The sequence below is a fragment of the Delphinapterus leucas genome, chromosome 18 (assembly GCF_059928025.1).
Source record: "Delphinapterus leucas isolate spDelLeu-1000000601 "Yukka" chromosome 18, BTC_Dleu_Yukka2, whole genome shotgun sequence".
NCBI classification, from domain to species: Eukaryota; Metazoa; Chordata; class Mammalia; order Artiodactyla; family Monodontidae; genus Delphinapterus; species Delphinapterus leucas.
Genome location: NC_143146.1, coordinates 8,552,047 through 8,696,225, shown reverse-complemented (window position 1 = coordinate 8,696,225; position 144,179 = coordinate 8,552,047).

Genomic DNA, 144,179 nt, shown 5'->3' with positions numbered 1-144,179 from the left:
TCTGTCAAGTTTGGAACAGTAAGATCATGACATTGTAACATAGAATAATAGTCTATCTCCTTGTAAGGAAGGTATTATCACCCCCAATTTACAGATGAAGTAACTGAGGCTCAGAGGAAGTAAGCCTTCCTTATGCTCAGATCACACAAGCAGATGTGGAAGACCTGGGAGTATCAGCTTTTTTTTTTTTTTTAATCTTTATTGGAGTATAATTGCTTTACAATACTGTGTTAGTTTCTGTTGTACACCAAAGTGAATCAGCCATATGCATACACATGTCCCCATATTCCCTCCCTCTTGAGCCTCCCTCCCACCCTTCTTATCCCACCCCGCTAGGTCATCGCAAAGCACCGAGCTGATGTCCCTGTGCTATACCCTGTGCTATGCTGCTTTCCACTAGCTAACTATTTTACATTTGGTAATGTATATATGTCAACGCTACTCTCACTTCGCCCCAACTTCCCCCTCCCACCCCGTGTTCTCAAGTCCATTCTCTATGTCTACATCTTTATTCCTGCCCTGCAACTAGGTTCATCAGTACCATTTTTTGGTTTTTTTTAGATTCCACATATATGTGTTAGAATACGGTGTTTGTTTTTATGTTTCTGACTTACTTCCCTCTGTATGACAGACTCTAGGTCCATCCACCTCACTACAAATAACTCAACTTCATTTCTTTTTATGGCTGAGTAATATTCCATTGTATATATGTTTCACATCTGTCAATGGACATTTAGGTTGTTTCCATGTCCTGGCTTTTGTAATAGTGCTACAATGAACATAGTGGTACATGTCTCCTTTTGAATCATGGTTTTCTCAGGGTATATGCCCAGTAGTGGGATTGCTGGGTCATATGGTAGCTCTACTTTTAGTTTTTTAAGGAACCTCCATACTGTTTTCTATAATGCTTGTATCAATTTACATTCCCACCAAAGGTGCAGGAGGGTTCCCTTTTCACCACACCCTTTCCAGCATTTATTGTTTCCAGATTTTTTTGATAATGGCCATTCTGACTGGTGTGAGGTGATACCTCACTGTAGTTTTTTTATTTTTTTATTTTTGAGGTATGCGGGCCTCTCACTGTTGTGGCCTCTCCCGTTGCGGAGCACAGGCTCTGGACGCGCAGGTTCAGTGGCCATGGCTCATGGGCCCAGCCACTCCGCGGCATGTGGGATCCTCCCAGACTGGGGCACGAACCCGTGTCCCCTGCATCGGCAGGCGGACTCTCAACCACTGCGCCACCAGGGAAGCCCCCTCACTGTAGTTTTGATTTGCATTTCTCTAATAATTAGTGATGCTGAGCATCTTTTCGTGTGCCTCTTGGCCATCTGTATGTCTTCCTTGGTGAAATGTCTATTTAGGTCTTCTGCCCATTTTTTAATTAGATTGTTTGTTTTTTTGATATTGAGCTCCATGTGCTGTTTGTATATTTTGGAGATTAATCCTTTGTCTGTTGTTTCATTTGCAAATATTTTCTCCCATTCTGAGTGTTGTCTTTTTGTCCTATTTATGGTTTCCTTTGCTGTGCAAAAGCTTTTAAGTTTAATTAAGTCCCATTTGTTTATTTTAGTTTTTATTTGCATTACTCTAGGAGGTGGGTCAAAAAAAATCTTGCTGTAGTTTATGTCAAAGAGTGTTTTTCCTATGTTTTCCTCTGAGAGTTTTATAGTGTCTGCTCTTACATTTAGGTCTTTAAGCCATTTGGAGTTTATTTTTGTGTATGGTGTTAGGGAGTGTTCTAATTTCATTCTTTTGCATGTAGCTGTCCAGTTTTCCCGGAACCACTTATTGAAGAGGCTGTCCTTTCTTGTATGTTCTTGGCTCCCTTGTCATAAATTAGGTGACCATAGGTGCATGGGTTTACCTCTGGGCTTTCTGTCCTGTTCCATCGATCTATATTTCTGTTTTTGTGCAAGTACCATACTGTCTTGATTACTATAGCTTTGTGGTATAGTTTGAAGGCTGGGAGCCTGATTCCTCCAACTCCATTTTTCTTTCTCAAGATTGCTCTGGCCATTCGAGGTCTTTTGTGTTTCCATACGAATTGTAAAATTTTTGTTCTAATTCTGTGAAGAATGGCATTGGTAGTTTGATAGGGATTGCATTGAATCTGTAGATTGCTTTGGATAGTATAGTCATTTTTACAATATTGATTCTTCCAATCCAAGAACATGGTATATTTCTCCATCTGTTTATGTCATCTTACATTTCTTTCATCAGTGTTTTATAGTTTTCTGAGTACAAGTCTTTCGCTTCTTAGGCAGGTTTATTCCTAGGTATTTTGTTGTGATGGTAAATGGGATTGTTCCCTTAATTTCTCTTTATGGTTTTTTGTTGTTGGTGTATAGGAATGCCAGAGACTTCTGTGCATTAATTTTGTATCCTGAAACCTTACCAAATTCATTGATTAGTTCTAGTAGTTTTCTGGTGGCATCTTTAGGATTTTCTATGTATAGCAACATGTCATCTGCAAACAGTGACAGTTTTACTTCTTTTCCAATTTGTATTCCTTTTATTTCTTTTTCTTCTCTGATTACCGTGGCTAGGACTTCCAAAACTATGTTGAATAAGGGTGGCAAGAGTGGACATCCTTGTCTTGTTCTTGATCTTCGTGGAAATGCTTTCAGTTTTTCACCATTGAGTATGATGCTTGCTGTGGGTTTGTCATATATGGCCTTTATTATGTTGAGGTAGGTTCCCTCTATGCCCATTTTCTGGAGAGTTTTTATCACAACTGGGTGTTGAATTTTGTCAAAAGCTTTTTCTGCATCTATTGAGATGATCTTATGTTTTTTATTCCTTAATTTGTTAATGTGGTGTATCACATTGATTGATTTGCATATACTGAAGAATCCTTGCATCCCTGGGATAAATACCACTTGATCATGGTGCATGATGCTTTTAATGTGTTGCTGGATTCTGTTTGCTAGTATTTTTTTCAGGAGTTTTGCATCTATGTTCATCAGAGATATTGGTCTCTAATTTTCTTTTTTTGGGATATCTTTTTCTGGTTTTGGTATCAGGGTGATGGTGGCTTCGTAGGATGAATTTGAGAGTGTTTCTCCCTCTGCAGTTTTTTGGAAGAATTTGAGAAGGATCAGTGTTAGCTCTTCTCTAAATTTTTGATAGAATTCACCTGTGAAGTCATCTGGTCCTGGACTTTGGTTTGTGGGAAGATTTGTAATTATGGTTCAATTTCATTACTTGTGATAGGTCTGTTTATATTTTCTAATTATTCCTGGTTCAGTCTTTGAAAATTGTACCTTTCCAGGAATTTGTCCATTTCTTCATGGTTGTCCAATTTATTGGCATATAGTTATTTGTAGTAGTCTCTTATAATCCTCTGTATTTCTGTGGTGTCAGTTGTGATTTCTCCTTTTTCATTTCTAATTTTATTGATTTGCATCCTCTTCCTTTTTTTCTTGATGAGTCTGGCTAAGGGTTTATCAATTTAGTTTATCTTCTCAAAGAAGCAGCTTTTAGTTTTATTGATCTTTGCTATTGTTTTCTTTGTTTCTGTTTCATTCATTTCTGCTCTGATTTTTATGATTTCTTTCCTTCTACTGACTTTGGGTTTTCTTTGTTCTTCTTTCTCTAGTTATTTTAAGTGTAGGGTTAGATTGTTTATTTGAGATTTTTCTTGTTTCTTGAGGTGAGATTGAATTGCTATAAACTTTCCTCTTAGAACTTAGAACTGCTTTTGCTGTGTTCCATAGGTTTTGAGTGGTCATGTTTTCATTTTCATCTGTTTCTATGTATTTTTTATAATTTCTTCTTTGATTTCTTTAATCTCTTGGTTATTTACTAGCGCACTGTTTAGCTTCCATGTATTTGTGTTTTTTGCATTTTTTTTTCCTGTAATTGATTTCCAATCTCAGAGTGTTGTGGTTAGAAAAGATGTTTGATATGATTTCAATTTTCTTAAATTTTCCAAGGCTTGATTTGTGACCCGGGATGTGATCTATCCTGGAGAATGTTCTGTGTGCACTTGAGAAGAAAGTGTATTCTGCCACTTTTGGATGGAATGTTCTATAAATATCAACTAAACCTATCTGGTCTATTGTATCATTTAAAGCATGTGTTTCCTTATTTATTTTGTTTGGATGATCTGTCCATTGGTGTAAGTGGCGTGTTAAAGTCCCCTACTATCATTGTGATACTGTTGATTTCTCCTTTCATGGTTGTTAACATTTGCCTTATGTATTGAGGTGCTCTTATGTTGGGTGCAAAAACATACATAATTGTTATATCTTCTTCTTGGGTTGATCCCTTGATTATCATGTAGTGTCCTTCCTTATCTCTTGTAACAGTCTTTATTTTAAAGTCTATTTTATTGGATACGAGTATTGCTACTCCAGCTTCCTTGTGATTTCCGTTTGCATGGAATATCTTTTTCCATCCCTTCATCTTCAATCTGTACGTTTCTCTAGGTCTGAAGTGGGTCTCTTGTAGACAGCATATATATGGGTCTTGTTTTTGTATCCATTCAGCCAGTCAGTGTCTTTTGGTTGGGGCATGTAATATATTTATTTATTTTTATCTTTTTGTTTGTTTGTTTTTAACATCTTTATTGGAGTATAATTGCTTTATAATGGTGTGTTAGTTTCTGCTTTATAACAAAGTGAATCAGTTATACATATACATATGTCCCCATATCTCTTCCCTCTTACTTCTCCCTCCCTCCCACTCTCCCTATCCCACCCCTCTAGGTGGTCACAAAGCACCAAGCTGATCTCCCCGTGCTATGTGGCTGCTTCCCACTAGCTATCTATTTCACGTTTGGTAGTGTATATATGTCCATGTCACTCTCTCACTTTGTCCCAGCTTACCCTCCCCCCTCCCCATATCCTCAAGTCCATTCTCTAGTAGGTCTGCATCTTTATTGCCATCTTGCCCCTAGGTTCTTCATGACCATTTTTTTGTTTGTTTGTTTTTTAGATTTCCATATATATGTGTTAGCATACAGTATTTGTTTTTCTCTTTCTGACTTACTTCCCTCTGTATGACAGTCTCTAGGTCCATCCACCTCACTACAAATAACTCAATTTCGTTTCTTTTTATGGCTGAGTAATATTCCATTGTATATATGTGCCACATCTTCTTTATGCATTCTTCTGTTGATGGACGCTTAGGTTGCTTCCATGTCCTGGCTATTGTAAGTAGAGCTGCAATGAACATTTTGGTACATGACTCTTTTTGAATTATGGTTTTCTCAGGGTATATGCCCAGTAGTGGGAATGCTCGGTCGCATGGTAGTTCTATTTTTAGTTTTTAAAGGGGCCTCCATACTGTTCTCCATAGTGGCTGTATCAATTTACATTCCTACCAACAGTGCAAGAGGGTTCCCTTTTCTCCACACCCTCTCCAGCATTTATTGTTTGTAGATTTTTTGGTGATGGCCATTCTAACGGGTGTGAGATGATATCTCATTGTAGTTTTTTTTTTTTTTTTTGCAGTACGTGGGCCTCTCCCGTTGTGGAGCACAGGCTCCGGACGTGCAGGCTCAGTGGCCATGGCTTATGGGCCCAGCCGCTCCGCGACACGTGGGATCTTCCCGGACCGGGGCACAAACCCGTGTCCCCTGCATCAGCAGGTGGACTGTCAACCACTGCGCCACCAGGGAAGCCCCAAATAGATAACTAATAAGAACCTCAATACTCTATAATGGCCTATATGGGAGTAGGATCTAAAAAAGAGTGGATATATGTATATGTATAACTGATTCACTTTGCTGTATACCTGAAACTAACACAACATTGTAAATCAACTCTACTGCAATAAAGCATAATTAAAAAGTAAAAAAATAAAACTTGAAATGAGACCTAAAAATAAATTGTATTAGACTAGGCTCCACCCTAATGACCTCATCTTAAGTTGATCATCTGTAGAGACTGTATGTCCAAATAAGGCCACATTCTGAGGTACTGGGGGTTAGAACTTCAACACACAAATTTTGGGGGGGATGCAATTTAATCCATAGCACCAACCCTATGAGTTCCTTCTGGAGAATGGCTCTTGCTTACTCATTACTGTATATTTGGCACCAGAATGGTGTCAGGAAAGATGTCCTTGCTAACTAAATGCATGAGAATATTCTCTTCCTGCACTCATTCAGTTGGACCTTTGCTTAGTGCTTTGTATCAGGCTGTGATAACCCCTGTCATGGGGGTTTCCATGGTCGATGCCCATATGCAGCTTCCTGTGTCCTGATTGTATCAGTCATCTCCACCTTTCCTCCCTGCCTCGCCTATCAGTTTGCTACGTGACTGGGACCTACTGTCCTTGCCCAGCAACTCTCCTCCACCCCTCTTTGACCTCAGCTTTATTGCCAGCCCCAACCTCACAAGTCCTTGAACATGGTTTCACTTTGACTTCCGATGCTTCTCTACAAGTGCCTGGATTTCCGTTGTCTCTCCTGGTCCTCAAAGAACTGGTCATGTCCACCACAGCTTGACCTCTGACCCATGAGAGATGATGCCCTAGGAGGTGGCTTCACCGCTGCCTGGACCTCAGAGAGGACCCAGGGCCTGGCCATTGCATGCCAATTATATGTCAATCATGTCAGGACGCCATGTTCAATTGTACTTTGAAAAACAAAGTTCAGGGTACCAAGCTTTCTAATAAAACACACACCCACCAAACCTGGAGCAGTGGTATCCGGGCAATAGACCTCTCCAAGTGGCAGGGGCAGCTAATTAAGCAGATGACGTTAACACTGGAATATGCCCTTTGATGTGTCTTCTTTCTCAGATTTTCTCCCTTTGGTTCACCACCTCTTCACCATCTTCATGTACTCTAGCTCCTGTCAAACTTCTAGGTTGGGGGGAAACCAAGACAACAAAACAGACAGACAATCTTTGCTTGTTTTCCTTTGCACTTTGAAACACTCGACTTTCCGAAGGATACTTGAGTAAATACAAAGAGAGGAGAAAACAAAACTAATAAAATACAGGAAAGCCTACATATAGGCAAATTGTCCAGGCTTTTAAGAATTCAGGAGGGGTGCTTAGGCTGGGGAGAGACAATGACAGAGAGGAAAAGCTATTAAGGACAAATGATCAGATATTTCAGTGATGTATGAAGGAATTTGGACTGCTTCCTGCACAGGGGTTTTGATCACAGCAATGGAATTGAGGAGCAGACATGGATCTGAGACACTAATTAAAATTATAAACAAAGAACGCTTGGTAACTAGGTGCCTTGTTAAGACAGAGTCAAAGAGAGATTTAAATTTCAAGTTGCAATTTGATAAGCAGGCCTCATCCTCAATGAAGCACAAGAAAACAAGCTTGGGGTAAATAGGATGAGGATAGTCAGTTTTTTTGGTACATGTTGAATATGAGCTACCTTGGGGACATTTGGGTACAGATACCTCATTAAGCAGTAAGTAATTTATCTTTTAAATTTAACTTTATAATTTTTACAACTGATAAATATTTATTATAAAGAATTCGATTAATGCAAACAGGTTCAAAGAAGGAAGTAAGAAAAATGTCCAAATACCAGCCTCCAGAAATAACCTTTGTTAATATTAAATGAGCATCAGGTCAAATGTGTCCCCATGCAGATAAGCTGAGGGAAGGGTAAGGTCTTTCTGTTGGCACAGAAAGAGATAAGCTTATAAAAATGAGATCATGTATGCACACTCTTGTAAAAATTAGATGCATTAAAGTGATTTCATATGAGTTTATCAGAAAAATGTAAAATAAAGGATTTCAAGTAAATATTGAGAGGGTATTATGGAAAGCATAAGACATTGAATGCATTTAAAAACTCATAATGAATTTTATGCAATTTTGACTCCCTAGCATAAAAGATAGGAAAAATCAGCATTCTCACATTTCTTCTCAATCTGCCAGCTTCCGACTGTATAACTTAATATATATTTGATCACCTACTATCAGCCAGGAACTGTTCTAGGTGTTTGGGATATGTCCATGAATAGAATGAATAGATTTTTGTCCTTGTGGAGCTTGTAGTATGGTCAGAGGGAGAGAGAAGATAAATAATGAAATTAAACATGATGATAATTTAGTAAATAAAAACAGAAAAACAAAGGGTAAGAAGGAGTTGGAGTGCCAGGTATGGGTGTTGAGAGAAGGTTATTCTCTTGAATAATTCGTTTTGAAGGCAAGATTGCAGAAAAGATGTGAGTGGAGTCAGATAGCTGGTGTACCCATTCTAGCCATAGGAAACCTAGATTAAATCCCTCAGCCATGCCTGGCAGTTCTAGGACCAGTGAGGAGGCCAGCAGGGCTGGACAGGAGTGAGTGAATAAGAGAGGAACAGAAGAGGGCAGAAGTTTACAGATTGGAAGGGCTGACCAAGCAGAGCCCTGTAAGCCATTGTAAGGATGTTGGCTTATAGTCGAAATGAAGTATGAGCCATGATGAGTCATAATATTCTTTTACTCATTGCAGTCATTATAATATTTACATCCTGCTTTATAATTATGTTTCATGGATGTTTAGATTTTTAAAAAATGGATTTAGTGCTTACTATCAATTCTTCTATATTAGTGTTTTAGTTTTTTTTAAAATGCTGTGTAACAAAATATCCCACAGCTTAGTGATTTCAAACAATAACCATAACATTAATTCCCATGCTTCTGTGGTTGACTACAGCATCTAGGATGGATCATTCACATGCTGGCTGTTGGCTGGAAGCTCAGCTGGAGCTGTTGCCTGTAACAGTTACACACTGCCGCTCCATGTGGCTAGAACTTTCTCGCATCGTGACGCTTGGGTTCTGAGAGAAAGCATCCCAGTCCCCTTGAAATCTGTCTGGAACTGGCACAGCGCCGTTTCTGATGCAGATTCCAGGTAGGGAAGAAAAACCTTCATCATTTTTTTTGCGGTACGGAGGCCTCTCACTGCTGTGGCCTCTCGCGTTGCGGAGCACAGGCTCCGGACGCACAGGCCCGGTGGCCATGGCTCACGGGCCCAGCCGCTCCGCGGCATGCGGGATCCTCCCGGACCAGGGCACGAACCCGTGTCCCCTGCGTCGGCAGGCGGACTCTCAACCACTGCGCCACCAGGGAAGCCCAAACCTTCATCTTTCGTTGGGGGAAATGACAAAAGAAATTGTGGCCAATTTTAATTCATCACAGATTATTTGAGTTCTCCTTTTATGATTTTTGGATTTTGATTTATCTTTTTAATTGTGTGTATTCAATTGATTAGTTTTATCCAGAAAGGCTCATCCCCTGTTCTTTCCTGTTTGAGAATGAATACCTTTTTGCCTGCCTATTGGAAGAGCAACTTGACTAGGTAAAATATTCTTGTTTTAAAAAAATTATTGAGGTAACATTGTTTTATAACATTGTATAAGTTTCATTTGTACATGATATTTCTACTTCTGCATATCCTACAGTGCACTCACCCTAAAAATTTATTTTCATACAGTTGATGCCCTTTACCCACTTCATCCTCTCCCCTGCCCACTCTCCTCTGGTAACCACTACCCTGTTCTCTATATCTGCTTGTTTGTTTTGCTTTATTCATTTATTTTGTTATTCTGTTTGTTTATGAGTTTTTTATATTCCACATATGAGTGAAATCATACATTATTTGTCTTTCTCCATCTGGCCTATTTCACTTAGCATAATGCTGTCAAGGTCCATCCATGTTGCTGCAAATGACAAGATTTCTTTTTTTTTATGGCTGAGTACTATTCCTAGTCCATTATATATATATATATATATATATATATATATATATATGAATACATAACTTCTTCATCTATTCACCCATTGATGGGATACTACATGTTGAAATTCTTACCTTTGGGTTATGTATCCAACCTGTTTGTTTCTAGACTTTTTTTTATTTGAGGAAGGGTGCTGGACTTTACTAGTTTTTGAGACTAAATGTCACATTTTGAGGTCTTTTCTAGGCATCATTACATTTTTGCTTGAGTATGGGTTACATTTTCCTGTTTCTTCACATGTCTAGGTTTTATTTTCTCAAGTGTGTACTGGATATTGTACATTACATGTTGCAGAGACCTTAATTATAGGATCTTCTTCTGAAGAGTGTTTCTTATTGACCCAGTAGACAGTTAAATTACTGGCTTATTACATTGAACTTGTATCGGCTTTTCATTTTGTAAGAGTGAGGCTCTTCGTTTCATACTTAGTCTAATCTTAACGGCTAGACTCTTAGTCTTGAGACATAGATTTTATTTTTGAGGCATGGCTCTTCTTTGATTTTGATGGGAAGTCTGAAGTGTTTACAAAACCCTTCTAATTTGTAGGAACTCAAATCGAAAGTTGTTTCTTCTGTGGTGGGCAGAAGCTGAAAACTATGCCCACCTCTTTCAGACTCCCAGCTCTGTCTTTCGGCCTCGCTCCTCGGTGGCTCCCCTGCACATAAGCTGTTGAGGAGTTAGCCAAGGATTTCGGGAAGATTATTTGGAGAACTGGGGAAATCTCCCTATGTCTTCCTTCTTCCTAGGATTTTCCCTTAACTTTTAGATTCTCTGGCAATCCCAATTTCTTTTTCTCTGACATCTCAAGCCTGTGTGGCTTTCTGCTTTAATTCTACACCACACTGCATGGACAGATGGCTGCCTTCAGAAAGAAGCTTTGTCATCATAGATCTCACCCAGGTGGTTCCTTTCTTTTTTTTTTTTTTAATCAAAAATCAAATATCTTTTGGTTTCTTCCTGCCTTTGGTGGCTATTCATTACCTTCAAATAGTTCTTTTTAATATTTTTGCCAAAATTTATAATTGATATCTGTAGGAGGATGAGCTCACCATGAGCCACTCTGCCATTACCAGAACCCATAGTCTGTGATTTTATTTATTTAAAATGCAAAAAAGAAGCAAAACCATACTATGGTCTTTAGGGAGGCATGTTTAGGTGGCAAATGTTTTCTAATTTTTTAAAAATTTCTTCTTTGATACAAGGTTTATTTAGAGGTATATATTAATATTTACCAAATATATAGAGTTTCCTAATTATCTTTTTAAGAAATTTATAGCTTGCATTGTGGTTAAGGGACATGTTTTGCTTTAATCGTTTGAAATTTGTTGAGATTTGTTTAATGAATGAGCCTATGTTCCATTTTGGTAAATGTTCTGTGTGCACTGGATAAGAATTTGTACCCTGCAATTTTGACTATAGTGTTATTTAGGTCACATTTGTTAATCATATTTTTAAAATATTCTGTATTTCCACCATATTTTTTGTCTGCTTGTTCTATTAGTTATATAGAGAGGTACGTTAAAATATCCTATGATAATTGTGCATATACTTACACCTTCTTAAAGTTCTATCAGCTTTGTTTTAATGTATTGTGAGCTATTTTATTAAATTATAGAAATCTCAAATTATGTCTTCTGGGCTTCCCTGGTGGCGCAGTGGTTGAGAGTCTGCCTGCCGATGCAGGGGACACAGGTTCGTGCCCTGGTCTGGGAAGGTCCCACATGCCGCGGAGCAGCTGGGCCCGTGAGCCATGGCCGCTGAGCCAACGGGAGAGGCCACAACAGTGAAAGGCTCGCATACCACACACACACAAAAAAATTATGTCTTCTTAATGATATAAACATTTCTTTATTACAGCTGTTTCTATCTCTGGTAATACGTTTTGTCAAAAAATAAATTTTCTCAATTTTTAATATGACTATGATAAATTTCTTCTTGTTACTGCTTGCATAGTACATCTTTTTGTATTCTTTTATTTGTAATCTTTCTATTTACTTTTTTTTTTTACATTTCTGAGCTTCCATCTGGGATGATTTTCTTTCTGCCTGCAAACAGCACTCAACATTTTCTTTAAGGAGGAGCTTCTAACAAAATTCTTCTAGTTTTGATTTTCATCTTCATTCTTGCAGGATATTTAAACTAGATGTGAAATTCTATTTCAGCAGTTACCTGCTTTCAGAGCTTTGAAATTATTCCATTTTCTTCTGAATTTCATTGCATTTGTTGAGAATTAACTGTAAATCTTATTGTTGTACTTTTGAAAGTATTTGCCTTTTTCCCTCCCCCATCTCCCTGATTTTAATATTTTCTCTTTGTCTTTGGTTGTCAGCATTTTATATGTTGTATTTACATATATTTTTTATTTATCTTGCCTGGACTTTATAGTATTCTTAAATATGTTGTTTGACATCTTTCCTCAATTTTGGCAAGCTGTCAGCCATTGTCTTTTGCAAATATTACTTCTGTCCTATTTTTTCTCAGACACAAATTACATATATTTTAGGTCTCGTTATTGTGCCTTCTGAATTGCTTATTCTCTCATATATTTTCTATAATGTTTTCTCTAACCTTTATTTTGAATCTTCTCTTCTGGTCTATCTACCAGTTCACCAATTCTCTTTTCATTTAGCTGTGTTTGTTCTGTTGCTAAACTGATTCATATCTACCTAATTTCATATCTACCTAATTGTGCCTTTTATTTTTAGAATTTTCATTATCTTGAAATTGGCCAGTTCTCAGATCATAACTATCAATTGTTTGCAATCTTGTTGAAAACAGTAGTCATACTTCTTTTAAAATACAGACTCTCCAATATTTGGAACCACCATGCATCTGATTCTGGTGCCTTTTTTTTCTCCCACTGGGCTTTAGTTTGTCCTGTATTCTTAAGTTCTTGGTTATTTTTTATGCGCTAGACTCTGAGCACAGTGTTCCATCCCTAAAAAGTGTCAACCGTGCAGCCAATCCTTTCTATGTTCTCTTTTAGAATTCCAGCCTTGGGGGAATGTGATCACCAGTACTTGTTTAACCTCCTTGCAGCTCTACATTCCTTGTCTTATCAGCTCTCTTATCCTCAAGCAGATTTTAAAAAGGTGTTGACACTTATTTTAATCTCATTGGAATGTTGTTCAAAATTGCTTACTTTGTGGTAACATTGGTACATTTATGTTGACAAATTATTAAATATTTATTTACTTCTCCCTTCTTTTTGTTCTCTTTTATTGATTAATATTTGTATGTGAATTTATTTCTGTCAATGAATTAGTCTATTTGGAGTTAGTAATTCATGTGTAAACTTTATTCTGAAAATAATGTGGCAGAGTGTGTTGTACTAACCTGAAACCTCACACTATAGTTTATTGCTGTTTGCTTTCTGTCTTGCACTCTTAACATGGTATTTTCCTCATGCTTATGAATCCCCTAAATATTATAGGCATGATTGTACTTAGATTTTATTTTATTTTATACTTCTTATTTGACAGATCTGGAGGTTGCTATTACATAGCTTGAGGAATATTATATTTCATCTTTTCAGACTACTCTTCTGTCATCCTCAAAGGTGATCTCTTCCAGGAAGCTTAATTCCAACCAGGCAATTGACAAGAAAGAGGGGTTGGATATGGAAACTTCTCACTTCTATTATGAGTTGGTTTTTCTGTCTTCATACTATGTAATCTACTAGTGAACTTGTCTTTAAAATATGTCACAATGTATGACCCACTACAAGAAACCATAATTCTCAAGGTTCCTAGGAAGAAAAATTAGAGAAGTAAAGAGGCATATGATATGTAATTCAATGTTATGGAGAGCAAACATTTTAATTTTTACGCATTAACTGTACTAAATGTTGTTACTATTGCCAACCCCTCTGACATTTGGGACACGTTAATTGAATCTAATTATAGAGTGGCTGAAGCTGATGATACTGCGTGAGAAAGCCTTGTTTAAAACATTCCTGAGTTCCGGTTAAATGTATACTTTCAAAAAATCAATGGATGTCAATTCCCATAAAGAAATGTGAGACACCATAGTTTACTCACATAGGAGTTTGATTTTCCTGTGGCATATCTTGTTTCCACAAACAGAAAAATCTCATTGATTTGGAAGTCACCCATCAGAATGCCCTTTCCTGTTCCTGAGGACCTAATAGAAATAGCAGAGCTTCTCAGATGTGGTAAGAACTCCAAAAAATCCCCTACATCTTGAGGAATATTACTCTGGGATTTTGGACTGTCTGGAAAGTTGCTGCAGCCCCAATAAATGTTTAAATATTTAACTATAATTTATTCCATCTGTTTCACTGAGAATTATCTTAACATTTGATAATTATTGAGGAGAGCATTTTGAATTTTTGTTGCCTGTGTGGCAAAATAATTTTTGAGGTTTTTTTGTTTGTTTGTTTTTACTATAAGAGTTCCATCTTTATTCCAAGCTGTTGGCCACTTTTTGGGTTTCTATATAACTCAGGATGTTGCAGAGGGATTGCACTACTGAGTAGGAACCAGGGTGATGGCCACAGAATGAGGAAGGTAGAATAGATGGCCTGGGCCAACTTTTGTTTATGGCTCTTGCCTTTTACATTGTTTTTTCAAAGCTGGTCTTAGGACTACATTCTTTCCTTCTTTTGGCATGCTTGGGTTCGTCTTTCTGTGGATTTTTAAAGTAACAGAGAACAACCATTAAAATAGGTGCAGATAGCAACAGGGCAGAGGTGGCATACTGAGTTATTTTAGATTATGAGTTGTGGAACAAAGTATTAAAGTCATTCAATGTAATTTTGTGAGTCCTTGTTTTTTTTTGTTTTTTTTTTTGCAGTACACGGGCCTCTCACTGTTGTGGCCTCTCCCGTTGTGGAGCACAGGCTCCGGACCCACAGGCTCAGTGGCCATGGCTCACAGGCCCAGCCGCTCTTCGGCATGTGGGATCTTCCCAGACCGGGGCATGAACTCGTGTCCCCTGCATCAGCAGGCGGACTCTCAACCACTACACCACGAGGGAAGCCCCGTCCTTGTGTTTTGTGTGTATGACTACCCCAGGTCTTTTTGGAGGTGGCTATAGATGCTATAATAACTGGTTAAAACTAGGCTTCAGAACCCTTGTCATCCCTGTCTTTTTCTCTTAGAGAAGGAATAATACACTCCGCTCCTCACCCCAACCTCACCAGCGACCCTCAAGATGTCAGACAGACCAAAACCACAAACAGACAAAACCTCAGAAAACAAAATAAAAGCTGCAGTCAATGACTGATGTCTGTTACAAAATCCAGCCAGAGAGGTCAGAACCAGGCTCTAAACTGAGCTTCTGGCTTGCCTGGGTTTCTGATTCTGAACCTACTTAGCCTACCTGGGCCTAGCACACCTATTGATTACCTCATTTGGTTCCCCTGCCATCTGACCGCTTAAATACCTCTATGGTTATTTCCAGGGACTCAATTCATTATGGTGCCTAATCATAGAAGGTAGGGCTTAACATATGAGTAATCCTCAGAGCCTACTGAGTAGAATAAAATTCACGTTAAGGTGTAAGTGATTGATTTTATATGTATTTTTTCTGAGAGTTGCACCTAAAAGGGGATGGAAGAAAGGTTCAACATCAAGGGACAATGGGGTGAAAATGGTGGACAGGATTCTTTTGCTGACTGGGGAGGGATGAAGGGTGTCAAAGGCACATCTGTCCTAATTCATGCTGTTGCTTCTTTCCAGCCCTGCCTGTCATGGCTTGGGACTGTCTAAATTATTTCTTCATTTGTATTGGGTGTCCTGGTTTTAATGACTGTGACCATTTCCCAACTTAAGCTTTTATCCTGTACTGTCCCAGTTTCTATCCTTTATTTCAGGTTGAAATAAATTTGACTTTCATAGCTTGTGGTGGATCTTCCCACTGAGATTCATTCTTTATTATTGCTGGATAGATAGATAGATGATAGATAGATAGATGATAGATAGATAGATAGATAGATAGATAGATAGATAAATAGATAGATATCCTTTGACCCTACGTGGAAGTTAGATACCAAAGATAAGCCTGTGACAGAGCTCAGCTGCACATGGAATATGCCGTTAGTGGCAGAATTTTGGGGAGATGCCCCTGTGAGAGTCTTATCTTCTGGTTTGCTGGTGCAGGGTGGTTGGAGTTCATCAACTTTTCAAAGACTGACACCTTAAAACAACTCACAAGAGAATGACGTATGAACCACGATGATGGACTATTATTAAATGACAACGGTTTAAGATGGTAAATTTTATGTTATGCGTGTTTTACCACAATTAAAGAAAAGTCTCTGATCACACTGCTTTTCCCCAGCTTCAGACTAAGGTGAAGACACTTGCTGTCCTCCTTCAGGACTGTGCACTGTTCCCACTGACCCTCACGCCTGTTTTTACCCTCACTCTCCTTTCTTACCAGTTTTCCCATCCATGCTTCCCAGTACTTCTCCAAGGGCCCATGTTCTCTTTCTAAAGGTTGGAAGACAAAGTGGGTGGTAGTTGAAAGAGAGACAAAAAGGATTATTTGTTGTGGAATTGGTGGATAACAGGTGCTTTCAAAGTCCCTTCCCCATCTTGGTCCCATTTTCTTGCTTTTTCTCAATAAGTCAGTCTCAGTGATGATTTTGAGTGGAAACAGGCTACAAACTCCTGGGTGACACTGTACAGTCACTCATACTTAAGCCAGATTCGGGAGAAGATACTGGAGAGTATATTAAAACTCAGGGTGAGTGAACTAGATAACCTTTAAAATTCTTTCAACCTCTGAGATTCTATTATTCCCCCAAATCTATTTATCTTTTATTGTGATAAACACAGGCTTTTGTGATGTGTTCGCTCTAGATGTCTCTGTTGACATTTTATCTTTTTCTAAATGTCATACTATTTATTATCAATTATATATGAAGTTCATCCTAATTTATATGTTGGAAAATTTACCCAAAGTAAGACGATTTTGTGTATTTTTGAGATTTCAAAATGTGATTTATATGAGTATTAAACAAAATTTGCTATGATTCCTTCCCATTTCTGACTCTGAAATGAAAGCAGCCATAGACTATATTTCACAGTTAATGAAGTCTTAGCTTTGGTATCCGTATGCCATGTGGGGACAAACAGCTCTTCCCAACAATTTTGCTTAACACCTTAACTTATTAGCAAAGATTATACTTCCCCTGATTTACTGCATTAAACTAAGTGGGACATAAACACTGAGACCATACCACCACCACCTCTGTTATTCATAGACCAAGATGATTTCCTGAAGATGAAAACCTCTTCATGAGTACTGTCAGTTCCTCATCTCTTTCCATGGTAAAAATGTTTTATCTCTGGTTCCCACTGGTATCCCAGGTAGCTGAAATTTGAATCATGACATATTTGCTACAAACCCTGGCCATCAAAAAGTGGGAACATGCAGAGCCTACTTTAGAGAATGAAGGTTTGGAGTGCTTCCAAATTAATCTTTTATGTTTTAAGTATCCTCATTCTATGCAAATGGAAAAATGGATTTTTTTTTTTTTTTGCGGTACACGGGCCTCTCACTGCTGTGGCCTCCCCCGTTGTGGAGCACAGGCTCCGGACACGCAGGCTCAGCGGCCATGGCTGACGGGCCCAGCCGCTCCGCGACATGTGGGATCCTCCCGGACCGGGGCACGAAGCCGTGTCCCCTGCATCGGCAGGCGGACTCTCAACCACTGCGCCACCAGGGAAGCCCGAAAAATGGATATTTTTAATATTCATCAAGTCACTAAAACTTTAGAGCATTCAGCATACTTAGGTTTGTAATAACGTTGCAATACCCCATCCTAAGTATATCTCTGTGCACCATGTTTGGTTTTCTCTAAATTTTTTTACCAAATGTGTAAGGATATTTTTACTTATTTTAATTACATGATAATTAACCTTAAGTTAAACAGTTACTTAAAAAGCTTTTCATGACTCTCTTTTCTCAGATCAAGCAGATGTGCTGTTGTCTGGTAGTAACCAGGGATGTGAACAGTGTTTGGCTTTGGACAAGATACAGTTAGAAAGGAGATAAAAGAGATGTCCTTCTAGGAGGCTCATTTGGGGGTTTCCCTTGGTACCCTTTGCATCTCTTTCTATGGCACCTGTTCCCTTGTGTCATTGTTGCTGCCTTCCAGGCCACCCTCTGCCTTTTAGCTATAGACCTTAACACAGTTCTTGGAGGAAAACAGGTGTTCAGTATATATTTGTTGATTGGGGGGGTGATGGATAAATGCACAAATCCCTTCAAAATAAGATAGGTATGGAAACATTCACTGAAGAAATAGGATTTGATCTGGGCTTGAATAATGGAAGATTTTACATAAGAGCCAAGTTGCCAGATAAAATTCAGGAAGTCCAGTTCAATTTGAGCTCCAAATAAACAACAAATAATTTTTCAGTATAATTATGTCCTGTTTAATATTTGGGACATACTTATACTAAAAAATGATTCATTGTTTAAATTTGAATTTCAGATAAACAATGAGGTTTTTATTTTAGTGTAAGATTTCCCAATCTTTCATGGAATGTACTTGTCCTAAAAAATTATGTTATTTACCTGAAATTCAAACTTAACTGGACATCCTGTATATTTGTTTGCAAAATCCAGCAACCCAAATAAGAGGTATAGAGAATAGATGGAATCTTAAGGAAATGGCAAGAGAAAAATAGGGAGAAATTTTGCTTTTAAGAGAATTTGAGTCTTTGAATAGGAATATCTGAATGGAGAATTGTGATGGAGGAAAATGTCTCCAATGTACCTCTTCTTCCTCACTGATTTACTTTTAAAAAATATATATTCTAGTTTCTGAACACCCTTCACCCACCTCATTCTCTTCCCTTCAGCACAAGTGCTGTAGAAGGTAGAAGACAAAAGGTTTCCAAGACACTTAGCCTTTTGGTCATTGCACCTGGAAAGATACCTTATATGTTGCTGACTATACAACAGTTAGGTACATGACGGGGTGTTCAGGAAAAACGTGAGTCACAATGAACAAACATTTAGACATTTCAGATGGCTTTATTAGAGCTCTTTAATGTAGAAACTGACCATATTGTTTTCTTTAGATAGACTCAACCCTGGACTTTGACAGGTACTGTGGAAGTTAGTTGAAAGTCTTTGCTCTTTCAATTTACTTACTATAAAAGACAGCTTGTGTTAATTCTCCCATATCAGCATTTTTTCTCTTCTTTCCTTTTCTTTTCTTTCCCTTTCTTTCCTTTTCCTCCCTCTTCTTTCTTTCTTTCTTTCTCTTTCTTTCTTTCTTTTCTTTCTTTCTTTTCTTTCTTTCTTTCTTTCTTTCTTTCTTTCTTTCTTTCTTTCTTTCTTTCTTTCTTTCTTTTCCTTTACTGGTTCTGTGATTCAATGTTTTTTAAATAATCTGGAAAACAAAATATTGACAATTTTTATCTTTACCATACTGTCTTTATTCAAAACCTTTTGTTCATCATAATATGCTGGGCTATGTTGGGCCTTATAAAAATCTATTTGAACAAAAACAGTACATTCTTCCAGGTGTTCCTGTTGAACAACAAGATGAAACATTTAAGCTAGCTGTGAAATTAGCATTCTTTTGCTTTGTATTGAGAACATTGACTACAAAGTCACAGTACCCAATTGTTCTCATTAACAAAAATTCTTCTCATCTTTGCCACTTTTCAACTTTTAGACCTTAAGGCATTGAAGAGGCACAGATCCAGAAAGAAGAAGCCACAGAGACCAGGAAGCAAAGCACAGGGAGGATAAAGAGAGATGATTTATTTTCTACCAGCATTCATAACCTTCTATGATTAAACCTAACTTCATTCTGCATTTGTGAAGCAAATTGTTTACAATGGAAAAAGGGAGAGAACACTAAACTTCATGGGGATGGAAGACGATCTAGAGACAAACCAAAGGATAATTGAGAAGTATGGTCTCAAAGAATAATATAACCTTGCTTTTTAAACATTGTTTTTTTTTTTTTAGTGGAGCCATAGCCTAGTGTATTACACAGGTTATCAGAGAACATGGAGGTGCTGTTGGACTTTTATCTGGAAATATAAAACATGGAGAGTAAACATAAGGGTTGGTTCACCATTTTCTTTCTTTCTCTATTTTTTTCTCTCTCTCGCTTTCGTTTTTCTTTGTGGGTTTCATATATACACACTCTGTAGAGAATATTGTTCATTGCCAGTAAGAGGAACAAAAGGGAAAGATAAATATTAAGTTGATAGAGTCAGTAATATTTGCAAAATGAAACAAAATAACTTTAAATAAATATAAAGTAAATCAAAGGATATCTATCCATAATACAATCTTCAATTCAACTTCAAAAATATTTACTCAGGGCTTTCAGCATGCCCAGCTCTGTTTTAGGCAGGGCAGGGGATACAATGATACCGTCTTTACCTTGAAGCTGAATATGGTTTAATGGTGGCAAGACAAAAAATTCAATATGTGAATGATTATAGCATAGAGCAGAATGGAATAGGGCCCAAGGAGAGGTATACCCACAGTTTTAAGAGAGGTTTGATAGAGAGAGATTATATCTTGTGGTGAGAGTGGGAGGACACGGTGATTGTGGTCAGGGGGGAAAGTAAAATTTGATGTGGAAAATGAGTAAGATGGGGGTAAATAACTTTCTGGTGGAAACAATATTACACATCACTGAGAAAGATCACAGGGGAACATCAAATATTCCAACCTTGCTGGAGCGTATTATGTATGGAGGTAATCAAAGGAGACAGGGCTGGACAGGCAGGTGGGGACGAACTTGAGAAGAGCTTTGAAGAAGCCCCAAAGGAGGTTGGTGGCACTAGGGGTGGAGATCTGAGAGCCTAAGCTGTGGAGCCTGATGCTGGCATTCACGGGGGACTGGCTGGTCTGAACCAGTCAGCTCATTGCTGCTTCTGGTTTAGGTGTGTCTCGCTTCTCTTTGAAACACTTGCTCCCTTCTAGGCTTTCTGGGAAGCAAGAAAGCGGAACAGGATTAGAGCACGTGCCAAGATTGCATCTAGTTGATGGCTAATTTTCTCTCTACTTCTATGTAATGTTGCTTTCATTATAAAATGTTTTTGATCACTCTTTCAACCACAAAGTGCTGGAAGAAAGACTGAGTTCAAACAAGCTCCAAAGGTGCATTTCTGTGATTCACCTGGTCCCACTCAGGAGGCCCTCCCAGGATGCACTTGAGCCAGTGCCTCCATTGCCAGGTACTTATTTCTCATTGGCTAGTTACCTTTGGCAAGGCAAGGGTGTCATGAGGGAGGCACTGGAGGACAGGCATCGCACAACTCAAGACAGTTAAAAGAGAAGGAAGCCAGAGGACAAAACCTTCCCTACAGGGAATTTGAAAAGTGAAACCGCAGGAGCCGAATTGTCATCAGGACCAGGTACCAGAAAAGAGGGAAAGTCTAGAAAGTCAGGAGTCAGCTAATGATGGGAATATCATGGATGGGAAATTATTTACTGAGATAAAAATGTCTAGGATTTGGATGCCTTGAACATGCTACTATCGGGTGCTGGGCCCTTGGGTGACAATAACAAAAGTTAATACTTCTTTAATGTTCACTTTGTAATATTGAAATTTCAGATATTGTCACCTGAGGCTTTGATCTCTCCCTGAATGGATATTCAAACTGAAAATGTCCCAGGTCTCTGTGCTTCTCAATGTATCACCACGTTCCATCCTTTCACCAACCCTAGGGGTTTGGGGCTATTATATTCTAACTTCATAGGTAAAGACGTTGAGGCAGAAGGAGGGGAAGTGACTTGATCAAGGCCACACAGGCTGGGAGTGGTGAAGTTAGAATTTAGCTTACAAAGGAAAATAGAAAAAAAAAGGCAATTATGAAGGTAAATAGTCTAGGAACATTAAAAAATAATAAAGGCATTGTTTCAGTATTCAAGTCATAGAAATGCAGGTACAAATCACACATGGATATTATCAAGGATTTATTAAATTAACATAAATAAGTGGTTACTTAGATTGGGTACTTGCAAGATGAAGATTCGGTCTTCGAAACAGATTTTTTCTTTTTACAAGCTGTATGCACACACATGTTAAAATTGGTGAAGGAGGTCTTTGGTGTAAATTTGTTTGGACTTGTTACTTGGTTGGTCTTGTTACTTTGACTGAAACCGTACACAGGACATAGTTTTTCCTTTACTTGTTTCCAAACTGCTGGGCTTCGCCTGTAGCTCTACAGTAGGAACAAATGCATTTGTCTCTACAATAAATGGGCTTTCGGGTACTGGGCATTTGTTTGGAAGGACATTCAAGATCTAAGGCACATCGGTGAGAGGCCCTTACACATCTGTCTGCATCAGCCCTGTAAGGGCAAAGCACTTGTTAAAGAAATGGATGCTCAGGAGAGCCTAGTGAGTAAACACACTTTGGGAGCTATGTGCTGAGCCACAAGAGGGAAACTACTCCTCTGGAATATGAAGTGATCCTTGTTGCTGTGAGAGAAGTAATTGTGCAAGTTCTCCTTCTTCTTTGAGAGAAGTGTTGGGTTCCCGCTCTGATAAGCCAGATTGATAGTCTGAGCAAATCTCCAGAGGGCCAGGAGTAGTGTCAAGGCAGAGGTCTGTGTCAGAGTGCAGTCTGGTATAGATGATCATCATCATCATAATAATAATACATATATTCTTTCATTACCTAGGCACTGGGTAAACATGTTTGTTGAATGCATATTTGTCTAGCATTGACCTTTCATAGAACAGCTACTGCTTTGTACAAATAATTGTCTTCCAGAAGCTGTCAGGTAGAGTCTCACTTTATACTGTCTATAGAAGCCCATGTTATCCTCTTCCCTGGCCCATAAGTAGATCCGTAGGCAAGCTGGGTCAATCCTTATGAAGGTGAGTCACCAGGCAAAGATTTCAGGGACATCCAACTTGCATTATTCGTTTTCCCCCTAAGAATGATAAGCTCCCTTCAAAGCTGTGACCATCTCTGACTGTTCCCATGGAGCTTTGCTGTCTTGTCTTCTCTGCTTCCTTTTCTGGATTGAACTTCCCATGTAGCTTCTCTCATGGCTGCTGTCCTCCTTTGGGAGTGAGTGCCATTTTCTGGGAATCTGCAGGGGCAGTTGCATTAGTGGAGGTGGGGAGCAGGACGTGGATGGTCAATGGTAATCTACATCCCAGAAACAGAAGGTATGCTTGGCTCAAAGGTAAAGTTTACATGAATTAAGTGAGCATGATGGACATGAAATGGTTCAAGCAATTTATTATGAATGAGGCTATTCTCAAAACTCTAGACAGAGGAAGATACGCTACCACTCTCCCTCCATCCATGTCCTTGGTTCTGCAATCCTTTGCAGTACAATGCTTAGCATCATATAACTTAGATTGAGGTTGATAAATAAGAGGAAAACTATTTATTGGCCTCGTGAAAAATAATAGCTTTTGATCTGATGGCATATCACTTATAATTACCACAATGTAAAGTTTTTTTCCCCCACTCTGTTCTTATAATAGGAAGTGCAGTTGATTCTTATTTATTTGGGGAATGAATATTCTTTTCTGAGTATGCTCATCTCTTTTCTTATATTCTTCTAGTTGACCTATATGACTCTTGTCTGCTTATTAGCATTTCATCTATAAACACAGGTAGTAGAAATAGAGACGAAACTTAAGTTATTATTTTTTTTGTTTTTACACTGAAGTTTTTTTTTTTAACATCTTTATTGGAGTATAATTGCTTTACAATGGTGTGTTAGTTTCTGCTTTACCAAAAAATGCATCAGTTATATATATAGATATGTTCCCATATCTCTTCCCTCTTGTGTCTCCCTCCCTCCCACCCTCTCTATCCCACCCCTCCAGGAGATCACAAAGCACCGAGCTGATCTCCCTGTGCTATGCGGCTGCTTCCCACTAGCTATCTACCTTAAGTTTGGTAGTGTATATATGTCTATGCCTCTCTCTCGCTTTGTCACAGCTTACCCTTCCCCCCTCCCCATATCCTCAAGTCCATTCTCTAGTAGGTCTGTGTCTTTATTCCTGTCTTACCCCTAGGTTCTTCATGACATTTTTTCCCCTTAAATTCCATATATATGTGTTAGCATACGGTATTTGTCTTTCTCTTTCTGACTTACTTCACTCTGTATGACAGACTCTAGGTCTATCCATCTCATTACAAAAAGCTCGATTTCATTTCTTTTTATGGCTGAGTAATATTCCATTGTATATATGTGCCACATCTTCTTTATCCATTCATCCGATGATGGACACTTAGGTTGTTTCCATCTCCGGGCTATTGTAAATAGAGCTGCAGTGAACATTTTGGTACATGACTCTTTTTGAATTATGGTTTTCTCAGGGTATATGCCCAGTAGTGGGATTGCTGGGTCATATGGTAGTTCTATTTGTAGTTTTTTAAGGAACCTCCATACTGTTCTCCATAGTGGCTATACCAATTCACATTCCCACCAGCAGTGCAAGAGGGTTCCCTTTTCTCCACACCCTCTCCAGCATTTATTGTTTCTAGATTGTTTGATGATGGCCATTCTGACTGGTGTGAGATGATATCTCATTGTAGTTTTGATTTGCATTTCTCTAATGATTAATGATGTTGAGCATTCTTTCATGTGTTTGTTGGCAGTCTGTATATCTTCTTTGGAGAAATGTCTATTTAGATCTGCCCATTTTTGGATTGGGTTTTTTGTTTTTTTGTTATTGAGCTGCATGAGCTGCTTATAAATTTTGGAGATTAATCCTTTGTCAGTTGCTTCATTTGCAAATATTTTCTCCCATTCTGAGGGTTGTCTTTTCGTCTTGTTTATGGTTTCCTTTGCGGTGCAAAAGCTTTGAAGTTTCATTAGGTTACATTAATTTATTTTTGTTTTTATTTCCATTTCTCTAGGAGGTGGGTCAAGAAGGATCTTGCTGTGATTTATGTCATAGAGTGTCCTGCCTATGATTTCCTCTAAGAGTTTGATAGTTTCTGGCCTTACATTTAGGTCTTTAATCCATTTTGAGCTTATTTTTGTGTATGGTGTTAGGGAGTGATCTAATCTCATACTTTTACATGTACCTGTCCAGTTTTCCCATCACCACTTATTGAAGAGGCTGTCCTTTCTCCACTGTACATTCCTGCCTCCTTTATCAAAGATAAGGTGACCATATGTGCATGGGTTTATCTCTGGGCTTTCTATACTGTTCCATTGATCTATCTTTCTGTTTTTGTGCCAGTACCATACTGTCTTGATTACTGTAGCTTTGTAGTATAGTGTGAAGTCAGGGAGCCTGATTCCTCCAGCTCCGTTTTTCGTTCTCAAGATTGCTTTGGCTATTCGGGGTCTTTTGTGTTTCCATACAAATTGTGAAAGTTTTTGTTCTAGTTCTGTGAAAAATGCGACTGGTAGTTTGATAGGGATTGCATTGAATCTGTAGATTGCTTTGGGTAGTAGAGTCATTTTCACAATGTTGATTCTTCCAATCCAAGAACATGGTATATCTCTCCATATATTTGTATCATCTTTCATTTCTTTCATCAGTGTCTTATAATTTTCTGCATACAGGTCTTTTGTCTCCTTAGGTAGGTTTATTCCTAGATATTTTATTCTTTTTGTTGCAGTGGTAAATGGGAGTGTTTTCTTGATTTCACTTTCAGATTTTTCATCATTAGTGTATAGGAATGACAGAGATATCTGTGCATTAATTTTGTATCCTGCTACTTTACCAAATTCATTGATTACCTCTGGTAGTTTTCTGGCAGCATCTTTAGGATTCTCTATGTATAGTATCATGTCATCTGCAAACAGTGACAGCTTTACTTCTTCTTTTCTGATTTGGATTCCTTTTATTTCCTTTTCTTCTCTGATTGCTGTGGCTAAAACTTCCAAAACTAAGCTGAATAAGAGTGTTGAGAGTGGGCAACCTTGTCTTGTTCCTGATCTTAGTGGAAATGCTTTCAGTTTTTCACCATTGAGGACGATGTTGGCTGTGGGTTTGTCATATATGGCCTTTATTATGTTGAGGAAAGTTCCCTCTGTGCCTACTTTCTGCAGGGTTTTTATCATAAATGGGTGTTGAATTTTGTCAAAAGCTTTCTCTGCATCTATTGAGATGATCATATGTTTTTTCTCCTTCAATATGTTAATATGGTGTATCACGTTGATTGATTTGCGTATATTGAAAAACTCTTGCATTCCTGGAATAAACCCCACTTGATCATGGTGTATGATCCGTTTAATGTGCTGTTGGATTCTGTTTGCTAGTATTTTGTTGAGGATTTTTGCATCTATGTTCATCAGTGATATTGGCCTGTAGTTTTCTTTCTTTGTGACATCCTTGTCTGGTTTTGGTATCAGGTTGATGGTGGCCTCGTAGAATGAGTTTGTGAGTGTTCCTCCCTCTGCTATATTTTGGAAGAGTTTGAGAAGGATAGGTGTTAGCTCTTCTCTAAATGTTTGATAGAATTCGCCTGTGAAGCCATCTGGTCCTGGGCTTTTGTTTGTTGGAAGATTTTTAATCACAGTTTCAATTTCAGTGCTTGTGATTGGTGTGTTCATATTTTCTATTTCTTCCTGATTCATTCTTGGCAGGTTGTGCATTTCTAAGAATTTGTCCATTTCTTCCATGTTGTCCATTTTATTGGCATAGAGTTGCTTGTAGTAATCTCTCATGATCTTTTGTATTTCTGCAGTGTCAGTTGTTACTTCTCCTTTTTCATTTCTAATTCTATGGATTTGAAGTCTTCTCCCTTTTTTTCTTGATGAGTCTGGCTAATGGTTTATGAATTTTGTTTATCTTCTCAAAGAACCAGCTTTTAGTTTTATTGATCTTTGCTATCGTTTCATTCATTTCTTTCTGATCTGATATTTATGATTTCTTTCCTTCTGCTGACTTTGGGGTTTTTTTGTTCTTCTTTCTCTAATTGCTTGAGGTGCAAGGTTAGGTTGTTTATTCGAGATGTTTCCTGTTTCTTAAGGTAGGATTGTATTGCTATAAACTTCCCTCTTAGAACTGCTTTTGCTGCATCCCATAGATTTTGGGTCGTCATGTCTCCATTGTCATTTGTTTCTAGGTATTTTTTTTATTTCCTCTTTGATTTCTTCAGTGATCGCTTCGTTATTAAGTAGTGTATTGTTTAGCCTCCATGTGTTTGTATTTTTTACAAATCTTTTCCTGCAATTGATATCTAGTCTCATAGCGTTGTGGTCGGAAAAGATACTTGATACAATTTCCATTTTCTTAAATTTACCAAGGCTTGATTTGTGACCCAAGATATGATCTATCCTGGGGAATGTTCCATGAGCACTTGAGAAAAATGTGTATTCTGTTGTTTTTGGATGGAATGTCCTATAAATATCAATTAAGTCCATTTTGATTAATGTATCATTTAAAGCTTGTGTCTCCTTATTTATTTTCCTTTTGGATGATCTGTCCATTGGTGAAAGTGGGGTGTTAAAGTCCCCTACTATGAATGTGTTACTGTTCATTTCCCCTTTTATGGCTGTTAGTATTTGCTTTATGTATTGAGGTGCTCCTGTGTTTGGTGCATAAATATTTACAATTGTTAAGTCTTCTTGTTGGATTGATCCCTTGATCATTATGTAGTGTCCTTCTTTGTCTCTTCTAATAGACTTTATTTTAAAGTCTATTTTGTCTGATATGAGAATTGCTACTCCAGGTTTCTTTTGGTTTCCGTTTGCATGAAATATCTTTTTCCATCCCCTTACTTTCCGTCTGTATGTGTCTCTAGGTCTGAAGTGGATCTCTTGTAGACAGCAAATATATGGGTCTTGTTTTTGTATCCATTCAGCCAATCTGTGTCTTTTGGTGGGAGCATTTAGTCCATTTACATTTAAGGTAATTATCGATATGTATGTTCCTATTCCCATTTTATTAATTGTTTTGGGTTCGTTATTGTAGGTCTTTTCCTTCTCTTGTGTTTCTTGCCTAGAGAAGTTCCTTTAGCAGTTGTTGTAGAGCTGGTTTGGTGGTGCTGAACTCTCTCAGCTTTTGCTTGTCTGTAAAGCTTTTAATTTCTCCAACAAATCTGAATGAGATCGTTGCTGGGTAGAGTAATCTTGGTTGCAAGTTCTTCTCCTTCATCACTTTAAATATGTCCTGCCAGTCCCTTCTGGCTTGCAGAATTTCTGCTGAAAGATAAGCTGTTAACCTTATGGGGATTCCCTTGTGTGTTATTTGTTGTTTTTCCCTTGCTGCTTTTAATATGTTTTCTTTGTATTTAATTTTTGATTGTTTGATTAATATGTGTCTTGGCATATTTCTCCTTGGAATTATCCTTTATGGGACTCTCTGTGCCTCCTGGACTTGATTAACTATTTCCTTTCCCATATTAGGGAAGTTTTCAACTATAATCTCTTCAAATACTTTCTCAGTCCCTTTCTTTTTCTCTTCTTCTTCTGGAACCCCTATGATTCGAATGTTGGTGCATTTAATGTCCCAGAGGTCTCTGAGACTGTCCTAAGTTCTTTTCATTTTTCTTCCTTTATTCTGCTCTGCAGTAGTTATTTCCACTATTTTATCTTCCAGGTCACTTATCCATTCTTCTGCCTCAGTTATTCTGCTATTGATCCCATCTAGAGTATTTTTAATTTCATTTATTGTGTTTTTCATCATTGTTTGTGTCATCTTTAGTTCTTCTAGGTCCTTGTTAAATGTTTCTTGCATTTTGTCTATTCTATTTCCAAGATTTTGGATCATCTTTACTATCATTATTCTGAAGTCTTTTTCAGGTAGACTGCCTATTTCCTCTTCATTTGTTAGGTCTGGTGGGTTTTTATCTTGCTCCTTCATCTGCTGTGTGTTTTTCTGTCTTCTCATTTTGCTTATCTTACTGTGTTTGGGGTCTCCTTTTTGCAGGCTGCGGGTTCATAGTTCCCGTTGTTTTTGGTGTCTGTCCCCAGTGGCTAAGGTTGGTTCAGTGTGTTGTGTAGGCTTCCTGGTGGAGGGGACTAGTGCCTGTGTTCTGGTGGATGAGGCTGGATCTTGTCTTTCTGGTGGGCAGGTCCACGTCTGGTGGTGTGTTTTGGGGTGTCTCTGTACTTTTTATGATTTTAGGCAGCCTCTCTGCTAATGGGTGGGGTTGTGTTCCTGTCTTCCTAGTTGTTTGGCATAGGATGTCCAGCAGTGTAGCTTGCTGGTCGTTGAGTGAAGCTGGATGCTGGTGTTGAGATGGAGATCTCTGGGAGATTTTTGCCGTTTGATATTATGTGGAGCTGGGAGGTCTCTTGTGGCCCAGTGTCCTGAAGTTGGCTCTCCCACCTCAGAGGCACAGCACTGACTCCTGGCTGCTGCACCAAGAGCCTTTCATCCACACGGCTCAGAATAAAAGGGAGTAAAAGTAGAAAGAAAGAATTAGTAGAAGTAGAAAGAGAGAAAGAAAGAAGGAAAGAAAGGAGGGAGGGAGGGAGGAAGGAAGCAAGGAGGGAAGGAAGGAATGAAAGAAAGAAGAAAAAGTAAAATAAAATAAGATAAAATATAATAAAGTTATTAAAATAAAAAAATAATTATTAAGAGAAAAAAACACAAAAACAAAAACGGACGGATAGAGCCCTAGGGCAAATGGTGGAAGCAAAGCTATACAGACAAAATCTCACACAGAAGCATACACATACACACTCACAAAAAGAGCAAAAGGGGAAAAAATCATAAATCTTGCTCTCAAAGTCCATCTCCTTAATTTGGGATGATTCGTTGTCTATCCAGGTATTCCACAGATGCAGGTACATCAAGTTGATTGTGGAGCTTTAATCCGCTGCTTCTGAGGCTGCTGGGGAGATTTCCTTTTCTCTTCTTTGTTCTCACAGCTCCCAGGGGCTCAGCCTTGGATTTGGCCCTGCCTCTGCGTGTAGGTCGCTGGAGGGCGTCTGGTTTGTTGGTCAGACAGGATGGGGTTAAAGGAGCCGCTGATTCGGGGAGGGAGGGGCACGGAGTGCGGGGCGGGCCTGCGTCGGCAGAGGCCGGCGTGACGTTGCACCAGCCTGAGGCGCGCCGTGCGTTCTCCCGGGGGAGTTTTTCCTGGATCAGGGGACCCTGGCAGTGGCGGGCTGCACAGGCTCTCCGGAAGGGGGGTGTGGATAGTGACCTGTGCTCGCACACAGGCTTCTTGGTGGCGGCAGCCTTAGCGTCTCATGCCCGTCTCTGGGGTCCGCGCTTTTAGCCGCGGCTCGTGCTCGTCTCTGGAGCTCCTTTAAGCAGCGCTCTCAATCCCCTCTCCTCGCGCACAAGGAAACAAAGAGGTAAGAAAAAGTCTCTTGCCTCTTCGGTAGGTCCAGACTTTTCCCCGGATTCCCGGTTTAGCCGTGGTGCACTAACCCCCTGCAGGCTGTGTTCGCGCCGCCAACCCCAGTCCTCTCCCTGCGCTCCGAACGAAGCCCGAGCCTCAGCTCCCAGCCCCGCCCGCTCAGGCGGGTGAGCAGACAAGCCTCTCGGTCTGGTGAGTGCCGGTCGGCACCGATCCTTTGTGCGGGAATCTCTCCGCTTTGCCCTCCGCACCCCTGTGGCTGTGCTCTCCTCCGCGGCTCCGAAGCTTCCCCCCTCCGACACCCGCAGTCTCCGCCCTTGAAGGGGTTCCTAGTGTGTGAAACCTTTCATCCTTCACGGCTCCCTCCCGCTGGTGCAGGTACCGTCCCTATCCTTTTGTCTCTGTTTATTCTTTTTTTTTTTTTTTTTTGCCCTACCCAGGTACGTGGAGGCTTTCTTGCCTTTTGGGAGCTCTGAGGTCTTCTGCCAGTGTTCAGTAGGTGTTCTGTAGGAGTTGTTCCACGTGTAGATGTATTTCTGGTGTATCTGTGGGCAGGAAGGTGATCTCCACGTCTTACTCTTCCGCCATCTTCCTGGAAGCTCGAAACTTAAGTTATTTAAGTGTGGTACATTTTGTGGCAAATACAAAACAAAGGTTTTTGAAAAATAGGTTGGCGTTATTTGATCATTAATTTCAATTATGTTGTTATGTATTAGCACAAATAATTAAGAGTTGGCTGACACAGGAACTTAACAAGAGGCATAAATATCTTTAGTGAGTGGCTACACACAAGGCTTACCTTGCTCATATACAGAATATTCATTTTAAGTCACAATAGATCGAAAGGTCTAGTTGTGATCAGCAATTAAAGTTTATTATCAGTTAAAAGGTTAATTCTTTCAACAGCTAAAGGAATATATCTTGAAGTTAGAAATTTATGACATAAGCCACTGTCTCATTGGATATGCAGGGTAATCACCTCGTTAAACCTGTAGTGTGGAAGAGATTCACTTCATGTTTCCTCAAGGTCAAAGGGATAGACAAAGTTTAAGAAGAAGGCAGTTAAGCAGAATGCTCAGCTTGACATGTTATTATTTTTGTATGTTTTGTACCAATAATATATCAGGCAAAAGAGACAAGTTCCTTTTCACCATTTAGGACCAGAGGGAAAAAATCAGGTTATATGATCTGGAGCCTACAGGATTATAGCTGCAGTGACTTAAGCAAGTCTTAATGACTTAATAGTCAAGAGATACTGATTTATTAGTGGTTAGTTTACATTCTTTTTTCATTTTGACTTAGAGAGGAACATTTATTGAACTATTTATCTACTGTGCCAGGCACTGTGCTATGATGATTTTTCACCTGCTAAGTTATTTGATTCTTCTGATAACCTTGTTATCACTGACAAGCGAGAACATTGTTTAAAACATTCATTAGTAAATGCAGTCAATATTGATAGTAGATGTAGTCAGTATTGATCAAATATTGGGTTATTGATTATAATATGCAGATACAGATCTAAGGAAACTAAGAGCAAAGAAAGAATGGACTAAGATGACGTCAGGGTGCTTTCCTTGACGTCAGATTTAAATCTAAAAATGTGTAAATTTTTTTGATAGTGCAATGCAGCAAAGCAGCTATTTGCTGGTAGTCATTAGTTTGATTCTCTTGTAGGATTATTAGCAGTGCTCTGTTTCATGTATAGACTCTCTCCCTAGTGATCTGTCTTGCAAATATGTATTTTCAGCAACTAAGGAAACCAGGCCTGGTGATTTTAATACCTGCCTACAAATTCTCTGACTCTTCCCTTCAAAAATTAGAGCATCAACATCACTAATTATTAGAGAAATGCAAATCAAAACTACAGTGAGGTATCACTGCACACTGATCAGAATGGCCATCATCAAAAAGCCTACAAATAACAAATGCTGGAGAGGGTGTGGAGAAAAGGGAGCCCTCCTGCACTGTTGCTGGGAATGTAAACTGGTGCAGCCACTATGGAAAACAGTAGGGAGGTTCCTTATAAAACTGAAGATGGAGTTGCCATATGATCGAGCAGTCCCACTCCTGGGTGTATATCTGGAAAAAACCCATAATTTGAAAAGATACATGCACCCCAATGTTCATAGCAGCACTATTTACAATAGCCAAGACATGGAAGAAACCTAAGTGTCCATTGACAGATGAATGGATAAAGAAGATGTGGTGTATATACACAATGGAATATTACTCAGCCATAAAAAAGAATGAAATAATGCCATTTGCAGCAATGTGGATGGACATAGAGATGGTCATATGAAGTGAAATAAGATGGGGAAAGATAAATACCATAGGATATCACTTATGTGTGGAATCTAAAAAAGTCATACAGATGAACTTACTTACAAAACAGAAACAGACTCACATAGCTAGAAAACAAATTTAAGGTTACCGAAGGGGAAAGGGGGTGTGGGAGGCATAAATTAGGAGTTTGGGTTTAGAAGATACAAACTATTATATATAAAATAAAGAACAAGGTCCTACTGCTGTATAGCACAGGGAACTCTGTTCAATGTCTTGTAATAAACCATAATGGAAAAGAAAAAAAAATACAAAAGGTAGAGCATAATTCTGCTCCCACTGAGTGTGGGCCAGACTTAGTGAGTGAGGTGAAAATGATGGTGTGTGACTTCAGAGATTAGGTTGTAGGAGGCTTTGCATTTTCCTCATTGCTCTCTCGTGGATTACTCCCCCTAGAGGAAGCCAATGGCTATGTTGTGAAAATACTTAAGCAGCCATATGGAGAGATTCACATCATGAAGAACTAAGACCTTCTTCCAAGAGTCAATGAGAAACCGAGGCTTCCTGCCAACAGGCATGTGAGGGCACCATCCTGTAAGCTGATCCTCCAGCCCAGTAGAGCCTTCAGATGAATGCAACCCTGGCTCCTCTCCTGACTGCAACCTTGTCAGAGACCTTGAACCAGACCACTCAGCTAAGCCACATCTGAATTCCCTCCCCACAGAAATGGCGAGATTAAAAAAAAAGTTTATTGTTTTAAGCCACTAAGTGTTGAATAATTTGTTACACAAACAACAATAACTACTTAATATGCCAAGAGAGACGATATACATGTCAGCACAAATTAACTGTGCTATCGGAAGGAAACAAATTGTTTTTGCTCAAGAAGACAGAGCCGAATGTCAAGATTGCATGCTTTTGTTTTATTGGAGAATGCAATCTGAGGGAAGCAAGGGTGTGGGGGAAAGGGAAGTGAGGCAAGGAAGGTAGGAAACATTTCAAAGTGGGGCCTGACAAAGCTGGCTGTAGTTTCTCAGGATGATGCCGTTCGTTGCTCAGTTGCAGGGGATGTCTTTAGAGAGGTGGTATGGAACCATTCTGTCTTGGGTGGGTCAAGTGGGGAGGAAGGGAGAGGAATTTATCTGCTGGCTTCCTCCTGTCTGTCTTAGGTCAAAGTACTTCCCATGGGGCATGAACTCTCCACACTCCTTGGTAGTAGTATTTTGTCACTCTGGACAACAACTCAAAAGCCCTTCCATGGGTCTCATCATGTTGGATCTGGGTACTGGGACTGTTGTAGTTCTTGCAGTGATGAATGGGATATAGCCATCATGAAGCCTGACTCTTACCCTCTAGAGAGGCTAAGAAAATTGATAGTGTCAGGAGATGAGAGGAAATGACCACAGAAAGGTGTGTATTTAGTGGAGCCATTCCTGCCAGGAGAAGAAGCAAGTGGCTGAGACCCAGGGGGGTGTTTGGGCTGGGTGTACGTGGCATGATGCATAAAACTGGCCTGGTATCCAATTCAAAGCACATTATATTTGTGAGGGAACATAAGCTCATCCTTGCAAAAATAGCATCTTGTAGTGAGTAGAAGTTCAGGCTCCAGAATTTGTATCCCAGCTCCTACACTGAATAGTTATGTGACCTTGGGCATGTGGTGTAACCTTTATGGTCCTTGGTTTTCTCATCTTTACAATAGAGATAATAGCAGTACCTACCACCTAGGGAAGTGTAAATGAGTTAATAGAGATACAATACATGCCACAGTGTCTGACACGGAGTAAGTGCTAGATGAACATTAGCTATGAGCCACTAATACTGCCTACTAGGGGCTTAGGCGTATGAAGAACAGACAGACAAAGAGCAACAGCATAAAACATGAAACTAAAAAGTGAGTGGACGAAAACACTTATAGTGAGTGTAGGTCAAAGCCAGATGAAGAATTTTGCATATAAAAGGCAAATTAACCACTGGGTGTTCCTGTTAAAGTGTAGTTGGGAACGCAAACGTGGTAGATTCTTGTGATTGTTTCTGACTCCATGATGGCTGATTAGTTGAGAATATAGAAACAGTAACCCATTTATTAGCTACCATCCATGTGCCAGGGATTGTTTCAGTTCTTTTACATGTTACCTGATTTGTACACACCAGCCAAGGGGAGACTTCACATCTTTCCTGCTCTCTAACTAAACTGGTTGGACTTGGGATAAAGTCTAGTTCAAAATCCCAAAATTAAAAATCAAGTAAAGAAATAAATAGGAATCTGGGTAAATTTACCAGATTGGCTTTAAACTACACAGTTCTCAGTCTGAAGCAAGCAGAGACAATAACATTTCCTTGAGGAAACAAGGTTGATAAAAAAGAAAATTAAGTTGGCCTGCCAGTCACATCTAAAAAACTGGAGGCTAGAGTCAGGAATGAAGAAGAAATCACATGTATCAGTTCAACAAATATTTCATGCCAATGCTCATTGCATACCAGGCATTTTGCTAGATTCAGGGTCCTCAAATATGAAAGCCAAAAGTTCTCGACCTCAATATGGTCCAGCGGGGTGCTGAAGATTAATTTAAAAAATGACTATAATTACGAGTTGAATAATAAAATATATGTGTAGAAGTTTGTAGGGACTTCCAGCCATGAGAGGATAACTGATATGGGTCTCATCTCCCTCTGCAATCAACTAAAATGCTGGTCAATATGTAGGAAATTTGGTTTTCAGATATTTGACAGTAGGCAGTGCAGTCCTCTGAGGTCTGAACAAGGGAAACTGACAGTGTGAGTCCTATAGTTGTCCCAGACTCCTGCCTGAAAACACTTTCTGGACCTTGGTGCAGGGAGAGGAAACACAGCAGAACATACAGGTTGCACTTAGCTGAGAAGACAGAGAAGGAAGGAGCTGGAGTTTTCAGGGCAGAGGCTGGAGGGAAGGGAGTTGCTCAGAGAAAGAGCTGCAGGAATCTGCATGGGATGCCCTTGATATTTGGCCGACCATCAAACTTCATGTGCATAGGATGAAACTCTATGAGGCTGGGCAAAGGATAACTACCACGGGGCTGTAACAGAGTAAGTCCCAGAGCTGACACCAGGAGACACCTAATTTCTGACAAGGCAGATGGAGAGACCTTGTGGAATACTTGAGGCATTCAGTTGAGAGCCCAGAGGCCATGCCTTAGAAGAGACTCCAAAAGTTCATGCCTCAGAAGTAAAACAGCAGAAATGAAGGCTACTGTAGACATGCTGTTATAACCCTTAAAAACAAGCACCCAAAGGGTCAAGTTGATATCTAACTTAAATACCTGCCCAAACAAACTCAACACTCCTTAAGGAAGATAACAAAATACAATAACATAGTAGTCACAAAATCCACCATCCAATGAAAAAGTATTTGACGTGAAGTGGAAAAAATGTGGCCCATTGTTAGGGCAGAAATAAGTCAATTAGAAATAGCCCCCCAAATAACAAAAGATAGAATTAACAGACAAGGAATTTAAAACTGCTGATGTAAATATGCTCAAAGATTTAAAAGAAAACATAAATACAATGAAAATGAAAGATATAAGAAGAACCAAGTGTAATTATAAAGCTGAAAAATACAATATCTGAAATAAAAAAATTAAGTAGACCAGTTTACCAGATGATTAGATACTGCAGAAGTCAAGGTCAAAGAGTTTGAAGACAGCAATGCAAGCTATTCATACTCAAGCACAGAAGACAATGATTTCTGTAAAGATCACAAATCTATGAGATACATTTCAATGTTGTACTCATTTTGTAGGTGAGGAGGCTGACGCATGGAGAGATGAAGAACTTGTGAAAAGGCCACATAATAGAAAGTGTGTTTGTGTGCGGGGGTAGTGTGTTGGGACATAGGGTGATAGAGAGAGAACGCAGAAGGGACTTAGGAGAAATTAGAGAGGAGGTAAGTGTTAAGTGCCCTCGGTCTTGAGGGACCTCTTTGCCCACCAGGAAAGGGAGGAATACCATTCAGGCTGTAGGAATAAGCACAGATGGAGGGGCCTGGAAATGCAGAGGACTTTTTTTCCTCATATTTTAGTTTTCCCAGATAGTTATTTAGAAAACGATGAAGATTTAGTAGAGAGCTTGGCAGGTTTTTCTCAATTCAGTACGTGTCTCTTGCCTCTTTCTGCTCTCTCTGTGTGATGTGAACCTTAAAATATTCTCTTGGCCTCCTATACCCCTCCATTGAAAATGCTCAGTGCAAAGGGGGCAGGAAGGGTAGGTCAGCCTTCCTTCTTCTGCTTCTCTCGCTGCTGTAGTTGCTGGAGGGTTTGTCATGTTGTACTTTTGTCCTCATTACCCAAACCTCAACTTGTACGAACATTCTCACATGGTGGGTCAACAATTGAAGAATTTCCATGCTTAACGTGGGAGAAATAGATTTTATATGTTTTTTTTTTTCTCAACTCATGTTTTATTTTTCTCATTTGAATGTTTATAAAATTTGTAAATCAGGGATAATATCATAGTTTTGATCTCACTGTTCCAAATTGCTCAGAATACATAAAATCTATTACCACTTGCTGTGGACTGAATTGTGTCCCCTTCCAAAGACATATGTTGGAACCCCTAACCCCCAACATGACTATATGTAGAGATGGGGCCTTTAGGGGGTAATTAAGGTTAAATGAGGTCATAATGAAACTTAGCAGGACCCTATGGTCCTTGCTCCCCATGTTCTCTGCTTGCCTTTTGTCTGTGGAAAAACTTTAGCCAAAGAATAAGTTTAATCAGAGAAGTGAGAAAATGCAAAAGAAAAGAAAAGCAGTCAAACAGGACAAAATAGTAATAGTCTAGTCAGTCAGCAAAGTCAAGGACCTTTAGTTCCTCCTCAAGGGCTATAGATATTATTCTGAGCCATGTCCTGTGAGCTGTTTGTAGATACTGAAACCCTCACCAGGTGGAAGAGGTTAACTGCATGATGACCAGGCTGTAGCCATGACACCAGCTGCTAGAATTCTGAGAATTGACCTCAAAAAAATGGGAACAAACCGACCCTGGAACTGAAGACTAACCGTACCTAAAATAATCAAGATGACGCTGGTTAGACCACTGATGACCAATTTCAAGATGACGGTTGGAGCTGACTGTGCTGCTTCTGCATGTAGCCTCCTCCCTCCGTCTATAAAAGCTCTTGCCCACTGGTTGCATGGGGGGAGTCGGCCTTTGGACAGGCGTCCACCCTGCCCCCCAACCCAGTTGCCAGCATCCAAAATAAAGCAAACTTTTCTTTCCACCAGCCTTGCCTCCCTATTGGCTTTTGAGTGGGGAGCAGCTGGACCTCACTTTTGGTTACAATAAGGGTGGGGTCCTGACCTGATAGGATTAGTGTCCTTATAAGAAGAGATACCAGAGAGCTCTCCCTTTCTCTTTTTCTCTCTCCTCTCTCTTAACCCTGGAAAATGGAGATCCCCCACACCCCCATTCGCATTTTCTATAAGGGGAAACAAGGATCAGGGTAGTTCAGTAACTAGCGGACAAATTAGTGGCAGAGGGAGGTCTGTTGGAGTCCAAGACCTGTGCTTTGAGCCGTCATGCTACACTGAGTCATAACCATGAAACCCAATTTTGGAAGTAACTTTTCATTGTCTGCTGTTTATTTGCAGCTGCCACCCCAGGATATCCATCGTATCATGCTTTGTGTTTGTAGGTTTCGTGTAGCACTTGGAAGCCTGCAGAGACTGATGCTGTTGATATATGTCATCTCCTCAGAGTGCCAGTTGGCCAAGTTTCCTCGGATGCAAACGATGAACAGGCAGCCTCTGACAATCCCATGACAGAGTGGTGAGTAGCATGAGACAGCCATTTGTTTTGAAACGGATCTCAGTGCTACAAATGCTTTGTCATCTGTCTAAAACCACTGCTGCTTTGGTAATCAGACTGTCATTTCTTTTTAAGGGCAGCTGGTGACACACACCTACCACTGCAATTACCTGTTAATTTCAGTGGTGACATACGTAACAAGTGTTCTTTGGTCAGCACCACACATGGTAGAGACCCAAATGAAACAAAGAGCTGCCAACCTGCAGATAAAAGGGAAAGATGTGGGGACATGAGACAAGGTGCTTGTAAAGCTGTTTTGAAGAGCAGAGCCTTTTCTGTCAGCTAGGCTCTAACTAGCTAACCAAAAACCTTCCAAAAATCGCATGCAAACTCTTGTGCATATGGACCGATGTACCTTTCTTTCTTTGGTTCTTAAAGCCGTCTGTAACTCATGAAAGGTAAAGAACTCCTGCTTTAGCAAGGAGAGCCGTGGATTCTTTGCTTGTCACATCTGAATGCAAATTTTACTTGCCAAACTAGAGAGGGCCGGCCGCAGTTACTAGTTCCAATGACAGACATTTAGAGAGAGGCAGGCTCCATTTCTCCTGGAACCAGAAAAGGCTAACATTTTAAGACTAGGTGCAGTGACAAACACGAGCCCAGCATGGTTCCCACCCTCAGATGGGTTACATCCTGTGATGTCATAGCCCTTATGGAGCAAATTTGAGACTTATTTCAAGACTGTACTTTTAGTATCTTTATAAGCTATAAATCTATGCAATATATACATAAAAATACCATGTATATACTTAAAGACTTCACACACACACACACACACAGAAATATATACTTAGGAAATTGCAATTTTGTGGAGTCTTTTTTTTAACCTCTTCTATTGGTTTCAAAACTGTGCAAAATGCTCTGGAAATTCTACATTCCACCTTAGGAAACCGATGGCTTGGGACTTGGCTATAGAGTGTCAGGCAAGGGACAAAAATGTGAAGTAACCAGTTCAAAGTCATCTCTTAGGTCTGGGATAGAGCCTCAGCTGCCTCTATCACTGACATTGTTCATTTACAAGACAAGGTCGGCCCCCTTGGAGCTGAACATTTCACGGGACAAATGTAAAATGACACCCGAAACGATGGCCCTTCAGCTCTGCCCATGCGTGAGCATGTGTTGTGCATAGTATGAGAAGTTATTTCTCCTAAGGACCATCTTTAACTTAAGCAATATGTCCTGAAGATGTCTTACAAGGGCAATCAAGATTTAGCCACAGGGCTAAGTAGGAGGAAGTTATAATGTACAAGGTGAGTCTTTGGAGACTCTGAAAAACCCATTAACGGAGAAATTATTAACGTCTCTTTTTAATGCAGCTATAGTGCAGAGGCAGACCCCACAGAAACCAATCCACATTATGAAACATTTCACAGAAATCCATTTTTAAAAATAGGAGAATGCTATAAATGAAGTCTTCAGGTGGGAACTGAGTACGAGCCTGGCCTCCTGGGCCGGCTGTGGATTTTCTGAAGAATAAAGGGAAATTCTCCTTTAGCCTTTACTTTGAGAGAAAGAAATTCAACGAAATCTCCTACTGTAAAATTTGATTATCTTTTTTATCTTCCTTGTTCTCATGTTTAATTTTCTTCCTTTCTCTCTTGTACTTCCCCTACCCAACCCTAATACCTTCAGGCCTCTGTTAACTTGAATTTGACTTTAAAAATATCAAATTAGTAAACTTTCATTAGGCATGGATGTGACGTACAGTTGAGTGAGTTCCTCTAAGAATGGTAGGATATGACAGAATATAATGGTGGAATATTCATCCATGAATACAGTGTCTCAGAACGATTATCAGAGGGAATAAACTTAGATGTTTTTTTCTCCCATGTTGGTGCCAGATTTGCATTCATTTTCATTAGACTAAGAGCTCTTTGTCAACAGAAACAGTGACTTATTCAGCGTTTTTTTTTTTTTAATTTTATTGGAGTATAGTTGATTTATAATGTGTTAGTTTCAGGTGTACAACGAAGTGATTCAGTTATACATATACATATATTCATTCTTTTTCAGATTCTTTACCCATATCGGTTATTACAGAATATTGAGTAGAGTTCCCTCTGGTATACAGTAGGTCCTTGTTGGTGATCTATCTTATATATAGTAGTGTGTGTATGTTAATCCCAAGCTCCTAATTTATCCCTCCCCCCAGTATTTCCCCTTTGGTAACCATAGTTTGTTTTTGAAATCTGTGAGTATGTTTCTTTTTTGTAAATAAGTTCATTTGTCTAATTTTTTAAAATTGGATTCCACATGAGTGATATCATGTGATATTTGTCTTTCTCTTTCTGACTTACTTCACTTAGTATGATAACCTCTAGGTCCATCCATGTTGCTACAAATGGCTTTATTTTGTTCTTTTTGAACAAAAAGAACAAAATATTTTGTTCTTTATTACTCAGCCAATATTACTTGGCCAAGTAATATTCCATTGTATATACGTACCACGTCTTCTTTATCCATTTGTCTGTCAATGGACATTTAGGTTGCTTCCATGTCTTGGTTATTGTAAATAGTGCTGCAATGAACATTGGGGTGCATGTATCTTTTTTTATTCAGCTTTATATCTCTTCCTCAGGGCACAGACATGGTACATAGTACATGCTCAATAAGTACTGGTCAGGTGAATAAATTCTAGGTCCATTAAAACTTTAGTTCAAACAATTACACAGTCAGAGACTTTCTTCTATAGGCCAGACCCTCTGCCAACTGCTGGGTCTTCCAAGATGATTAAGATACTGTTCTTACCTTCAACAACCTTAGGGTCTGGTGGTGTCATGGGGAAGAGGGCGCCAGTCTACCAGTGGTGGGTTCAGGGGGAAAGAGAGAATACAAGCAGGTATACTCACCAGATGGACAAAGGACGAAGGGCATTCTGGAGAGAGGGAGCAACAGGACCAAAGGCAGGAAGGACAAGGGTGCAGCACAGGGTGGTTAGTCACTTGATTGGCCAACATTCCTGGTGACCACGGCAAAGACTAACGTGGAGATGGTGAGTGTGTGGGGTGAAGGACTTGAGGATCCTTGAACCATGGCCCTGACACCCCTCATGTTCTGCTCAGGTAATGGAATGCTCTTGAATAACATCTTTTTAAGCAATAGTATGCACACAAACACCACAGAAGTGCATGAAACAATGGAATCAACTTTAAGCAAATGCTAACATGTTTCTTGAGTCCAATTCTCTCAATTCCCTGGGCACAGTGATAGGTAGAAAAAAAAGTGAAAAACCAAGTAAATATCACCAAATAAAATTTTAAAAATCTTCACTTGAATTTGTTCAATGTCAGTCCAGCTGCCACGACACAACTTTGTGCACCCATAACATCTTTAAAGGCAAACCTGGAAGGGAGTATCTTCTGGAAGGAGCCTGTTAGAGACCCAGCAGGTGATGCCTTGGTGTAATGATTCATCATGACCCACTCACTCTGGTCAGTTATCTTGCTGCTGGTTTTAAGATGCATGACAGTGTGATCAGGCCAGAGTTTAGCTGTTTGGTCTTTGATAAATTACTGATTATTTTCACTTGTTAAAAGGGAGCATTGGAATAAGTGATCCTTCTAGCTCCCAAATTCCTGGACAGCAGCAATTTATTTCATCCTCATTTTTTAAAATCCTTTACTTCTCATCTTTATATAGCTGGACAATTTGTCTTATACTCCAATTTTTGTTTTCTCTCTCACTTTAATTTTCTTTCTTGGACACAGGAAAAAAAATAAAAAAACAGAAACTTCCCTTTGGTTATAACTGAAGTTAAAACACAGATATGAGAGAGATTATTTTTAATACTTTAAGCTGTGATGGAGAGTTTAAAAAGGATATTTCTGACTCAATTGAATTTTAAATCCTACTAAGATGGGGTTTGTACCTTTTATTGAGAATCTGATAAAAGCTCTTTCCACCTCTGCTCGCCCCCCACAATTTTGCCTCTAATAACAGGAAACCATATCTCTCCCCAGACCCACTCAAGAACCTCAGGTTAGGAATGCTTTGTGTATCCAGGAATCAAAGGTGGGCCAGGGGTGGAGTTTGTCGACGCACACGTTGAGTTCACTTTAGCCTCAACCTGCTTTCTTTTTTCTCTTTTGCTTTTTCTAACTCTCCTCCACAATCTCCAACCCTCACATGGGAGCAATTCACAGTTTTGTCAGCTGGCCGGTTGGAAACAGCACGTGTGCCGTCCTGTGTGCTCCTTGGAGAAGGGCCATCGCCTCTGCCGCGGGCCACTCAGCTGGGAAAGGCCTCCTGCATATCTCGAGCTGCAGGGGAAATGCAAACCCTGTTGCTGAGCGCCAAGAGAGGGACGGAATGATAATAAAACTTGGCCGGGAGTGCAGCTGTGGGTAGAGCTCCCCATTTCACCCCTTTTTATCTTATGAGATATCTTAAATTGCTGGCTCCGCATTTTATAGGATGATAAGCCAGAAGTCTCAGATTCTACCTACTGTGTGGAAAAGATGGGGACGGCTAAGGTGGATGTGTGGTGGTTGTCTGGCACAACAGTGATTCCTCAGATGGTCTTGAGTGTTCTGGCCTGATGAAGTTTGCAACCTGTGGTTTTAGATACGGAAGGTTGACCAGCAGGCTGTGTTGAAGCTATCGGGCATGATGGATGCGTGCATGTGTGTGTGGAAGTGTACGTGTGTGTGACTCGTTCATGAGCTAGGCCCTGCCTGCTGCTGAGGAAACTGGGTGAGCCCTCTGCATCTTCATTTTTAAATTTTCAAGTAAAAAAAAAAAAAAAAGAAATTAAGATATTAAAGTAGCATCCAACATCACTCAAACATCTGGTTCATCAGGATGATTTTACAAGATAAAGATTTCTTTCTTATGAACTAAAGGGTTTCATTTTGCAAGTCCCAAATATCAGCTATTAGCATTGCTTGCATCACACCTCCTAATGCTCAAAATATTGCAAACAGGAGAACAAAGTCACTTTCTGTTAGAACAACATCCTTGCAAATACTACATGTCATAAGGCCTGGGGCAGGGGTACTCCTCAAGGGTTTCAAATATTATGACTGAGGGAAGATTCTTTTTCGATTTTTCACCCCGGGGAATGGTGTGACTCGTATTCATTCTGCAAGTTTTACTTTTTGATTTTCAAATGAAGTAAGAGTTCCCACTTGCAGTCTTGTATTAGAAGAATGGATTCTAAGAGGTCAAGTGCACTCCTGTTTGGGCTCTCAAGGGGTCCCCCGTAGTGACCGTATGGATTCTGGGCCTCTGAGCATTTTTAGATGTTTCTTTCAGACTTCCTGCTGTGCCACCTACAAGTTTGAATGGAGGAATCATTGATTTGAGTCATCAGAGATCCTTATCTTGGTAACCTCCTTCAGTCTCAAATGGTCACCACTTTCACTCTGAGCACCACCATACTGGCAATGTGATAGGAATTATAGATGAGGGGGAAGAAATGTTATCTCCTGCTGTTGCTTTGTCCATCCTCCCAAGATGATTTTGGGTAGTAACCTGCTGTTAGCTGGGCTAGGCAGATTTGTTCATGTTGTTTAAAAGCACTTACCTAGAACAGGAACAGTAAGGGGCTTAAGCTTCATCACCTTCCAGTGAACCCACCATATTACCTTCCTATTGCTGCTGGAATAAATGACCACAGACTTAGTGGGGTCAAATAAAAAACAGATCTCCACTTTGATAAGGAAATACTTTATTTGAAAAGGTTATTGCAAAGCGGGTGAAGGGACTATGGCAATAGGGAAAAGTCTCTGGTTGTGAAGGGGCAAGCGTCTCCAACATCAGAAAAAAGCCGTCTCTTATTATAAATAAGGAGGAGTGAGCAGGGCTAGAAAGAACTGGATGTGGGAAGTGGTATGAGCAAGGAGGGCGACATGATAGGACAGTGGACCAAAGGACGGTTCTCCTTGAGGTCACCCTGTTTTTAGGTGGAAACATTGAGGAGAAGCTGTATGCTGGCTCTGGCAGAGGGTGGGTCACAGTTCAGGGCTCTGGAGGAGGGAGAGAAACTTAAGTGATGTTTGGGTAATAAGAATTTTGTTCCACTTGGCAATGTGGACAAAACAGCTCAGCTAATCATTTATGAGGCAAAGGACGGGGATTTTGAGGGTCAGCATCTGGCCTTGTATTAGGTAAACAAGGGGGGCATCCATTGAGTCGTATCTAAGCCACGGGGAAAGTGGGGTTCTTTGCAGTGAGTCATTTCTCCAAGCTCAAAATGGCAGAGGGATTGCTTAATGTTGGCTGTTTTCCAGGATTACAGGACTCAGGTAAAATTTGACATTGGAAGTGACTTGAAACAACACACATTAATTACCTGACATTTCTGGACGTCAGAAGTTTGACGTGGGTACCACTGGGTTAAAATCAAGGTGTTGGCAGGGCAGTGTTCCTTTCTGGGGGCTAGAGGGAAGGATCTGTGTTCTCTGGTTTTTAAGCTTCTAGAGGCTGCTGCATTCCTTGGTTTGTGGCCCCTTCCAATCTTCAAAAGCAGCATTGGTTGGTGGAGTTTTCCTCACATCGCATCACCCTGACACTGAACTTCCACCTCTCTCTTTCACCTGGATAATCTCCCTGTGTTAAAGTCAGCCGATTTGCGTCTTGATTCACTTTGCCACATAAGGTAACATATTCCCATGTTCCAGGAAGTAAGACTTGAATATCTTTGGGGGCCATTATTTCGCCTAGCACTGTGCATATCTTGACTAATTCTAGAAGGAACAATAAGTTCATCTTTCAAAATCCTACTCTTTTAAGTACTTGTAATTTTTTTGGCTTAAGTCAGTAGCTCTCCAATGTTTTCATCTTGGGTCCTTTCTCCACTCTTAAAATTTCTTGAGGATCCCAAAGGCCTTTTGTTTGTGGGTTATATCTGTTGATATTGACTGCATTAGGAATTAAAACTGACAAAATTTAAACATATTTGTTTATTAATTCATTAAAACTGTCCATCATAAACTCATCAATATGATTAATATTTTAATTAAAAATAATCGTATTTCCTAAAACAAAATTTTAGTGAGAAAAATGGCATTACTTCACAGTTTTGCAAATCTCTTTAATGTCTGGTTTGATAGAAGACAGCTGAGTCTCATGCTTGAGTCTGCATTCAATCTGCTGCAACACGCAGATTTGTTGAAGTGTATAAAGAACATCCAGCCTTACACAGATATGTAGTTGAAAAACAAAGGAGCATATTAATAGCCTTTACAGGTAATTGTGGATGTGCGTCTTCGATAGTATGCTAAAATTTGACAATTAAAAAAGTGGTATTTTTTTACAGGTTAATTGCAATGTGGAATATAAAAGCACAACAAGGTTTTTGTGGTCTATTATCATAAAATCCAGTGGTCTTGCACTTTGAATAGATCTTTTAACCGTGAGTGACTTTCTAATACCATTCATTGGTCATTAGGAAAAATTGATTCGCAGAGTTATGAAGATCTTCCAATTGTCAAATTTTTAGTACAACATCAAGAAATCATATTTGTTAATATCACGACTAAGTTCATCAGAAAATTCTTTGTGTTGGCAAGCTCCCACTGACAATAGAAGTTTTCTAGATTTCTGTTTTTCTCTTGAAAGGTCAAATTTTACCACCGGCAACAAACCCGCCTTTTTCCTTGTCTTGACATTTGCACTCATGGTACAAAAGCAACGGTGAGTGAAACTGCTGGTGTCTGAGCAGAATCACGGCCGGGACAGCCACCTGGACGGGCAGTCATGACATTCTCCACCCCACAGTCACAGTGAAAACAAAGGGAAAAATCCAATTTCACTTAAATAGGCTCATGATAAAGCAATAAAAATGATTAATTGTATTAAACATCAACATTTTAGTACATGTTTTAAAAAAACATTCCTTGTAATGAAATGGCACGTCTGTACATTGTACTGCTGGTCTGTCTTGAGCCAGAAATGGTGAGGCAGTAGTCAGCTCTGAGGTCCAACTCGGTGATGCCCTTGACTGGGATTCATGACACCAGGCGTCTATGAGGGGCCAAAGAGCAATCTCCCTGGAAGGAATGAAGGACTGTGTAGACAGGCTCCTTGGTGGAGGTGTGTTTGAAAGCGTTGCTGGCAGCATTTCTTCAGGGAAGCTCCTCTGAAAGTTTAGGTTTTCCTAATAAAAAATAACTCTCGGGCTAAGGGGTCTTTTCTGTTTTGCGCTTTCACCGATGTCCACTTAGTAGCCTGAGAAAGCTGCAGGGCTGGACGTCACCAGGCTAGCATCTGCTCTCACCAGCCCATGCAGAAGGCAAATGCTACTCGCTCCGAGCAATACATACAATGCAGCCCCGAGGGAGTTTATTTCTTCAGCAGCCAGGTGTTTGGGCCTCAATACCTCTTCACAAACCGGAAAAATAACATTTTCCTATTTGTCTCTCTTCAACTAATCTGAAATTCTTCAGGCATTATCTGTAACCGCTGAGTGTTAATGCTGCCTTTCAAACTAATCAGCTACGCGGGGCAGATGTGCTTGTCTCCTGTGAATCTCTCGTCATTTATAAGTGCCAGTTGGTAGTTTTTGTATCATCTCAAATGTCAGGGCTCTGGCATGAATCTAATTTTAGTGCCTTTCTATCTTTCCTCCATTGTTTAGAGAAATGGCAGAAACACCCCCCTCTTCAGTAAGGATGTGCTGAGAATTCCTTCACATGTGTCTTAAAGCTCTGAGTTCATCTGGCTCCTTGGATGGCTTTAATTTTTTTTTTTTAAATCTCAAGGGAGATTATCAACAAGAGGCATTTGGTTGGTTCCTACGAGCAGATGCTGGAATAGCAGGGTATGCTCTATTGTACAGTTTTCTCATGCTTTCCAATTCTTCACTTTTATGAAGTCATGAAGTATTATTAAACTGTAATTAATGAGCTGTTTGGCTTATTGAATGTTATGGTCTGCCTGTAATTCGGCTTAATCAAATAGCGCTTTATTTCCTCTTATAGCTTGAAGTCTAGGATGGTCTGGTGGTTCTGTGATGTCCCATGTCCCACCCTTACCTTCCAGCTTTTGTCTTCTTTTTGCCTCATGGTTGCAAAATGGAGGCTTCAGCTCCAGCCTCATAGTCACGCTCCAGGCTGAGGGAAGAGGAGGAGTCAGCAGCCTGCCTCCTTCAGAGGCTTTTGTCTGTTCTGATTTGGGAGAGGATGGCAACTCCAGGGGCTACTGCCTACATCACCTGGGCCAGAATTATTTCATGACTCTGTTCCCCACTTACGCACCCCCTGCTCACACAAGGGAGGCTGTGAGACTGAGAATTTCTAGCACGATGCATCACTGCCCTAAATGAACCTGGGATTCTGCAGTAAGCAATTGGAAGAATATTTGGTGTACTATCCACCAAAGATATCTATCTTAATTCTCTTCTGAGTCTCATGATCTCTTCTTTTATTTGGCCCTGCCTTTGAGTAGTCTGATGTCCTAGTTTCTGATACATGCAGCCCTAGACTCTCCGTGTTTTTCCCATTAACCTTATGCCATTTCTCACTCAGAGTTCCTAACAGGTGGCATGTAACTCTGCACGAAAACCTCAAGTATCTTGACTCCACCATCAAGGTTGTGTGTTGCAGTGCCCAAACTAAATCCATGGCTCTTCATTCTGGAAACTGAGACACGTTCCAGGTTTGTCTCATATCAGTGAGGCTCCAGTTTTCTAGTCTTGGTTTCCATATTCATCCTCAGCATCTAGATTTTTATGAGATTTATCCCCTTAGACCCTCAGTGCTTCTACCGCCCATTCTGAAGTCAGTTTTGTTGTATGGACCATTGGAAAGTTAGGCATCCCATGACTGATAGAAAGTCTCAAAGCTTTAAACAGTGGTCGTCCCTAGAGATCCCAAAGAGAAGAAGTCCTGCCAGGTGTTTTCTGTATTATGTGCATAACCCCTGAGTGAACTCCAACCACATTCCCTGAACTTAATGTACTTACATCGTCAGGGGAACCTGGGAGAGGCTCAAATTGGGGATTTTCCCTCTAGTCATTGCGTCTATTCTAATATGACCTGCGGTCAGGGGGAGGACGGATGGAATGATTTGGACAGGAAATCTGAATTAGTACTTTTCTTTCCAAGTAGGATGACTGCTGGGGAGAAACTTAGGGTTCTGGAGCCGGAAGGGGATCTGGACACCGCTAGGCAAATGCCTGTGTGTTTACAGATGAGGACGCCTTGCCTCGGGGAGAGTGGGTTATTAGAAGTTAAAGTCATGTTGGTAATCAGGGCAGATCTGGGCTTAGAATCCAAGTTTTTTCATGTTGGTCATAGGGCTTGGCCCTTATGTTAATTTTTAGGGGAGAAGTTTTATCTTTCTGCATCTGTCTCGTTTATTTAGGAAGGCTGGAACTACCAAAAGCCTCCTGGCTAAAAGAGCAGTGGGTTACCTCTGAGACGCCCAGGCCCTGGCACCAACAGGTAGAATTGAAAATTTTTGTGACAACGTTAAAGGATCTCAATTAAATCTTATATTTTATATCACGATGAGCACCTAAGTCTCCCCTCTTTCTGCACGTAAAAAATATTTTGTTACTACAGATTATATCATTGCGATTGCTTTATATAATTAACCTGGAAGAAAAAGAAGTGCTGGGTTTCAAAGGAAAGTCGTTGGAAACATGTTTAGTTGACCTTAGTGACTTACTTTATTTAGTGCAAAATAAAGTCCAGTATACAGAGAGATCAATCACATCACAGATTTTCTTAATTGCACTTTACTCTTGAGTGCAATTAAAAGCATCAATGCTGGACTTCCCTGGTGGCACAGTGGTTAAGAATCCACCTGCCAAGGCAGGGGACACGGGTTCAAGCCCTGGTCCGGGAAGGTCCCACATGCCGCGGAGCAACTAAGCCCTCGCACCACAACTACTGAGCCTGTGCTCTAGAGCCTGCGAGCCACAACTACTGAGCCCATGTGCCACAACTACTGAAGCCCGCATGCCTAGAGCCCATGCTCCATAACAAAGAGAAGCCACCTCAAGAGAAGCCCGGGCACCACAATGAAGAGTAGCCCCTGCTCGCCACAACTAGAGAAAACCCGCACACAGCAACGAAGACCCAACGCAGCAAAAGAAATAAAATTTATTAATTAAAAAGAAAATAAAGCATTGATAATAAAAATTGAGCTTTTTTTTTTTTAAAAAAAGCATCAGTGCTGTTTAAAAAAGCACTGTTTAATGCTTACATTCTAAGGCTTCATTAGCAGTTCATATGGATGGAGTTCTATGTTTGAGAAGGTGCTTTTAAAACATCCAGAGACCTAGTCCCACTGCCTTTTTCTATACCCGCCAGATTCTGGATTAATTGGTCTCAGGTGTGTGCTGGGCCTTGTCATTATCAGATGATCAGGGAGCAAATAACAGCAACAGCAACAAGACAGACTCCCCAGGTGATGCTAAAGTGCAGTTAGGGAAGAGAGGAACATTTTTATGTGTTTATCAAGACATGGCTTAAATTGAAGTAATCAGTTTTCATGAACTTTAATATACATTTACTTTTCTATGTGAAATGTTATGCATGGGTCATTTTGTCTGATTTATCTGAAGATATACTTACGATATCTATGGTAAATTTAGATATTGTGCTCAATGGTATCTCATCTATAATCATGGTTTTGTTATAACCATGCTTTAGGGCAAAATCATCCATCACACCCTATTGAGGGAAAGCTGGTCTGAGTAGAAGAAGAGGTGGTCAGATTTCATGTGTCATCAAATTATTCCAATCATTATTTAACAAAAATAATTAGTTCTCTGGCAGGTAATGATAGTTGCTCCTCAATATCCATTCTCTCTTCTTCTTTAATCATGGAACTTTCAATGCTAGCTGGGCACATAATTTCCCAGGACAAAAACGAAATTCCCCAATCTCTTTCACAGCTGATATGGCCATATAATGAAATTCTAGCCAAAGTGATGGGAGCAGAACAGGAGCAGAAATGGTGTGGGCCCTTTGCAGGAAGCATCCTTAAAGGGAGGGAGCATGTACTCATGCCCTTTCCACTTCCCTTCTGGCTCCTTCCCTCTGGACATGCTGGAGCTGAGGCTGCCATCTTGATGAACAAGGTCACTGCCATGTGGTAAGAACGGCCGAGGTCCTAGTCTTAGTGGACCCATCACACTTTGTCTACAGGAGAGATAAGTGGGTTATTTTTTGCTTCAGCCACTGTTATTCTGTGTTTTCTGTTTCATTATACTCAAACCGAATTTATCATCCATTCTGAATCATAGTTGGATGTGCCAGCACTGATGAGGGGAGGACCGCATTGAGGAGAACATCTAAGTTCACAAATGTATTCTGAAAATATCAGGGCCCTAAGAAAGCCCATTTAATGCCACTGATACTTTTCCAGAGTCCCTACCCTTCATTCATTCTCCAGTCTGTTTTAATTCTCTTTTGGCTTCTCTAGTTGTTTTAATTTTCCTCTTTCCATCTTGATGAATTATAATCAAAGTTGGCAAAACCGAGAGGCAGAAGAGGTGATGAAACCTGCTGCCTCAAGTATATGAAATTGCTTCTTGAAGGGCCTTAGATACCACTTCCTCAAGGCCAACACCTGTCATGTGGGTTCTGAGCACAGTGTGTCTCAAGAGTAAGATTATTAACTGAAGGACTAGGATTGAAGATGAACAGAAATTCTTTCTCAAACTAGGTTCAGCATGTGAGTCTCTAAATGGAAGTAAACCAGTGAGATTTTAGTACATGACATTAGTGATTGCACAGTGGCTTTGATAAATCAGAAAAATTGTGTATTGAAAGCAAAAATATTGACATAGGGACCAATATTTAACTCTATTAGAGGATATTGACATTATATATAATTGTGGCAGGAAAATAGTCAGATCCCAGTTCATCATCAAATCATTCACTCACTCGTTGCGCAGAAATCAAATGTTTGTGATGTTGGGATGGATAGACTAACAGCAGAAAGAGGACCAAGAAGTGGTCTTCGGTACCATTCAGGTAGTTATTCAAGCTTTTCACCTGCTAATCTCTTACTGGCTCCCATGGAACTTGGTACATGTGATATGCTCAATTTGTATAGACATACTAGCTGAATTGATGAATTCCAGAAAATGTCTAAGAATTTATAAAAATATTGAAATCAACAGAGTGGTCAAGATGAGCAAAAAATGTGTCATGGGGCAAGAAGAGTGGGTTATATAAGAAATCATAAAGATTTCACACTCAGTTTGGAGAAAGAAAGTTTAAGGCATGATAATGATTTCAAAGCATCTGTCTATATGAAGCCTGAACAAATTAGTATGAATTAAGATGCATCACAGATTTCTTCATTTACACCAGATAAGGTAAATTGGAAGACAGCACATGGTGGAAGAAAAAAATAAGAAAAGGATTTTACTTTGAATTGAATTTTAAAATTCAAAGCGATTAATCAAATTATTTTGACAGTGAATGATTCACAGTTGACTCAAACCTGTGGCTGAGGTAAACAGTCTGTTACAGAGAATAGAAGACAGTGGAAACTATTTCATTGAAACACCTGGATATGTGCTCAAGTTCTACAAATACATGAGAACCTGCAAAATTCTTCTAATTTTTAGGAAAGTCAGAGTAATGACTAATTAGATCGGGAATTTGTCTCTGTAGTAAAAGATGATCTTGACAATAGATGGAAATAATGGAGTTTCTATTCTAAGAAACATTTTCCCCAAAGCAATCTTGCCTTTACTGGGACTAGGTTAGCAAATTTTGAAGGTATTCCCTTTAGATTCTCAAAGAATAGTGAACTCGTGAATATGAAGAAACCACAGTTTTAAACTCTCAGATAAGGAAGTGATAAGGGTAATGGGCTTGATGAAATGCAAACCCAGCAATTGCACCTTTGAGTTTATTTTACTGAAGTGAGCAGAAAGATTTTCTTGCCTAACCAGGCACAGAGAATTTAAAAAATTGAGTCACTTATTTAAGTCGTATATATTGGAAAGCCTGTTTCAGGGCCACAGTTTAGCTTGACTGACATTAGACAGAGATTTAACAGCATACTTTCCCTTTTTAAATTTTGTTCTGCTGTATAATTGAAGACTATATATAATGACAACAAGTTGATTTGTTTCCGAAAGAGACAAAAGCAATGATCATGTTCTGCAATTAGAGATGTGAATTGATGAATAACTATCTGGTTAATCTCCTCCATGTGAGCAGTTGAATGGACAACATTTTAGGCCTCTCTCCTTTTTAAACCCAAATGATAGGAGTCTTTCTCAAATCTAAGCAAAATCATAGCCACTACTTTCCCCTACTTTTTTAAAAAAAATACTCAAATGATATGGTTCTTTCTTCACTCATCATTATACTCCGCTCATATAGTCGGGCTCCATACGAAAGCTTTCTTTCACAGATATTTCAAACTTGTTTGTTAAAGATGACCTGTAAGTCTTGCTTACCTAATCGAAGAGTCTTAATAATTTGTAGAATTTTCAGACATGTTCTAGGCAATCAATTATTTCTATTCTTTACATATTAATGTAATTTTAGAATAAGCAGGGGAAGTTTATTCCTAGTCTACTTTACCGAAACAAGAAAAGTAAACTATACCATTAAGCTTGACTAAGGATACAGAGATTTAAAATTCATGGTAGGTCATCAATAGTCTTAAAAATGGTTTAGATGTATATGGTTCCCTTGTACATCAAACATAATTGCGGAAAAGTGAATGTCGACATTATTACAGCCATAGAATTATTCATAACTGGAAGTCACTTAGAGATTGCCTATTTCAACTCCACATTCTAATTTTAGATTAATTAAAAGTAATATTTATCTTATTACAGCTTAATTTAAATTAGTAAATACTCATTATAGAAAATTTGAGAAGCACAGAAAACTGTAAAGGGGAAACATCATAGAATCTCACTACACTGAGATGCTGCAAATATTTTTTGTATGTTTCTTTCCTCTTTCTCTCCCTTCCTTCCCCCCCATTTGCAGCCACATTTCCAAATCACAATCCAGAAAGTTATCACACCTCCACTGGTAATAACTGTGAGGTGTTGTACCACATCTCTCCTGACAGTATTGGTATTATATTTGCAAATTTAATAGGTCTGAGGAGTATTTCACAGTTGGACAAATTCTTTAACTACTGGTCATGACGCATTTTTTTTTTCAAGTATTTAGCCATCGGAATCACCTCTTTCATGACTTTCTGTTTATGCTTGTTCTCCAGTCGCCTATTGGAACCTTAGTACTTTTGTAATTAAATTTGTAACTTGTTGTATGCATTGCATGCATTTTGCTAAAACTGCAAACATCTCAGCTGAGAGTGTATTTTATTGTCTAAGCAATCATGTCCTCTTTCACTGTTCTTTATAAAATACTTGTTAGCAACCATCACTTTGTAGTCTTTCAAAATTTTGTATTCTTAAAAATAATTTTACATTCCAAACTTGAGATTTTAGTATGTTTAAGCTATACATTGAGTTGTGAGGAAACAGTGTCTTCTCTCTACATACGCAGGAACATGGGTACTTCTGATGATTTATTCAGATTTTCTTTTACAATGTTTAGACATACGGTAGAAAAAAAAAAAAGACATTTTCTCAATAAAGTACCTAGAAAAAAGGTCAATAGTTTTCAAGCTTTTGTAAAAACTACAAATTTTATTGAAAAATTATTATTGGTATATTGAAAGAACTATTGATTTTTGTGTGTCTGGTGTATATCCACTTTCATATGAATTAGAAGAGGTTTTTCAGCTTATTTATGGAGATTCTCTAGATATACGGCCACATCAGTCATTAATAATGATACTATTGTCTCTTCCTAATTATTGTCATCTGTTTTGAGTTTCATTGTAGCATCCAGAACAATGCTAAGACAGAATGATGATTATAACCTTGCTTTAACGAAGGTGCGTCTCATTGACTTAATATCGGCAATGACTTTTGGTGTGAGATTGTTACTCTGTCTCATGTTTTTACTCTTAGCTTTTTTAAAGCTTATAAAATCAAGAATAATGATTGAACTTTATTAAATATCTTTTTCAACCAAAAATTGAGGGGACTACAAGGTTTTTCTTGTTTGAGTTAATAATATATTTCAACGCTAAAATTCTTAATATTAAAACATCCAAGCATTTGTTCTTGACTTTAGTGGACTACAAATTTGTTAGTATTTCAGTTAGGATTTTTTTTATATACATATGGAAATAGATGAGACTTATCTCTAATTTCTGTTTTGTTCATTATCAAACTTTGGTTATGAGGATTATGGTGGATTCATAAAATAAATTGCTCAACTTTTTTCCCTATGTGTTAAAAAGCATATAAATGTCTAGAATCATCTAGCGTGTTAAAGGTTGAACTAATTCACTCATGTGCTCAGAGACACTAGAAATGGTCTTTCCACATGCATTCTTTGTTTATAGATATATTCACTTTTTCTACTTCCTTTTAATTGAGTTTGGCTATTTTATATTGCTCCAGGGTAACCTCCATTTCTTTGAAATAAATCAAATTATTAACATGAAGTTATACAAAGTATTCTATATTTGTTTTTTCAACTTTTCCTTTACTGTTTTTGATTTTTTTTCTTAACGTCGTATTTCTATTATTTAACTATTCCCTAAGAAGCAAACTTGGTACTAATATATACTAATTGTAACTTTTTCCTGCACTCATTTATTAATTCTTTCTTTTCTATTCACAAATTTATTATATTCTGGTTAACCTATCTTTAATATTTTAAATATCTGCTTCTTGAATAAATTATAGTAGTATTTTTCTATTTAAAAAAAATCATAGCATTCTAAAGTTTTAAATATGCCTTTGGTGGCCTCTTCATAGTTCTATTTTGTAATATTTTTCTTTTTCTTTTTTATCTGTTTGAATAATTTTTTAATATACAAGAATATTTTTTGTATTACATGAACAAATTAATTTATAATATTAGTTTTATAATTAGATAGTCTGGCCTCTATAATTATAGAATTGAGATTTATTTTGGCCAAGTTTAAGGTCAATTTGCCAAATTTCTATTGACAGTTTTTGGTAGAATACAAAGATTGATTTAGCTTGATTAAAATTAAGGTATATGAATACTGTCTCTTGTAATCTATGTGATCTATCATATATTGACGTTGGTGTATTGATATATATTATTTGTAGTAAACTACAGAATGTTTTAAACATTTTGCCCATTTTCAAAAGATAATTTAAATTTTTTGTATTAATTTAACTCATTTACAAAAAGATACTTAGATGTATAACTACTTTAATACTATTCAGTGTTTAGTCTCAGCTTTTTCTTTATGCTGTTCTGCATATTTTTGGCCCTTTAATTTTGATTAACTTCTTGGTCATATGAAATACATTCTGCAGTATATTTTTCAAGCAATCTATGTGAAAACTATTTTTTCAGTTTCATAGAATGTCTGAAAAATATCTTTCCTTCCTATTTGTGAATAAATACATAGTTTGGTGTAAGAAACTCTCTGGTTTCTTATCCAACTCTATAGACCTAGCTCCGTTTTCTTCTGGAATCTAGTCTCATGGAGGAGAAATAAGAGGCGAATATAATGTCTCTTCTATTGTTGAAAACCAGGATTTTTTCCCTAGGTCTTTGAAATTTAACATTTTTGTCAAGTTTTATATTCTCTTCCTGGGATGAGGGGGAACTCTTTTGATCTACAGATGCAGTTATTTTTTTTAGCTCAGGGAATTTCTTTTTCATCTCTAAATATATATATACACACACAAACACACACATACATATATATGTATATATATACTTAGTTTATTTGCTACTTTTCCCTCCATTTTATCATCTACTCCGAATCTTTTTGTCTTTTTCTTTGCATTCTGAGGTAACTTCTTCAGTTTTTCCTTGAGTAGGAGCTACATATATGTAAAGTCTTCTCTTTAAGGATGCCCACCCAGAAGTGGAGTAGCTGGATTATATGGTAGTTCTATTCTCAATTTTTTGAGGACTCTCCATACTGTTTGCACCAATAATGGCTGCACCAATTTACATTCCCACAAACGGTGAGGGTTTCCTTGAGGGCGTTATGCTAAGCGTAGTAAGTCAGATGGAGAAAGACAGATACCTATGATCTCACTCATATGTGGAATATAAAAAACAAACAAATAAAAACAAAATACATGAACAAACCAAACCAAACAAAAACAAACACATAGATACAGAGAACTGAGTAGTGGTTTACCAGAGGGAAAGGGGCAAGGAGGTTGAAATAGGTTAAAGGGTGATAAATGGAAACTAAACGTTTGGTGGTGAGCATACTGTAGTGTATGCAGAAGTAGAAATATAATGAAATACACATGAAACTTATCTAATGTTATAAATAAATGTTACGTCAATAAATGTAAAGAAAAAGATGCCTACATTTGGGTTTTAATCCTACCCTTGCAGTTTTAGAGAGGGTCTTCAACTTTGGTGATCTCAGATTAGATCTCAGCCTTGTGTCTTTCTGTGTTATCTTGATCTCTATTTTTTCAACAGTCTGTGATTTCTGGTATATATTTGAGAAAAATGAAAATATTTTTCTAAAAATTATTTTTACTGGTAGCAAATAATAGTTTTCAGAAATATGATTTCTGAACACTTTAAAACAGTTAATATTCCCTTTTTATGCCATAGAAAAATTATTCATGAGGACAGTGAAGATTTATTGTTTCTTCATCTTCGACTGAGGAGGCATTAGTCTAGTTTTAGTGTTTTCCTAACAGATAGAAAACTTGCTCTTAGTGTCCACTTGTTGAAAACCTATCTATCTCAGACTGAAGTCAGGGTCGTGTATCTTGAAAGCAGAATTATTCAGTAATGTCCTCCTGGACTTAGATGAGGTCCTCTTCTCCCCTGCAGGGGCTTTGCCTGCAGGACCAAGGAACTCTTCCTCAGGTCGCCTTGACATTCTCTGGTTCTTTTCTAATCAGAAGCAGTTATGTGAAAAATTAGAATTTCTGGCATATTCTGACATTGTAGTTTCCCACCCCTGCCTTTCCATGCACATCCCAAGTGTAACACATTTGAGAGACAATATATAAACAGACAACAGCCAGACCACACAGAAAAGAGTTTTGCATCAACCAGCCTGGGGAAACCACCCTATGATCCACAGTCACTAGCCCAGGGAGGCAGCCTGCTATCTATGAGTCAGAGCTCACACAAGTCCCACCACAGTCTCCAGCAACCAGTGTAGGAAGCCAGGCAATAGGCCCTGCAACAATCGGCCCCAAATGGCCAGGACTTAATATCTGACAGCTTCCCTAATATTCACCCCTGCTTCCACCTTCCCACCAATCAGAGAAAGCCAAATAGACACCCTAACCAATCACATAGGAGCCCTGCTCTTAGTTGGCCCACCTCCAGCTTCCAGGCCAACAACCTCTAATCAGCGCGCACATGGAGGCTTCCCTTTCTCCTCGCTCTTCCTCCTCTGCCTGCCCTTGAGTTTCTGCCAAACACAAGTGATGGTGGCTGACTCTCTTGTTGTAACAAGCTGTGAATAAACAGCCTTTGTTCTCATTTGGGTGGTCTTCTTGCAGTTCCAAAAATGATACTGCCCACTTGCCATTAAGTTGTTTGAAGTTCTAGTTCTTTTAGAAAGCCTGTTAAGGGACCACGTTAATTTGTGTAGGGGGGATATAGCGGTGTAGTGGTGGCCACATCAGGGATGTAACTTTTACGACCTATGAAATAGTACCTGCATGGTAGGGTGAGGCAAGGTGGATGGGGATGGATACAATTTTTTATTATTTATTCTTTTTTAGGAAGGAATGTTTTGTTCTTTATTTATTTTTTATTTTTGGCCTTGCTGCATGTGGCATATGGGATCTTAATTCCCAGACCAGGGATCGAACCCACACCCACTGCATTGCAAGTGCAGAGTCTGAACCACCAGACCTCCAGGGAAGTCCTATTTATTAATTTTTTTATTTTGAAGATCCTCTAACTCCAAGCTGGTAACAGGCAGCGGAACAGTGGGTATAGGATTTGGCTTCTTCCTACTATCATCTCAGCATGACATACCGTTCTATTTTAGAGAACAACACATATCTATACCAGCAGTTTTATTGATTAGTCTATCTCCATCCTGTTACCCCTAATTTCCTAGAGAATGGCATATTAAAAAATTTTGCATATTTTTATAACTTTCAATAGCAGAAATTTAGAGATTACCAGGAATTACAAACAAATGCCATCTTTCTTTTTTTACATCTTTATTGGAGTATATTTGCTTCACAATGGTGTGTTAGTTTCTGCTTTATAACAAAGTGAATCAGTTATACATATGTTCCCATATCTCTGCCCTCTTGCGTCTCCCTCCCTCCCACCCTCCCTATCCCACCACTCCAGGCGGTCACAAAGCACCGAGCTGATCTCCCTGTGCTATGTGGCTGCTTCCCACTAGCTATCTACCTTATGTTTGGTAGTGTATATATGTCCATGCCCCTCTCCCGCTTTGTCACAGCTTACTCTTCCCCCTCCCCATATCCTCAAGTCCATTCTCTAGTAGGTCTGTGTCTTTATTCCTGTCTTATCCCTAGGTTCTTCATGACATTTTTTTTTCTTAAATTCCATATATATGTGTTAGCATACGGTATTTGTCTTTCTCTTTCTGACTTACTTCACTCTGTATGACAGACTCTAGGTCTATCCACCTCATTACAAATAGCTCGATTTCATTTCTTTTTATGGCTGAGTAATATTCGATTGTATATATGTGCCACATCTTCTTTATCCATTCATCCGATGACGGACACTTAGGTTGTTTCCATCTCCGGGCTATTGTAAATAAAGCTGCAATGAACATTTTGGTACATGACTCTTTTTGAATTATGGTTTTCTCAGGGTATATGCCCAGTAGTGGGATTGCTGGGTCATGTGGTAATTCTATTTGTAGTATTTTAAGGAACCTCCATACTGTTCTCCACAGTGGCTGTATCAATTTACATTCCCACCAGCAGTGCAAGAGGGTTCCCTTTTCTCCACACCCTCTCCAGTATTTATTGTTTCTAGATTTTTTGATGATGGCCATTCTGACTGGTGTGAGATATCTCGTAGTTTTGATTTGCATTTCTCTAATGATTAATGATGTTGAGCATTCTTTCATGTGTTTGTTGGCAGTCTGTATATCTTCTTTGGAGAAATGTCTGTTTAGGTCTTCTGCCCATTTTTGGATTGGGTTGTTTGATTTTTTGCTATCGAGCTGCATGAGCTGCTTATAAATTTTGGAGATTAATCCTTTGTCAGTTGCTTCATTTGCAAATATTTTCTCCCATTCTGAGGGTTGTCTTTTGGTCTTGTTTATGGTTTCCTTTGCTGTGTAAAAGCTTTTAAGTTTCATTAGGTCCTATTAGTTTATTTTTGTTTTTATTTCCATTTCTCTAGGAGGTGGGTCAAAAAGGATCTTGCTGTGATTTATGTCATAGAGTGTTCTGCCTATGTTTTCCACTACGAGTTTGATAGTTTCTGGCCTTAGGTCTTTAATGCATTTTGAGCTTATTTTTGTGTATGGTGTTAGGGAGTGATCTAATCTCATACTTCTACATGTACCTGTCCAGTTTTCCCAGCACCACTTATTGAAGAGGCTGTCCTTTCTCCACTGTACATTCCTGCCTCCTTTATCAAAGATAAGGTGACCATATGTGCGTGGGTTTATCTCTGGGCTTTCTATCCTGTTCCATTGATCTATCTTTCTGTTTTTGTGACAGTACCATACTGTCTTGATTACTGTAGCTTTGTAGTATAGTGTGAAGTCAGGGAGCCTGATTCCTCCAGCTCCATTTTTCATTCTCAAGATTGCTTTGGCTATTCGGGGTCTTTTGTGTTTCCATACAAATTGTGAAAGTTTTTGTTCTAGTTCTGTGAAAATGCGAGTGGTAGTTTGATAGGGATTGCATTGAATCTGTAGATTGCTTTGGGTAGTAGAGTCATTTCCACAATGTTGATTCTTCCAATCCAAGAACATGGTATATCTCTCCATCTATTTGTATCATCTTTAATTTCTTTCATCAGTGTCCTATAACTTTCTGCATACAAGTCTTTTGTCTCCTTAGGTAAGTTTATTCCTAGATATTTTATTCTTTTTGTTGCAGTGGTAAATGGGAGTGTCTTCTTGATTTCACTTTCAGATTTTTCATCATTAGTGTATAGGAATGACAGAGATTTCTGTGCATTAATTTTGTATCCTGCTACTTTACCAAATTCATTGATTAGCTCTAGTAGTTTTCTGGTAGCATCTTTAGGATTCTCTATGCATAGTATCATGTCATCTGCAAACAGTGACAGCTTTGCTTCTTTTCCGATTTGGATTCCTTTTATTTCCTTTTCTTCTCTGATTGCTGTGGCTAAAACTTCCAAAACTATGTTGAATAAGAGTGTTGAGAGTGGGCAACCTTGTCTTGTTCCTGATCTTAGTGGAAATGCTTTCAGTTTTTCACCATTGAGGACGATGTTGGCTGTGGGTTTGTCATATATGGCCTCTATTATGTTGAGGAAAGTTCCCTCTATGCCTACTTTCTGCAGGGGTTTTAATCATAAATGGGTGTTGAATTTTGTTGAAAGCTTTCTCTGCATCTATTGAGATGATCATATGGTTTTTCTCCTTCAATTTGTTAATATGGTGTATCACGTTGATTGATTTGCGTATATTGAAGAATCCTTGCATTCCTGGAATAAACCCCACTTGATCATGGTGTATGATCTGTTTAATGTGCTGTTGGATTCTGTTTGCTAGTATTTTGTTGAGGATTTTTGCATCTATGTTCATCAGTGATATTGGCCTGTAGTATTCTTTCTTTGTGACATCCTTGTCTGGTTTTGGTATCAGGGTGATGGTGGCCTCGTAGAGTGAGTTTGTGAGTGTTCCTCCCTCTGCTATATTTTGGAAGAGTTTGAGAAGGACAGGTGGTAGCTCTTCTCTAAACGTGTGATAGAATTCGCTTATGAAGCCATCTGGTCCTGGGCTTTTGTTTGTTGGAAGATTTTTAATCACAGTTTCAATTTTAGTGCTTGTGATTGGTCTGTTCATATTTTGTATTTCTTCCTGATTCAGTCTTGGCAGGTTGTGCATTTCTAAGAATTTGTCCATTTCTTTCATGTTGTCCATTTTATTGGCATAGAGTTGCTTGTAGTAATCTCTCATGATCTTTTGTATTTCTGCAGTGTCAGTTGTTACTTCTCCTTTTTCATTTCTAATTCTATTGATTGGAGTCTTCTCCCTTTTTTTCTTGATGAGTCTGGCTAATGGTTTATCAATTTTGTTTATCTTCTCAAAGAACCAGCTTTTAGTTTTATTGACCTTTGCTGTCGTTTCCTTCATTTCTTTTTCATTTGTTTCTGATCTGATTTTTATGATTTCTTTCCTTCTGCTAACCTTGGGGTTTTTTTGTTCTTCTTTCTCTAATTGCTTGAGGTGCAAGGTTAGGTTGTTTATTCGAGATGTTTCCTGTTTCTTAAGGTAGGATTGTATTGCTATAAACTTCCCTCTTAGAACTGCTTTTGCTGCATCCCATAGATTTTGGGTCGTCGTGTCTCCATTGTCATTTGTTTCTAGGTATTTTTTGATTTCCTCTTTGATTTCTTCAGTGATCACTTCGTTATTAAGTAGTGTATTGTTTAGCCTGCATGTGTTTGTATTTTTTACAGATCTTTTCCTGTAATTGATATCTAGTCTCATAGCGTTGTGGTTGGAAAAGATACTTGATATAATTTCAATTTTCTTAAATTTATCAAGGCTTGATTTGTGACCCAAGATATGATCTATCCTGGAGAATGTTCCATGAGCAGTTGAGAAAAATATGTATTCTGTTGTTTTTGGATGGATGTCCTATAAATATCAATTAAGTCCATTTTGTTTAATGTATCATTTAAAGCTTGTGTCTCCTTATTTATTTTCCTTTTGGATGATCTGTCCATTGGTGAAAGTAGGGTGTTAAAGTCCAGTACTATGAATGTGTTACTGTTCATTTCCCCTTTTATGGCTGTTAGTATTTGCCTTATTTATTGAGGTGCTGCTATGTTGGGTGCATAAATATTTACAATTGTTATATCTTCTTTTTGGATTGATCCCTTGATCGTTATGTAGTGTCCTTCTTTGTCTCTTCTTTATTTTAAAGTCTATTTTGTCTGATATGAGAATTGCTACTCCAGCTTTCTTTTGGTTTCCAGTTGCATGAAATATCTTTTTCCAACCCCTCACTTTCAGTCTGTATGTGTCTCTAGGTCTGAAGTGGGTCTCTTGTAGACAGCAAATATATGGGTCTTGTTTTTGTATCCATTCAGCCAATCTGTGTCTTTTGGTGGGAGCATTTAATCCATTTACATTTAAGGTAATTATCGATATGTTTGTTCCTATTCCCATTTTCTTAATTGTTTTGGGTTTGTTATTGTAGGTCTTTTCCTTCTCTTGTGTTTCTTGCCTAGAGAAGTTCCTTTAGCAGTTGTTGTAAAGCTGGTTTGGTGGTGCTGAACTCTCTCAGCTTTTGTTTGTCTGTAAAGGTTTTAATTTCTCCAACAAATCTGAATGACATCCTTGCTCGGTAGAGTAATCTTGGTTGCGGGTTTTTCTCCTTCATCACTTTAAATATGTCCTGCCAGTCCCTTCTGGCTTGCAGAGTTTCTGCTGAAAGGTAAGCTCTTAACCTTATGGGGATTCCCTTGTGTGTTATTTGTTTTTCCCTTGCTGCTTTTAATATGTTTTCTTTGTATTTAATTTTTGACTGTTTGATTAATATGTGTCTTGGCGTATTTCTCCTTGGATTTATCCTGTATGGGACTCTCTGTGCCTCCTGGACTTGATTAACTATTTCCTTTCCCATATTAGGGAAGTTTTCAACTATAATCTCTTCAAATATTTTCTCAGTCCCTTTCTTTTTCTCTTCTTCTTCTGGAACCCCTATGATTCGAATGTTGGTGCGTTTGATGTTGTCCCAGAGGTCTGTGAGACTGTCCTCAGTTCTTTTCATTGTTTTTTGTTTATTCTGCTTTGCAGTAGTTATTTCCACTATTTTATCTTCCAGGTCACTTATCCGTTCTTCTGCCTCAGTTATTCTGCTATTGATCCCATCTAGAGTATTTTTAATTTCATTTATTGTGTTGTTCATCATTGTTTGTTTCATCTGTAGTTCTTCTAGGTCCTTGTTAAATGTTTCTTGAATTTTGTCTATTCTATTTCCAAGATTTTGGATCATCTTTACTATCATTATTCTGAAGTCTTTTTCAGGTAGACTGCCTATTTCCTCTTCATTTGTTAGGTCTGGTGGGTTTTTATCTTGCTCCTTCATCTGCTGTGTGTTTTTCTGTCTTCTCATTTTGCTTATCTTACTGTGTTTGGGGTCTCCTTTTTGCAGGCTGCGGGTTCATAGTTCCCGTTGTTTTTGGTGTCTGTCCCCAGTGGCTAAGGTTGGTTCAGTGGGTTGTGTAGACTTCCTGGTGGAGGGGACTAGTGCCTATGTTCTGGTGGATGAGGCTGGATCTTGTCTTTCTGGTGGGCAGGTCCACGTCTGGTGGTGTGTTTTGGGGTGTCTCTGTACGTTTTATGATTTTAGGCAGCCTCTCTGCTAATGGGTGGGGTTGTGTTCCTGTCTTGCTAGTTGTTTGGCATAGGATGTCCAGCACTGTAGCTTGATGGTCGTTGAGTGAAGCTGGGTGCTGGTGTTGAGATGGAGATCTCTGGGAGATTTTTGCCATTTGATATTATGTGGAGCTGGGAGGTCTCTTGTGGACCGTGTCCTGAAGTTGGCTCTCCCTCCTCAGAGGCACAGCACTGACTCCTGGCTGCTGCACCAAGAGCCTTTCATCCACACGGCTCAGAATAAAAGGGAGAAAAAGTAGAAAGAAAGAATTAGTAGAAGTAGAAAGAGAGAAAGAAAGAAGGAAAGAAAGGAGGGAGGGAGGGAGGAAGGAAGCAAGGAGGGAAGGAAGGAGAAAAAGAAAGGAGATAAAGTAAAATATAATAAAGTAAGATAAAATATAATAAAGTTGTTAAAATAAAAAAATAATTATTAAGAGAAAAAAAGAAAAAAATTAAAAAAACAACCAAAAAAAAAAAACGGACAGATAGAACCCTAGGACAAATGGTGGAAGCAAAGCTATACAGACAAAATCTCACACGGAAGCATACACATACAGACTCACAAAAAGAGGAAAAGGGGAAAAAATCATAAATCTTCCTCTCAAAGGCCACCTCCTCAATTTGGGATGATTTGTTGTCTATTCATGTATTTCACAGATGCAGGTACATCAAGTTGATTGTGGAGCTTTAATCCGCTGCTTCTGAGGCTGCTGGGCGAGATTTCCCTTTCTCTTCTTTGTTCGCACCTCCCAGGGCTCAGCTTTGGATTTGGCCCCGCCTCTGCGTGTAGGCCGCCTGAGGGCGTCTGTTTTTTGCTTTGACAGGACGGGGTTAAAGGAGCCGCTGATTCGGGGAGGGAGGGGCACGGAGTGCGGGGCGGGCCTGCGTCGGCAGAGGCCGGCATGACGTTGCGCCGGCGTGACGTTGCACGAGGCTGAGGCGCGCCGTGCGTTCTCTCGGGGGAGTTGTCCCTGGATCCCGTGACCCTTCCAGTGGCTGGCTGCACAGGCTCCCCGAAAAGGGGGTGTGGAGAGTGACCTGTGCTCACACACAGGCTTCTTGGTGGCGGCAGCAGAAGCCTTAGCGTCTCATACCCGTCTCTGGGGTCTGCGCTGTTAGCCGCGGCTCGCGCCCGTCTCTGGAGCTCCTTTAGCAGCGCTCTCAATCCCCTCTCCTCGCGCACAAGGAAACAAAGAGGTAAGAAAAAGTCTCTTGCCTCTTCGGCAGGTCCAGACTTTTCCCCGGACTCCCTCCCGGCTAGCCGTGGTGCACTAACCCCCTGCAGGCTGTGTTCACGCCGCCAACCCCAGTCCTCTCCCTGCGCTCCGACCGAAGCCTGAGCCTCAGCTCCCAGCCCCGCCCGCCCAGGCGGGTGAGCAGACAAGCCTCTCGTGCTGGTGAGTGCTGGTCGGCACCGATCTTCTGTGCGGGAATCTCTCTGCTTTGCCCTCCGCACCCCTGTTGCTGTGCTCTCCTCTGCGGCTCCGAAGCTTCCCCACCTCCGCCACCCGCAGTCTCCACCCGCGAAGGGGTTCCTAGTGTGTGGAAATCTTTCCTCCTTTACGGCTCCCTCCCGCTGGTGCAGGTCCCGTCCCTATTGTTTTGTCTCTGTTTATTCTTTTTTCTTTTGCCGTACCCAGGTACGTGGGGGGTTTCTTGCCTTTTGGGAGGTCTGAGGTCTTCCACCAGCGTTCAGTAGATGTTCCGTAGGAGTTGTTCCACGTGTAGATGTATTTCTGGTGTATTTGTGGGGAGGAATTTGCTCTCCGCATCTTACTGTTACGCCATCTTCCCGCAACAAATGCCATCTTAACCAGGAAATCAAGCCCAATCCACCCATTGTAGAGATGTAGAAACTGGGGCTTACCTCTCTGGATTCCTTATGTATTATATCCTCTGCTCTTTGTTTTCATTTATTTTTCCATAGCCCATCAGAGCCCTTAGCCAACCCTTTGGAATAAATTTAGAAAAATCACGTCTACACATAATATAGCTGTATCATCTTGGGCAAGTTACTTAATCTTCTTAGGCCTCAATTTTGTAGTAAAAAAAAGTTGATAATAGGATTGTCAGGGCATTGAATATGTCAGAAACCGTTTTAGGTATTTTTATATGCATAATTATATATCTTCTCAAAAACCTTATGAGGTAGAGACTATTGGCATCCCCTGATTTACAGATCAGAAAACTAAGGTTTAGAGAAGTTTGTCGAAGCTCATAAAATCTAGTGAGCGGTAGAGCTAGGATTTGAAACCTGGTAGATGCAGTCTTAAATCTGGACTCACTTTTTAAACCACAACCCAGGTTTTTAATCCACAGATTCTTCTGGTGCTAAATTTAGCTGCACCTAAATTTTAAAGATGCTGTGGAATGAGGCCAGGTAGGTGCAAGTGACATAGGACCCTGGGGTCCCCAGGATTGAGAGTGACTAAGATTTCAGTAGTCCTGTAGGGCAAAGTGTCCACGATGGGTGACATGGATCAGCAACGCGGCCCAATGGGATAGTACAGGGGCGCAGATTTAAATGGTGGCATGACCTTGGGATATATTTAGTTCTGTAATTTCCTTGGGAATGTTTCATTCCAAAACAACTCTATGGCCTAAGACATTTCCAGTCACTTTCGGGAGGAATCTGGTAGGTCAGAGAATTTGAGATTTCATCAGATCCAACACAGACAATCTTAGGGCACGATAGGCTTATGAAGCAATTTATGCTTTCCACGGAAAGCCCGGGAATCCTACAACTTTCTGGAGTTTGATGATGTAGTGAGGTCAGCTTTATGGAGCTCTCTGTGTAGTATTTTGAGGCCATAGTAAGTGACATAAATTGAAACAAGTCAGCAATGGACATTTACTATTCCTTCATCGGTCCAGTATTTGATTTCCCTGCCTGTGTTCAGGAATCCCCCATCTTACGGCCATTTGTAGAAGAGTCAGCCTCCCACTGCAGCAGGAAAAATGTCAAACACACACTTCGCCGACCTCTTTTGCTGTTAGGAGCATTGAACCAAGACTTCATTGTACATAGTCAGGACCATGGAGGGTCCTTTTTGGTGTGTGGCGTTTCGAACAAGATCAGGTCTCCTGGGCAGAAGTGGCAGCAGGGTGCACAGTTGTCTCCACCGACAGCATCCACTTCTAGCTATGGAGTTACGTGCTCTGTGGGAAGCAGAGGATGCAAGTGATCATTCAGTTCAACCACCCAGCATCTCATGCTGTGCTTCAGACAGAGCCTGCACTGCAGACCTGGTCGATCAGAATCACAGAAAGGTGGTTGTCTTCTGCCTTTCTCTCCTAATACCTGGTTCAGTCTTTTGAGGAGTCTTCTTTTAGTTCATGACTGTAATCCTTTGTCTGAAACTTTTTATTGTCCCGTATTTTACAGCTGCCCCTCAAATTTCTTTTCAGCTGTGTATTCAGGCAACTAGGTGTATAGAAATTATTTGGCCCATAACGTTCCTTAGAATTCTTTCAGGTACTTATCATTTCAGAACTTTTACCCACCACTTATTTTCCAAGCCCAAATCTTCCAAGCATGGGTCTTCTGTGGGAACAGGGGAGACCCAACCTTTGTCCATCCTGCAGGATACAGTTTGAGGTGCAGGGAGTTTACGTAAAATTAAGAGTGTAGATTTTAGAACTAGAAAAGACTTGGTGTCCAGGCTCACAGTATTAGTGACAGTGTGGACCAATGACATCTGAGTTTTGGTTTCCTGATCTTAGCAAGACATCAGAGTGCTGCTGGAAAGACTGAACATGGTCTACATGGGAGACACTCAGCCCAGTGTTGAGCACACAGGCCCTCCTCTGACCCTTGTGCTCAGAACTCAGAGTTGGTGAAGGCGAGACACTGCTCTGGATATGGGAGAGTCCTAGGTTATACTGCTTTCTATGGTTACCAAGCAGAGATCAGCTTCTACAAGGGTGTGTATTTAATTCACTTCACTTACTTTTCTGAACGTGGAAACACAGATTTTTGAACCTGTTCCCTTCCTCCATCACCATTTCCCCCACCTCTTCATTTTTAAAGCAGATGCTCTCTAGCTGGGTATTTTAGTCCTTTCTCATTATCAGACTATACATTATCAAACTGTAAATAGCAATTCTAATGTGCACTCAAGCCAATACACTCAAGAAATAATGGACATATGTAATGTTAAAAAAATATAAATACCCAAGTGAAAATGGCAACACCTGTGTAAGCCAACCCTCACAGCAAGAGGTACCAGGGATTCAGATGCTGGTAATGTCCCTTCTCTAATAACCTTCCTAGCTGTCCAGTTAAGAGATGGATTATCACCATGTCAAGGTAAAATCCCTACCCTGATAGGGTCGTCTTGCACTGATGCTTCCCCCTTTTCTTTCTCATCTTATTTGATGTATTAAATATTTCTCTAAGCTTCCCTAAAACGGGTTGAAGAGGGCATTTTGGGGGATGGAGCCTCCGAGAATCACATTAAGCAATATGTATCTGCGCCACATTGGAAAGATGTCCATTCCTTTCTCTTTGTCTCTACCCTCCCTCTCCCCTGCCCCCACCCACCCTGTAAAACTCACAAAGTGAGAGACCAGGGGAGTTGGGGAGTGCCGGGAGGGGAAGGACAAACATTTATTGAGGTTCTGTGGGCCGAGCACTGTACTAGTTAATGTACTTATAGTATCTGAGTTAAAGTTCACTGTAATCCAATGAGGAAAGGATTATATCATTGGATGAGGAAACTGAAGGTCAGAAAGGTTATGTAATTTGCTTCCTGTCAAATAGCTAATAGACGAAATACCGCGATGATTGACACTCAAATTGGCCTGACACCAAGAGGGATCGTGTCATTATACCATCCTGTGTCTTGCAGTTATTTTCTATTCAAGAGTCACTATTGAGTCTCTAAGTCTCTGCTTGTTCCCAGTTCAAAAGTAAGACAAATGGGAAGGGATAGTATATGGGGCTAGGAAGGTCTAGAATACAAATTACTCTCCATCACTTTCTGTCAGGGGTGGAATTCAAGACTACCTGGGGTAGTTGTGTTTGCTACATAAACCTGGAAGGTCTTTCCTACCTTGTCTGAGGTGGTAGAGCACGGTTTTCCACTGAAGGGTTGAAATGATGAGGTTAAGCTATTATCAGGTGAAACCACCTGCAGTCCTGATTTCAAAATATTTCTGCTTTCAAATGACTTCTCTGGAGGCAGAGGGGCTCTAAATCCCCTAAATAAATAATAATAAATGTTCTGGCCTGTGTATGTATCGCAGGAGGATTACTTTGGCACGCTGGCACTTAGCAAATGAGAAATGGCAAAACAAACTGCTTAATCCATATTGGATCATGACAAACTGATTTGGAAATCCCGCTCTCCCCTTTCAGGTGCTGCTTCTGAGACGGATTGTCTCACATTTTTTATACCGGCTTTAAGGCCTTTGACTTGTGTTATTGAGAATAGAAAGGCAATTTAGCAGTTCTGGGAGGTATATGACAAAATGTTTTCAAAAAAGTTTTTATCATCCTTTTCCTGAGTTGATATTTTACATCACCCCTGTACAGAGTCATGGCTACGTCCACTTTTTGTTCAGGGGAAAATACTCTCAAGTATCTCTAACCATTTCCATCATCTTCCATTTACTATTATTTCATTTAAGATTATGCGGAATCCTAGTGACTTTGCTGGTTATCATCATTCAATTACTGGTGAAGAGATTCCTAACAAATTATTGTATTGGAAACAAACTTGTGAGAAACTATTTCCAGCTCTGTCAAATTAAGACTTTTAAGTTAATATTTATGGCCATACTTTTAGTTGTTTTCTTATATTATTCTTAATCAGTCACTGTCTCATAAAGTTAATATATAAAACATATAAACATATAAAACATACTCCTTTTGTGTCATCAGATCCCCACCAGAAACTCACAACAACACACTAAGGTAGATGCTACTATTATCTGCATATTAGAAATGAGGAAAAATACACAGCTCCAATAACTTGCCCCAGAGTCATAGGTGATGCGTGATACACCTAGATTTGAACCTAGGCCATCTGATCAAGGACGTCGTGTCGTATTTCCTTAATACATGAAGGAAGGAAGCTCTAAATTCTGTTTTCCGAGTGAAGATTTTAGACAACTGTATTTCTTTTTCCTTTTCTTTTTAGGGGGGTCAATTTAATATAAACTCAGAGCATTATAAATACTTGGCATGTATTGCTATTTCTTGGTGATGTTGTCACTTCAAGGGTGCACAAGGGGAGTTACTAAATCAAAGCCCCATGACCAGTGGCAGGCAGTGTCAATCAGTGGGCCTGGATGCTACTGACTAAGGTGTCTGGAATCTCCTCCAGTCCTTCTGATGCCCAGATAATTGGTTATGAAGCACCAACCAGCATGTCAGCTACTATACTTTCACTCCGACTTCAGCAAAGGCTCAGCTCTCTCTGCTGTGTCCCTAACTGTGGGAGGATTCCCAGGATGCGTACACCCGGTGAAGCCCTCACACCAGCATCCCCTGGGAAGCCAGGGCCACCACTGACCACATGAGGAATCGTAAGAATGATGCTGTCTGCCGGAGGTTGTAAACTGCTGACCACAGGCCAGATAGGGCACATAAATGGAGCAGATCCACCCCTGGAGTTTCCAGGTTTTTGAGAAAAGAAATCCTGTATTTTCTCATGCTAATTTGATTTGAGTCGCTAGACATTGTAATCCCCAGCGTCCTGACTACTCCTGGGTGAGAGGTTAATGACAAGGTTTATAGAGGTTTTGCTCTGTTCCTATAGTGTCACCTTACCTTGCTTGGTATCCTCAAGACAACTTCAGTAAAAATCTACGTTACTGTCCAAGGCTTGGAGCTAGATTTGCATCTCTTCTGAACGATCTATAAGGATGAAGCAAAAAGCATATTCAGGCTGCAGAGGTTAAGGAGTGTTTTCTGTATTAGTGGTCTCTGGGCCCTAGTTCAGCCAGCTGGAAATACCTAACAAATTATTAACCCTGGCAGCAAATATCTCTTCCGAGACTATTTGCCAGTTTTCTTCCTAAGGGATTTGAGGGGCTTATAAGATTGAACATCATGGAAAGAAGGACAGTTGGGTTGAAAAGTAAGATCAGAGGGAGTAGATGTTTCCAGATGGTAGAAATGTGTTCTTATTTATAACTAATTGTTGAATTTAGCTTTATGTTTCCTGGCAGCTATAGACAAAAAGGACAGATTTGGGGTTTTAAAGTTATTTTTTCCTGACAAAATAAGTCCTAGAAGTTCATTTCAAAGACAAAATGTAATCTGGAACTAGAGCCGATAGGAATATAATCCAGAGCTCCCTCTACCAAGCTCACTGGGTTGTGCTGTGTACAGGTGTCGTGTGCTGTGTTCATCAAGAATTTAAAGCTGTGCTCACACACCAATGACACACTGATGTACACAGCAGCTTTATTCATAGTTGCCAAAACCTGGAAGCAATCAAGACGACCTCCAGTAGGTGAATGGATAAATAACCTGGAAAAGAAGAGATTAAATGGAAGACTCCGACAGGGTCTTTCAATTCAAAGGGTGTGGGAAACGTTTCTTACCTGTCTTGAGGTAAAAACAAAAAGATGTATACTTGCTTTGCTACTGGGAGATTTGGGTCACTCATAGGAAGAGCTTAGATGCAAGGAAGAGGCAGCTCTATGGGGAGCTCTGAGGCTGAGATGACCCTTCAGAGCTGTCCTGAGATGGAAGAAGGGGCCTGGGTTCCTTCTTCAATCAAAGCAATTCCCAGAGAGGGCTGACACCTGAGGTTCTGTCGGCCTGCAACACCCCAGCACCTGTAGGCAAAGTCCTACATTCCTGAAGGGAGTGCTGGGCTTCCTATCTTAGCCTCTATGACAAAAAGGATAATCTCCTCAATTACAGTTTTGCAAAACAAAACAAATCTAAAAATTTCTTTACTTTTTTTAAACTTTATATTTTATATTAGAGTATAGCCAACAACTTCTCTAAATGAGCCACTGTTATATCTAACATGTTATAAATGCTGGTGTCACCGAGTCCAAGCTTGTACTGCTTGCTGCACGACAGGACAATGAATTGAGAGACCAGTTGTTGGGGCAAGGAATACTGACTTTATTTGGAAATCCAGCAGACAGAGAAGATGGTGGACTAGTGTCCCAAAGAACTGTCTTCCCTGAGTTAGAATTCAGATTTCTTTTATACTAAAAGGGGTTGGGATGTGGTTCGTTGTTGCAGAGTTCTTGGTGTCAGAATCCTTTGTTCTTGCATCTGCCCATGTAGGTCAGGTCAAGATGTTCCTGCAAACCCCCAACAAGACAAATGTTATTCTCTGTTCTGCAACTTTTTATCTCTATATAAATGGAAAAGCATAATACCATTAAAGGTCAGAGCCTTGAGAATAGGCTATCCTGTATACTTCAGGCTAGAGGCAATATTCTTAACTTATAGCAAAAGCAATAGGATGCAAAGGTTAAAGTAAGAGAAACAGATCCAATATGGAGTCAGATTTGTTCTTCCCTCTTACACTGGGGGTTGTGTCATAGGCACATAGACTGGGAGGCAGTTCTTTTCAGGAGTCTCCTATAGCTGTTGGGCAAGTCTCACACCTTTAAAAGCAGGAACGCTTTGTCACACTGATCTTTTATTTTTATAGGACAATAATCACTCCTCCCCACCCCAAGTAGTATAATTCTTTAAATAGCTGTCATTCTTACCTCACAACTAGATTGTAAATTCCACAGTCTAGAATCTTTGCTTTAAATATTTCATTGCTTAAAAAATTTAATCCAGGGCTGAACACAAAGTAGATGCTCAATAAGGTAAGGTGAGTAAATGCATGGTTAGAGTATTGAGGATGATGTAAAAATAGTAACATAAATTAACATCAAGAAATAATTTGGTCCCTACCCTCAAAATATTTCTAAGAACTAAACAACTCTCAGTAGCTTTCCTGCTACAGCTCTGATCTAAGCCACTGTTACCAATCCTGGGAGGCTTCCCAAGTGATTTCCTGCTTTGTTTAACATCCTTGGTCCCCTTCAGTGTTCTCAACAGAGCATTGGGTACCATCCTGTTGAAATGTAAGTCAGATAATATCACTCCTCTACTGAACACCTCCAGTGGCTCCTGATTTATTTCAGAGCAAAAGATAATGTCCTCACAATGGCCTACAAAGCCCTACACAATCAGTACCTCTCCCGCTCTGACCTTGACTCCACCACTCTCCCCACCCTCATTCTTCATGGCCACAGTGGCCTCCTTGCTGTTTCTACCCCAGGGCCTTTGCACTGGCTGCTTCATCTGCCTGGAATGCTTTCCCCCTACATATCCACATGGCTCCTTCCTCACTTTCTTAAAATACTTTCTCACTTGAGCAAATGACCTTTGAAACATAAAATTTCAACATTTAAGATCTCAATACTGCTTCCAACACTTACGATTCTTGTCCTATAATAGTTTTTCCCTCTCAACTATAACTGGTTATATCATTTACTTTCAACATCATCTTCTTTATTCTTAGTTCTCACCAGTATGTAGTTCTACAAAAGCTGCGTTGTTGTTGCTGTTGTTCAGTTTTTGACTAGTGCCTGGAACAGTGCTGGTTCAACAAATATTCTTGTAGGGATAGGTGGAGGACAGTGCTTTCTGCTTCATGTTTAATGGTGGGGAAGATTTTTACTTGGTTGTGAAATAGGAGATTTCAGTAATTTGGGAGCGTGGGAGAATTCTCTGGCAAGCTTGCCCATGAAGACAATTGGTCTGGGACCCAAGACACTTCTAAGGTGTCTGCACGTGGCTCTCTCTGCTTCCATGGTTGGTGGGTGGAAGATGCTCCCTCATCCTGACCCAACAAGTCCTGTCCTTAAAGTCCTGAGAACAGTGACCATTAGCTATTATTATACCCACATGCCATAGATCCTGGCCTCCAAAAAGAATGTGAATGTGTCACTTTTGTTTCCAAATTCCAAACCTCTGGGAGAAACTCTGGTGGCGCCATCTTGGATCATCTTGGATCCCCTAACTGAAAGGGGAAATGAGGTCGCCAGGCTGCCTGAGACCCCCTCTAGGGTCCTGCACAGAGGCCAGCAGCACTGAATATGGAAGGAGAACTACCATCTCCCTAGGAGCCACTTTCTTCAAGACCTGGGCATGCTTTCCTTCTGTTGCCTTTGTCATCCAGGTCATTTCCTCCTGATTTATCCCTCCATCTCCTTTCCTTCTTTTTATGACTCCTCCTACACTGCTGTGTGTTCTTGGTAAAGATAGCCGAGGAGCCAGGCCGTGCTGGTCCATTGAGTCTGGGACACAGGAAACACATTGGAAGAGGGCTGAGCCGGCACTGCCTTTCAGTGTGTCTGATGTGATGTGGGTCTCCTCGTATTGTGAGGCTGATTGAGGCCATAGAAACTTCCTTGGTTGTCACTGAACAATTTTCCGTGTGTCTCTTATGCAACGTGTTCACCGCATGGGAACATTGCTCTCTGCATAAGACAGGCTAAGGAGCCTGGTGGGAATGAGACTGGAGGCCAGCTCCTTAGCTTTCCTGATCAAAGCAGACGGGGGATCCGTAAGCTGCAATTGAGTTCCTTTAAGACCTGCCTTGCTGAGAGAAGGGTTGGTTTGTTCTGGTCTGTACTCAGCTGGTATAAAAGGAATTGCAGGGACTAAAGTAATGATATCCTATTGTGCTTTGTCCAAATCAACTGCAGGGAATAATTTACGACCACTTGTTACTCCTTTTTTCCCCTTAAAATTAAACTTGTGGATGGTCAGCATTGGTAGGATTTACCTAAACTTGGCTTCCTGCCACTTTCTTTTCTCAGACTTGGAAACTCAAAAGATGATATAAATTTGTTGGTTGTCGGTCTTGGATGCCTCCTCACGGGGACTGAGCAGGCTTGGATGAAAGACATCAACCAAGTTCCTGGCTATATTTTGAGCTCCTGTTCAGGTTGGGCGTTCTGTCCTCATAAGAGACAATTTTAGCTGAAGATTTTGCTGCATTCCTAGGAACTGTTCGCAAATGTTGGGCTGCCAGTGGGCTAGAGGGGTAATTCTGTATGGCGGTGCTGGGGGCACTCTTGGTGAGCCGAGAGGGAAAAGAAATAAGGCGTCCTGACACTCTTGTCAGGCTGTACAGGGCGCCTGCCATGCTGACTCCATGGGCTGACGTTTTGTATAAAAAATACATAAAGCAATGCCCTCTGGCAGAGTAAGAAGCACCATTAAGTGCCAACCAAAGACCATCAGCTAAATTGAAAGACAAAGAAATGCAAAGGTTAATCTATGGGGCCCTGGGTGCATGTGGAACCAGGCTGTTTTATTTGTAGGCCACGGAAGTCAGTGGATGGGGCAGCTCAAGGAGGGGAGATGCCAAGGAGCTGGGTGAGATTCCCGGGCTGAGATGGCAGCAGGAACTGGTGAGCTTACGCCAGACCCACGAGCCTCTGGCAGAGCTCAGGGATCTGTGTCTGAGGAGGTGAGAAGGAAAAGATGCCGGTCATGGGACCGGGTTCAGCTGCCGGATAAAGCCATGAACCAGCTCCCTCTCTCCTACAATGGCGGAGAAATTAACAACAACAACAAAACATTGACTATCACCGGTGTGTTTTATAGTCAGCTTGTAGCTGTGAAAATGTTTTTTGCTGGTTGCTTTGACCGGAAATGGCCCTGCACCAATCACACGCTTGTGATGTTATCAAATAATGCTTCTTGCTTTATCCCTGGGCGGAGCTCAGTTTAATCCACATAACTTTAGTTAAGATGACGTGAAACAGTACTGAGCAAGTGTTCTTTCTTTCATGGCTGCAGTTAGGGTTTAAGGATTTGAATCTCTGTTTTAATGCAATATTAAGAATTTAAAACTTAGGGAGTTGCCAGCGCAGATGCTAATTTATTTTCTGTAACTCTAAGATGAGAACTTAAATTGCATACTGGAGGAAAGTCATGTATCCCTCCCCTCCCCTGCCCTGTGATCTATAACTTAATTTATCAAGCAACCTCAGCTAAGCAGAATGAAGAGAAGCAAGAAAAGAGAGAATGAATGTCCACTGCTTGCCAGTTAGACTCTGTATCAGTCTATGTGTCAGTGGCTTTGACTGTGGGCCACTGAGCTCTGGTCTCTGATGAGGTTTCCTGGGGACATGCCAAGTGCCACTCCTCCCCGATGAAGTTCCACTTGTTCTGTTGTATCTTGGGATTTCCTATCATATTTGTTTTAAACATGATTCCTCTCACTTAAAAATAACACTGAAAATTGTTTCTCTATCACACTTAGTCTTGACAGCATTCCTGTGGGTTTGCTCTCATTATTTCCATTTTATAGAGGAAGGAGTTAAAGCCCAGCATGGTCGGCTGACACAAGGTCACAGAGGCTGGGAAGTGGCCTCTCCCCAGTCAGTGTTCCTCGAAGCTCTTTCTACTGAATCACTCAGAAGTAGGACGAGAAGCTTCTGAGAGAGGTTATTTAAAAGTTCACATACTAAAGCTTCTGCACGGTCCTCATAAAGGAGCCCCTGACTTTCACTCACATCTTCACTTATCACTAGGATGATGGGTCTGATGACCAGATTTCTAGCCATTCGCTCAACAACCTGCAACAAATATTCATTGAGTCAGGAGGCAAATGAAGCCAAAGCGAGCCTGTGAGGGTGTGGGGTGAACAGGACAGACTTCATCTGCTTTCCCGGAGCTTACAGCATAACGGAGAAGACAGAGAGTAAATGAAAAACCATACGTTTATTTTCAATTTTAAGACGTACCAGGCCCTATATAGATAAGAACTGTTGAGTCTGATGGAAGAAAAGGGCTTCCCAAAGCAGATCTGCTGAGAGGTGATGCTCCAACAGCAAAAATGGAAGCAGAAGAGCTGTAGAAATCAGGCACGAAAGCTCCTTTGTGTAACAATAATAACAGCCGTCATCTACTAAATCCTTACTTACTAGTAGTATTTAATGCTTCCAGCACCCTCCTGAGAAAATAGTGACCTGGAATGCCTGTTTACAGATGAGAAAGCTGAGTTCCGAAAGATCACGTTAACTCTGAGGTTCAAGGCCAAGGAGTGGGCAGCCTCATCCTGAGATGCTCTGACCCCGCATAACCGTTAGCACTGAGGGGGCAGCGTGGAGGAATCATGGTCCTGTGACTGCAAATCTAGTTTTTACTGCTTGTTAGGTCCCAATTGGATCCCCACGCTTCCTTTCTTTTCTTGCTGGAGGACTGAGTGGTTCCCACCTGTTCCTTTCCTCTGTACAGCTCCCAGCATCTACAAAAGCCTGGTCAACACGCCTCCTGGCTCTCTGCAACTCACTCCCCTAAGACAAGCGTAGGCCCCTGTGTTGTTGCTTTTTAATTTAATTTAAAAAGCAGGTTCTCAGTAGTTATCCATTTTATACGTATTAGTGTATATATGTCAATCCCAATCTCCCAATTCATCCCACCACCACTCCGCCCCGCCGCTTTCTCCCCTTGGTGTCCATACGTTTGTTCTCTATATCTGTGTCTCTATTTCTGCCCTGCAAACCGGTTCATCTGTACCATTTTTCTAGATTCCACATATTTGCGTTAACATAGGATATTTGTTTTCCTCTGACTTACTTTACTCTGTACGACAGTCTCTAGATCCCCTGTGTTCTAATCTAAGAGCTCTAGTCACTGTGGGAATACAGGCAGAGAGGGACTCAAAACGAGCCATTCAGCTCCCGAGCTTAGAGAACTTGAGTGGTCAGGATACTGGACTAATGATCGTGGCCACTCCATTAAAACTTCCGCTGGAGTCAGCATCTCGCTGCCTTTTATGCCTCCGTTTGTGGGCCTGGAGATGCTAATTATAAAACAATAGTCAGCAGTGCTTAAAACTCTAAAAACTATTTAATGTCATTGGGACAGGTCGTGTGTTAAGGTGTTTACACCGTCCTGGGCGGACTCTGTGTCAAAATACATTCCTTCAGGTTCCGTGTCCATCTTTACACTTCTAAATCAGAGGTGTTCCAGCACCTCGACCAGGTCATGAGTTTGTCAACATTTAAGGGACAACTATTATCACCACAAATGTTATTCTGATTTAGCAGGAATTGCAGAATCAAAGCCAGGCAGCACTGATCTCTGATTAACCATTGATTTATTATTTGTGGAGCCCTTCATATATGCCAGGCACTGGAGAGACTCAGAATTGACTCAAACAGACAGGTACCTGGCTTCTTTGAATTTATATTCTAGTGGAGAGAGACAGATGACAGCATAGAAAAGAAGATTAATTTCAGATAGCAAAAAGTGAGATGAAGGAAACAGGATAGTGGGATGGAGACCCAGCTTACAGCTGGGGCAGATGGAGACCCAGCTTACAGCTGGGGCAGAGGAGTCTAGATTAGGGAAGACTGTTAATAGTGGCGACCTTTCAGCAGAGACCTGAATGCGTAGAAGCAGCAGCCATGTTAAGCCTGTAGGGGGCGGTGCTCCAGGCAGAGACTATACATGCAAAGGCCCTGAGGTCAGCACGGGCTTTGTAATTTCAAGGAACCGAAGGGCTCCTGTGGCTAAAGTGAAGCATGGTGAGTAGAGAGAATTCTAGACTGAAGTAGGGGAGGAGGCTGGGACCGTATATAAGACCCTGACATGGAGTTTGGATTTTATTCTTTGTGAAGTGGGAAGACATTGGAGAGTTTTATTCAGGAGACCGACTTAGTTTGAAAAAGGTTAAAAAAGGTTACTCTGGATTGCAGGGAAGTAAAAGCACAAGAAGAGAGCTTACCAGGTAGTTAGGAAAGGCCAGGCAGGATAGGTTGGTGGCTGGCCCAGGGGGAGGGAGTGGGGGTGGGGAGAAGTGGTGAAGTTCAAGTATTTTGCAGAAGTAGAGCTGGAGGGATTTGCTGGCAGATTCCACGTGTGGGGTGAAGGGAAGAGAGAGAGGCATTAAGGAAGATTCGCGGGCACTTGAGCAACTGTGCAGATGGCTGGCGGTGCTGTTTACTGAAATGGGGAATATCGAGAGAATTTGGGGTGTAAAGGACAAACTATTTTGCGATGTTGAGTGTAGGATTCGTAACACACATCAAAGTGGAGATCGTGCAAGGACGAGGAGAAATGAACAATGGGACGGCAAGAAGGGGCAGTCAGTAAGGTAAGTCAGAAACTTCAGAGGGTTGTGGAAACCAACAGGAGAAAGTGTGCCTTAATCAGATGTTTGTGGAAGGTCGAATATCATGACGGTTGAAGAGGGACCACTGGATCTTCCAACATGGGGCTCACTGGTGATTGTGATTTGATCAGTTTATGGAAAGAATAAAAATCCACTTGGAATTCTATTGAAAAATTGGACAGCAGGTTGCACCATCAGTGGTAGAGGAAATGGGAGGTGAGAGTAGAGGCAGCAGGAATAGTCACACTCATTTGAGGTTACACCATAAAGGCAAGTGTAGACCTTGGCTTGTTAAGGTATTTATTTGTATGTTAAGTGTCAGGTGGGAGTTGTATAGTATATTTGTATTTTAAGGGGAAAGTTCTAGTGGTGAAGGAGAATGTAAGAATGTAGAAGAGAGGGGAGAGATGGGATAATTTCTGAGAATAGCTGGGCACAGTCTTCGTGAAGGTGAGTGAGTGAGGATGGGGTCCAGAGCACAAAGGATGGGTAGTTTTTGATGCCATCTGAGGCACTTGCCCAGGGTATGAAGAAGGATGGCAGGGAACAGATACGGAGAAGGCTGGTGACTTTGCTGGTGGTAAGATAAGGGGATGCCCCTCAGGGCTTCTGTTTTTTTCACTATAACATGCTAAGACACAGAAATAAAGATAGAAATATTCGTAGACAGGTTTTAGGGAAGAATCTACACAAAAAGTCATGGGGTGTGGGGAGCAGGTTGGTAAACCATCCAGCTATCCAGAACGAGCCGCGTCCCTGGGTTCTGCATAACCGAGGTCTTATGCAAGGTGTCTTGTTGGACACCAGTACCTTCTGGTAAAGGCTGGATGCTGCAGTCCAGAGCAGCTGAATATTACTGGTTAGAGCTTCCTACCTGACAGAGAGTCAAACCCCAACTCCATCTCAAGGCCCATGTTTGGACCCTGCCTCTTTTCCATCCTTAGCTTCTCCGGAAGGTTCAGGAGAGGAATTTTAGCATCAGAAAGTGGCTGAGTGGAGACCCTGAATGTGAGAAAGACACTAAAGGAAACATAATTAATAATTCAGAAAACAACCTGTTAGCTGATTTCTTAGAAAAACGCATTCTTTGGGAATAAAGTTCTCATTTTATAATTAAAGTCTGAAAGATAGGAGAACTTTTCAGAGCTATAGATAAATGCTAGAAGCTTTGATCCATTAATTATTCTGTCCTCCCTGTTTTCAACTTCTGCTCAGCTGGGCTTTGTTACTCAACATACACATATATTTAGTCCCTCCATCTTAGGGAGGAAACCTTTCTCACTACTTTCTGAAGTCTGGTTTGCAGACGTTGGCATTCTTCTGTCTGCACTGTGCACTTTTCCTGGACAGTCTCACCCACACCAAGGACTTCAGCTCTGACTCTGATGACGCAGATATCTGTGTTTAGACCTCTCTCCCCAACTGGAGACTGGGTGTGGATGGTCAGTTCCTCAGGAACATCTTTTGTGAATACTCCATCTTTAATTTGTTTCATTTTATTTATTTCTAGTGAAGTATAGTTGATTTATAATGTTGTGTTAGTTTCAGGTGTACAGCACAGTGACTCAGTTATACACACACACACACACACACACAGTATATGTGTGTGTGTATTCTTTTTCAGATTCTTTTCCTTATAGGTTATTACAAAATATTGAGTATATTTTCCTTGCTATACAGTAGGTCCTTGTTAGTTACGTATTTTATATCTAGTAGTGTGTATATGCTAATCCCAGTCTCTTAATTGATCGCCCCCTTTCCCCTTTGATAACCATAAGTTTGTTTTCTATGTCTGTGAGTCTATTTCTATTTTGTCAATAAGTTCTTCTGTAGCCTTTTTTATAGATTCCATGTATAAGCGATATCATACGATATTTGTCTTTGTCTGTCTGATTTCACTTAGAATGAGAATGTCTAGGTCCATCCATGTTGCTGCAAATGGCATTATTTCATTCTTTCATTTAATCCAAATCAAACTGGATTTGTCATCCTCCCTACTTACAAACTCTGCTCTACCTGTGGTTGATAATTGCAATCTTCTTCTTTACAGTGGTCCAAGCAAGAAATGAAGGAATTATGATGTCTCTCCTTTACTTCTGACATCTGTTGGGTCCTCAGCATCGCTCAAACCTGTCCCCACCTCTCTTCCCTTCTCTCTTTCCTGCTTGGACTTTTGCAAGAATGATGCTAGCTGGTTCTTCCAAGTCTAGTCACTCCCCTCACTTTTCTCTCTCCACTGCCCACTTCTCTAGTCCCATTTCTTGTTCTACCTGCACAAACACCAGCCGTAACTTAACCAAACTACTTACCTCTCAATGACTAGTTTACACTCTCATCTTCCTGACAGGCACGTAGTGCCTGAAATACTCTTTATTTCTAATTAATTAATCAATCCATCCATCAGTTAATTAACTCATCCACCGCTTAAATTTGTGTTGTTTTACATTTTCATTCCTATTTTTGCTGCACCACGTGTCTTGTGGGGTCTTCATTCCCCAACCAGGGATCGAGCCCGTGCCCTCGGCAATGAAAGCGCAGTGTTAACCACTGGACCGCTGGAGAATTCCCTTCATTCCTTTATTTTTCAGTGCCCAGGCACTGTTCTAAGGCACTAATGAGTGGGACCCATGAAAACCTTCACTTTTCCTTTAAAATTGAAGTCAGAATAGGATTCTCCGTGACACCTCCCTGCCCTTCATCTGACGTAGGCTGAGTTGGGTGTTCCTGGTCTGTGCTCTCGCATCACTGCTACGAATTGTCATCACAGTACTCTGTGCAGTTCGTTATTGGTGATTTGCTTATATTATTGGAGAAACCTGGGACTTGAGATTCCACTGTCTGTCCCAGCCAGACACAAGGCTATGGCTCAATATTAAACTCTGAATTTGTGAGGACAGGAATGAATGAAGAGGTGTTTGGACAATCTTTTTGCACCCTTTCTTAGTGGCTCAAAAACTACAATGTTTTTAACGACCCATTTATATAGGTTTCCAGATAGCCAGGTATAAAAGCACTGCTCTTTGACCAAGGGATCAGGTGGGCAGATTAGATGCTCTGTTAAAAGTTCCTCTCAATTCCCTCTGGTTATTACCACGGACGTGGAGGGTGACCCAAGGTGATGAGGCTGGCGAAAGATCTAATGTAATCTTAGGCTGCATTAATAGAAGAATGGTATCCTTTTCATAGAAGATAATAAGCTCCCTGCACTCAGCACAACTAAACCCACACCAGGAAAACTGATTAATTCTAGGTGCCTTACTGAAGCAGGAGAGCATCTCTCTAACATCTCTGCCAGAGGTCAGTGGGTAATGAACCCGATCTTACATAAGCAATGGTCCAGGGTGCTGTGGATGTTCAGTGGGAAAAAGGAGACATCAGCACAGAAACAAGCCTTATTGTGTTTGAGGTCTGTTATATAGAGGAGGAATTAACACTTATTCCCCTGGGCTTTCAGACCTAGGTTTTGGGAGCAGAAGTTACCCACAGAGTAGATTTCAGATAATTCAAAGAAAGAATATTTTAACAATCGGAGCGAGCTCCCTTCTGTAGTACTAAGTTTCTCAGTGCTAGCGATGTGCAAGAATGACTACTATATGGCAGCTAACTGATCTTTTCAACAGCTTTCAGATCTAAGATTCTACTCTTCCAAGATGGTGACCTTATTTTCCTCATCTCTAAAGAGGATTCAAGAAGAAATGGAATTTAAGTACATTAGAGCAATTTAGGTACCAAGGAAAAAGGAATTCCTGAAAGACAATGCTATTTCATGAGTAGGGCCATCAGAAGTTTTAGGAAATCTCAGTTGCAGATTAACTTGAAAAATAGTTTGCATAGTAATTTATGAAAATGATTTAGCTACTTGTGTTCAAAATCAAAAGGAAGTAAATAGACAGGTTCTTATTACCTCCGACTCACGGTTTAATTTGACCTATAGAATGTCTTTCCCGACAGCAAGGCATTTCTGAGCATGGGCATATTTTCAATAAGAAAAACTATAACAACAATAAACAAAAATCAGAAAGGGCAGTGGTAAGATTAGTGGTTTATCCATTCATCAGGGTATTGCTAATTAAGTTGAGAAACTTGACTAACATCTCACAGAATCCAAAGCTACTCCTTTGTTTTTGAAAAATTATTCTTGTTCTGAAAAATCCAGGCAGTTTTTCGTTTTTTATCTCCAAACATTTAAGTATTTTTAAATGTCTGGAGGTTTTTTCTTTTAACTAATTTTTATCCCATATTTATGCAGAGAGTTTTATTTTAACAAATCAACAAATATATATTTTATTTTAGTCTTGAGGTATGAAGTTTTAACTGCTATTATTTTTATAGTTTATCTATACTGTCTTTGCTTACTGCAGGCATGTAAATTCCATTATCATTAATAAGGACTATACAATGAAAGCATATACTCATTAGTGTCTAATGTACTTCTCAAGGTTATTCTAAGGTGCAGGAGTTTAATGAGTACCTAATGAGAATTCTAGTATCACTGATTAAGAATATCTATCATATTTGGGATATGGATCTCACAGTCTAACACTGGAAAGCTAGTAAAAAAAAAATTAAGTCCCAAATAGCTTCTTTTATTAGTCACATATGTGAAAGGCACTTTGTGTTGACAAAGTTATAACTTTAATTTAGTCCATTAATACTTGAAATCTGCTAATCTCATAAGTAATTCATCACAGTTTAAATTTTCATGCAGTTTATGACACCTTTTTTGATAAATATCATACAACACTGGAAAAAGCTAGGGTCATGTTTTAAAATAGAACTTTCACATCTTAAAGAACTGCCCCCTTAGAATTGAGTTGAATTTTTTATTATTGCTTTGAATAATAATCTAAAATGGAGGAATCAATAATCTGTGAATATGGTGTGAGTGAGGTTAATCTAGATAGTTCAGACCAACCTTATCATCTCTCTGTTAACATAGGTTCTTAAGGAAGAAAAAAACATTTCTAATTGTGGAAGATGTTCTGAAAATCCCAGTGGTTGGTTTGATTTGAACCTTTTGGTCTACAGTTGACCCTTGAACAATGCGGGGGATTCAACTCTGTGAGCAGTTGAAAATCTGAGTATAACTTAGTGTTAATCCATTGTATAGGTGGCCGCTCCATATCCATGGTACCACATCCGTGGATTCAACCAACCATGGATTGTGTAGCGCTGCAGTATTTACTATTGAAAAAAAATCCACATGTCAGTGGACCTACGCAATTCAAACCTGTGTTGTTCAAGGATCAACAGTATTCTATTTGCTAGGTTTAAAAAAGTTTAAAAAATATAAGGAGGAATTATTTAAACAGGATTCTCAGCAACTTTATACATTTTCAGTTAAAGTTTTTGACATTTCCATTGGTTTTGTACTACAAGCAATGCTTCCCATGGTAACTGCTTTTTTTTTTTTAAAGCACTTACTGAAAAGTTTCTTTCCCGTGGCATTGATAGGTTAATGAGAGTCTGCCTACATTTATGAAAGGGTGGTTGTAATGATCTCATGAGGTAATATACATCAGTGTGCTTTATAGCCATAGAAGGCTTAATAAGTTTGTAATTTGTTTTTGTTGGATATCAGTGAGAATGGTCTGTAAAGTCAATAGCTTCTGAATGGGAATTTAGTAGGTGTAATAGACATGTGAAATGATGAGCCTCCAAGAAACGGGGTTCCAGTGCTTGCTCTGTCTGTCTCCCTCTGTCCCTGCGTCTCTCCTTAACTCCCTCCCTCCTTTCCCCTCTCTCTCTCTCTCTCTCTCTCTCTTTCTCTCTCTCTCTCTCTCACACACACACACACACACACACACACACACACACACACACACACACACACACACAGGCACACACTTCAACTGATGGCATTTTATGCATACTTCCTGTAAGTAGACCTAAATCCCACATAGATTGAATTCCTTGGTTAGAAATATATATATACTGTCACTCAGATTGACCCCTGGTAGATTTCTTAACCCATGAAGATAAAAAGAAGCACGTGGGACCATATGACATGTGCCCTAGGAGGTGGAATCTGGAAAATCAAAGTAAAAATGAGTGAAGATCATGGTAAGAACTGATTAGCTCTGACATATCCTTTCTCGAGCCAGAAAAGAAGAACAAATCGAGGAGGGGAGAGGTTTTTGGTACAGCATTCGAAGTAGGAAAAGGGAAACCCAGAGTAACTGATGGGACATCTGAATATGAAACAAATTATTAAAAGATCTTGTACAGGTGTCATAATTTTATTTCTGAATACCTCTTGAGTATCATACAAATGAGTGAGTGTTAGAATGAATCATGGAATCCCACTGATAATCACCCAATTTCTCTTTGGCAAGTATATTTTATTATTTATTTATTCATTTTTGGTCACGCTGCGAGGTTTGCAGGATCTTAGTTCTCCAACCAGGGATTGAACCTGCACCCTCGGCAGTGAAAGCTCAGAGTCCTAATCACTGGACTGCCAGGGAATTCCCTGGCAAATATATTTTACCTCCTTTACAAAAATGAGAGACTTTTGGTACACCCAGTATGGTAGTAAAGCCTTAGGTTACTTTGATCTTATTTTTCCTTCTCTTGTCCATCTGGAAGAGGATACACTAAGTAACAAGTAGTTTAAAGAAAAGAGAGGAAGGGAAACAAGATGCCTAAGTGAATCATACACTAGATCATTACTGCCTGTAATAAATTTGATATGAATTTCAAAACATGCAGGATTCAGTACATCTCTCAGGTTGGTGTGTACCTAAAATATGTCTATCAAGATCACTTATTTAAAAATATTTAATAATTTTGGGGGGTTATAATTTACTTATCAAAAGCATTCAAAGCATAAACGTATGGCTCAATAAATGTCCACAAAGCTTACCCATCACCTAAATAAGGAAATAGAGACCCTGATGAGAACATACAGGTCGTGATGCCTTACATAAAGTCACAGGACCTCCTTCACCACGACAAGTGAAATATCAATCTTCTCTCCATTCAAATAACACTGTGATTCCTTTTAAGATCAAAGAATAATCAGATCTATTGAAGAAGCTGATCCAGATAAGCCCATAGCTGAAGAAATGCAAGAGTTAACTGTGAAACTCTCCCAGTCGGTGACTTTTATAGCTGATAATATTTTTTGTCCGTCTGCTTGCTCTATATCTTTAATAGTTCTGAGCGTTTGGCATTTTGCCCTCAAAATGTTATGGAAATCATATCCAGATTTTTTGAAAGCAAATCTGTTAGGATCAGCATTTTTCTGAGAAAGTTTCGAAGAAATGACTCAGTCACAATTTAAAAAGTTAATGCATTTGCTGGTGGGTGAGGACTTTAAAGACATTAATTTGTACACCAGGTGCAGTGGGATCTCTTCTGTGAAATAAGAGGCATGGGTCAAAATCTCAACCTCTGTGACTTGGGGGGTATTCCCACGTGAACAAAACTGTACTGTCCAAGCTGTTAAGAGAATCGTAAAGTGAAAGGGGTAAGAGGAAGAACTCAGCTTTTTCAGGAATTTTGGTTTCCTGTTAAACTCAGTGAAATGAGAAAATCATGACATTCATGGTGGATGAGTGGCACAGAGAGGGCTAAAGAAAATCATTAATTATAGCCTTTTCTTAATTCTTTGCAGTTATATGCCCCTGTTCTACAGCAATGCCTTTGTGATATCCTGTTTACTTTAATGCAGGAAAATATTTTATTTCATAAGATACTGCCAGAATTACACATTTTCTATTTAACGACACAACAATCAAAAGTGAACAACATAAGAATATATTTATATATATACACCTAAAACTAAAACAACATCGTAAATTAACTATACTTCAATTAAAAATATAAAGTGAAAAACATGATCAGTTGACTTTTTGCATTTAACTTCTTTTCTTCTCTTGCTTATTGATGAAAAAAAAAAAAAACCCCAATCATTGAACTGGGTAATCCTTAAGGAAATTTGTAAATGCCCAACATTATCTAATGTACCTTGTTCATGTATTTAGATAACTTCTAAAGTTTTGTACCTGCATAAACACATACAATGTAATAAAACAGAACATAAATAGAAACATACTAAGAGTAGAACAGAAGTAGACGAATAAAGGTGGTTCCCAGAAATGCATGCAGTGGAGTTTGTTTAATAAACTAATAAGGTTGGGCTAAATGCTCTGAGTTTCCTTTAAAAAAATTAAACAAGAAAATCCTCTTAGTTACTTTTGTCTTATATTTTCTTTTAATAGTTTTATAGCTTTAGGTCTTATATTTAACTATTAGATCCATTCTGAGTTAATGTTTTTATGTGGTGTTAAATAAGGGTCCAGCTTCATTCTTTTGCATGTTGATATCCAGGTTTCTCAGCACCGTTTATTGAAAATACTGTCCTTTCCCCATTGAATGATCTTGGCACCCTTGTCAAAAATCACTTGACCAGATATGTGAGGGTTTATTCCTGGGCTCTCTATTCTATTCCACTTTTTTATACGTCTGTCTTTATGCCAGTAATGCACTGCTTTGATGACTGTAGCTTTATAGTAACTTTTGAAATCAAGAAGTATGAGCCCTCCAGCTTTGTTCTTTTTCAAGATTGTTTTGGCTATTCAGGGTCCCTTGAAATTCCATATGAATTTTAAGATAGATGTGTCTATTTCTGCAAAAAAAAAGTCACTGAAATTTTGAGAGGGTTTATATTGAATCTGTAGATTGCTTAGTGTAGTACTGACATCTTAATATTGAATCTTCCAGTACATGAACATGGGATGTGCTTCTATTTATGTCTTCATTGATTTTTTAAAACACTGTTTTGTAGTATTCATTGCACATGTCTTTCACTTCCTTGGTTAAGTTCACTCCTATTTTATTATTTTTAATGCTCTAGTAAACTGAATTGTTTTTACGATTTCCTTTTCATATTTTTCATCGTTAGCGTTCAGACATGCAAGTGATTTTTGCGTGTTAACTTTGCATGCTGCTACTTTGCTGAACTAGTTCTAACAGGTTTTTTTGTGGAATCTTTAGGGTTTTCCCCGTATAAAATCCCATCATCTGCATATGGAGATAATTTTATTTTTTCCTTTCCAATTTGGATGCCTTTAATTGCTTCCCCCGGAAGTTTCAAGCCTTCAGAGTTCTAAAATAGTTAGAGTAGACAGATTCTGCTGGTGCAGTTGTTGTCTAGGTGGGGAGACAGATTCCAGGTGGTTCCTACTCTGCTATTTTCCAGAATCATCCTCAATGTACAGCTTTTATGTCTTCAATTGTGTAAAAATTGTTATTATCCTTATTAGGTTGACTTATTCAGGCTCTTGTGAATATTTTTGGAAGATGTAGTTGCTTTAGTATCAGCAGCTGTATCAGCTGTGGACTTTTTTCCAACAATGTATCTGAAATCAAAAATCTAATCAACGTATTGTTGGAAGGCATAGCTGCAGTATGCCAGATATTTCCTATCTGGAAATGCCTAGGTGGGCAAGGGATTGCATAGATGTTACAGTTTTAGTCTTTAATCTTGTAAAGGTTAAAAATCTGGTTAAATAAGTTCTAAGTATTGAGAAATGTAACAATAAAATATTAAAAATAATACTTAAATGCAAAGACTAGAAGAACTATCAAGGAGCAGTATAAAATAAGTTGACAAATGACTAATACAGGCCATAACTGCTAGAAGATTTCAAAGAAGGGAGACATCACTTTTATGTAGCTGATTGAGAAAGGCTTTATGAAGGTTGCAGAATTTTTAAACTCCCATTCCCAAATGACTGCTTAGATTTTTTTTTTTTCATTTGTATAAATTCAACAGAAAAATCCATGAGGAATCCCAGACCTCACAAAATGATATTCAGGATACTAGGCTATGTACTCCAATGACCTTTTAGGAGATTTCTAATAAATGAAACTAGGATGCATTGATTTTGTGTGTGTGTGTGTGTGTGCCTTGGAATTTGCAAATAACTGTTTTGAGGTTATAGACACAGCAGAGAAAACCATAATATTTAGCAGTCGCAGACATGAACAACTCCAAAACATACCCCTTGGGAAGTAGTGAAATGGAATTTTCCTCAATGAATAGCTGAGAAAGTTGAAGAATAGAAAGAGAAATCAATTTTCCATATATGCTTATGAAGGCTCAAGAAATCAATTTGAAATTTAGTTCTTTTTTTTCTTTTTTTTTTAAATTTATTTTATTTTTTTATTTTTGTCTGTGTTGGGTCTTCGTTTCTGTGCGAGGGCTTTCTCTAGTTGCGGCAAGCGGGGGCCACTCTTCATCGCGGTGCGCGGGCCTCTCACTATTGCAGCCTTTCCTGTTGCGGAGCACAGGCTCCAGACACGCAGGGTCAGTAGTTGTGGCTCACGGGCCTAGTTGCTCCGCGGCATGTGGGATCCTCCCAGACCAGGGCTCGAACCCGTGTCCCCTGCATTGGCAGGCAGACTCTCAACCACTGCGCCACCAGATAAGCCCCCTGGCAGGAGTTCTTTAGACCCAACCAAGTTGTCAGTTACTTGCCGTGCAGTCTTAATTTGGATGTTTGGTGGTCGTCTGGGTGGATCTTTTCAAGTCCAAAGAGATAGAGCAATAGGAGAATGAGAAAGACGGAGGGGGAAAAGCCTTGGCCTCAGTGCGCTTCTTCACGGCCAGAGAGCTGGTCTCTGCCAGACCCTGCAGGCGACGTCAGCTGCCACTTAACGGGCTACTCGAATCTCCATGGCTCAGGATAAGTCCCAGCCACCCTTCAGAGGGGAGCCATAGCCCAGTAGGCGGATCGAGATTATGGCCTTGGAGGCCCCGCACTGGGTGCCAGGAAAGATGCTGCAGGAAAGAGAGTGGGGTGCGAGAGGATGGTCACATCCCAAGTCATGTCTGAGTCCCTGGGATGGCCACCAAGTGTGGGTTCTTGGCTTTGTGCAGGCAAGAATTCAAGAGCAAGACATAGTAAAGTGAAAGAAGGTTTATTCAGGGAGATACACACTCCATAGACAGTGTGGGCCATCTTGGAAGGCAAGAGGCCTGAAATTTAGTTCTTGATTTAGCCTCTTGAACTTGAAATGGGCTGGGCCATTCAGTAGGCGTGTTGTCCTTATAAAACCCATTTCAGTCATTGCCTAGTTGCCTTGCAGTATGATGTATTTCATTTTTTTGTTATAATGAGAGTAGCACATTTCGGTCCTCTTTGCTTAATAAAGTGAGCAGCTATTTCATAGGTTAATTCCCATGCTGTTAGCATCTCATAAATTAATGTATATTTAGGGTGAGATCACCTCGCTTGATTAGGTCTCACCTTTTTTCCAAACCATCCTTTAATGCCTTTATCAGACAGGTGTATGAAAATTCAGCTTCTTACATTCTTAAAGTTTCTGCTACTATAAGCTGGTAGCCGACTGAAGCCACCATGGATTTAAAAAAAATTTAATCAGATGTTTAAATACTTTTTGAGAAGTTTTCGTTTCATGTGGAGCCATACGTGACTCGTTTGACTATACATTCTCATTTTTTGAGAGATTTCCAGAATAAAGTGAAGAAAGTTAGAAAGCCAGTGAACTGGCCCTATGAATTCAGTGGGCTCCAAGATGTTCTGGTGGGAAAAAAAATGGCCAGGAATGGATGATTCATTTTGAATAAAAGTCTGAGCACAAGCATTGGTCTTTCTTTTAATGTTCTCAGAAGTACCAGAAAGATCTAAAAATAGAGAGTGAACAGATATAAGCATGAATCTCAAATTTCCTTTCCTTCAAGTTAGATAAATCTCATTTATCCTTCAGTATCTGTACAAAGGTATCCCATGTCATGACACTTTCAAGTAAGACTCCAGCCTGTGTTTGATTGAGGCCCAGCACAGCGGGCTCTTGCTGCCCTTTCCCCATGTACTTGTCTCTTTCTAACCTCATTTCCCACCTCTGCCCTTTGCACTTCACTCCTGCCACACCACGCTCCTTGCTGTTCCTCAAATTTGCTAACACCACTGTCACCTCAGGGCCTTTGCATGTGCTTTCCTCTTTTCTTGGCCAGGTCTTCCCTTTGACATCCTTAGTTCTCTACTCAAATATCAAAGTCACAAAGAGGTATTTCCTGACCATTCTATATAAAGAGCAACCAATCCCCATTTCCAGCAGTACCTCTGCCCCCGGCACTCACAGCATAACCTGACAAATTCAGTATTTATTGATTTACTCTCTGTCTTCTCCCACTAGAATGTCAGCTTTGTGAGAGAATAGCCTTTGTATCCTGTATTCACTGCTGTGTCTCCAATGCTAAGAACGGTTGCCAGATACATAGTAAGTGTGCAGTAATATTTGTTGCGAATACATGATTGTACATATCCATACTTTCTGAATTATATTAGCATTACTGCCAGCATCACACAATTTTACAAGCGATTTGAAGTAGACTTGGGCATTCATGAAGGTACCGTTCATCATTTCTCCTCTTCTGTTTCACTTCTCAAAGTCACTTAGCTGGTGTGTTACTCCATCTCTGTAACACAGGAGGGCTTTAGGGAGAGCCTGATGTTTTAGGCTCCATGAGGCTCTCCAGATGAATGCCTTTGTCATGAACATCAAAGATCTACGCTGTAGTGACGTGTTCAACCATTACTATTCTTGTTATTTTAATTCATAATTGAATTGTAAGTTCTGTGAGGGCAGGGACCATGGTATATACACTTTGTGTGTGTGTGTTCTCCTACAGTGTCTTTAGCAGAGGTTGGGCCCATAATAGAAGTATTAGAGTAACTGAATTATTATAGAAAAACAGCATGTTTTTAATTTGGCAAAGTAAGTAAATATTTGGAGAGTTGTGAATGCCTGCAGTTTCTGCAAACTTCGACTTGAATTTTTCAAAGTCACACTTTAACACAGTATTTCACACAGAATAGTGCAGGGGATAGCACCCGACTAATACAGGGCTTTGTGATAAAGTGAGTTGAAATTCTGTTAACATATTCTTGTTTATTCTGCTGACCTTTTTGTGACAGTGCAATAACAGGAAAAGGGAGATTATCTCCATTTAAATTGCCTCTGGCTTCCTAATATTCACTTCGACAAACCAAAATCATACATTTATTTCATGTTTAAATGTGGAAATTACGGTAACCATGTCATACTTTAGCGAACTCATAGTCAAAGACATTTTTAGTTTCTTCCTGATTTAATAAAAAAAGTCATTTTCATAGAATGTGTTTTGGATTTACTGAGTTGCACATTTCACTGTTGATGCTCTTTTCTTTTTAAATGGAAACGTATACTTTAACCGAAATCAGTGACTTTACCAGATAGGAGTACCTTACATTTTTAGACCTTTTCTTCTACATCTTTGTACGTGCAGCTCAAATTGTGTTAAAAACTGTTCACTCAATTGTTAGGCATTTCTATACATCTGTGGAAAGTGGCATCTTGTTATTCACATTTTCTAAAGAGGGAATGAAGATGTAATTGGGGATATATGTATATGTATAGCTGATTCACTTTGTTACAAAGCAGAAGCTAACACACCATTGTAAAGCAATTATACTCCAATAAAGATGTTAAAAAAAAGATGAAAATAAAAATTAAAAAAAAAAAAGATGCAGTTGGGTCATGTGGGTGCCCAAGACCCAAGATACGCTGATCAGATAATCTTGGGGATGCTGGGTTTTGAGGTGCACCTGAAAAGCTTAGCCACTCCAATGGAGCCCTGTAACTCCTCCAGCAGATCTTACCTTTGCGTTAAAGGAGGGAATTCTCAGTATTCCCCTCCTTAATTTGAAAACATTTCTAGAGAGGGTAGCCAATTAAGCCATAACAGGTTATCGGGAATTGTTTGAAACAAGTTGAGAGTCTGAGAACATTAAGAAGCCAAGAGGTGAAATGCAGCATTATAGTAGATCAAGGTCCCTTCCTAGGGGCTTGTTTTGAGTGTCCTTGACAAGTTGTATGGTTTGTATTTTCCAGTAATATGTTCAATTTACCCACACCAGAAAGACTGGTAGAGTTCATTGTTCCTTTAACATCTAATTGTAGGAAAATGAAAGGGTTCTGTGGTCAAATGAACTTGAAAATGATGGAGTAAATAAAACTAAGTAAGTTTGTTTCCTATAGGTCTTTGGAAAATTATGAGATTACCAAAAAGGCATGACACTGGGGAAAACCAAACTGTATTTACTACAAGTTAAAGTGATACGTATGCCTAGATTATTCTCATGTGTAAGAGTCTATCCCATGCAATTAATCTTGCAATGAAATAACTTGATATAAAGGACAAAGTATAGGACCATCCATAAAGGACTAGAACATGGTGGGTGCTTCTGGAATTTTGGGTTTCTCCCTCCTTTACTTTTTCTCCTTCTGCTTTTTGGAAAATCAAGAACTCCAGACCAGTACTAAATAGAAATTAGTATTTTGTAATTTTGATTTTTTACCCATTGGCCTGCAGACATTTTTACCCATTGGCCTGCAGACCTAAGGTGTTTTTATATGAACTTATTTGTGTGAAAATTAATATTTAAATGATATAGTAATAGTTCTATATTAAAGTATATGGTGGATTTGAAGTGTTTTTAGACCAACTGTTGTTGGTCTTTTGTTAATTACTTGGATCATATGCAAATTTGAAATAGAATATTAAATACATGATATTCAAATTTATTGAATGTATGTGATAGGGTAGATATAATTTTCCTGTTTAAAATCAGACTTTTTTTAGGTTGCACAAGCATTAAGTTTTTCATAGGTTTTGTCTGGTCAGCTGAAATGAAAACTGGATTCCCAAGGCATACTTATGTGCATTTCTTAGAACTCATTTTTAAAAGAAAATTGAGGTCAATGATTATAAGAAGTGACATTCATGCACATTTGATGAAAACTAAGAAATTCTCCAAATTAAGTAACAATTTTACAGTTATTGAAAAGATTATATGACAAAAATAAAAATTATATATATAAACATTTCTGAAGTAGCCATTTTTATTTCAGTGTAATTTTTTAGGGTATCTCTGGGTCAATATGGCATTTTCTGGTGCTTTGATCCAAATGAACATCCAGGTAAATAAATTTGGAAAAATGATGACAACCCAGAGGTGCTCTGGCCTTCTTAGGTGCCACTCTCCTTCATTTTTAATTCACTTACTGAAGTGTAATTTCCAACTTTATTTTAAAATTGTTCCAGCCATTGTAATGGAACAAAAAGCCCTTTACGCGCTCTTAAGAACAGCATTGCAAGAAGATTGGCACAGATTCCGAGTAACTAGATGTGTATGCTCCTTTGATAAAGAGAGCAGTCTTCAGAAACAGTTCTCAGTTCATTGTGCAAAATTGTTGACATTTTGCCGTTGTAATCCTTTCAGTGTTGTAGCCCTTTGAATTTTGTGTAAAGGCTTTGCTTCACATCAAAGTAGGTGAGAATACTGGGAGCGACCAAAAATAAAATCTCTGAAAGCACTCCTGGTATTGGAAGGATTTGTGATGGTATCACAACATCTGTGGATCAGTGAACATGAATTTGTTAAAAAGAAAAAGAGTAAAAAAGCATAGTTACTCAGAGGGTTCCAGACAGACTGCTTAAAGCATGATAAAACAAAATCCACCAGTGGGACACACTAGATTTCGACTACACACTACAATGTGTGGGATTTGTTAAATTTGCTGGTGGGTTTGGCTCTTTAAGGGCATGTCAGCATGAGGCAGATGAAGCCCAGGCCCTAAGGATTCTGATACCATCAGTCGTCCTGCACATAATTGTTAGAGCTTAAGCCTGCAGGGTCTCAGAGAGCTATGAGGAAGGTCCAAAAGGACCATATTTAAATCAAGAATCTAGGAAGAAGCTTTTCATATGATACTCATAGGATCGTGATGCTGTAATTTCTAGTTCTCTATATAGATGAATCAATAGATTCAGGTTAATTCTACCTTTTCAGAAACTTCCCCCTTTCAGCCTTCTTCTCGGAAGAAACTGCTCCTCCAACCATGCAAAGAGCTTTATTTTGAGAACCTATAAACCAGCAACCTAAGGATCCCAACCTTGTCCTCGATTGACAGAGGGACTGCGAACCTTCCATGTGGCAGCTGGGCAGCCACTGAGGTGTTTTCCTTTCTTTCTTTTTATCTTCCAATATTTCCTGTCATTCTCTTTTATTTTTACCGATTTTAAAAATTGAAGTATAGTTAATTTACAATGTTGTGTTAGTTTCAGGTGTACAGCAAAGTGCTTCAGTTATATACACATACACACGTATATTCATTTTCAGATTCTTTTCCTTTATAGGTTATTACAAGATATTGAATATAGTTCCCTGTGCTCTACAGTAGGTCCTTGTTGGTCATCTATTTTATATATAGTAGTGTGTATATGTTCATCCCAAACTCCTAGTTTATCACCCACCCCTTCCCCTTGGTAACCATAAGTGTATTTTCTATGTCTGTGAATCTATTTCTGTTTTGTAAATAAGTTCACTTGTATCATATTTTTAGATTCCACATGTAAGTGATATCATATGATATTTGTCTTTGTCTGGCTTACTTCGCTTAGTATGATAACCTCTAGGTCCATCCCTGTCGCTGTAAATGACATGATTTCATTATTATTTTCATGGCTGAGTAGCATTCCATTGTATATATGTACCACATCTTTATCCATTCATCTGTTGATGGACACTTAGGTTGCTCCCATGTCTTGGCTATTGTAAATAGTGCTGCAGTGAACATTGAGGTGCATGTATTATAGTTTTCTCCAGATATATGCCCAGGAGTGGGATTGCTAGTGGTAACTATGTTTTTGGGTTTTTTAGAAACCTCCATACTGTTTTCCATAGTGGCTGCACCAATTTACATTCCCACCAACAGTGCAAGAGGGTTCCCTTTTCTCCACACCCTCTCCAGCATTTATTGTTTGTAGACTTTTTAATGATGGCCATTCTGACTGGTGTGAGGTGATACCTCACTGAAGTGTTTTTAATTCAACTAGCCTCTGTCTTCTGCATGGCAGCCTGTCTTACGTGACTGACACAGGGGTTCAGGCCAACCCCCTCACTCTACACTGTTTGCATATCTTACTTCATAAAGTCTCAAACGCCCAGTGCAACCCTGTCCAACTTATAAGTATGGCGTAGAGGACATCGTATGACTTCTTATGTCTCCTGTTCCCAGGCCTCTGTCTTCTTTTCCTCCCAGAGCATACCTGCCCGTACTAACGTTCGCATACTGTGCTAACGATCCGGCTTGCTGTTTCTCCAGCATCCTCCGATACTTAATATGAATACTTCTGCCACAAGCTGAGTCCTTTTCATTCTTCAGCAGCATTTTTCTTTCTTGGTCTACACCATGGGTTCTCCATCTCAGCCTTAGGGACATTTGGGGATGAATGGATCTGCTGTGGAGGCCTGTCTCATGCATTGTTGGATGCCTAGTCACTCAGTGTCTTTGTCGCCCTCCCCCGGTGTGACAAAAGTGTCTCCACACATTGCCAGCTGTCCCCTCAGGAGCAGAGCACCGCTGCTGAGAACCCCCAGTCGTCTCGGTGTACTGCTTTGCCGAGCTGTTCCTTTGATCAGCATCCGTATCTCTCCTACTGGTCATGCCAGCTCCCTGGGAACTATTTTCCTTCCCTGAGTCAGAAAGACGTTCAAGGTACCAGCTGTGAGGTCATCTTTTGCCCCTAGTAACTGCAGAATCTGGGGGAAGTTTTCCCTGGGGCTCACTGGCTTTCACTTGCAGCAGCCTTGAGCCTCGTAGGTGGCGGTATCTTGAGCAATTGTCAGATTTCATGTCCTTACACGTATGGGTTTCTCTGAGCTCACGGGGTGATTAAATCTAACTTGGACGGAACATGAGAGGAAAAAAGACTAAAGAGAATCTTGATTCAATTTAATTTCTTGTGTAAGAAATGATTTTTATACATCTATTCATGTTATATCTTTTTAAGCCTGCTGTTCTTCTACATGTGTAACTTTGATTCCGACTGAAATTTAATAGGAACAAGAGGGTGAGGGTCAGAATCTGCGAAATATTTTCTTCCTCTCCTTGCGTTTAATTCATTACACACCCGGGGCTCCTTTTCACTCTGTACCTTCTGCGTCCGTGGGCTTTTTTTCTTCTTGCCCTTCTAATTAATACTCTGAAGTCTCTTACAGTCCCTTATTTGTCTTGTTTTCCTAGCTTGGTTACAGCCGAGAATCTATTTTCCACCTGAATTTTACTGCGTTTGCTTTTGCCACTTAATATTTGTTGGGCGTCGATTGTTTTTCAAGATCTCCCCCCCAGGAGACAGGCTTCCTACCGTCTGCTGTGTTTAGATGGCCGTGCCTTTAACTCTTCTGCCATTTCTTTGGTCTCTGACAAATTTAGAGCAGCAGTTTGGAATATTGAGTGCTGTGTTTCTCTCACTGAAGTTAAAAAGGAAATGCCTCTGTGAACCTTCCTTCTAAGGTTCATGATGTAGCTGCATTTTCTAAACAAGTTCTCTCCTGGGTAGAGGCAGCCGTGGGTGGTGCCCCACTTTCTCTGAGATAAAAATGTCTTTGAGAGGCTTCTTAATTTTTCTCTGTTTATTTTCCCCTGATACCATTTCTCAGGGGAGTTTGAGAAATTTTAGCAGTGTTCTCTCTCTCTCTCTCTCTCTCTCTTTCTCTCTCACACACACACACACACACGCACACACACACTGACATAGGCCTGCTATGTCCCCAAATGCACAGATAGGTGACCTCATTTGAGCACCTGAAGGCAGGGTCCCTGTGTCCCGGCCTCTGTGGGAGGGTAGGGGCCTAACCCAGGTGGTTCTCACATGGGCGAAGCCCTCTTGCCTGCCCTGTCATTGTTCACTTCCCTCACTCTTCTCAAACCCCTACAGTTCCCTCTCCCTAATTTCCTTCTCTCTTTAAAACGCCCCATCTCCTCTGTACAAATTGAATTTGAGTTGTGCTCACACTGGACTCTCTTCCCTAGTGCAACACTATAATACTGATTAAAATCCATCCTTACCACTTGAGCTAGCATCTGGCACTGTTTATCATTGACAATGGCTATGTAGACCCCTTATCCTTATGTCCCTCTCAAGCCTCCATATTTGGTGACATGTGGGCAATGAAAACAAAGTTAACCGAGCTTCTGAAAACAGCATATCCAAACACCACGATCAGATAGGCCCAACCTAGAGTGGCGGGTGGGTTATCCTTCAGTTTACTAGCTCCTTGCTGGCCGAACTCTCTGAAGCTTTATATGTGACATCATGGCCCAATTCCCATTCCACCTGCCACCCCAAACCCTCTCACAGGAGTTTTAATTTTCCAACAAGCAGAGAGACAGCTCTGTCTTCCATTCTCCAATTAAGTTCTATGCTGGTGACCTAGAAATGCTGGAAATGTTCTTGTGATATGTTTTATGTAATCTAGTTTAAGAGAATATTCTAAGTCTGGAGATATAATCCCCAAGAGCTGCAGTTTTTAGCTGAAAGAGCTCCATTATTTTTTTCTCCCAGCTCTGTTGAGGTATGATTGACAAATAAAAATTGTATGTATTTAAGGTGTACAGCCTGGTGTTTTGATATATGTATATATTGTGAAAAGATTACCACAATCAAGCTAATTAACATACCCATCACTTCACATAGTTACCATTGTGTTTGTGTGTGTGTGTGTGTGGTGACAATACTTGAGATCTGTTCTCTTAGCGAATTTCAAGTACACTGTACAGTAAACTATAATCACCGTGCTGTTCATTATGTCTCCAGAACTTATTTATCTTATAATTGAATGTTTGTGCCCTTTGACCATCAGCCCATTTTCCCCACCTCTCAGCCCCTGGTAACAACCATTCTATTCTCTGTTGCTATGAATTTGACCTTTTTAGATTCGCCCTACAAGTGAGATCACACAGTGAGTGTCATTCTGTGTCTGGCTTATTTCACTCAGCATAACGTTCTCCAGGTTCATCCATGGTGTTGTAAGTGGCAGGATTCAAGTCTGAAAGAGTTCTACCATCTTTCAAGTTAGAGTCTGAGTGTCCTGAGGGATCAAAGGCTGAAATTCTGAAACAATTATCCCCCCAAACTTTAGTCCACCGCTTAGTTTTTTCCAACAACTGCTAATTGACTTAGTGACATCTTCAGATTCACTGTACTCTTCACCGCCCTGTGCCGTTGGTTCTCCAAACTCAAATGTGCTTCAGACTCACCTGGAGGGATTGTTAAAAACTCTAATTCAAAAAGATCCATGCACCTCAGTGTTCATAGCAGCACTCTTCACAACAGCCAGGACATGGAAGCAACCCAAGTGTCCATCAACAGAGGAATGGATAAAGAAGATGTGGCACATACATACAATGGAATATTACTCAGCCATAAAAATAATGAAATTCTGCCATTTGCAGCAGCATGGATGGACCTAGAGATTCTCATACTAAGTGAAGTAAGTCAGAAAGAGAAAGACAAATACCATACGATATCACTTATATGTGGAATCTAAAATATGATACAAATGAACTTATTTACAGAACAGAAATAGACTCACAGACATAGAAAACAAACTTATGGTCACCAAAGGGGATAGCAGGGGTGGGGTGGAGACATAAATTAGGAGTTTGGGATTAACATATACACTCTACTACGTATAAAATGGGTAAACAACAAGGACCTACTATACAGCACAGGGACCTCTACTCAATATTCTATAATAACCTATAATGGAAAAGAATCTGAAAAAGAATATAGATATATATGTATAACTGAATCACTTTGATGTACACCTGAAACTAACTAATTTAACTATACTTCAAAACAAAACCAAACAAACAAAAAAACCAGGTTGCTGGGACCCACTCTCAGAGTTTCTGGTTCGTAGGTCTGGGATGGGGATAAGAATGTGCATTTCTGATCAGGTTCCAGGTGATCCTGACACTGCCAGTTCAGGAGCCATCCTTTGAGAACCACTGCTCTGCACAGATCTTAATAGTAAGAAGGCTATGTTTTCAAGGCTACATTTTGGGGAGAAAAGAGAAGCTGAGCTGTGACCTTGTGGAGTAAGGGAAGTAACTGAGAAAACTGGATCTCAAGGTGAAAAGGTCAGGGACTTGAACCTGGGTATAGAGGGTCTGAGGATCTGAGGGACTGGCCGAGGCTAGAACACTCTGGCCCCATTCACATGAAGTCACCAGCAGGCTGGGGGTGTGGGCAGGGTTTGGGGGCTCCTCTGCAAGCTGCTTTCAGGTGTTGGTGTGACTCATGGGCCCCATGAGTCTCCTGCATCAAACCTGCTTCCTTAGAAGCTCTAGGCTGGTGTTCACAATCCTGCCTGCACTTTACCATCACCCGGAGAGCTTTAAAAACTACCTGTGCCCAGGCCCACCCCAAAGCAATTAACTCCACTCCCGAGGCTGCCGTGTGGGCAGTGGAAGGTTTCAAAAGCCAATCGATTTGGCAGCGAAGGGTGGCTGTGCCCCACCTCAGAGATGCTGGTTTAATTGATCTGGGGGCATTCTGAGAAATATCCACTGTCTGTAATTTTGAGAGCCTCTTAGGTGAATCTAACGCTCACTTAGGTTAAAGGACGACAGTGTGGGGTGGACTTCATGAGGCCAAGGGTTTGGGTCTCTGCTGTAAGTAGTCTTAGTGTCTCCTGCATGCCTGGCCCAGAGCAGGCCTTCAATAAGCATGTGGTGAGCATGTTAATTAATGATTGCTTCTGTGTAGTATTAGGCACTTATAAGGCTGGGACACCGATAAAGCGACTTAGGGTCTGCCTCTCTTTCTCTTTTTGTCAGCGTGGGTGCTGGGACATTGCCCCTATGACTGGCTCATGTTTGGATGAAAAGCAAGAAAATGAGATACGCTGGGCATATGTGGGGTTTGCAGTTCTTTTTTCATTTTGCCAGGGGTCTAAATCTCCAGCCTGTAGACCACATCTGGCGCATTGCCTGTTTTTGTTCAGCTTGCAAGCTCAGAACAGATTTTACATTTTTACATGATTGGAAAACAAATCAAAACAAAGATAATATTGCATATGAAAGTCAAGATTCCGTGTCATTGAGTAAGTCTGATTGGAACAGAGTCATGTCCATTCATTGTCACAGTGTCTACGGCTACTTTTGCGTTACAACCACAGAGCTGAGTAGTGGCCACAGAGGCCATGGGGCCGGCAAGGCCAAAATTGTTTATGCTATGGCCCTTCCCTGTAAAAGTTTGCTAACCCTTCACTGAAAGCCTTAGCCCTCCCTAGAAATACACTGGTTACAATTGAACATTGCCCAGCTCGGTACCTGTAGACTTTCCATGCTGCTTACCTCAAGCAGGAAAGGACAAGAGAGTTGTTTTATTCATTCAGGTCCCGGTGGATCTCTTTGTAAGGCTTACTGCATCACCTTTTTTTTTAAGTTGAGGAAGATTAAAATCTATGGACCAAAGACAACATGTGGTCACGAATGCATGGTCCCTGGGGCATCCTGAGTTTATCTCAAGCTGCTGAAGACGTCTTTGAGTGTGTGCTGCTCTTTAATTTGGAAAGACAGCCACTCAGATTGTCATTTAGGGACAGACGACAATCTTTCCTTTCCTTTTCCCAGCCCCTCTTCCTCCGTCTCTTGCTCTGCATGAGGACAGTGAAAGGGAAAGATGATTGTGTTTTACAAGCTATGGATGGACACTTCCCAAGGCATCTTTCCAAACACCTCAAAGAACTGGAAAGTGACAGGCCTTTTGTCCCCAGAATATTTCGAGACCACAAGACACTGCATCAAATCAACCTCAATTTCTGAGACTATTCTAGACACATTAAAAATGCTTCTCACCTCTTCTCTCGTCTCCTCTAATGCTGCTGTTGGATATTCCAGTGCCTCGTGATGAGCTGTTTTGCTTTCATTCCTGTCTCCTTACGAACTATCCTTCACCCGGTCTTTAGAATTTCTTTCAGATTTCTTGCAGATTCCAGCAGCTACATAAAGACCTTCATGTCAGAGCGTGCTGACATGCATGGAAAGGGTTCCTCAAAGTCTGAGGCTGCTGGGCAGAGGGGCTCCATACCCAACCACACCTGTAACCATTGCACATCATTGAAGCTCTGACCTCTGGGACTAACCAGTGACCAAGATTGCCTTAATGTTCTCCTTAGCTTGTTTCTTCCTGACTACAGGCCCTGACCCCCCTTTTCTTAGAGCATTTCCTTTAGACATTTGCAGTTGTTGATTCTTTCTCTGCCTCTTTGGGATGTAAATCTTCTACCACCCAGCAATGTCTTTCTCAAGGACCTGGGAGCCGTCCCTTTGAAAAACAACTATCAAGAAAGCCAGTGCCCCATCTGCCAGTCTCTGTGAGAGGGTAGGAGCCTAAATTCCATCAGCAGCAGTTAGCCAACACAGATGCCTCATCACATTGACCAAACTCCCCAATAATGTTCTCCAGTACTTTTCCACCAGCTCACTCCTGTGCTTAAAAACGCATCCTTTGGGGCTTCCCTGATGGCACAGTGGTTGCGAGTCCGCCTGCCGATGCAGGGGACATGGGTTCGTGCCCCGGTCTGGGAAGATCCCACATGCCGCGGAGCGGCTGGGCCCGGGAGCCATGGCTGCTGAGCCTGCGCGTCCGGAGCCTGTGCTCCGCAACGGGAGAGGCCACAACAGTGAGAGGCCCACGTACCGCAAAAAAAAAAACAAACAAACAAAAAAAAACCCCAACGCATCCTTTGTGTTTCCGTGGAGCTGAGTTTGATCTCTCTCACCTATTTCAATGGTCTTGATCTCCTCTGCATTGCAAAATCTTGAATAAGGTCTTCCTTACCTGTCTAACTTGTCCATGCAATTTTTCTTTGACACCAGTTACCTTGGTGTTGTGAGTTGAATTGTCCACATAAAAAGTATGGCACCTATGAATGTGACCTTATTTGGAACTAAGTCTGTGCAGATGTCATGAAGATGTAAGTTAAGATAAAGTCATACTGGAGTCGAGTGAGCCCTAATCCAATGGGGCTGGTGTCCTTATGAGGAGAGAAGAGACGCAGAGATAAACACAGAGGAGAGAAGCCTACCTGAAAATAGAGGTAGAGATTGGAGGGATGCAGCTACAAGCCAAGGAAAATCCAGGATGCCTGGCAAACACTGGAAGACAGGAGAGAAGCCTGGAATAGTTTCTCTCTCAGAGCCTGTAGTAGGAACCAGTCCAGACAACACCTTGATTTCAGATTTCTAACCTCCAGGATCATGGGAGAATAAATTTCTGTTGCTTTAAGCCACTTAGTTTGTGGTGCTTTGTCATGGCCATCCATCCTGGGAGACTAATGCGCTTGGGATACAGAGATTTTCACCAGCCAGCACAGGCTCCCAATACTTTCTATCAGCACTTAGCACTCATATCTTAACTTCCACCCTGTGGTCTCTCCTGTCTCCATGCTCTTTCCCATATAGATCTGTCTGCCTGGAGGACCTCAATCCCCCTCCATCCCTGCCACCCTCCCCTTGGCTGCTTGGCAAAGTCCTATTTGTCCTTGAAGACACACAGCATAAATAGAGTCCCCATCGATCTACAGGGCAGAGTTTGCTGCCCTGTCCTCTGGGCTTCTGTGTCATATGGTCGCCCCTGTACACACTTCCCCTTGTATCAGAATTTACTGATGGTTGTGACTCTATTTCCCCAGATTTTGGAAGGCATTTGTTTTTAGGAAAAAAAATTTAAAAATACTTTTAGGGGAAAACTCCTGCCCTCTCAGAAAACTTTTGGTGGGTGAATGCAGCTGGAGTGGGAGAGGGTTACAGAGAGGTGTCTAATTTTCTCCCCTGCATAGGATGGAGAAGCCACGGTGCCTCTTACATCAGCTCTGAAGGGGAGACTCATCAGATATTACTTCTTAAATACACAGTCAGCATGTCAACACGAAAAAAGGTTAATCATCTAAGAAAAGCCCCACAAATCAGTGTGGAGCGCCGTCTATTCCAATGAAAACATCCTCTGCTCTTGTACCTTATTTGCTAAAGGACTGCATAGAGGCTCCCAGTAGATTTTGAATTTTTATTAAAAGGCTATAGGAACTAAAAGAAAATGAGGTTTGTTTGTTCTGGTGGCTCTTTGTTTAATTTGTTTTTAGTGAGCAGAAGAAATGACCCTTGAAAGGAGTCGGTCCTCTTCCCCAGGTTTCCAGCCTCAGGGATGTTCCATCGGCCTCCACTGTTTCCAGGCCTCAGATCTTTGTTTTCTCTTCTGGGATTGAAGAGGAAGGAACAACATAACAAGTGACTTTTTTTTTTTAATTAATTTTTATTGGGGTAGAGTTGATTTACAATGCTGTGTTAGTTTCTGCTGTGCAGCAAAGTGAATCAGTTATACATATATCCACTCTTTTTTAGATTCTTTTCCCATATAGGTCATTACAGAGTATTGAGTAGATTTCCCTGTGTTACACAACAGGTTCTTATTTGTTATCTATTTTATATATAGTAGTGCATATATTTCAATCCCAATCTCCCAAGTTATCCCTCCCCACCCCTTCCCCCTTGGTAACCATAAGTTTCTTTTCTACATCTGTGACTCTATTTATGTTTTGTAAATAAGTTCATTTGTACCATTTTTCTAGATTCCACATATAAATGTAACTTCTTTTGTTGAAGACACAAAGCCTCACAACTCGCAGTGCATCCGATCAGGACCCCCTCTCCGCCTCCCTGGGCCCCCAAAGAAATCCCATGCCTCTGTCCGGAGAGGAGGCTTACGGCCTCTGGGGTTAGAATCCCTCGGGACATTTCCTGATCTTGTCCCCCAGGGTTCCTTCCTGCTCTTCTCCTGGAGACAACACCACCTTCCCTGGGGGACCTGGCCTATGGGCTCATCCTCTGTCCCCACCCCAGGCCCTGAACCCAGACGACCACACCCGAGGTCACCCAGGCCTCTCTTCCTCACCCCTCAAGGAAAGACAGAAAGGCAACAAGTGAGGACAAGACCAATACACGGGGAACAAGTCACCTTGAAGGTGGGGAGGGCAACGGATGCCATCATTCATGTGAGTTTCTGCCGTTCCTGAAGCCCGAACGTCTCAGTTACGACATCCAATCACTTCCGTTTTTGCTCTGTCCAGAACCACTTGGGTTGCATTCACTTGCATCCGAAGGGTCCAGACTTTGACGAGGTCACAGGGACAGCTGTCCTGTGCTTGGGTCTCTCGTGTTCCACCAGAACTTACATTTGAGACCTCATGAGACGAGATAGAACAGAAATCCCCTCAAATATTTTTCATTGGAGTTGCTACTTATATCATCCTGGGGTTTCATTTCGCATTTTCTTCCTATGGGGTGACACGTACCCAATAAATCATGTCGCTGTTTCCTTTTATTTATATCTTAATATACCATCAGTAGTGTGATGAGATAATTTGAAATTTAATGGAACTTTTGTGAGTGAATCAGCTAAGATAGATCATGGTGAAATCTCAGAGCCTGGAGAAGGAAAAGGGAGGGTAGCAGAGGGCTCACACACACTTATGAGTCAGCACATAAGAGCAATTTTCTGTGTCCTCCGAATAGATACCCCAGAATAATTACTGACAGCCTGTGGAGGATTCATTAACCTCAGGTACCCAATAATAAGTTATACTATCACGGTACCTGTGAATTAAAGTTAGAAATTCAAAGAATACTGATGACGTCTTGTTACTTCCCCCCCACCACGCCAGAAAAGCCAACCTGCATAATTGATGCCATAAGTAGAAAAACGTTTTTTAATTATTACATTGTAATTCAAATAGTCTTTAATAAATGAGAGGTGCGGGATCATAGGAAACTTTAAGTGGTGACCACGTGGGACAGCAATTATGGCATCCGTAATTCTTGGGCATGTTAAAAAAAAATGCTGGTGCTTATTTTCTAAACCTCGGCATGCCGTGTTCCAAGGAGATCTCTCAGTTGACTAGAAGAGATGGACTGGGCCAGTTCAATGTTTAGAGAGAGGGGCTATTAGTGAGTTAGTGCAGCGAACATAGACCGGCTGCCCAGAGAGTGGTTGATCCTGCAGCTGGGAGGTCTGACAGCCAAGAGCCTGACTTTTCAGTTTGGCTGAGTGAGGTCTCTGTAACTTGTGGTGGCGAAAACACGTTAGGGCTTTTTTTTGTGACTACCAATTAAGGAGTTGAATTTTTGCTGGGTGATATTTTTGCTGTTTTCCTTATCAGATTCATTAAAGTCTATTCTGGGTGTTAATATTCTTTATATCCGACACTAAAAGTAAATGATATGTATTTGTTTTGAGGAGTACATGATTGCTAAGTGAAATCGGTTTGGGGTTCTTTCACACAGAGCTTTGAAATGTAGTTAGTCCTTCCATGTTCTCCTTGGCACTCAGATGTCATAGCTGGAGACTGGTTCTCTGTACCAAGATTAGACTCTGGATCAGAGGCATTGATTCTTGTCCTGTTGGCTTCTAAGCTGGGCATCTTCCATTTGTACCTTTCCCCCTTTCTCTCTGCTCTGTGGTTGACTTGCGTGAATTACACCAATGGCACCCTCACTGTCTTGTTCTGGTTGGATTTGTCCAATGGGGAGCCCCAGGAAGAGATCAGGGAGGGGAGGAATAGGGGGTGTGGTTGGGGTCTTGAGTCCCCAGAAATCTCCCTGCAGGGTAACCTCAAGTTGGTGTGCCCCTTAATCAAATTCAGAGCCCCACCAAGTTGGTTCTCCCTCTGGAAGTCTCACCTTCTAGGATCTGGTCATTATTCTCTGCTCACATCCCTTCAGACCTTGGGGTGGGGACAACTCCCCAGCTCATACTCGTCTTGGGATTCTGCAGTTTCTCGTGTGGTTTCCCAATGCCCTGCCCCCCTGTTTGTAAAAGCTGTTTTAATAAACCCTCCCTGAAGGGTTTAATAAACCCTTCTCCCAGTGTGAGCGTACCATTCATTTCCTGCTGTGATCCTGACTGATTTAGGTTTTATTTATTTTTATTTTATTATTTTTTTTGCGGTACGCGGGCCTCTCACTGTTGTGGCCTCTCCCGTCGTGGAGCACAGGCTCCGGACGCGCAGGCTCAGCGGCCATGGCTCCCGGGCCCAGCCGCTCCACGGCATGTGGGATCTTCCCGGACCGGGGCATGAACCCGTGTCCTCTGCATCAGCAGGCGCACTCTCAACCACTGCGCCACCAGGGAAGCCCTGATTTAGGTTTTAAAATAAAGGTTCTTGGTTTGGATTTGTTTCTTCATTTCTCTAGTTGTTTTATCCTGTTACCCTTCATTGTTTTTTCTTCTTTGCCCACAGATCATTCACGTTTTCTCTCTGAGTCTAAACTTGACCCTTTCTTACTTTTTCTGACTTCACCTTTACTCTCTTTGTCATGTCTGTTACCACTGACATGGCAAGACTCTCACAATTACGTGTTTCCAGAAAACTCTGGTCATCTCCACTTGAGCTATACATTGACTCCAGTGCTCGCATATATCGCCATCCACAACCCTGTTCTCCTGGTTATGAGGGTCGGGTCCTGGCTGATGTGGGTGTCCACATCTACAGGATTTTTTCTTCACTGTCAACCTATCTCTATCTTCAAATTCTGCCTTTTTTTGTTTTTTAAGAGTTCAGTGTCTTAGATCTGACATTTCTTCTCCATTTCCTCTAATGCAAAACAACAACAGCAACAGAACTCAGGACACAGGGCATTTTCTAAGCTCACAAATTATATTACCTTTGATGTTGGTATTTATTGATTTTCACCCTCATAAGCATCCATTATCATTGATCAAGTCCCTCCATATCAGCAATACTCAGAGTAGAGGAAGGAGCCTCAGAGTCAGACACAAAGTTGGTGGTGGTTCAATAGGAGGAGTGGGCAACCCCACCTGGTTGCATATTTAAAAACCTTGCTTTGCCCAGAAATATTGCTTAATAGCATCTGCTGTCCATTCTGAACTTTTCTCTGTAAGAATCACTAATTGGTTCAAACTACAAAGGGTGGGATTCTGCCTTCTGCCAGGTCACAGTATTTCCATACTTCATCTGTTTCTTCTCATCTCACAAGTTTAGCCTCAAAGATGAGTTATAGAAATGGAATGCATCACTAGGCCACTTAAGGTCCAGCGTGGGCACAAATCAGGGAAGAGGAGGGCAGGGAGATCGACCGGCAACCCCAGTACAGGACGGTGTTTTGAGGTGAGCTGTCTAGGCTTTAGTTCTGGTGGTTGTTTCATAATTCTGCAAACTTGGGCAAGCCACATAAACTCCCCAAGGCTTTGTTTCATTATCTGAAAAATGAAGCTAATGCCTGTTTCAGAGATGTTGCTGGAAGGCTTAAGCGAGACGTAGCCTATCAGCTCCCGGGAAAGTTCAACGCAGGACACATGCACGGCATAGTGCGATTTCTGCATAATTGTTCGTCTTCCCCTCGGCGCCGCTGCATTATAGGTGAGCCTGATAAAGGTAGCCGTGGAGAGCTTGGCGTGCTGCCTCTTGGCCTTTTGATTTGTAATAATAAACCCTCATTAAATTTTTGTATAAACTTGTTCTGCTTGAATACTTTATCGGGGCCTTGGTTTCTGCTTAATTGTTTTATTTTTCATGACACTTCGGCTTGATTCAGAGAGGGAGGCATTGTATTGTTTATCTGATTCTTTAATTAAGTTGCCCTACAGTATGGTAAGAGCCAGTCCCTCGGGTGCTGAACAAGAGAAGCTAATCACCAGTGCAAAGCCCAAGGCAGAAGCTGCTTTGGGTCTGAAACTGCTTTTATTGCCGATGGGGATGCTTTCTGTCCAGATCAGCCGGCACTTGAAGCCTACACCGCGGACAGGCCAAACATGGTGGTGGGAAAAAAGCTTTCGATTTCATTCCTCTTGTAACCAGTGTCCTGCTTCCGACTCTTGCGCTTTCTACCTGAAGACCATACTTTCCATTAAAATGGGTACTTTATATACTATTTAGGACTTTCATCTTTTCAAAGGGCTTTTACATCCATCTCCTTTTACCTCCTTAAAATCTGGGGGAGGTAGCTGTCAACATCAGTGTGTCTGGATGAAGAAATGGAACGGGCAGCTAGCTTGTCTGAGGCCAGTGGGCTGGAAATCAGTGGAGGCAGGTGAGAACGCCGCTGTCCCAGAAACCAGGGTGAAGGCCCTTCCTGCTGCATGGGGAATGGAAATACCAAAAATGGAAGGACAGCCTTTCTGTTTCTTCATTTCTTGGGCCTTGGCCTATGGATTGTACTCTCTTCTTGCTGAACAAGTGATGTGTTGTCTCAGCTCTAAAATGGCGCACACTATCCATCATTTGCTACTTGTTCCTCTCCTTAAATTTTGTACGTGGACCCCCTACGTGTGGGGCAGTTATCAGCGTCCTTGTGGTGTTTGCTCTTGTCAGAAGGGTTCTATTCATACATTTATTTGGGCAGCTGTTCTGTCAGTCAGCACTGACCAAGTGAGCCCTCTATGCCCTGGGTAGGCAGGGAAGTAAATTAAAAACAAAATTAAAAAGAAAAGGAGTTGACGAAGACACAGTACTTGCTTTCAAGGGGCATGGAATCAAGGAGCGGCCTGGGAACGTCCTCAGTTTAGAACCTCAGTACCCCTTGACTGCATTCTCGAAACAAACTTCTGCTCCTTCTACCTGCTGTACACAGGGATCATTTCAAACTCTTAAGCCGTGACATTCAAACCCCTGCTCCTTCCCTTTTCAAGCTTATCATGTGTCTCATGAGTTACACGCCAGCCACGCTGGGCCCCCCGTTGTCGCTCAAACATTTCCTCTTCTCAAACTCTTTCTCCACCTGGATCTCTTTCCCTCATATTTCCTTGTAAAAGCTCATCCCTTTCTTCACTGCATTTTTTCCCCCTGCATATGCTTCAGGAGCTCAGTATTTCCAGAGCTCAGACCCTCTGTAATATCATATGTCCAATCTATCTCTGATCAGTTATTTGTGTATATATTTGTCATCATTCACTAGATTGTAAGCTCCTGGAAGGGCCTTGGGGGAGGGAATGCATCTGTTTCTCTTACTTCCCAGGACAGCAGTTTGCAAACAGTAGATATGCCAGAGGTCATTTTATATATTCAGTGAATCCCACTGTAAATTTTTCTTCTTGGGCATGTAGGAAAACTACATCCTCAGCGCTGCTTGCCATGAAGTTGGAGCCCCGTGATTGGGTTCGGCTAGTGGGACGTGGGTAAAGTGTTGTAATCCACTTCCAGGCTGGGCTGTCGATCACCTACTCGCTTCTCTCTCACTTTCTCTTTTTTTTATATACATTGAAATATAGTAGTTGATTTACAATGGTGTGTTAATTTCTGCTGTACAGTAAAGCGATTCAGCTATACATATATACATTCTTTCCTATATTCTTATCCAGTATGGTTTATCACAGGGTACTGAATATAGTTCCCTGTGCTATACAGTAGGACCTTGTTGTTTATTCATTCTACATATACTAGTCTGCATCTCCTAACCCCAGACTCCCACTCCACCTCCCCCATTCCCCGTCCTTCTTGGCAACCACAGTCTATTCTCTATGTCTGTGAGTCTGTTTCCATTTTGTAGATAGGTTCAGTTGTGTTGTATTTTAGATTCCACATATAAGTGATATCATATAGTACTTTTCCTTCTTTTTCTGACTTAATTCACTTAGTATGATAATCTCTGGGTCCTTCCATGTTGCTGCAAGTGGCACTGTTTCATTCTTTTTTGTGGCTGAGTAGTATTCCATTGTATATATATACCACATGTTTTTTATCCATTCATCTGTCGATGGACATTTAGGTTGTTTCCATGTCTTGGCTATTTTAAATAGTGCTGCTATGAACATAAGGGTGCATGTATCGTTTTTAATTTAGAGTTTTGTCTGGATATATGCCCATGAGTGGGATTGCTGGATCATATGGTAATTCTATTTTTAGTTCTTTGAGGAACCTCCATACTGTTTTCCATAGTGGCTGCACCAACTTACATTCCCACCAACAGTGTATGAGAGTTTCCTTTTCTCCATACCCTCTTCAGCATTTATTATTTGTAGACTTCTTAATGATGGTCATTCTGACCAGTATGAGGTGGTACCTCACTGTAGTTTTGATTTGCATTTCTCTAATAATTAGCAATGTTGAGTATCTTTTCATGTACCTATTGGCCATCTCTATGTCTTCTTTGGAGAAGTGTCTATTTAGGTCTTCTGCCCATTTTTCAATTGGGTTGTTTTTTTGTTGTTGAGTTGTATAAGCTATTTGTATACTTTGGAAATTATCGTTTCTCTTTCTTTAAAGACCCTGGAGGCCATGTGTTTAAGATGATGGCACAAAAAGATGGAAGGAACTTGGATACCCGTTTTAACCACTGGAAGGAGGGCTGCCAAGCACAGAGAACTGCTAGCTACTAACTGACTGAGAAATACATCTTGGTCTTGTGAAATTACTGAAACTTTAAGTTCATTTATTATGCAGGCTATGATAAATAGCCTATAAGCTTTTTGAGGGCAGCACAAAGTCTGTCTTTTCCAATGTTGTGTCCTGATCTTTTAACTGAACGTCCAGTATACAATATGAGCTCAATAAATATGTGCTGAATAAATTAATAAATTAACATGTATTCATCAACTTATGATTTTTTTGTATTTCACCTGTAAAGGCCAATCTTAAGATTTCACATTCTGAAAAAAAAATATTTTTTAATGTTAGTTCATAGGGAACCTTCTATTTTATGGCATAGGTATCGAGGCCTATTTAGTCAGTGTGAGGCAGGTTGTTTGCTTTTATTGAAGAGTCTACTGCCGAGGATTCTAGTCAATGTTTTTCCAGCATCCTACTGCTGCCCTCTTATGAATGGAATCAGAGGTTCTGGGTGGTGTGGTTTATGTTAGAATCAGGTATTGAAGTAAGGCTAAAAGAAAATTAAAGTCTAATTTTTTTTTCAATAAGAACTTACTGACTAAAAATTTTTATAAGGATAATAAATTGCTAATAAAAATGTAGCCAAGGGACTTCCCTGGTGGCGCAGTGGTTGAGAGTCCACCTGCCGATGCAGGGGACACGGGTTTGTGCCCAGGTCCGGGAAGATCCCACATGGCCGCGGAGCGGCTAGGCCCATGAGCCACAACTGCTGAGCCTGTGCGTCCGGAGCCTGTGCTCCGCAACGGGAGAGGCCACAACAGTGAGAGGCCCGTGTACTACAAAAAAAAAAAAAAAAAAATGTAGCCAAGAGAGAAGTCAAGAAATTACAGCAGGAAGAGGAAGTTAACTTTCATGACTGCTGATTTTATTTAACCTCCACAAAAGCACTGTGAGGAGGGTATTATTATCCTAATTTTATGGGGAGATGGGAAATTGATATTCTCAAGCGTTAGGTGCCCTGCATGAAGTCATAAGGCTAGTAAACTGCAGAATGGGATTTGAACTTGGTTCTGTGTGGCTGAAAACCCACCCAAGTTCTTTCAAATACACTATGTTCACTCCTTCAAATAATGGTAAGTGAAAATTAGCCAGCCATCTGCCCTGATCCTGGGACTTTAACTCAGGTTGAATCACACAAGGCTTGGGGTGTTGTACCTCCTGGGATGAGGGTCCCCTGGGCATAGTCTGTGACATCTCTGGTCCTGTTTCCTTATTCTTCCCTCCTCTACATGCCTGTGCTGTTCACTCCTAGTGTTTGGACATGGCCTTGAGTTTCGGGTCTTGCCCTGTCCTCTGGGGCCAGATGAAAGATTTAGTACCTGCTGTTGGACCTTCTCCTCTCACCCTCTGACATGGGTTTGTACTAACTGGTGGCTCCATTTTGGATAACTGCCATTCTTGGTTTGGCTTTGAACCCTGGGGCTTGGGTCTACTTGGTTTACAATCTTCTGGGGCCAATTCTAATGCCCATGACAGGATCAGACAACACCTAATTAATTAATCTACTAATTAAATAAGTTATGTGTTATTATGTGCATTGGAAAGGATGAAAAGACACAATTCCTAATGTTAGGACACTTAGAGTACAGCGACATGCATGAAAACTCATTACACTTAAAGAATTTTCATGGATTTTAACTGATATCCAAACTTCTGAAGGATCTTTGTAATATGGGAAAGTTGAAACCCAGTTTGATTTTACTGACTTGTTCCCCTAACACAGTAGTTAAATGGGAGGACAGATATTTGAACCCAGGCCCTCTTGTTGCAAACATCCTGCTTTCTCCAAAATATCACATTGTCTTCGTGAGAAAGCAGTTTCTTGCAATACCTGAAAGGTTCATCTGTTTGTTGTTGCTGCTTGCAGGGTTGGAGAGTAGACACATTCATTTATAATGATAAGGCTAAAAAAAATTAATTTGGCAAAATCCAAATGTTACCTTGATAAAGGCTCTGTGATGTATGAAGAAGCTGGGAAAACCGGCTATGTCCAACCATTGCACTGTGCAGGTTTTTAATTATGTAATATTTTGTTTCTGTGGATTTTTATTTTCAGAGACGTCAGAGGAAAAGGGTGGGATTTTGAGGCTGCTGCCATGATTATAATCCTTGTTATAGGAATGTTATTGTGCTTGTAGATATTTTTATTTTCACTCAACAAGATAAAGGGGGAGGTAATTGACTTTTATTAAGGCCAATCTGGAGCCTGGCTTTCTGTCTTTTAATCTATTGCTTTTCCATCTTTCACTATCCTTTTCCTCCCTTCCCCATCTCAACATCCGCTGCCCCATCTCCTACATGAAATTATTTGTTAGTACTGGCAAGTGTTTTTTTAACTAATTCTGGCTGTGTTTTGTTGGAGAGGGAGACTCTTTAATGATGTTACTGATGGACAGTGTGGCTGCTTGATGAGAGGCATGGGAATGTCCATGCTGTCACCAGCGATATTTCTGGACTCCAAAAAAAAAACCTGTTTCACAAAAAAATGCCGAGTCCTTGGGCTGTTTGCAGCCTCATGTTAATTACAGAATGATCTGGGGACACTGAGATATTAGTTCTATTTCAGTTTTATTCTTTCCAATTAGAAAATAATCACTCTTCGCGATGAGTAAAGGCCTTAGGTACCATGAGGGTGCAGACTTCAGCTCTCATACTAACCAGTACGGAAGATCTCTCTACTTGTCCCCAAGTTGTTTCTTTTTTTAAAAAAAATGTAATTGAAGTATAGTTAATTTACAATGTTGTTAGTTTCAAAGTGATTCAGTTATATATATATATATATTCTTTTTCAGATTCTTTTCTATTATAGTTTATTACAAAGTATTGAGTAGAGTTCCCTGTGCTATACTGTAGGTCCTTGTTGTTATCTATTTTGTACATAGTAGTGTGTATCTGTAAATCCCAAACTCTTAATTTATTTCCCCCTGCCCGCTTCCTCCTTTGGTAACCATAAGTTTGTTTTCTATGGCTGTGAGTCTATTTCTGTTTTGTGAACAAGTTCATTTGTATCATTTCTTTAGACTCCACATATAAGTGATGTCTTTGATATTTGTCTCTCTGTCTGACTTACTTCACAATCCCCAAGTTTGAAGGAGAGACCTAGGCTGATGTCTTCAAATATGACACATTTTCGGCAAATCCAGTAGTTGGGTTCATATCCCCGTTTGCATTTCAGTGGAAGAATCTTCTATTCATTTATGTCTAACTGGGTGTTTCTCAAACTATAGGGTGCATACAGAGGCCTGGGGAGCTTACGGAAAATGTAGATTTCTAGGTATTGTAATTCAGCAAGTCAGGGCAGGCTCCAGGAAGTAGTACTGGGTGCTTCTAAGGCCAATGGTTCTTATACCACATTTGGAGAAATCTCTTTCAAGAATAGTGGTTCTCAAACCTGAGCCTGCATCAGGATCACCTGGGGCTTGTTAAACACACACTGCTGGTCCCCACCCTTAAAGTTTCTGATTCAGCAGGTCTGGGGCTGGACCTCATGGGTTGTCTTTCTCACAAGTTCCCAGGTGATGCTGAGTCTGCTCTTTGAGAACCGCTGCTCCTGGGTATTCCAGTTATGGGATCCTGTTGATCAGGAAAGAGTCAGACTTTGACAAATACCAACCATTCTGAGGAGTATGAGGACGGTATGCCTCAGACCATAATTTGCTGAAGGACAATTCATAGGTGATATAGGCTCCTTTTTAGGTAATGAATTATTGTTATTCACAATGGAACTTCAAATTGGACCCCCAACGGAACAAACTGCTAATTTTCAAGGTACAAAGTGTCCAGCGCATAGACTGTGTCTACTCATGTTGACATAGCCTGTCCAAAACTGATTTTAACATGACGCTAATTGTTTTATAAATAGCATCAAAGTACCTTGGATGTGAGGTGAAGTTCGTGGCTTTACTAGGCCTTATCAAGGACTGTTTTGAAGTATGAATTTGACTCAAATGTGAAGGAATTTATCAGTTGGGTTGAAAGCAGAGCTGTTTATATTGGCAGAGTCCATAATAGATGAGTCAAGTACTGGCTATTAGCCATACATAGTATACATAGTATTAATTGATTATCCATTATCAATCAATTACTTCCTCTGGTAGGTCTCTGTTGGTCTCACTACCATTCAGATTATCTGGCCTCATAGTAACCAGAGTTATTTGTCTTAAGTTTACTCTTACAAATGACCAAGACAGTTGTTTTTTCCTACTCACCAGACTGAGAGAATTGAGTCTTATTAGAAATGCTAATACTTGTGAGGTTCTGATGCTGCTTCACGTGACAGCTATCTTCTCTCCCACGGATACAGGTGAGTAACTTCTAAACAGCAAAACAATTCCTTAAGCTATTCCATTAAGTAGAATAATGAAAAATAAAACATCGCTCTTCTCTCACTTTTTACTTTCCCATCAAGTTTATCATAGAGTGGATGGGAATTTCGAAGGTTAATAACAGAAAACACAAGCAGTCTGGACTTGGAATGTCAAGAAGCAGAGGAAGAGAAGATTACAAAACAGTACAAAACAGCCTTCTAAGTTAAAACCCAAAATGCTGAAATGGAAAACACAGGCACTTTATTGTAAAATTGACCATCCTTTGTCCATAATGTTGATGAAGCTGACAAGTTTAGCAGGAGCTCTTCCATCCTTACGTATTTTTTCCTGCTCTATTTTGCCTCTCTATGAGAGAAGAAGGAAAGAGATACATGCAGTTATGTTAATCTCTGAAAAATCTTTCAATGAAATGTTAACCACAGCCATCTGCCAAGTGCAAGAAATATCTTGCTTTTGTGTTGGGTGTACATATTAAAATCCCAGCCTACTTTTAAATGAGCCCTGCATCTAAATTGTAGCCTTTGGATGATCACTCTAATACACCAGATAGAAAAGAGGAAAAACTCCACCGCAAAGAACTGAATGTGATTGGACCTGGTCTGGGTGAGAAAAGGGCAGTTATCATTTCTCACTGCTTCCCTTCTTCTTATGTGAAGTACGTTTGGATGACCTTTGCCCGATGACATAGGTGCTCTGTTCTTAGAGAAAGCTCTCTAGTTAGTGTTACTGTTAGGGGAAAATTTCAGCAGATCATGGTTTGCAGTTAACAGTCAAATTGAATGTGCAGGCAGAATTCTGTTTCCTCTCGAGCAAAGAAGGGTCTTTGTTTGTCCCGTTGTCCCAAGCCTGGGTTTAAAGATTTGATACTGACTTTGCCAAAAAGTCAAAATAATTTACCTGGTGGTGGAAACTGCGTAAGTATCATTAAAAAAATAAGGTCATTGTGCTTAGTTATGAGAAGGAGAGTACACAATTGTGGGTAAGAGTAGGTGCCCAAGAGTTTCTCTTCTGTGATTCAGGTGCCCCCAGATCCATACTCAAGGTGGAGTTGGATGTGGAAGTGAGTGGAGTTTGATGTGGAAGTGGGTGGAGCCTGAAAGACTTCCTTTTAGACAGAAAGGAAAATCATTAATATTAGTTTTTAGATGTTGGCCATCCTTCATTGTAGGGAGTGACAGCCTGGTTTTGTCAAAAAGTAATGATGACGGTTCCTATGATATAAAATATGATCATATACGTACAGAGCACATCGCCCATTCACCTGGGTTATTCTGGCGGAAGTTCTCATTTAGTCCAAGTTACCTGCTTTGGGAACAAGGATGCTTTTCTCAGGGGGTAATTACCAGTGCGATTGGAGTACCATCTGTTTGCCTTCTGTTCTGTGGGCGACTCAAAGGAGATAGTTTCAGGAGAGACCTGGAAACGGAACATTTCAAGAGGGAGGGAATGAAGGTAACTAAAAAGAAAGTAGTGATTAAGAGTTTAAAGAGGAAAAGTGTATGGTATTGAGCGTCTAACTTAGAAAGCAGCATCCTAGATAGACCCCTGGCCTAAGTGAGGTTTCCCCAGGAGTGAGAACTGAGAGAAATCCAAGGTAAGAACAGAGAGTGACCATTTAGCTGAAAGGGAATCTCCAGAGGGGCTGGGCGGAGAGGAGCCCCAGATGGGATTTGTTTATGATGCAGTCGTGGAGGAGTAGCCGCGGGCTAGGTGCATCGGGCAGAAGCTTGCTTTTCATATTCTAAAAGACCAAACTTTAAAAGGAAAACTGGGGTACGCTGGAGAATTTTCATGCAGTCATCATTCGTTTATAAAATATATTGAACACCTCCTAAGCGGGATGTCTTTCACTGGGCTCTTAGGGCAGATAGGCTTATGAGCACATTACAGTTCCTTCCCTTGGGGATTACACAGGGAAGTAGGGAAATCAGTCGTGTGCGTGTTCAGATAACGACCGTGCAGGGCACATAAGCGCCACATTAGGAAGACAGAGTGCTCTGAGGTTTCACAGAGGTGACAGTTCCTGTTGGGGTACTAGGGGCGGCTTCACGGAGGATGTGGAATTTGAGCTGTTTTGAGTGGTTGGTGAGGATTTTGCTAAGCAGAAGCTTCAGGGACCTTAAGTAGAGTGGTTCAGGATTTTAATATTTATCGGATGAGACAATAATTATATAAATATTTTTCATGCTTTAAATACATCTGAAATGTGATCTGCATTCTTGGACGATTAAGCTGCACTTAGAAAGATGTGCACAATCAACCTTCAGTAGTTTGAGCTTTAACATATGTTAATCCTGCAGCTGTGACCCCAGAAATAGAATTTTAGCAAGAATAAATTTTTTCTGTATATCCTTAATTGTTTTTAGCTCTGGCAAACAAAAGGGGAAATGGCTTCAATGGCAGAAGCCATTGCTGCTGTCAGATTTTCTTCCATTGAAAGCCAGGTTGGGGTCTTGTATGGAAGAATCGGAGTTTCTTTCGAAATCCTGGACAGTGTTCTCCACATAAGTTGGTCCCTGCTTCTTTTCTCTCAGTGTCAGTGGTCGAGTCTATATAATGGGAATGCTTGGATTTATGATATTTCTAGTGTCATGAAATAAATATTGATAACATTTTCCAGTAATTTTTGAAACTGGTGAAAAGTAACATTGGGATCCAAGGTATTGTTTCACAAAGACAAGTTATTTAGCTACTTTTTTAAGAGAGTGAAAGCATCAAAATCACCAGCCTAAGTATGTCAAACTGTATTTATTCATAGCGTATTCCTTTTAGTGTACTTTCTTTCTTTTCTTAATTTTGATGGTTCACACAAGTTGCACCTTTTCCCCCTCTACCTCATCCGCACATAGGTCTCCTGTCCTCACTTCCTCTCTTATCAGCCTTCAAGTCTGTCAGCAGCAGAAACCTGGACTCTCTGCAGAGCTGATGGGCCCAACTGAGGTGTGAATTATGTTTAATTAAAACCTGTCACTTAGAAGTAAGTGAAAGAGCATTTAACCTCTGTTCATTCCACTTCAGTGTTCATTCACTCCGAGCCTCCCAGGGCTCCACTCTGAAGGGCGAGCCTGCTGCTTGTGGCCAGAGTGGGCCACCGGTGGTCCTTCAGCATCTGTGAGCTGCCAGAGGGCACACTCACACTCTCCCGCTGCAGAATCAGCGTGGCACAATAGTCCCAACGCCTGTCCATCCTCTACTAGGCAAACATCCAGGTGTGTGTAAGACACCAGGTCTGTGAGCCTCCCTGCACTCCTGTCCTCAGAGGGACACCCTGCTGTCCTACAGGATGGGCTGGCACATTCCATGGTCCCCCTCACTGTGGTGATGACTGAGGATAATTGTCATGAGATCTCCCAGCTCTTCAGAGCTCTCCACTCCCATCTTGCCTTTCCAACGGGACTGTCGCCATCTTCATTCGGCCGGACACCTCAGATTCTGTCTGGGCCCAGCCATCCAATGGGGGCAGGTCCTTGGACATGCTGTGTCCAGTTGGATTTTTAGAAAATCCTGGTGAGAGGATGCTGGGGCTGAACTGAGAAGGTCCAATGCTCAGAAGCAGCCTGAAGTCAGTGGAAGGCCAGCGTGGAGAGCCTGAGCTATGGGTGAACGGCGGGAGGTGACAAGCCAGCCATCAGGGGGAAAGGCTCGCTGCTGGGAAGGCAGAGAGAAGATAGGTGGAGATCACGTTGAGCTGTTGGTAGGGCAAATGTTGCTTTAGAATTAATGGGAGTGATATTTAGCCAGCACACATATTTTCTGTAGATGACTTGCACACCTTTCTGGATTGGGGGTGCACCTAAAATTTGCAGAAATAATACACAAATTTGTATGTATGGAAATGAACTTATTCTCTTCTGTTTCCTTCTGTTGTGTTGCCTATGAAGGCACCATGGTTCTCCTAGTTACTCAAGGCTCTATGAGTCCTCCCCTTTGGCGTCTCCCTCCTGTTTGATTGTTAAGTCCTCTTAGCTCTCTGTCTGAGGTATCCCTCACACTCTTGGACTTTTTCCTTCCCTCTCTTGTGAGGTCTATTGCGGTAGCCTCCTAACTGGTCTTGGGTCCAGCTGTGCTCTCTTCTACTTTTTACACACAGCTGGCAATCCTCCTGAAGCCACCTTTGACTACTGACCTTTCAGAGACTTTCCATTCCCTCTAGAATAAAGAGCAATTCCTCAGGTGGCGTGCTAGTCTCTCTTTGATCTAGTTTCAACAAATATGTTTCCCATCACTCCCCTTCTTCATGAGCCATTGCTGCAGGCCACTTAAGGGGAATACTGCTTTCTATTCCCATACCTCACGATCTCTCACCTTCGTTCATCCTCTTCCCTCTGCCATGACATTCCCCTTTCAACTCTCTCTCTTCCACCTCCAAATGAGAAGTCCCACCTAATCTTCCCCAGTTCAAACGCCATCTCCTCTGTGAAATCATCCATTGTCTTAATAGCTAGGATGGAGTTTATCCTTACCTCCCTGACCTCCAAAGCATTCCTTTACACGTATCTTAGTTTACTTTTCGTATTGTGTATCTGTTTTGTAATCCTTTGTAAGACTGAAATATCATTATGGTTAAGACTGTATTCTGTGCAGTCTTGTAGCAGCCTATTGTTTCTGATTCATCAAAGTAACCTAATTTTCATCGAGAATTTGGTCTTTCCCTTTTAAGCTCTCCCACAGCCCAATCCCAGGAAGGATACAGTAGGGTTCACATTGCACTGCTTGTTCCTCTCCAAAATCATTAGGCTCCATTCTGATGGTGTCAACCAGAAAGGAGGTAGAATCCTGTGCTTTGATGATGATGCAAGGAAACTGCAAGACATTACAAAGTCTACTAAAAGAAGGCTGTTGTTTTTTTTTCTTTCTGAGCAAATTTCAGTGTCTTCATTTAGCAGAGAAGATCACTTTCCCAGGGAACTGGATAAGTAGGTAAAGCAAAAACAAAACGAAATAGTAACGACCAAACACGCAGCCTGATGGGATTACCAGCAGAATGTATTGCCTGCTGGCCCAATCCCCGGAGATAATGTTTCCGAAATAATACACTCTATGGTTTGTGTTAAGCTTCCATATGAATAATCATGCTATCATGTACCTTTCCAGAGGCATTTTAGCAAATAACCTCCTCTTAAATCGAACCATTTAGAAGTTATGAATTCAGCTCCTTCTGTTTCTAAACATTTGTTTCTAGATTTTTTGATAACGGCCATTCTGACCAGCATAGGATTCTACCTCCTTTCTGGTTGACACCATCAGAATGGAGGCTAATGATTTTGGAGAGGAACAAGCAGTGCAGTGTGAACCCTACTGTATCCTTCCTGGGATTGCGCTGTGGGGGATCTTAAAAGGGAAAGACCAAATTCTTGATGAAAATTAAGTTACTTTGATGAATCAGAAACAATATCCCATTTAACCAGGAATGCAAATGATTCCTCAAATCTTACATTGTTGTAAAATAAGAGGATTTCATGGTTTGCGCCCAAATAGGATGCTTTGGGAAGCTGTATTAATTCAAGTAATACAAATTTAATAGGAATGTGTAGAAGTTCAAGACAAGGTGTTCTGGAATGACTGGATGGAAAGAATCTAACTTAGAAAATGGGCTAAGCTATGAACAGTTAAAGAAGGCTAGTTCTGGTAAAAAAGAGTCACTCTCGGGGCTTCCTGTAAGAGAATCACTCCAAGCTGGACAGAACATCTAAAGACACCCTGGACCTCCCACTGAAGACACATAGGGAAATAACTGGAGAAGAGACACTTCTATCATAGAGATGGGGTAGCTCAGGTGGAGGGAGGGGACAGGAAAACAGCAAGGTCAGGATTAATTAAAGATAAGAGGCATCTAGTAGGGGACATCTGGGGGAGGGAATGAGGAATATCTTTACTGGGTTCTCCTGAAAGGCCTACCCAGTGAGGCTGCATCCTTCCGAGTGGTCCCTGGGATGGGTTAGCCACTCCAGGGATGGATGACTCCTTCTGTGTGTTGCTTCCCAGCATTTGATTGAAGCCTTCAGCTGAAAGCCTGCTTAACTGAGTCTCTGGCATCCTTCAGGGTGTGTGTAGCCCATCAGGGGAAGAGAGGAGTAGAGGTTTTGGAGAAGGGGCAGCCCAGCTAAAGGAAGGAAAAGGGGACACGGTTATTCCAGGAGAATGGAATTGTCCTCTGTAGGTGAACTTTATCCTCTGAGAGGAGAGTCTGTTATAATGCCAGCTGGGGTCACTGCTAACTTAACCACGTCATGATCACAGCCAGGAAACCGCTTTTGGCATTGGGAGGACTTAGGTCATGAGGGCTTTTGCTGTCTAGCAGTTCGTTCACAGGTATACATAGGGCTCAGAAGATGCATTTCTGTTCTGTAAGTAGGGGCCCAGAATAAAGGTGTATTGAAGGACAGTCCTAGCATGTCACCCTTATTAGACCATCCAGGTTGTCTTCACCTGCATGCCTGTGTGTAGGTGTGCTGTGTGTACACGTGTGTGCATGTTTGTGAGCGTATGAGAGTGTGAGTCTAGGTGTGTGCAGGTGTGTGTACATGGAAGTTTTCTGTGTCTGCTTCCATGTGTGGACCGGAGTGGAGGCCCTGAGGAGGAGAAACGTGAAGGGAGTCATTTATTTTATAATTATTGCCATTTATTGGAGAAGGGGAAGTGTATAATAGATCATTCAGTCTTAATAAAGTTTTCTCATTGTCCACAAGTGAATTATTTCTGTTTGGGGTAAATTATTTTTCCTAAAATCTGAGCTTCTGCATAAATTACTGCAGCAACCTTATAAGTGGAACGAGGGACAGTAATAATGATATTAGCAGTGCTTACCCTGTAGACGCTTCCAAAAATGATACTGTGTTCAGCACAAATCTGGGCTCTTTTAAGCAAAATTTGAGTTAAGTTGCAAGTATTATGGACTATTTTATAAAGTTAATAAATTATTTCAAAGGCAAAATACTGTTGAGCTTTAGAAATGTATTATTGGAGTTTGGCTTGCTCACCTCTGCTGAATACATTCCACTGTGGCATTACACATCATTTCCATATATCTTCATTCTATGATCTTCATTTTGAACGATTTGATGGTTCAGAGGTGTGGTAATAGATACGAATTTTATTTTGACATGTGGAAGAAGGCATTTAGTTGCGGGTGCGTTTGCACTGTGAAATGATTAGAAATTATTATGGGGTAGAAAATTTATGATTGAGTTTGAATGATTGAATCTATTTTAAAATGTGCAGAGCTGTTAGCTTTCAAAATAATTTGTGCATTCAAAAGAAATCAAAAATCATTTCAGTTATTCATATTTTATTTTTGAAATAAGCCATAGTTATTTTATTATTATTTTTTAAAGGAATGGCTTAACTACAACACCAGTACTCCCAAAGAGGAAGGAATCAATTAGAAATCATGGAGAGAGCAGGCTTTCTTTAAGATGAAATTATGAGTTAGTAAATGAAGACACTGGTTGTTTGTCTTTTCATTAATTACCTGTTTCTTCTAATTTTAGTTAACATAAATAAATAGCTTGTTGTGTTAGTGAATGGCTAAGAGTTTTGGGGTCATGAAGAGAAAAGAACCAGAAGCTAGAGGGTAAAGTGAGTAAGAGACTGATGGCTGAGGTCCAAGGATTTATGGAAGAGGCTTGGCATTTCAGATGAAAAATGAAAATTTAAGAAGGTCATTTTAATTGATTCCTTCCCTATTACTCCTATTGTTCCTTTAATTGATTCCTTTCCTATCTACTTCTTGTGTTCCCTCACATAACAACCATAAAAAACAACCATCCGAGTCTTAACTCTAAAACTCGAAATGGAGACTGGGATGAATGTTTGAAGAAGGAAGGAGCAACTCTTTAGCTATTTGGACCGATCGCTAGGGTATGCTGTGTTCGTTTGTTTTTCTAATTGTAATCTGGTTTTTCGAGGACACACAAACATTCAGTTGCAGATCCAATGAAACCAGGAGTTTGAACTATTGTTTTCAGCATCGTGGAAAATAACATGAAATGAGCAAAGATATGGAAAGAAAGTGTCTGAACCCTCAGAGAAGTGACACATTAATTCATTTTATAATCCGTTCATATTTGTCCTGATTAACTTACTAAATAAGACAAATGAAGCAGTAACATTGAAGTCTCGCTCCCCAAAGACTTCTCACTACCTCTGTGTTTTCTGTGTCAGATGTCCCAATGCTGTGGAGGGGGATACCCAGAAACATCTCCTTTTCCACCGGCCACTGGACATGAAGGGCACAGATGAGTGTCTCAGGTCATCATTTTACCTTCCTAGGATCTACCAGAGTGTCCTCTGGTAGAGGTTTCTTCTAGAGGTCTTCAGTCCACGAAATATACCTATTTATGGTCAGAAACGTTTTTGATGGCCACCTCAATAATATGAAATAGACTTTCTATTTTCTTCCTAAAGCCAGAAAGTCTGCCTTTATTTTCTTCTTCACAATCATGGCACATCATTGGGTATGACTCTTGATTTTTTTTGCCTTAGATATGTTTATACATATCATTGATTTATGATCCATGCTATTCACCTATTTGATGGATTAGCAGTGATTTACAAGAGAAAAATACAATACCACCATTAGAACATAGAAATAGAATAACCAAAGCAGCAGTAACGGCACCTAACATTTATTTTGCTTTTTTTTTTTTTAAATTTGCAGGCACTTTACATGTGCTAACTCACTAAATCTTTTCAACAACCCTTTGTAGTAGGCACTATTAATATTATTATTTTATTTATAAAGAAAGTGAAATTTAGAGAGGCTATTACCCTTGCTCAAAGTCTGTAATGAAGGAAAGTAGGAAACTGATTTTTATTGAGCAATTGCTATGTGCCAGGCACTGCATGATGCTTCCCTCAAGGAGTGAAGAGGGTCTTTTCACCAAAATTCCTGCACTAGGATAATCAGACATCACCGAGAACAAAGTTTTTGCACTAAATGATCTGGAAGGCAAGGCAAAAGCAAACAAAAGAGAACATGATATTACATCACAATCTTCATTCCTTTTTAAAAGGCAGACTTTCTACAAAAGATGTACAGATCTTCCTCGGCTTATGATGGGGTTATGTCTCAATAAACCCATTGTAAGTTGAAAACATCATAAGCCAAACATGCATTTAATACACCTAACCTACTGAACAGCATAACTTAGTCTAGCCTGCCTTAGACGTGCTCAGAACACTTACATTCGCTTACAGTTGGGCAATTCATCTAACACAAAGCCTATTTAGAATAAAGTGTTGAATATGTCATGTAATTGAACACTGTGCTGAAAGGGAAAATTGGAATGGCTGGGTGGGTGCAGAACGGTTGTAAGTGTATTGGTTGTTGACCTTTCTGATTGCGTGGGTGACTGGGATCTGTGGCTAACTGCCACCACCCAGCATCACGAGAGAGGATAGTACTGCATATTGACAGCCCAAGAAAAGATCAATATTCAAAACTCGAAGTAGGTACTGAATGCACATCGCTTTTGCACCACCGTAAAGTCGAAAAATCATGAGTCAAACCGTCGTAAATCAGGAACCGATACTCATTTCATTGTAGTGATACTCATTTCATTGTTTCTCCAAGGCTGCTTTGTACAAAAGTTGTGTGTGTGATAAGTGTTAAATATGAGTTCTGTGAAATTTTACATATACTAATTAAACTAAATTATTAATTGAATAATTGTCCCAGAGTTTGACTTTTTGGAGATCCAGAACTTGAATCGTCAAGAGGATTACTTTCGGCCAATATGACTAAAGGTCGAAAGCCCTTGGAAATCAACCATTTCAGTGAGTTTAACATGACGTGGAGGGCTGAGAATTTGAGATTAAAGCCTTTGAGCTAACCTGAAGTGCCAGTAGTTGTGTTGTTGATTATAAGGACACTACACACAAGTGAAGCAATGGCATTGAGCCCCATTCCTCAGAGGCTTCTCCAAACCTATGTGTTTTCTGTATCAGATGTCGCAAAGCAATGGAGAGGTGACACCTAGAAATGCCTACTTTTCTACTGGTAAATGGATGTGAATAGCTGTGGCTGAGTGTTTCAGGTTATCTTTTTACCTGCCAGGTATGTGTTTAAATAGCAAGAAAGTAGATGGGTCTTCCAGTACGTATATTCTTAGTAGGATGAAGACATTCTTAATGAAGACTTTTGTGTTTGGAGATGCCACCTCCCTCTGTTTACAGGTAGCCTGAAACTCTTTTCAGGAAATTTTTTGGGATGTGAGAAAATTCTTGAGTACCGTTTGGTTGAAGACTTAAAAGTTCTGTTTCCTAAATTCTAGAAAATAGGCCTGGAAGATTCCGAGGACAGACGTAGTGAATTACAAAATGGCCCTCCATTTACAGATAACTAAATCAGTTGACCTATAGAGAGATATTATAAAATCTAACTCCAGATGTACCACTTAATTTATTTTGACCATACTCAGGGGTGTGTAAGTGATTTTAATGGTATCGTAACATGCTAGTTTGCTTTTCCTTAAAATCCAACCAGTGAACCTTGAGGAGACACCCATGCAGACAAGTCAGGAGGAAAAAAACTAGGAAAACTCATATTGCATTGTTACTGATTTTCTGTTCAAAAGTTGTCCTGGCCGTCAACTCCCTATAGGGTGGAGTGAGACCGCCAGATACATTTTTGAGACAATGCTGACCTTTGACACTTCCGGAATTGGTTTACAACCGAAACTATTTCTTCTGTAGCAGGATATAGGGCAGGATAATCACTGAGCTGAGTTTATTCATACTTCAGTTCAACTTGAGACATTTACCGAAGTGTCCCCAGTTTCCAGTCCTTATTGTTGTGCGGGTAAGGGGGGTGTTTTATTACCCTGAGCTTGGTAATATGCACACTTGTTTGCTAGGAAATTTGTTGGAAGATGCTCATTTTGTGCAGGTCACAGAGAAGTCAGCGGAGAGATTTGGCACTTGCTATTTATAGAGCAGGTAATTTTTCTGAGGCAGCATCCCTGGCGCCCATAACGAGAGTGAATGACTTAGCCCTGAAAAGTTCAAGACCCTTCTCAGGCATTCTGTGAAATGAAACCTTTGAACGACTGCCCTCTCCCTGCCCTCACCAGGATGCCATTTACCAGGAAAGGATAGTGGCTGTCCTGGAGCAGATGTTTGCAATTTGGGATTCAAAGATTATTATCAAAGATAACGATGCGCCTCTGTCTCACCTGGAGAGCTCTCTCTTTGCATGAAAACAATCGGACTACAGGAGAAGACTAAGGATGAAAGGAATCCAAAAGCATCCACTGATCATTCCAAGGAGATGGGAACCCTCCATATACTGAAGTCCAGAGCCAAGAGGCATGTAAATGAAGGTCTGCTGGCAGCAGTGCCTGCTCGGTGCCTTTGGAGTGCAACGCTTGTCTTGGTATCAAGCCAAGCACTGGCCTTTGAAGACATTCAGTGTCAAAGGAGGGCTGTGGAGAGCGAAGGTCCTAACTCTTCACAGGATGCCCTTGCCTGTCTGTCTGAGCCATTCTCCGCTGGATGTGGGTGGAAGAGGACATTTTCCTCACCAGGGAAGTGGCCTGTCATTTGAAAGATGAAGGTCACTGTTGTTTATTCTCCTTACAAAGGTCCCTGACACCCAGGAGGGAACCGCTGCCTGTCTCAAAGACCTAAAGAGGCAGAAAAAGTCAGAGACGCACGTCCCAGCGGCGCACCCCACCAAGAGGGACCTCTTCTTTGTTTGAGGGCTGGTCATATTTATTATCAACCTGGCGATCCCTGGAATTTGTTGAAAAAAGAATGTTGCTGTAAGGAAAATGTAAATCCTTGTGTGGGTTGCGATTTGTGATTAGCTGTATTTGTATAAAACGTTTGGAGGTCTTGAACCATAAAAACTAAAAAGCATACCCAAGAAATAGCAATGGTCATCACCCTAATAAGAGAGGACGTTAATAATTTTACTGCTGGAGGAAAAATGATCAAAAAGTGATCCAGAGGCCACAGCTGCTCTGTGTTAGAAAATGTTTCTGAAGAAAAATGGCAAGTGTGCCTTCAAAAATAAAGATATTATTGAAATACTCTTTCTAATGAAATTGTTTTCTTGATGCTCAAGAAGTCATGAATAATATTTAAAAGCAGAAAACATACTCCCTTTATAATCTTGGCAAATCCAGTTGAATGTTAAGCTTCCCTTAAGCTTCTATTTACAAAAATTCTACCAGTTTTCAACTTGATACGGTGGATTGACTTTTACTCTGCAATTGGAAAATTGCCTTCTGTAGACTCCTAAGGGCTTTTTTGTCTTTTTCACAAATTGGATTTCTAAAATTCATTTTTTTCAATAAAATGCATAGCTAATGGTGCTAAAGCTTTCTGCACTTTTCTGCCACCCTTCCCTTTTGCTTGAAGTGGATACGGGCTTGTAGCTGATGTACAGGAAAAATCAGTTAGAAAATACTTTAAAATGAGAATTATTAGCATGCCAGGCTCACATTTTCCAGTAGGGGGCAAGAAAGTACTGCATATAAAATCCAGAGTTCTTTTTATTTTTTTCCCCTGTACCTTTGGAAACCAATTAAGTTCCTGAATTGTGAAATGCTAATCATGATAGGGAAAGGAATATTTAAATCCATTAAATATAATCTTTTCCTTATATCCGAGGGCTATTAAGCATGATCTTTAACTGCTCAGTGAATCTCTCCGGGAGAGGAAAAAAATGAACTGGGGAATTTGGGAAAGGCCAAGAGAATGGGAGGTGTAGCACTTTGGCCAAGGTGTCTTGTCAGCATCCTGCAAGCATCTCTGGATCTCAGCCGCGACGTCCAGCTCTCTACACACCACCAAACAAAAGCAAAAGCAAAAACTAACAAACTAAAAACCTGACTTATTAAAATGCTGAGTATCTTGTAAGACAATTTACACACATACACACACACACACACGCCTAGTCATTAAGGTAGCCCTGCCTAAGTGGCTGCCTTTAGTCTCTGTTTGAGACAGGCACCCTTTTATTTATGTTATGGATAATGAGTTCACACACGTATCGGCCAGTGCAACTGAGAGAATCAATTACTCATAATTGATCCAAGCTGTAAACTTTCTAGTTATGGTTCAAGCACTCAGAGATCATCCATACAGTTCATAACAGATTTCTAAATCCAACCTGTACAATTTTACTAGACCTTTTTTTTTTTTTTAAAAAGACCACTAATTCAAATGTATTTTCCATGTTTTTTTCCTTCCTCTAGGTTCTTAATTTTGATGGGGTGCGTTTTCCCTTACTCTCCTTTCTATGGGAGAAGTAGCTTATAAAATCGAATCAATTTACCGCATGATGCATTTGGTATAAATATATATATATGTTGTCAAAAATACTGTTTTGGAAAGTACTCAACTGTGTTGTTTAAAGTATGGTATTGGCAATCATTTTGGAGTATTATAATACATCTAAAAGGAAACATAATGCCATTTGTCATAAATTTACCACCGTTCCTTGGTTTGTGTAATATTTATTAGCTGTACAAGTCAGTTGCTTCCACGTGATCGGGTTATGTTCATTTGGTTACTTGAAAAACAGATGCTTATTTGAATATAAACTGAGGTACTTAGGGGAAGACATTTAGAGTACAATGATGTAAAGACTATGGTAAAGTTGTCCCAGTCAGGTAAGTGGCTTCCGAGAGGACATTGTCATATTTTATTATCTCTTCCTTGGAAATAAATTTACTTTTTTTTTTTTTTTACAATGCATTGTATTTTGTGAGACTTATACAGACACTAAAATGGAATACGAAGCTGAACTTCCTTTTAGAAGTAAATTTTAACTTTTAGTAGACTTGTTTCATTTGTCATGGAAACTTAGAAGATCAAATTTAGGAAAAACTGCTTGACATATTGGAGTAATGGTCAGTATGCCTTAGCTTATAGGTGGCTTCGACATGACAATCAAGCAGAACCTTCAGATGAATTAAGGAATCAGTTTATGTGCATTTGGGGGTTTATTAGATGTTTCTGGAAACTCATTTCTCTGCTTTTGCCATGTGTGTTCTTGCTGTATTTCTAAGCATTTGTTTGGCTTATTTTTCCTTTTCCAGACAGGAGTTTGATGTATTCTTAGTAAATCATCTGTACCAGGGTTCTATTAACGTGCTTCTGATAGGGCATCAGTAGATTTTTTTTTTTCCTCCCTGACTTGTATTTATGATACTATGTCTTGCCAGTTAGAAAAATAGGATCTGTGGGTATAGGGAAAAGACATAAGAACTGTTCCATTTATTTTAGTTAAAAAATACTACTCCTGAAAGAGGGGAACTGAAGTGGTTTTCTCAAAGAGGTCTTCAGTAGATGGGAAGTTATTTTTACTCATCTCTTGTCTGTAAGTTTGAATTAGCTTCCTCACTGGAAAAAAATGTTTTAAAGCAGAACATAGATCAAATTTTTAACCGTGTTTCTTCATTTCCTTTTTATAGAGCACATTCTACATCTTTTTAAAAAAATTTTATGTTTTTCTAGATTTTTAAAAAGATTTTTAAATTGAAATATAGCTGATTTATGTTGTGTTAGTTTCAGGTGTACAGCAAAGTGATTCAGTTATATGTATATGTATATCAATTCTTTTTTCAGATTCCTTTCCATTATAGGTTATTACAAGATACTGAGTATAGCTCTCTGTGCTATACAGTAGGTTCTTATTGGTTGTCTATTTTGTATGTAGTAGTGTGTATATTTTAATAAGGGCATTCTACTTCTGAATCAAACTGAACCATTAAAATACCCCATCACAGTTGATTATGGTTTTAAACATTCCAAAGAATGGAACTACTCTGAAAAACTATTGTATTATTCTATTAATTTGAAATTATATGAGTTCACATATAAATTTATACGCTATTAAAATAGTGACTTTCATATTAACTTTTCCTGCCCATGTTAGAAAAGGGGAAAACTGCTGAATTCAGGAAGATGTTTTGCATTTGTTTTCTCCAGCATTTTTGGAAGCAACTGGATCAAAAAGAACTTAAGAATGGAAAATCCAATAGTCACTTTTGGCTACTCATTTAATTTGCAGCCAAATGAACTTGACATGCTTTATGGTAAAAAAGAACGCTGTTGTGTGTAAGTTCGTTCTGGTCTTCGTACTTTTGCAAAGTGTAAGATGTAACATTTAAAGTGGGTTGTCCCTTAATGCAGAGGTTTATCTTCACACCCTGCTTGGAAAGCCTGAATGGCATAACCTCCTTTGGCGCGTGGGCTTGTGAAATTGGAGTCTGTCTGCCTCTTGAGAAGGAGTCCCTTAGGCATTGGTGGATACTTTAGTTGGAGTGAAATAGAGATTAAGTGCCATTACCTGGAGAAGCTGCAGAAACTGCTGCTTCTACTTACTGTTTCCCTTCCAACTTTGGGTTTATTTTCTAAGAGGATCAGTCACACGTGCTTTAGAGAAGTGGAATCTATTAATGACTAGTTTCTTTAGTGGGTGATATGAATTTCAGAGGATCACAGGCACCTAGGAATATTTGCATTTTAGCAACTCATTTCAACTGGTGTCTGAATCATTAGACAGAGATAACCTATATTATATGGTCTCTAGATATGTCATTCGAATCTCCTCTTCTCTCTCTGCCACTGTTGTCTCTTGGCATTTGTTCTAGAAAGGGTAATTAACTATTTATGACATGCAGAATTCATTAATGTTTGTCACTCTTCTAAATTTTTAAATCACCAACAGCCTGTATTACAGGGCACAAGTCTGCCACTGGCACGCGTATCATTCTGCAGTAGTTTACTGCTTATGACACTTTTGATAGATAGTGTATATGTAACAGTTTAGACATCAGAAAATAAACTTTTAATTGGATGTGTGCCCCACACTTCTGTGCACTTTCCGGAGTGCAAACAGAGCCCATTTGTGAATGGTTTCTGTTAATTTTCTATTCAGCCAATATATGCGCTTATTTTGGTTTGACCATGTGTCTGGAAGAAAAGTCATCTGAGATGGTTTTTGTGTGATATTACCTACTCATGTTGGGAAACAAGGGGCTCTCAGACCAAGGACCGTAGTGTGTTTTGTCATGGTCAGCACTACAAGCAAAGTTATTTTGGTGTTTCATACATTTACAGCTGTAAATTGTAAGTTTCTCATTTCCTTTTGAAACCCAGGACCTGGCATTTTCCAGCAATGCCCCTAACAGTAATGTGACGAGATCTGTTTTATTCACATTTTGGAGTTGGTCTGCCCATGTCCCCCGGGATGAAAGGTATTTAAAAGACACTTAAAAACAGAGTGCTACAAACTTTCTGAATAAAAAATAAGCAAATAGGAATGGGCTCCCCAGCTTCAAAACAAAGCCCCAAATCCCTGGTTTAGATAAGAGCAAAACAAAAAACTGTCTTTTAGCTTGGGGTCATTTGGAGACAGGCTGAGAAACATAAGTAATGTTAATTTACAAGACTGATTATCTTCTTATTAACTTTGCCTTGACCAGAAAGAGGAAGACGGTCGAAAACCTAATACACAAAAAACGTTTCCGAGGAGCTGAACCCAAGGGATAAAATCGGGTTCAGCCTCCATCACGCCACTTAGAGTCTGAGTTTGGAAGAAGAGGCATTTTGACTTAATAAAAAGAATATTTATCTCTCCAGTGAACTTCCTTAGGGGATATAAAGTTTCTTGTCGCTGGAAGAACAGATGATCACCTGGGAAGCATGTGTTAGAGAGGATGCAGACATTAGCTGTGAGCGGTGTTTCAGCTCCAATGTCCTTTAACCATTAGAGTCGAAGTTTCTGCAGTCCCGCACGTGGGAGGGAGCAGGACCTTCTCTGATGCTCAGGTATTTCCTGCGTCTTTACTCAGATGGGGTTAGAAACAATGCAGACAGCCTAGTAAATGATGGTAACAACCGGACTCCACGATCTATAACTGTTCCTCTTTCTCCGTCACCTCCTTCTCCTGTAATACTAAGAAATCAATTATTTCTCACCAGGGACGGAGCTGGTCAGTCACTTTTCCAGTGGTTTCTCTTATTTCATTAATGACTGTGCTGTAGGAGGAAAGTAATTAGAGGGGGAAAAATCCGCAAGAAAATCTGCACCCCCAGACTGGGGGACCCAGCGATACTGAGAGCCAATTCCTTGAAGTAACGGAGATTTTCAGTGCTGCCAATCTGGCAGGTCTTCAACATCTAAAAAATTTGAAAAGGGGAAAAATACCCAATCTGCCAAGTATCACTATATTGTCAATAAAATCAAATGAACTGCTTTTTCTGAATATTGGTCCCCAAGGAGAAGAGTCTGCTGACTACTTGAAACTCATCACAATTAAAAAAAAAAAAAAAGCTTTATTCCAGGTATTTTTCACTCTTAAATATTTTATTAAGAACGATCAAGTACTCTTCTATTTAAAAGTTGACCTTTGGGCTAAATTAATCGTTAATTATTTTAGACTATATAGATTGTGGCAACTTTGGGGCAGGGCTTTTTTTTTCCTAGCATGCCTAGAGGCCTCATAAAAGTGAATTGGAATATTATATATATAAACTGCTTTATTGGAATACAATTTTTCGTACTTTTGGAATTTTGATATAACATTTATATATTTTCCAAGAAGCACTGACATAAAACTCAATCTGGAATGTTGACAATGAAAACAAAACAAGAAAAATAAAAATTCAACTTTCATATGAAAAGGAACCAAAGTATGATTATCAGTGAAAAACTGTAAGCATTGTAAAAGGCAAGAAGGATCAGAAATACGAACTATCATCCAAAGCATACAGAGGAGAAGGTGTTTCTAATGGGCATTTAATGAAGAATAAGTTGCTAAAACCCTAGTTATTGCAGTGTTGGCTGGAAGGAAATGAAAATGTGGCACTGAACGTATCTTTTGATTAACTACAGTTGCAAAATCAAATTAAAAACTGAAACTGATTATAAACAGAATGGGTAAAATAACAAAGTTCAAAAGATCTTGGCAACTTCATACGCAAGCGTGACTGCTGGTCACAGGTGTTAAGAAGATGTAAGGGGACTTCATGTCCCTCTGGCAAGGACAGTTATGTTTGCAGCCTTCTCCAAGTAATCAAGGCAAATCTCAAACATACAAACTCTGGAGTGCGTAGGTTGCCTTGTGAATGACCATATCTGAAGTGGTTGCTGTGATGATTCTCACTGGACAAACCTTTCTTGAATTACAATTTAATGTACAAATTACGTGCTTACGAGTATTTACATTGCATTAGAGTCCTCGAAATAAGGAGGCGTTTGAGAGTACATACATTCATCACTCTTTCCCTCTTAGACTTTACATAATAAGTTTGTGGATCCACTTTGGGGATGGACTGTGAGTAACAAGATGGCGGACAGCAGGGGAACATAAAGATTTGGAGCGGGCTTCCCTGGTGGCACAGTGGTTGAGAGTCCGCCTGCTGATGCAGGGGGCGTGGGTTCGTGCCCCGGTCTGGGAGGATCCGACGTGCCGTGGAGCGGCTGGGCCCGTGAGCCATGGCCGCTGAGCCTGCGCGTCCGGAGCCTGTGCTCCACAACGGCCACAACAGTGAGATGCCCGTGTACCGCAAAAAAAAAAAAAAAAAAAAAAAGATTTGGAGTAACTGCTGATCAAGAATTCTTGAACTAGTCACATCCGATGCATTAATGGATTCACTCACGTATTCATCCACACACTGGCCCCAGATCATCACAGGTGAGTCACATAGAGGCTGTGGCTCTCAGTTGTTTAGAGAAGGAAGAAAACACCTCTTATCCTGAACTTGTCTAAGTCTCAGAGATGCTTTATATGTGCCCCAAATGGAGTGAGGATTTGGGGATTCTTAGCCATTAAAAGACGCTTGGAGACTGTAACAGTTTTCACAGAACAACTTTGTGCTTTTAGATGGAGGCATTGGGAAGTTTCAGGATACAAGGCAAAAAATTGTTTCCAAATATAAGTATGGAAGAATACTGCAGAACTAAATATTATTAAGTCTTTATATGTGAGAGAAGCATGGTCTTGCTGGAAGCACCAAGGTTTCAGAATAAAAAAGATGAGGATGGGGGTGACATTTATTCTTTTAAGTGCTGTATGACCTTGGCTATATTAGTCAATCAATCACTCTGATCCTTTGTGGATGGGGGTGACATTTATTCTTTTAAGTGCTGTGTGACCTTGGCTATGTTAGTCAATCACTCTGATTTTTCGAGGATGGGGGTGACATTTATTCTTTTAAGTGCTGTGTGACCTTGGCTATGTTAGTCAATCACTCTGATTCTTCGAGGATGGGGGTGACATTTATTCTTTTAAGTGCTGTGTGACCTTGGCTATGTTAGTCAATCACTCTGATCCTTCGAGGATGGGGGTGACATTTATTCTTTTAAGTGCTGTGTGACCTTGGCTATGTTAGTCAATCACTCTGATCCTTCGAGGATGGGGGTGACATTTATTCTTTTAAGTGCTGTGTGACCTTGGCTGTGTTAGTCGATCACTCTGATCCTCAGTCTCCTCTTCTGTGAAATGCAGCAGCAGTATAGGCCAAGCATGATAATTGTGCACATTAGAAATTAGGTAAGTAATACACACACATTTTCTTTTCCTTTCATATATGTGTGTAGGGGTGTGTGCGTGCGTGTGTATATACCACATACTTCTACTACCGTTTCCATCCTCTAGCGTGGCCAGTAGATTTGATGGAATGTTATTGCTGTGTGACATTGGTATTAAGCATTAATATACTGCATAGATATTGATCTTTTAAAGACAACTGAATTGGGTAGCAGCAGTAAGTCATGTTCTCATTTCCATCTTGATAGCATCTGTTAACGCTCACAAATGCTTTGTGCTAAGCTGAGGGTTGTCTCTGCTCATTTAGCTTCTCATCCACCCTGTGGAGGAGGTATTGTCATCTCACTTCACAGCTGAAGAAACTGGGATCTGGAGAGCTGGGGTGATTTCCACAGGGTTAGTAACTGGTGGGCAGGGGCTGGAACACACACGGTAGGACTCCAGGCGCCACCCTTCCACGTTACCTTATACAGTGGCATCCTACCCGCCACTTAACAGAGTGAAGTCAGGCAAGGAGGAATCGTCTGTTTTACTGGGACAACAGTGTTCCCAAATGTGGTGACATCTTACTATAATACCAGGAGGCTTAATCATACTATTGCCGTTTTAACCATACTATTGACAGATCTATTTTTTTTTTCCTTTGGGAAACTTTAAGAACCTTAATTAAAGAAAATATGAGTGGAATGTCTTCTGTCTCTCCAAAGATATCAGCAAATTTATGCCTTATATACTGTAAATCGACTAGGGCAGAACTTTCTTCTCCTTTTTTTTTTTTTTTTTCTGTTTAGTGTGTTGATGTGTCCTAGTGCTTAGAACAATGTCTGGCAAATAACAGGTGCTTAGAAAATCAATTTTGACTGAGTACAGTTAACGATGTTTTGGATAGTCTTGGTTTAGTCGAAGAGTAGCATTGCTTCAAGATAACTCAGACTGCTTTCTACCCATCACCTAAGGCAGTCTTACTTCCTCTCTAGTCAGACAGAATCGGGTTGTACCCAAACCCCATGGCTTAATTGTTTGGGGCAAGCATGATTATTTAGGTTCAGTTCTGAGTTTCTTTCTTTCTTTTTAAAAATCCTCCTCTGTTTGTATCTAGGGTTGAATCTGGACGTGTGATTGACTCAATAAGACTGAGGCGACACTTAGCTCAGGGCCTGGCACAGGGCAATCATAAATATTTATTTCTCATCTTTCTTTTTAGGACTTACTGATATGTCTGCTGAATGTGCCGCTGTTGATCCTGCAAAATTTCTGGACTAACTATAAGAGAGTGATGTCAGTGAGATGGGACGAATCCTCATTTGTTTTAACAAAATGCATTCTCCCCAAGTGCCATCATGGGTTTTCCATGAACAAATAGGGCATTTAGATTCCAACCTGGAGGACAAATAGCAATTCGTTTGTTATAAAGTTGCATAAAATATATTACCTTTGTCTTTATTTTGTTTGACTTCATTTTAAAGACAGTTTTAACATATAAGAAAATGGATTTTTTTCCCTTAAATCACGTGTAACATCAACATCTGAGAATAGTAAAATCTCTTGGTCTAGATTGTATTCTCATTTCTTGCAACTGTTTACTGCTGTCATTCTGTCTTCATGATAGGAAATGACCACCGTGCCTACGTAAAATTGCTGCTGGAAGTTTCCGCAATGTCTCTCCCATATTGTGTTACAATATCTTTTGACATCTAGAGGCAAAATTTGCCTCTCCACCTAGACTTAACATTTTTTTTATCCTCTGCCTTTGAAACAACATATTGGCAGATTGTTTGTACTTATTCGGGGTTCTGGGAGTTCCCTGGAGTTTTAGAATGTACTTTTTTCTCATAAGCTTCCTGTGGAAGTTACTGTTTTGTTTCATTGCTCCCACATGCTTTTTTGCTTCCTGTTTCAAAAGGAATTATCCACTTTCGGCTGCAGGCCTTCTGGTTACTCTAGTCTGTAAGCAGTATTGGTCATTGTCTATTATTCCACCCATCAAATGCCTTTGAGCTCTAATCCTGTTAACATCTGTCACCCAAGTGAGGTAGGGGAGGCTGAGCTTGTACGTGGAAACGCTATGTGGATTCAGTGTTGGGCGCTACAGATAAACAACAGGAGGGTTGGATTTGTCATGTTTCATCTTAGTGCTGGGGAATCCCCTAGACCCAGGCTTTGTGCCTGGGTGGTGCCAGGAGTGGGGGCCAGGTTCAGACCTTCTCAAGGTCTGCTTTGGGGGTGGGAGGTAGGCAGTGAACTGAGAAAAAGGGAACTTGGTACAGGCAGGCTCCGTGATGAAATATTAATAGACAGAACTTCGGAAAAGAGCTATGGGAGAAAGGCACACCGGCAGGGTTCTCTGGATGCTGCCACCCCATCATCTTCTATTGCTTCCTCAGGATCTGTACCACCCTCAGCATAAATGGTGGCCTGGAGATGGCTTTCTTTCTCTAAAATTCTAGGACCATCTGCAAGTATACCTTTGGTAAGTTTCTGTAGACAAATACCAGTTGAAGCACTCTCAGGAAAAATTTGAGTTTCAGTGGAAATCTATCATTGTCCATAACATGGGATTCTATTCTGTGGGAGCTAATTTACTACATGGAAGCTGTCCTTATAGATAACCGTAGCAATGCTAGAACACTTCCGGTCTGTGGATACACGAATTCTGTCCAGTGAGGTTCATTTCTGTTGTCCTCTCTCTTCTGACTGTGGAAGTGGCCAGTTTTGTCTCCATTTTGCACATTTATTTCAATATTTCTGACTGCTTCATAGCCCTGTTGTTGTTGTTTTCTCCTTTGAATTGGTGGCAACACCTCACCGCTTTCTTTATTCACGAGTTAAATAAAATTGTAACACGTGTTCATTTTTATATCTGCGTAAGAGTCACGATTTTACCCTTGTTATGAAAATTATCCTTTACCTTAATATCATATTCGATAGTATTGCTTAGCAGTTTTGCTCAAAAAAAACCCCAAACAAACCCTTGTTCTTTTCACTTCCGGCTTCTTGTGAGATTTCTTTGCATATGGGGAAAGGTTTTATTGACAGGTACAGGCTCTCTTGTTGAGAGCGGACATTTCCACCAGATCCCTTGTTCATGAAAGCCTGGCTGTATCTGAGTAATGATGTGCTGTGGCCCTGCTTCTCCCTATTCCTGCTTCACATGGAGCATCTGTGCATGAGCCTCCGTTCTTCCACACTGGCTCAGGATAAGACAGGGTTTTGAGGTACTTGTGAGTTTGAGTATTACTTCCCAAGATGGCTCACTTTACCCTGAAACCCAAAGTTCTGCAGGAATGTTCTTGTGGTTCAGTCACATCCTGCATTTTTGTTGTGTACATTCCATTTAAAATTCTACCAGGAGAACCCAGTAGTAGTGAGACAGGGCTCACTTTGAACTAGGATAGTCTGATTTTCTGTTGGGTCTGAGATGTTGTCTTTAGGTCACGTCTTGCCCTGCATCCTGCTCTCCTCTCTCTTTGCCTGTAAGTGGCTGATGGACCCTTCATTCCTTGGTCCTTTGTCTCTGAACAGTTGCTCTCGTGAGCTGCTATGCAGTAGTTTCCCCCTCTCTCCCTCTCTCCCTCCTTCCTTCCTTCCATTTCCACTCTGGAGTAAAGCACTGCCTCTGTGCGGGCTCACCTCATTTCTTTCTTTCATGTTTGTTCCTTTATTCTCATAGCTTGATTCCAAAAGTAGCAATAGTAGTCTGTCTGTGTTATTACAGCACTTTCCCAGTGGGTATCCTATTGACTTTTTGTCTTTTTAGTTTTTCAAATTTGTATTCTACACTGTAGCAACAAAGATCTTCTTAAAACACAATCGTGACCTGTGTCTCTTCTCCAGTTAAAACATCGCAAGAAATCCATCTGGCAATGAGGATAAAAGACGCTTCCCATGCTGACCAGAAGTGTAGCTCTCCCACTGTGATTTTCAGTTGCCCCGATTGTCAAGCTCTCATGCCCTGTACCATATCGTTCCCGATCTAGAATGCCCTTCCACTCGTTCTCTGCCCATTTTGTCTACTTTCCACTTATTCCTTAGGCCTCTTTGTAGAGTTTGCGTCTCTCAAGAAGTGCTCTCTGGTGCACAAATCCAGCCAAAGTGCCCTGTGTGATAATAGGGCTTCCTGCACTCATCAAAGGTTTATCATCAGGTACTAGTCACATGGTTATTTTTCAGTGTCTGTCAAGTTCATTGTTGCAGCCCCAGCACCTAATATTAGAAGTGCTGCTTGGAATGGAATATTACTCAGCCGTAAAAAGGAATGAAATTGGGTCATCTGTAGAGATGTGGATGGACCTAGAGACTGTCATACAGAGTGAAGTAAGTCAGAAAAAGGAAAACAGATATCGTATATTAACACATATATGTAGAATCTAGAAAAATGGTACAGATGAACCGGTGTGCAGGGCAGAAATAGAGACACAGATGTAGAGAACAAACGTATGGACACCAACGGGGGTGGGGGAGTGGGGGTGGGGTCGTGGTGGTGGGATGAATTGGGAGACTGGGATTGACATGTATACACTGATATGTATAAAATAGATAACTAATAAGAACCTGCTGCACAAAAAATAAATTAATTTAATTTAATTTAAAAAAAGAAATGGGAAAAAAAAAAGAAGTGCTAATTGGTATTTTTTTTTTTTTTTTTTTTTTTTGTGGTACGCGGGCCTCTCGCTGCTGTGGCCACTCCCCTTGCGGAGCTCAGGCTCCGGACGCGCAGGCTCAGCGGCCACGGCTCACGGGCCTAGCCGCTCCGCGGCACGTGGGATCCTCCCAGACCAGGGCACGAACCCGTGTCCCCTGCATTGGCAGGCGGACTCCCAACCACTGCGCCACCAGGGAAGCCCCTAATTGGTATTTTTAAATCATTGCATAACTTCCCCTCATCAAGCATTTTACCAAGTGTGAATGCTTCACAGACATTTTTACTGGACCAGGCAACTTTATCTTATTAAATTCACACTACAGTCTATGGAGTAGGTATTCTCTTTATTTAATGGATGATGAAGTTGAGGCTTAAAGAAGTTAAACAATCTACTCATATCGCCGCTTAATGGTCCATATTGGAATGTGAATCTGGGTTTGTCTACTTCCAAATCCTATTAACTTAATTATCCTAGTAGAGCAATTTCTTTAGAAATTGGTTACACAACTGCATTTCTTGAAGTCTAGTTCAACTAAATTGTCATGCAATTGTACTTGCCCACGTGCTGTATTAGTTTCCTACTGCTGTTGTAACAAATTACCACAAACATGGTAGCTTGAGATGATACAACTTTATATCTTTCAGTAGGCTAGAAGTTCAACGTGGGTCTTCCTGGGCTAAAACCAAGGTGTTGGCAGGGTTACAGTCCTTCTGGAGGCTTTTGGGGAGAATGTTTCCTTGCCTTTTCTGGCCTCTAGAGCACCCTCACATTCCATGTCTCATGGCCTCTCCCTTCATCTTCAAAGCTAAGAAGGTAGCATCTCTCTTCGCTGCTTCCGTCATCACAACTCCCTGTGACTCTCTTCTTCTGTCTCCCTGTTCCACTTTTAAGGAGGCTTATGATTACCTTGGGCCATGTGGATAATCTAGGATGATCGCCCTATTTTAAGGTTATCTGATTAGCAACTTTAATTCCATCCACAGGTTTAGTTTCCTTTGCCATGTAACGTACCATATTCACAGGTTCCAGGGGATTAGAAGGTGGATATCTTGGAGGTGGTGGAAGCATTATTCTACCTGCCACACATGCACTGTATTAATAGGCTTTGCTGCCTTTACTGAATTTAAATATGCTCTCACAAAGATAGATGGCAGAGATTGGAGTGAGCTGATGAGCCAGACAAACTTTAGAGGAACCAAGTACCTTAATGAAACTCTCAGTTTGAATTTTCAGTGTCCCGAACGTTGATCATCCTCTAGGAACTGACACTAACACCATTTACAAGAAACTAATGAACATGTTGGAATGCAAACTCATTAATTTGCAGTAGGAAGCTTTGCAAATTGATATTGTCATCCACAATCCACATATTCTCTCCCATGGAAGCAAAATTAAATTTCAGAAGTTAACTGAAGATAAAATCCGAGCTAGAGAGATAGATAATCTTAAGCATACTTTCTCCTGGCTAGGACATTTAAATGAAATGATCCCTGCCCTTAAGAATTATGTTGCCCTAATAGACAAAGGCTCAGCCATCTCTCTCCTTTGGCCTGTATATGATGAAATCTGCCAAGATCTCAGAATGTCTCTTTTTTCTGTCACATGAAATAACATTTCTTCTGCTCACATGTTCTTTTTACAATAATGTTGAGTTTTTACCAATACTGAAGTTCTGCTTTCCTTAGATTTACTCTAGAATCCATCTTTAGATGACCAGGATTCCTTTTTTTTTTTTTTTGTCACTTTTTGAGATAACACTTCTCCTGTGATGACTTCACCGTATGGATACTGTTATTGGGTATTTACTATTTCTGGTTTAACTTTTAGAGGGAAATTACCTTTCTCTTCCCAGGGGCCATTTCCTGTATTGAGTATTTCCTTTGACATCAGACTGGCTATAGGGACTGTATGCTTTTAATAACGTCTTTCCATCAAGCACCCATGGCATCTTCCATTCAGAGCACCATCATATACTTATTCTCTACTTTATCAGGGAAGCCTGTTATTTTTCCCTGAATCTGGCTTGAGCATTCACTGGTGGTTGATCCCTTACGTTTCCTCACTGTATTCTTAAGATTAGTGTGAATTCCTGTCTCATTCTCCAGACCTTTTTAATCTGACATACTGGCCTTTTTTACCTAGGGACCTCTCCCGAAAACCTTTTTCTGTTTATTCCCCCAAATGTAAATCACATCTCTTCGGATCCCTCTGACAGTTTCGCCACCATTTTTAATAGGTTTATGTGAATTTATATTCTTAATGAAGAATCGTGTCTTAGAAATGTAGTAGAAGACCAAGCAAATGGAAAATGAACACAACGTACAAAATTTGTTGATGCCACTCCCCTGTCTACCTATATCTTCCTCTTGGCATAAATAGTGCCTTTATGCCTAGAAACCTTTTATTGTACTTCAAAGAATTTTCACAGATAAGGGAAATAATTAAAAACTGCCATCTTTCAAAATCCATCTTCTGTCTTTATTCTCAAAGAAAGTGAGGAATACTAATTGGTATTTTAATATCAGTAACCTGTCAAAGTTGCACATTGTTGATTTCTTTTGTTGTAACTTGCTTAAAAATTAAAATGGTGTCACAAAGACGAAGTTTTTAGAGTCAGACTTAGCAGGACAAGCAGACCTCGGGGAAAAGCAGAGAGAGAAAGATTTGGGGTGGGATCTCTCTGTACAGTTGTATGTGAGTAATGCAGCAGGAAATACCACACTTTCTGCGTTGGTACACGATAGTGCCTTGTACACGCAGTATTTTACCATTGCTATAAATAATGTTTCAAAATATTGTAGTCTTGGGAGATGGAAGAATTTATACTAAAGGATATTATCATTCTCATTTGGCATATTCCAGCATCTGAATTATGTGTAAATTGTTGAAAGAAAGTTTGGTTCTTGCTAAGATATATAATACACAGCCAGGAAACTATTTCAGAGGCACTATTTTGAAAAAATCCTTAAATCAGAGGTGCCTTGATTTTTGCTTCCAGTAGTTTAATATTAATTTTCCTGGTCCTGATACAACTGCATTAAAGTGAACTTTACTCCAATAAAGATGTTTAAAAGATCAATAAATAAAATAAAATGCAAAAAAAAATAAAGTGAACTTTAGAGTAATAAAATTAGAGAAAAGAAAATAAATGATGGAAGTTTATAAGGAAATGGGGGTTTTAATGTAATTCTGTTGAGAGTCAAAGTCGGTCTCTTTTCCTATAATTTATAGTGTTAATTTTGCAAGTGTTAATCTTTCTTAAAGAAGTTGAATTCCTGATGAAAAGGAATGCTCAGTTTCTGAAACATGAAAGGCCTATTTTCCAAAGAAACTTCTACAATAAATAGTTTTTGTGAAAAAGAATTTACCTTACCAGAAAGAGCGAGGATAAGGAAACTTTAAATTTAGATTCTCTGTGAAGGAAAAGAAAAGTGTTAATGCCTGGCATCTGGCCTCATTGCTGGAGGAAGTAATTGGACATTGGAAAATGGGAAAGAACCTGAATCTTTGGCCTGAGTGTCACTGGTTCCTAAGTCACAAAGCTGTGGTTATTCAGACAGTTCAAGCTAATACGGTCAATGAGCACGAGCCTTTTCCCAGTCAACAACTTATAAACACATGGGGGATTTAACAGGGAGCTGGGTAAATGAATATTTCTGGAGTTGGGAATCACCATGTTGATTCTAGTTCCTCCAGATCTAAGGATCTATGGTTCAAATTCTAGCAGGAGTGAATTTCTCAAGCAAAGGAAAAGCTTTGATTGGACTAGTTACTGACACAGTGTGTGTGAATTACTAGTGTGCTGGGAGGCGGGGTTTCATAAACCTGTTATTGAGAACCAGTGGTTTGAGCCTGGGAGGGGGCTCTGGGACCAATTTGTTCCTGGAGCCCTCCTGAAGCTGCTGTGGCATAATCAGAACCAGGGCTTATTCTGTGCCCCTGAAATTGCTTTCAGCAGACCAGGTCATGGGCCATTTCCCTTGTAGCGCTACTTTAGCTTTCAATTTTCCTGGACTTATAGAGGTGTCTTCAAAAGGAACACTTGCATGTTGGCATTTTGTAGTTGGGATTACAGGTTCCTTCTTTTTCCTTCCTTCCTTCCTCCCTCCCTCCTTTCCTTCATTTCTTTCTTTTTACTTTTTTCCCTTTGTTTCTCTCTGAGTCTCCATTCTCTTTTTGCTCATTCTTTTTTATGTGCCTCATCCTTCATTTGTTTTAAAGTATTTACACTATCAGACTTTTCTCCATATTGGAATGAACCCCAAGTGCTCAGTGTAACTTAGCCCAACCCTGTACTTGAATGAATCACCTCTGCTTTATCCTCGTTCACCCATCTCCTCTTCCAGTGCTTTCAAAGATGGGGATTTAGTACCACATAAAGTGGTCTATTCTTTCCTGGGGGTAGTTACATACCCGTATACTTTTTTTTAGTATTAATCCCCATGTTCTCGCTCTACTGTTTTTTGTTTTTTTTTTCCCCTCCCTTTCTGACGAAAGCCTCTGCTGGAACCATGTGCCCTTCTTTTTCTCTCTGAGCTTGTTTCCCATCACCTGTCATTCATGTGTATGGAACACTTTGTAGGTTACTAGAGTTCTCCCCTTTAGTTCCTTCATTTTAACTCTTTTTTTTAAGTTTTGCATTTCCTTCTTCAGTTCTCCCAGCTAATGTTAATGTTTCTTTCTGGGAATTTGATTCCTGAGGGTCTTCTAAATAAAATAAAGAAAACCTTCCTTTTCAAATTAATTTTGTGTTCTCTTGGC